The following is a 106606-nucleotide window of genomic DNA, read 5'->3' as shown; positions in this document are numbered from 1 at the left end:
CAATCAGAAAACAGACTTTGTGAGGGTAGCCTCAGCACCCGATGTCCTCTAGCAGGCCTTGTGCACTCTGCCCTGGACCATGGAGCCCGATTTGCATTTACAATAGAATAGTAGATTTAGTAGGTCTATTACTGGTGCTCTGTGCTTTTCACAGATGATCAGGTTCACTCTGAGCACATGAGTGATATGAAACGGTCTGGAGAAGCTGTGGAGAAGGTTATGCTGCCTATAACATCCTTCTGCATGACTGGTTTGGTGGCGCGTCAGTGACGGTCTGGGGAGGGACACACAGACTTCTACAGGCTAGGCAACAGCAGTTAAGACCCATCCTTGAAGCTATTGTCAGACTCTACACTTGCCCAGTGGGTTCTGGATTCCTCCACAATGCCTGGCCGCTTGTGATGAGACTATGTAGACAGTTCCTGGATAAGTAATTCATTTCTGCTGCATCATTTTTCACTTTGATTTTTGAGATATCTTTGAATTCAGCCCTCTGTGGGTTAATAATATCATTTCCATCAGATGATGCAGCATCCTTTCATTCCTAACACATTACCCAAACCACATTAGTGTGCATATCCAACATTATTTTTCCCCACTGACATCTGATGTGTTTTTGAAGTGTTGCTTTATTTATTTTTTTGTACAACACTGAATTGAAGCGACATCAATATCTCAATTTTCTGACCATTTTTCCTTTACAGGAAACATCAGACTAACACTTATTAGTCCTAAGTGACATTTGTAGCTGTCAGAGTGTCTGATCAAGCTGACCCACTGTGTCACAGCTAACATTTGCTCTCAAAGTCTTAAAATTGAACTGTTTTATAATAATAGCTTCCACATAGTTTTGTATGTACACAACGCCTTCACTTCCCTGTGGTCTGAGCTCTGGAGTGGCTCTCGTTGAGCCTATAACCTCCATTGTTTGAATTCCGATTTCTGTGAGGGATCTTTTTGTATTGGTTTGCCAAGATATAAGTGGGGCGTAACTCATGGGTGAGGGGGAGGCGCTGCTGCAGGTCAGTAGTAACTCTGAATACTGAAAAGGCATTCTGATCCTCTTGAAGCAAATCATTGATGGTAGGTAACCCCAGCCACTGATGCTTTGCTCCAGTGAGGGTGGAGGTGAAAGGAGTCCGCGAAGCCCTTTGACATCCCAGCAGGGACCCTGTAATCCAACACTCGTCAGTGCTAATCTCTGTAGCTTTGCAGCTACAAAGCAAACATCATCTTATGTGTTTGACTTGCAAATGTTTTGAGTAACAACCATAATGCGCAGATGACCAGAGGTGGAAATTGGTTAATTGTCTTTGGATTCTGACAGAAAAATGACGAATTTCCTCCTTGACAATGGCAGGTTGATTGACTGCTGCAAAGGAGTCAAGGGTCAACTCACTGAATTGGTCTGCTTTCATTCTTACTTGTGCCATCCAAGTTTGCATGAGAAAGTCTGAAAAAACACTTGAGAAGAACTTTCTTTGAGATTTGAGGAGGCTTTCAATCCCAGGTGCCTTGAGATGCTAATCTACTCTAGTCTCCATGCACAAAAAGGCAATTTTTAAAGGTTTACAAACTCCTACTTTGTTCAAGGTTTTCTGACCTCTTTTCTACACTGCTCCCTTGTATTGTCACGTAGCGATGTGCTTGAAAATGCCATTCTGTAGCTGAATAAATAACCCAAGGCAAACTAGGGCGGTTTGCTCTGATCTCCCACAATAAACTTCTCTGAAATTTCAAAGCAGGTCTAGACCTCAGCTCTGAGGCCTTGACAATAGTCTCGGCTCAAAAAAATGACAGAACACTGCCACAGGTGGTTTATTCTTTAAACTATAAAACAATGCTGCACCTTATTTGTTCCTTATTTAAAAACCTGTTGGAACTTGCTGATGGATGAGGTTAAGGTCTGCGCTGTGGGGAGAGCAAAGAAGAGCAATAAAAGGGTGGATACACTGACACACACTGTAACTTTTTCCTGTTTGGTTTGCCCGTGTGCTCTTTGTTGCATGATAATGATATATAACCTAATATATAATACATATAATACAGCTACAGTGCTGAACATTGACTCAATGATTTACTAAATAGGCCATGAATATCAGCCATAGGTGTATAAAAATAATCATATTAAAAAAATACAACAAAAAACTATTAGTATCCAGGTCACAACTCTTCAGCAGCCTTGTGGTGAAGTCGTAAATCTCATAATCACCTTTACAAGCTCAAACATTGAGCTTCTATTCATTATAGTGAGAGATGTGCATGTTTCTCATGCGACTGATCCCTCTCGATCTGAAAAAACCAAAGGCTTTTTGTTTTGTGCATTGACTACACTTGGGGTTAACGCCTCACAAGCTCTTATACCTACACCTAAAATGCTGAGTCATGCTAATCCCATAGATTTATCTTTTATCCACAGTGAAAACAGCTGGTGGCAATGTTTAGTGGACTGTAAATAAGAACAGCTCAGAATAATGGTAACTGTGGATGATATGCTGGACTGCGCACACCCACCACAGACTCAGTCTATGGATTAAGCAGTCTCCTGTCATGATCACGTGGACTGTGTAAGTCTTTTCCCCCTGAAGCACCAGTAGTATAACTCTTATTCTAAATTAATTTAAGAACTTAAGTATCTGTTATTACTTTTGATGAATGTGGCTGTCCATTAAAGTCTGGTGTGCTGAAGCTAAGTCGGGTTTGTGATTTTCAAAATTTTATTTAGCTGTGACTCAGTTCAGAGACTAGATCTTTCAAAAATCAAACCAATTCAATTAAATCTTATTTATGTCGCACCAATTCACAAGAAGAGTCACCTCAAGGTGCCTTATATTGTAAGGTAAAGCCCCTCGAATAATTCAGAGAAAACCCCAACAATCAGATGATCCTCTATGAACAAGCACTTGGTGACAGTGGGAAGGAAAAACTCCCTTTTGATAGGAAGAAACCTCTGGCAGGGGGATAAACAAGATAAGAGGCACAGTGTGGAGGAGAGTCATAAATTAACAAATTATTAAATACAAATTGTTGGATAAACACATGTATAAACACACAGTGAAAATAGGTGAATAAACACTCGTCATGGGAACTCAAAAGCAGCCAAGATCTATTGCAGCATAACTACGGGAGGATTCAAGGTCGTCTGATCCAGTCATAAATCATATGCTTTATGAAAAAGGAAAGTTTTTAGCTGAATCTTAAAAGTAGAGAGGGTGTCTGTCTCCAGAATCCAAACTGGGAGCTGGTTTCAGAGAAGACGAGGCTAAATCACAAGTAAGCCTGAGACTGAAGTGCTCTATTCTGGTCATATGGTACTATGAGCTCTTTAACATAAAATTAACAGGAAGCCAATGAAGAAAAGCCAATATGGGAGAAATGTGCTTTCTCTTTCTAGTCATTTCAAATCAGTTTTCTTTAATATGTTGGTTACAGCTTTAAACAAGTTTAAAAAAATATATAATTTAAGAAATCCTTCTTCTATGTTCTGAATGATTATTTTAGCTTTCTTTAATACTTGAACATTACTACCCAGTAAGTGTAAAAAACTTGCATGTTCTGGAGTGCAATATTTAACATGTAACCCACTGTCAGTGTTATCATGCACAATGTCCCACAAGTCATAGCAACATCATCTTTTTTTTAGATTTTACAGGCATAGTTACTACTGTAGAGGGTGGGTGTTAACCAGGAAAAGAACATCTACAAATTACAAAAAAAAGTTGCAAAATCCCTTAAAATACACATTGGCAAATTGTGGTTGCCTAACATAGCCAAGTGTGTTTGCAAATTATCAGTGTGAATCCTTTTAACTTCACCCACCATCTCTGCCATGGGGAGATGATTGCTACATGGTATAATTGAAGAGTAGATCAAAAGCCAAGGCAGAAGTGGTCGCTGAAGACAAGTGTAAGGGTGCATCCATACCGACTGCAGCGCTCTGTGGAAACTCAGACCCACAGATTACAGGCTTCAGTTTATCATTACAATAGTTGCTGGGTAAGGAGCAAGTTGACTGATTTCCAAATTACTTAAAGAATGCACAAATTGAAGCTCACGATCTGCTTTATTCTATATGATCTGGAATTCTGGGGCACATACTCAAATAGCTAGCTATAATGTTGGAGCAACTTTTATTTTTTTTTACCAATAGACCCTCGTATTACTACATTAAAACAACTGGATTTGTGAGTTCAAATGTGTGACTGAATAATCTTTAAAGTCGTATTATAGTGCAGGATGTTGTGGTTGTTTGCATACGTTGTTTCAACATGTGCTCGCAAACTAAAAGGAGTCACGTGATCCCACGGACAAAAGTTCACTGTATAGGTGAATTAAGGTTGTGCCAACTTGTTTCCTTTCCATTCTTGACAGATCACCCTCAGTATTTGTCCAGCAGGTCCACCTTAAGCCCACCAGTGAGTACCCCACACCCATCGTGCATACATATATGTACAAACACTTACATACATCTCAAAACCTTGAAACCACCAGCCACACCCGCTCTGTCATTGATGGAATACAGATGTTATCAGCATGCTGGATAACACTGTTTGCTCTCTTTTCTCCACATCTGTTATACAACCAGAGCAGGAGCAAAACAGGGAAGTAGAGACAGGTCGCGCTCTGGATAACTATATTTTAATTAGATGTCCTGCACCACCAGGGTAACAAATTGTCATCACTTATTATTGCCACAATATGCACTGCTGCTAATACTTCTGCAGTTTTGTTTTGCTTGACGTGATAATGCTTGTAATAGTGATAAGCAGATCGACGTACAACTTTTCCAAATATCCTTTTTTATCAACTATTTGATCAAATTTCATCAGCTTTTTAGTACTAACTCATTGAGATCGTAAGAAATGTTGGCTGACTGGAACCTATTAAAACATGTGCAAACACGTGAAAATACAGCACATAGAGCAACAAAAGATTTTTTTTTTACAATTCTAACTCTAATTCGAGGAGTAAATGTCAATATTTGGTATGAATATCTGTATTCTCTAACACAGTCTGAACTCTCTTAGTCAAATTTCCTTCAGTAGTCTTGAAGAATATCTCTCCAGGTTTCTTAAAGGACATCCAAAGCTTTTCCTTAGAGTCTGTCAAGATGATCTCATACTGGTTCAATCATTTTGAAGCTCTGGGGAGGCCAGTCAATGACTGATAGTGTTCCACAGTGTCTTTTCCTATCCAGGTAGGCTTTTATTCAATTCACTTCAATTCAATTTTATTTATACAGCACTAAATCACAACATCAGTGGCCTCAACTGCATTTCGTTGCCCTGTACCTGTGCATGTGCAATGACAATAAAGTTGAATTCTATTCTATTCTATTCTCAAGGCGATGGACTTCTACTGCATTGACAGTGTGTACAGGATCATTGTCATGCTGAAACATGAAGCTGTTGCCAATCAGTGGCTTTCCGAATGGTTTTGCATCACAATCTGATGATACTTTTCTGTGTCTATGACAAGATCTCCAACACCACTGGCTGGAGTGGAGCCCCAAACAATGACAGGGCCTCCACCGTGTTTTACAGACTGCTCACTGTTGTTTCATCTCCCGACCTCCCTGGTGACAATTTGAACCAAAAATGTCAAATTTGGATTCATCCCTCCATCAGATGTGTTGCCATTGATTTTCAGTCTATTTCTTGTGTAATTTGACCTAACTGAGCCTTTCCTCTCTGTTTACATTGCTTCAGTCTCTGAAGAAGTCACTTGGTCACAAGTGTTCATCTGACCTACAGATGAACACTTGACCTACAATCAACTTTCTGGGAGTTCATTACCTGGGTGACTGAGCACACATCAGGAAACTATTAATATGTTTTTATATATTTTATTTATTGTTTACTCCAATTAATTTGTTAAATATGTGTACACACACACACACACACACACACACACACACACACACACACACACACACACACACACACGTAGAAAAATATTTAGTATACACATCCAGAAATGCATATACTATTATATATTGTACATATATTTATTAGTTTCAGATGTAGCCATTCTTGTATTTTGCTTGTTTACATTATTGTATTTTGCACAACTCTGTTGCTTGTGAAGCTCGCACACAAGAATTTCACTCACATGTGCTGTACCAATGTACCTGCACATGTGATGTGACAATAAAAGTGATTTGATTTGATTTGAAGTAATATAGGTCACTATGCAATTGTTCCATATAACACACTATATAATTTTAACGTAAAACAAACAAACATTTGGCACTGTAAATAAAAGTTTTGTATCATCTACATATTTGACATCAACTAATCAGCAAGAAATCTTTCAGCAAGTTGTTCTCACGTGTCTATGTGAATTTTCCAGTTTGGAACTCATTTTTCATTATAGCCAGCTGCTGCAATCATCACTACTGATACTTTTTCAAGCCTCATTTCACTGACAACAGCTGTGTAGCAAAAAACTATTTTAAAAATGTATTTAATATATATATAATTAATATAATATATAATTAATTTGCATATGAGTTTAAATTTGTATAATACTTACTACCTCAGAATTGTTTTTTTTTTTTGCAACTTATTGCTTAAAAGTGCACTTTCAACTTTTTTTGGTTTTTCAGGGGGAAAAATTCACACTGATGACGTAGAAGTCTCAAAAACTCCCATAAAAAACTGTCACATTATAATACTGCTATAGCCCTGTGAGTTTGTCTGCAAAAAAGGGCAAAGATGCTAAGGTTAACAAAATCAACATTTGCATCTTACTTGTTGTTTAAGTAAACAGTTTGTTACTTCTATATGCGACTATATTGTCTGTTTTGGAGAGGCAATAAAAACGTTCTTTAACTCCTTTAGAATTCCTTTGCCAAGAACTGTTAAAGGGAAAACTTCAGTCAGTGAGAAAGACGTTTTAATGCTGTTTGTAAAAGTACATCTCATCCAGAATGTGGAGCTACAGCAGCACACAGTACCACACGCCACACATTTTTGCAAAAGTGATTAATGTGCATCATGAAAGCCTGGAAATGCTTAATAGCAGTTGCAAAGCTATTCTGTCTGTAAAGGTTAAACCACAACAGAGGTCCTTGGGGATAAAGAAGACAAAGCGAGGTGTTTCGGACACATGCCAAAGTTAACTGATGCAAAAAGATACTCACTGGGCCTTTATGGGTCATTTATTTTAACTGTGATGGAAGGAGAGGGTTAGTATGTATGCTCGGAATCAGTTTGGGGGCTGCTTGGTAATGTCCGTGGGTAACAGGAGTCATTTGTTGTGATTTCTAAAGACTTTCTGATATTTTCTCAGGCTGTAAACTCTGGGTCAGAGACCTTGGACAACTCTTTGTTTCCTTCTGCAGAAGACTAGTCCAGACTCATCCATTGCTAGAGGCCAAAAAGATAAAGCAAACAAATATCTGCTGGGAAAAGATGGAAACAGTTTAGATAGATAGAAAATCTCCTATCTAGCTTCACATTTACATAATACGTAATAGTCCTGGACATAAGCAGTCAAATACTGTGAGTAATTTTATTTAATTATATTTATATATTTTATTTTTGTTTGTTTGTTTTTTTTCCTTAGTTGCACTTTCAAAAAAGATGCATCCACATGTTAAGACTCAGAAACTGCTTTAAGAGAATTTACATTTGTCTCCACTTGCATCTGGAAAAAAAAAAGACCAGGGCCTCCCAGGCCATGATTACATGTTATATTTTGCTGTTACATTTCTAATTAGAGAACACACAGGAGTGGAGGATGTGGAACAAGTTGAGTCACAGTCGGTTAGGTTTCAGGAACATTTCATAGCCACATATTCATTCGCTGACAATCCGCTGCAGCATTATACTTCTGTGCTGAGGTAAAACCCTTCTGCCCCAATTCTGACCCTGCAGGAAGGCCGCTGGGCTTTATAGCACTGTAGCTACATGCATTTTTCCATTGTTTCACCTGTGTTTACATCCATGATGTAATGTGAGTGCTTAACACTACCCTGAGGCTACAATGGGACTTCTGCTGTTGGTGGAATAATTTGCAATCTCCTGTTTTGTTTGTTTTACCTCACATCAGATGGAATTCCCCTCTTATCTAAATCCAATAATTACTTAAACCTGGATATCAAAACACTTTCCATTATCATCACAGCCCCCTTTACCCCCTTTTTCCCTTTGATGCCAGTTGTTACCATGCAGGAGCAGAGTACTTGGGTCTTCTTTGGCTTAACTGAGTTGCCAGGAGGACGGGAACTCTCTGTGTGATCTCAGGATATGCTGATGCCTTGTTGGGATTAAGACAACACTATGCTGTATGTAACTTTCATTTAGGACTAGTCTAAAGATGTTGTGTCTGTTTACTGAAAACAGATCGTGTTTTTGTGCTGTTTTTGGCTTTTCACGTAATTAAACCACATTTCAAAATGTTTGATGCTGCTAACGTGAATCTAAATTTGAAGGCAGCTAATAGCCACTTTAGATGCCCACGTCATTAGTTTTTGTTAAAGAAAATAACAGCACTGAACTTTTTTTTTTATAAAACCTAAAATGAAATTTAAACAGTGACTGACTTGGTGCTTCCATTTCATATATCCTGTCTATGTCCAGGATTTAAGCAACACTGATGGGGTGGCTGTGGAAGTAGTGCAGGTCATCTACTAGATGGAGGGTGTTCCAGTCTTAATGCCACCATGTCCTTGGAGAAAATCCTAAACATTGAGTTGCTCCTGATGGGTAAATATTAGATAGAAAGCAGTTAGACATAGAGAAAAGTGCTTGTGTGAATGTATAAAATGCTTTGAGTGCTCAAGTAGAGTAGAAAAACCTTGTATATGAACCAATCCATTCACCATAATTTACAAATGGAGGACTTTGTTCTTAAAGTCTGTAATGGCTCTTCACGTTGATGGATTTAATCTTTTAGCTTAATCCCAGTCAGGCACCAGTACAGAGATGCTTTACTGAAATTCTGGGTGTGTTGTAGGATTCTGGTCTCTACTTTCACTCAGACACTTGATGCATTTGCTTTCTTTCTTTTCCTCAGTGTCTGGACATTCTCCTGTTTCCTCAGTTACCTTGCTGATGGAGACGGGGGAGGGTAAGTGCTTTAGCGCCATTAAAAGTAAGTTAGGTGTAGCTAAAAGAAAACACAAAGCAAAGGGTTAAAGGGCAGCAATGGGCTGCTTCAAATGGTTTCCACAGTCTTCCCTTGATAGGTGCGTTTGAGTGGATGAAAAAGTTTCATGTGGGTAATGTGTATTTTGGTCAAAGTAAAAAGTACATTACATGCTTGTAATGTTTTATCTGTGTGGTAAAATTCTGAATAATATACTAGCTTCTGTCGACATACAGAAACACAGCAACAACAAAGTGGGATCCAGGTTTACATACTAGTATTTAGACGTTGGCTAGCACACTCTGTGAATAGCAGAAGTACTAAGGTATGTTTATTTACAGCCTTTCAGATGGGCCAGATGGGAATTAAAAAAAGAAGAAAAAAAAAAGAAGGGCAGCACAGGCAAAGCTTAGCAGATGACTCGGTTAATTCCTCCAGGGCTCCCTGCATGTCTCCAGCCCTTTGCACTGTAAATGGCTTCACTAAAGTCATTACTTTCTTAATTGGACCAGCTCAACATGTTTCCCAAACTCTTAAACAGTTTATGATTCGGAGATGCAAACCAAACACTAAAGACTGTTGTTTCCTCTTTGCCTCGGGGTGACAGGCCTGCCTGCCATGTGAGGAAGCAGGAAGACACCTGTACCACATTTCCCATCATCTCTTTCTATACCATACATCCGTGTGTCTGCCCCGAGGACCGAATTGTAATCAGCTTATTGTTTAATGGGAAAGCCAATCTCAGCGTTAGGCCTAATCGCCTGCCGTGTCCTTTTCGAACCTTTCCAAAGACACCATGAGGTTTAACAAGGAAAAAGGCAGGGGGGGGATAATAATTAAAAGGTACACCAGTAGGATACCATGTTCGCTCACAATCACCTAAAAGAGGGATCATTCCTCCTCACTGAGTCCTGTGGCACTTGCGTGAATTGAAATCACATGTGAATGAACGAGCTGATCCACAAACGGCTGGAGCTTTCTGTGCTTCAATAGCCTCCGTGCGTGATATTACTGCAATGTTTTGAACATGCTGAATGGAGTTCGAGCCAATTTAGCACGAGGTCCCAGCTGGAGTTCCAGTCTTGGTTTACTTGGGAAAAGAAAATGTTGGGAGAATGGAAAACGTTCGCTCATATACATGCAGTTCAACCCCCCTCGCTTGTTGTGACAAAGATGAATGGTTGGCTTTAGGGGACTTTTAATCAAGGCTCGAGAATACAGAACGTAACATAGTCTGTGCCAGCAGACCACTTTTGAATATTAACAGGAGGATTGGATCCTTTAAACTGGATCCTTTAACCTCACAGCACTTTTTCTCATATCATGATGAAGCGATTCTGACACTGAAGATGAGGATCATAAACACAGATACCACATCTTCACAGTCTGAATGGACTCTGACACTACGACTGGGAAGCTGAGGGTCACTTCAGAGAATCCTCCTGTACATAAGGTTTGCCTTGGCCACCTGCGTGACGTGACATAAGGTCGAGGGTAGGTGCAAAGATGTGTGATGGAGGCTTTGGCAGGACTGTTTCCTGCCTCTCTTTCTCTCTCTCTTTTCTTCTTTAGCAGCACCAGGAGCCCCTGCATGGGGGCCACCCCCTCTGACATCAGCGAGGCCCCGCAGCCCTGGGAAGTTGAGCATGTGAGCTTCCCCAGGTCATTAGGGAGAGGCTTGAAAAGACTGTCACCAGGAAGGAGATAAGCCGCGAGGGGCGTAGTAATAAGGCCCCGAATAATAGCCCCTCTGTAGAAAGCCACTGAGGATACAGACCCAGGGATTAAAGGGAGACTGAAAAGGAGAAAGTCAATGGACCTCCACAAAAATATGAACCGAGAGTACTGGTGAATAGTGGGGGGAGTTATCAGCATTCTGGGGGCTCCTTCTCTGGGCCCCATCAAGCTCAAGGAGAAGAGCGGTGTTCTGTGTTTTTTAGCCTCTTCTCTGATGGGATTGGCAATATTAAGGGAAGACTTTTCTGCCGAGTTTGTACGTATCATTAAAAAAACAACAAAAAAACCTCCAACTTAATTGGACGCAGACCTTTGGTACTCCGGTTCACTGAAGTCATCCTCAAAGTGGAGGTGCTGCGGGTCATCTTTTTCGATGCAGTTTACATGCAGTGTGTTACTGCGGTGCAAGAACAGGCTGTCTGCATTCACTGTGTTTGTGCAAACTGCTCATGCAGATGCGCATTTTTGTGCATCTACTATCTTTTTATTCTAATGGCAAAAGTCAGCTCAGTGTGTAGAGGCTTGTTTCTACTTGTTTGCTGATAAAATCTCAGTCACCCTCCCTGTCAACACTGTGTCCATGTCCTGTGGGAGAACTGTTTTTGTTTAAACAACAGGGCATTTAAGCATCACTTTAAACTACAATGGCAGTCCAGGAAACATGTAGTTACAGTGTGGCAGAATATGAAAATAACTGGATCAGTTAAATATCTTTAGTCAAAGTAAGAAAAGGTCGATAGCAATGGAAAGCTTAATATCCAATGATACTTTTATGATCTGATCTCAGGATTTGAGGATTTCCTATAACGGGACACTTGGTGCTGTAGGTGGAAGACAGAATAAACAAGCATTCAGCCTCTCTCTTTCCCTGAGACCAGTTCTTGATGTCTTATTGATTGTGAAAGTGGGTTCGGATTGGCCTGCTATGCGCTCAGCTGCTTGAGCTGTAACACAAACCTACAGGGTAATTTAGGCTTCACGCCAAGTGTTGAAGGGGAAGGAAACCTTACAAAAGCTTGTTAATCTCCCAAAGGAAATTTCATTTTTCTTAGGGGATACCCAGCAAAATGTACTAACAATCAGTGGGGTCTATACGAAAGGTGATCTCTGAGAGGCTGGCGTGGCTCACGAATTGCCAAATAATTAGGTCATTCCCTTTAATGCGCATTATCCGAATCAATTTCCGATCTCACCGCAGCGCCGTGGAGCATCCCATAATGTGAGCCACATTGTCAGATGCGGTCAACGGTAATATGAAGCAGACATGTGAAGCTGAACTCAGGTGGGCTTGATTGTATCTGCTGGAGCCACGAGGCCTGTGTCAGATCTGCCCTTTAACCTCAACAGCACTTATTAGGACAATGACAGAGCCAGACGTAAACACCCTTTTCAAATGAACTGAATGAACTTTTTAATTACCAAGTGGTAGGTATATACTTATACAGATACAAAAAAGTCACATCAGTGTGCACACACAGACAGAGAATTTAAAAACACAGCTTCTATGCACACACACTTCTTAAAGAAAGTCTGTTCTTTTCACTCAAGCACTCCAACAAGTTTGTTAGTAGAACAAAATTCAACCTCTCTCCTCACCCCTCTGTCACCTCCCACACAGCTGCTTGCTGCCACATTGTCCTCGCATCATTGTCAATGTCACTGTCATCACCATGCGCAACATGCGCTAACCTTTCCTCTCACCGAGCCCGGCCCCCGGGGTGTCGGCTGTCGGTTGTTTCGGGGCACGACTGTGGCGCTGAATGGTGAATCAAAGCTGTGCTCTCCCGCAGCAGGAAACCCCTCGACTCCGACTTGTTCTGGCCTATTCGGCAGCTCACAGCAACCAGACTTCATTCCCTAGACCACTGCTTTTAGAAACTCTGTCACTCCCCCAACCCCACAGTCACACAATCCCTGTGTAGGAGCAAGCCCAGAGAGACAGGCAGGTCTATGAATAGGAGCAGAAATTGAATGGGCATTTCTTCAGACACTGCTAATGGGTGGTCCCTTTACCTCGGGATTGGACTGCGTGCAAGCAGCCGATCCAAAAGAGCTCTCATGCAGTGTCACCTCGAACAATAATCTGCAAAATCAGTCCAGAGTTTGGACTTCCTGGAAAGACATTTTTTGTTAAGGGGATTTTAAAAGAAGGCTCTTGCTGACCATGGAAGCTGTCTTGAGCTTCCCAACCCCATCAGCTCTGTCTCTTTCACCCTTACTCTTTTTTTATTCCCATTTCTTTGTTTGCTTAAGAGGCGTCTAGGAAAAAGGCATCTTAACTCACAAAAATTTATAACAGAGAATTTGTCCATCAACACATCATGTGTGCAGTTAGCTGACGTGGAGTATTTTCAAAATTCACAGATTGTATAGAACTGTGTACAGTGTTTCTTAGAAATATCAGCATTTGTGCGTCTTTCAGGACATATACAGTAGTGGCCTCGAGTTCACGTGAGGTATTGTATGAGCTATAGGTGCAGGTGAGTGGGCTTTCCATGGTTTGTGTTGAGCAAACAGAGGCTGTTGAAATACAGGAAGGTTCTGAAAGAACCACACCAGACACATCTATGTCTGTCATCTCACTCTGGGAAATGCACAACACTGACACAGGCTGCATGTAAAGGTTCCTTTGATCAGAGGTACTCTCAGATCTTCAGCAACTTCCCTGCCATTTAGACCTGTTTACACAACTCCAGACTCTAACAAGCACAGGGATAATACCTGGAAGACTGGTTTCAAGACCTGGTATAGTGGGCTACTCATAATGAAGTCTGACCTGGGTTTGGCCTCTTTTTCAGTTCATTGTTAACATTGCTGTTATTCTGATTGCTGTCGTGTTCGTCTTCTCCTTCACTTCATTTGTTATTAATCTATGTGAAACTGTCTATAGTTTCATTAAAAAAAAATGCAGTAGGTTTCTACTAAAACATATCATTAACCATGAAAAGTACCACTCATATTTCCTTTATTGCTTTTCTGCAGTAATAGTCTAACCCCACAGCTGCAAAACCACAGACTACATGACAAAAAACGCAGTCCATCATGGTTCCTATCATGCTTAATACAGATTTGGTCCATGTTTTATGAGCTGCAACGCTCAGGTAGATATCACCATAAAGCACATAGTCGAAGTGGGTAGAGAGGAGATCAGAACTGGATGGAAGCTGTGATGACCATGTGCTGAGCTCTTACAGCAGCTCACAGGCCCCCTGATGGGGGTAGAAGACTAAATGAAGACCACCTGTACTGGGGCTAATCCCCCAAACACCATCCTCCTCCTCCAGAGGACTGCTTCATGGACTCATGCCATAGGATTTACACTGTTTTGAATTTGAACCAGTCCCTTTTGCCCCCCCTTCACCTTTTCTCTTCCACTTGAAGTATGGATAAGGGTGGCGAAAGGAAAGAAGGGAATGCAGAGCGTTTTTCTTTTGTGTCTCTGATGTCACGACCAAGCTAAAGCTCACCGCTCACACATCTGACAGAATATTGTGTTCTGTTGGAGGTAACTGATGTGTAATCATAAAATTGTTTTGTGTTCATGTGCTCAATCACCGCTATCTGTTTTGGATTATGTTGGATCTCTTAAGTTTGCTCAATAAAGGGAAAATAAAGTTTCTCATTATGAAACAATTGTTCCACGTCCTTTTGTGCATTTGCAAAAGTTTCACGTTTGTATCTGGGTTTTGTTTTGTTTTTTGCCCAAATGTATCTGTCATCAAATCGTGGGAATACTTGACACAATTGCAAGTTAAAATGGTAAATGGTAAATGGCCTGCATTTGTATAGCGCTTTTCTAGTCCATAGGACCCCAAAGCGCTTTACACTACATTCAGTCATTCACCCATTCACACACACATTCACACACTGGCGATGGCAAGCTACATTGTAGCCACAGCTGCCCTGGGGCGCACTGACAGAGGCGAGGCTGCCGGACACAGGCGCCACCGGGCCCTCTGACCACCACCAGTAATGAACGCATGGAGAACTGAGCGCTGTGCGCAATCAAGATTCGATCTGCAGATTCAAGGGCTTTGAAGTTGTGTATATGATGAAGGTCGCAAACAATATCTGACATCAGATTTTAACCTTGTTGTAGCGAGAAGTGAGGCACATACAAAGCGCACACACGAACGTGCACACAGACAAGCAAGCACATGCACATTAAGATTACATGATTCCATGAGCTAAGGAGACTGGCTGTCTACTTGTGTTTCGAGATAACGTACAAAAAGGGGACAGTTTCCAGGTGTTGAAGGCATTTCCTTTTTTTCTCTTTTGGCTATAGATAGTCTCAGTGTAAAAGAGAGGAAGTGATTGACAGAGTTATTATATTTTGGGGTTTTTTCTTATTTGTTGCTGAATTTTGGCTTGAGTTCATTAGGTTTTCTCACTGGATTTACTTGTTTTAGTTTAGTCAGTGTTTAAAAATGTTCAATAAAATATATCAATAAAATGAATGAAAAATGGGAATCTAATGCTATTAATATTTAAGATAGTAAAGTCGGTACATAGCCAAATGTCTCAGACACTGGATACACGTGATGAATGTGCGCTCCATTGGTAGCAGAGGGTTTTAACTTCAAGCTCACTTCTGTGGAGTGTTGAATGCTTGAAAACACTTGACCACTTGGCACTCGCATGGTTATATTAGTGCATGGTTGTAATGCTATTAGTGCCGGTAAAGTTTTATTGAGCTTGATAGCATCCTTATTGTGCATAACTGTAAGGTTGACCTGTGTGCTATATGGTGCCTTCCTTGATGGAGAACTCTCAGCGAGATTTAAACAGTCTGTCTGTAAAAACGCATTATCTCTTGCTCGCTCACAGTGTGAGATACTCAAAGAGCAGCAGAAGGTTGTGAGCAAAGTGACTACCAGTGTGCAGTGTGAATTCTCAGGCTTTCTTATCGTGAAGCATTTTGATAACACTAATTTTAGACGACCTAATATCTCAGAGACCAGGCTATCTGTGCCTGTAAGGTTCCCGGGCTCACGAAAAGCTGCCATCTTTCACTGTGAACGAACCAGGTCTTCATCAGTGGACACATTGGCTCAGTGAAAGCCCGGTTTGACAGATTCGACTCAGGCAGACAGTGTATGTGTGCGTTTCAAGGAAAGGATCCTCACAACTAAATAAGGAGAAGTACAGAAGATGTTAAGATATGTTTATAATAAACAGTTTGGCTCTGAACTTTGCTCATGCCATATCATTTTAAGCTTAGAGATTAAGTCAGAGACAGAAATTCAGCTGGGATTATAGAAATTGGGATTAAATTTCAAAATAAATGAGGTGCCGGTAGGATTTTGGGTCTTTTGCACACAGCCTGGCGAGCTGTTTACTTATGTTTCCAGTCTGCATGATGGACTAAACCAATGGATTGGTGGCTGTTGCTTTTTATTTAGTCTTTCTTTTCATCCAACTATTGTTTTAAGAATTTAGCTAAATGAAACAGTATCTTACTCTAAACTAAAATAAGTTTTTGGTCTCTGAGAAAGAAGGTTTAAAAAAAAAAAGATGCGTGCATGTGTGTTTATGTCTGTGCAACACTTTTATGCTTCAGGCCCTAATCCTTCTGTGAGGGAATGAAATGAGGCGAAAAGCAAAGTGATTCTTTGTGTGAGTGCCGAATAACAGTGAGCTCAGCGGGTGTGTAAAAGGATGAGCCCTGCTTTAGACAGACTGACACTGTCAAAGCTTACAAATGATTTGCCATGTCTCACGTACAACTCGTGGCCTTCAGTAATACTGGTATTATTTCTGAAAGAAAATGATTTGAAATCAATGATTGGACTTACCAACAGTACAAATTAAATTTTAATCGCGAGTATTTTTCTTTTCCATTTTCTCATTTTATAAAGCTTAACAACAAATCCCCTAATACTAAAATTTTCTGGTTGGAAGATATTTAATTATATTACACATTTAATGAAAACTTTGATCTATGATAAAGTATGATAGGTAGGTCTTCTCAGGGAGTACCTGAATTTTGCTTCATGTCATCTGGGATAAACTCCAGCACCACCGCAACAATATTAGATCTGTTTGTTTGCACTGAATAAATAAATGATAAATCCCATTAATTACATTTACTGTTCATAAATGAAGACGACTGGGAATGTGAGGCAGACCAGAGGCAAATCTGACAAAAACAAAGCTTTCTTTGCATTAACATTGACAAACCCTAAAACACCACTTATGGACAATCAATGCCACAACTATGAATATCCGCTTTCTCTCTTTACTACATCAGACTTCATTGCTGCTTATTTTTGGGTCTTTCTGCATTATGTTTTGTATCTAATAACTGAAAGCATGCTCTGTTTGGTCATCAATGAAGAATATCCCATTTCTTTGTCTTGAGAAACTCTTGGGTTGTTTTTGCAGTGCTTTGGGTCATTATTCATTTGCACTGTGCAGGACTGCCTGATCAGTTTTGCAGCATTTTGGTGAATCTGAACAGAGAGCACAGTCGCTCTACACTTCACAACTCAACCTGCTGATTCTGTCAGCAGTCACATCATCAATAAACACTAGTTGCCCAGGTCCACGGGCAGCCATACATGCCCAATTCATGACATTTCTTTCACCCCCTTTGACAGATGATGTGCTATGCTTGCACTTTGTGGTAATCCTATGTATTTTCATGAAGTTGTTTCTTGAGTCTAGACTGTGAAAATGACGCCTACATTCTCAAGCTTGTTCCTGACTTGGATGTTAACCATGGAAATAATCCTGTCATCATACCCTTTAGGGTCGTCTTTGATCTTTTTTGGCCTTTTGGTGTTGCTGAGCAGTTTTTGCTCTGTCTGAACAGTTTATTTGCCACATTGGTGCTGTTAATTCAACTTTATTAAATTAATTTAAATTTCATAAAATATAGGAGACAGAAAACATAAATTCACGTCATGCAAGAGTGGCATAAAAAACACAGAAAAATACACACAGGAAAGAGGAGGAGATGTGCTCACTACATGGGAAATCCCCCAACAGCCTGAGCTTATAGCAGCATAAATAAGGGATGTTTAAGGCTTCCTTGATCTGGCCTTGGCTATAAGCTTTGCTGAAAAGGTGTCTGTCTCCCAAATCCAAACTGGACTTGGCAAGTATCCAGTTTCCTGTCATTAAGACAATAGAGCACTGAAGCAAGCGTGCAATCTTCTTAATGTAGTGTATGCTAATGTATTTATTTTGCCAGTCAGTCTTCTCTCATCCTCCCATTTTTTTCTTGTCTAACATGACAGTTTTTTTTTCCAAAGGCAGGTTCAGCTTTTGACTGTTTATAATGGAAGTGGAGAACCTCCAGGCCTGGCATGTTATCTATTTTCACCCCAACCTCACTGTTATTTTGGTTGCTGGTCACAAATAGTAGAGCAGTTGTCCTGTCTGTGGCCCATGGGGATTGTACTCTGTAAATTACCCTCTGCAGTTGGAATGGTCAGGATTTAGCATCCCAGTCATATTTTAAGAAAAACACGATGGTTACTGGTGAACAGTGTGGCATTCGGTCATGGTATGGTATCAGATGGCAGATTGATGGCTGCGGTAAATGTTAGCGGTTGATGCTAAAATGCTAGTTCTTTCCCACTAATCAAACAACAAGGGTTAAAAAGCTGAGTTTGATTTAATTGACCGCATCATATCAACACATTCATGCTATTTCCATATGCCACAGCGGACAAAGACATTTTTCAGGAATAAAATAAATCAACACTAGTGTGGCCAGCTGTCAAAAGAAATCAACACCCACTATTTTTATTGAGGGGTGTGGATGCACGATTGCCTGTTGACAAGTGCAAAAAAGGGAATACATTTCTCGGTGAAATTTAATCAGAAAGACAGTCACATGACCCGTGTCGCAAGTGTCATGTTGAGAGCGTGGCCACACCGGACACCACGGGTGTGAAACGGTCGAATGCCTTCTGTTTAGATCATCATCTGTTCTCCATTACATTTATTAGTGTGATGTCTTTTTGCAGTATAGTGACACATCCCTGGTGTCTGAAAGTCAATTTCGCCATTAAACATGATCTCGCTTCACTCAGCTGTATGATTTGCCTTCTCATTTTAGCGTAATTGATACAATCATGTGAGGAATTAAATTTGGCCTTTATGGCAGCAGACCTTAACCTTGACAGCAACCTTCTCCTAATTTAAAGACACATGCTTTGTCTCACTTCTGTTTGCTTAACCCCTTTACTAGTCAGTGGAGCTAGAGTGCGGAAGCAGACACTTTCTATTAATGGAAAAAGAGTGTTAAGAAGTCAGAGACTGGAACTGGAATTAGGCTGATTGTTTCCTTGTACAGTGCAGTCCAAGCCTTCCTTGTTAGGCCTTTGCTTGTCATGTAATGAGCTCAGCAGAGTTATAAACACAGTGTCCCAACCATGAAAAGAGGACATCTAAATACAAAATTTGTACTTGTAAAACAGCAAGAATTCACCATGTTTTCACTCATTTGGCTTTTCAACCATTGCAATAATGTGAAATTAAAGCCTTTGCTGTCTGATTTATTTCAGCAATGAAGAATTCTTTTTGGGTTTGTTTGTTTTTTTGGCATAATAAGATAATTCATCAGCCCTCAGGAGATGGGTGACAGAGTGTACTTTAACATTGTTTTATAGCTGTCTGCAGAGCTGAGGCAGACAGTGCCTCACTCAATGGGAGTATGGAAAAGGTTGACAGACTGCTGTGTTTAAACAACTAAGAATTCAGCATCTTATGAAGCTGCGTTGAGGAAATGGGGTGGGGGCGCTAATCTGTAGTGCAAGCAGTCAGGTGGATGAGCTTCTTGATCAATGCACCATGAGAACCACCTGAATGGTCGCAGACCGGGGATTGCTTTGTCAGTGTGTTATGCTAACTCTTTGAGGGACACAGTAACTCCCCTATCCACCTCCCAGTGACTTTTTTATTGAATTTTCCTCTGAGCTGATTGAGTATCGCCATATTAATTATAGTACAGTGATAAGAGTTCATTATACGCATGCAGTGCAACAGCAGACATTGCAACACTGCACAACAATAAAGGATTCTGTGGACGGTCATGGAGAAATTTATGGTCAACAATCCATTACCCCCCTGGGAGGAATGATTCTCTGTTGTCATGTTACAATCTTTGCACTTGACACACGTACATGTGCAAATATGTGTCAAATAAAGAAGATTTTGCAACACCACGAGAAGAGGCTGGTTAAGGCAAGGCCCCGATGTGTATCAGGAGGTATAGATCACTGTTATGACTCCAGAGTTCAAAACCAGCGACCCATGAGAGGCAGAGCAGCTCTGGAACTGCTTCAGCTTTCGAGCTTAGGCTTTGCTTAAGTTTGGGGTACAGCAGAGAGGGGAGGGAAGTTCAGACTGGTTGATAAATCACCTGACACCACTGCTTTCTTTGTTTAGTGTACACTTTAACTAAGAAGTACTTTGTACGGTGTAAGGATTCTTGCAGAGCTCCAAATGTGCTGAGTACACCAGTGTCATTTTTTCATTATTAATTCAGTTTACCGAAAGATTTTATGTTTTTGTTTTAGCCATGTATTCATCTGTATGTGTCACTCATTTATTTTGTCAATGTATATTGACCCACATGTACCTTTGAATAAAAATTTGATTATTTTGAAGAAAAAAAGACAGGATCGTGCTGCTGCATTCATTTCCCTATAAAAACAGTATTTGACAACTTCCCCTGTAGCAAATGGTGAATTTTGCCACCTCAGAATATATCAATCAAGACCTGGTTTGATGACCATTAGCATAGATCCAGTGTTTTTCCAAGAACCTGAACCTATACTGTTAAGCTGATCACTAAATTATTATGTAGACCAAGTCATTTTATTCTAAAGGAAGGTCTGAAATTACAGAAATTGATCAGATGAGAAAAGAGAAACGAGGTTTAGGCCTCCGAGGGCAAAATAATTAAAGACATAAATCAGTGTCAGAACAAAATACTTGGTACAGAAAATGAATGACCAAGGGAAGAAACAAGAAGCATTGACATGTATAAAGAGGCAAATCATTCAATGACTATTTGTTTTACTGGGTAGACACTTGGAAAGGGGGTGAAATATTTAGATGGCAGTGAATCTTACACAATTTTTACCTTATTTTTTTTTATAACCTAAATCAAGGTCATTCTTGGTCATTATCAATCACTTAACTGTATGCATAAACCTCCAAAAGGTAGACTGAGGCCAGAGACCAAACAAGCAATACAACCCATAAAAAACATATTATAATAATAATGATTCACATTAAAAAAAACCCGATAATAAACAATAAATAATTACCAGCAAACTCCTAACCAGAACTTTTTCACACTGCAAGCAACAGTCAGGGTATCAAGAGCCAACCTCGTTTGATGCATTTTTATGAAAATTACTCTTCACAATAAATAATTCACATAAGAAAGATGGTATAGATGTACAAATGTGTAGATGATTACAACAGAGAACTGACACGTGCAGATTTTGAGCAGACCCTGCAATATCTGGGAAACTACGCAGATATTGCAGATGTTTAGCCAAAACATCTGTCTGGAATAACAAGCACATGAGTAGCTAGACTAAACCTAAATAAGCTATTTAGTGCAGGCATGTGGCTAACTCTAAAATGCACCATAGATTATAAAAGCTGGTTTGTGGATGGGCGGATGAAGAGGTGTTAAAGTGATAGCTAGAGGCACTGGCACCTGTGTGCCATACAGCGGTTGTTGCAGTATAAGAAAGCTGCACATCTGGGACTTATCGTTCTCGTCATAGAATTAAGCTCAGTCTTTTCTTTCCCCCTAAAATTGAAACATATAATTAGGAAAAATAGAAGATTTAAGCACCAAATGAGGGTTTTTTTTATGTGGCTTTAAAGCTGAACATTTCAAATATTTCATAAGAGAATTTGTTTCTTCTGTCACTATGTAAATCTGCTTTTCTTGCCATAACCGGTTTGTCTCAAACTCTGTTCTTTTTTGCACATACCCAGTGAAAGAGCTGGGACACTGGACAAGAGGACTGAAAAGCCTCACAGGAGGTTTGAAGAGTGAATGAATAACACATCAGGGAGGCATCAGAGGAGTTACAGTGGGGAGATTTTTTTTACTGAAAATAACAATAACTTCATCCCAGAAGGTTGAAATTCATAATCAGATTAGACAGCCTGACTTCAACACTGAGTAACTATTCTTTTAAAATATTGTCAGCTTTTAGGAACTGGAATGTGCGAATCCTGCATTTTTATTGAGAAGTTTGACCCTGTTTGCAGATGCATTCTTGGTCTTGTTTCATTCTTTTGTCTAAGTTTATTTCAAAAAGTTTCATTATCTGAGATGCTTACATATTTAACAGAAGCCTGGACTGACTGTTAAGAGCAATTTCTGAGGCGTATAGTTCTTTCTACTTAACATTTATCGCAATATATGAAAAATTATGCAATGCAAAGCTATGGCAAACCTCTGTTTGGCCTACCGCCGGCCACACCACCGCTCTGTTAGCAGATATGTGTCGATGAAATAAAAGCTCTTGGAAGAGAGGGAAAGAGAAGAGTCAGAGAGACTTCAAAAAGTAATAGCTGTGACTTGAAGACTAGATGTTTTGTGTCAAAGAAAGAGCTTTTGGTATCCGAAAGTGTTTCCGGTGAGACCACTGCGTCTAATTACTAACAATGCTGTGACATCAGTCTTCAAAGGACAAGATTTCTTTCACACATCCATCAACTTTGTGGAACACTTTACATGCCCAAATGATTAACGAGAAGCTGGCCGCTTCACAGCCAAGGAAATCCACTTCCTCCAATAGATGACAGTGAAGAATGGTTCTTAATGCCTTCTGTCCTCATTATTTTGTGCTTTGATTTCCTCAGTGCTTTTCTCACCAGTTGTAACTAAATAGTCTCTAATTTTTATGGTAGCTTCATTTTAATGGCGAGAGACAGAATATCAACCAAAAATTCAAAACAAAAAACACACATACACGTTACTTAATTATTATACAGTAAAGTGATTTACATATCATTGAATGAATAAATGTTTGATCATCAAGCAAAATTAGGACTTGGTGGAGAAACTCTAGCAGGGAGCGCAATTGTAAGACATTTCTTGTAGTTGGTCACCAGGTTTGTAACATCTCAGGAGGGATTTGGCCCACTCCTCTTAAAGAAACTCTCCAAATCCTTTAGGTTTCTGGCTGTCACTTGGTAACTTAAAGCTTCCGGTCCTACGCAGATTTTCTATAGCACTGAGGTCTGGAGAGTGACTCAGCCACTCCATGACCTTTGTGTGCTTCTTCTTTAGCTAATCCTTTGTAGCACTGTAGGTATATTTTTGGTCATTGTCATCCTGGAAAATGGTAAATGGACTGGTTCTTATATGGCGCTTTCCTACTCTACCTGAGTGCTCAAAGTTCTTTATATAACATGCCCCATTCACCCATTCACACCAGTTCAAACAAGCATCTTTTTCTGAGTTTAAGTACTTTCTATCTAACATTCACACACACGTTCACACTGTTATGGGACTTAACTTGGGGTTAATATTTTGCCCAGGGATGTTTGGCATCAAACTGACAAGCTTCTAATTAGTGGATGACCTGCTCTGCTTCCTGAGCTACAACCACTCCTAAATCCCCTGGATCCATCCACAACCTATCTTCAGTGATCTGGCTGAGAGTGACACACGGCCCTCAACAGATCGCTGACAAATGGTGGTGACTGTGGTTCCAACAGAACATTAAAAGCTCCCACGACAATCCATAGTTTTGGGCTGTGTTACGGTCGCTAACCTCTAGGCCGTCTCCATATTTATGTTGCGGCTTTTGAGCCGGATCGTTACAGGCCGCCACCACCTTTCTCATGATCATGAGGTAAGAGCTTACACGGAGCTCCTGGTCAATAGCTGGTCATTTTATTTGTCTTTCATTTTCAAATAATAATAGCAACAGTTACCCTAATAGGTCTTTAATCTTGTCCCTGGTGTCTTTGGTCTTGGCCATGGTGGTGAAGAGCTTGGAATAAAAGAAATTGATTCTGTGGACAGATGTGCTTTATACACATAACGAGTTAAGATCAAGAGTATGTATAATTGATTGACTGATTGTCCTACATCAGGGGTGTCCAAGGCCAGGCCTCGAGGGCGGTATCCTGCAGGTTTTAGATGTGTCCTTGATCCAGCACAGCTGATTTAAAGGCTAAATTACCTCCTCAACATATCTTGAAGTTGGTACTAAAATGGTAGTATTACACATTTTTACTGGTGCAGACAGTGCTGCTGATACCATGGAACATGTAAGAAGCTGTACACACTAAGTTCCTAGTTTATCAGGATGAGTTTGCAGCTCCATAACGTGCTGTTCAGTCAACTAAAATTTAACTTCATTAAATTCATTACATCAGATATCACATTACTTTCACTTGATTTCTCTTACCTGTCAGCAACAATAATAACTTAATGATCTGACTCATACTGTAATTTGTTTGTCTATTCATAATTATCCACAGTAAGTTCTGACTGTTCTCATTTGAATATTTTGTTCTCCCCATAGACAAATGATGCTAATAGGTACAACGAGTCACTGACCATCTCTGGCAGTTTAAGCAAAGGTTAGTAATGTTGAAAGTGTCAGTCAACACAGTATAGTCTATTTTATTCCACCTGAGACTAAATCGTTTTAGATGCTAATAATATCAATGTGTAAGTTACAATATCTCACGTATTGTCCAATATGTGTTAATATTGACATTTTCCCCTAATAAGTACTCTTTAAAAAGTGTTATTTTTTGCAAGTTAATTAAAATATAACTATTTACTCTTTTACTTTAAACTTGCTAAGCTTTTTTTATTACTAACTAATTACTTTTGTTGTTGGATCTAATTCAGTCAAGGCTCTGTTAAACACACATATATCACATTCTTTGCATATCATTAGATAAAATAAGATATTTCAGTTTTAACCAGCAGCCAGGATGAGGTTTCTCTTTAATGGTTGATTTTTTCTGATCAGCAGCAACACAAACTCTTGAACTCCCAGGAAAACCAGCTGACTGCTGGGTGTTTCTCAGTACTCGCTGACATTTGGCAGCTGAGAAACAACAATATGAAGCATGAAGTTAGTTCAGGCAAGCGTTCAAGTCGAGCTCTGCCAGTCCTTGCATATCAGCTGATCTCAATGCCAGTCCTCATCAGCTAACGGTCCAGCTCATTTCATATGGGGCCTACTGTTCAGGGTGCTTTAGCCTGCACACAGCCACTTTGCAACCCACATCTGGTCGTCTGTTCATGCTGTATCTGACTTATTTTGTTGAATATCTGTTGCCCCTGATACCTGCTCTGCAGTGTGCCGGGGTTTTCTTACCTCATTCTTTTCCACATAGCTACATGCAGGGGGCTTGGAGTTCATTGAACAGCGCAATACAGATTGATATAAACTATTCCTTAAAGCATTTTTTAATGCAAAAATGGTTTGTGAATGCATTAAGACCAGCCTTTATATGCTTCTTCCTATGTGTGTGTGCCATAAAATCTATATATTATTATCTGCTACCATGCTGACCTAGCCAGTATAACAGTCTAGGTTTGAAGCCTATTCTGTAAATCCAATATGACTTCATTGTTTGGCATCTCAGTTACATCACGACTCTTTTTAATAACAGCCTAATATAGAATCAAGGAAATTTAGTGCTGCATGGCACAGCTTCAAAGTGTGGCTTTCCTCAGAGTGTGCCTTTGTGTGTGTGAGAGTGACAAAGCTAGAATCATAGCAAGAATCACGGCTGAAAACAAACAGAAATCACCGGACTTTCACTTCGTTTTACTGTTTTGGCTGATTTTGTGCAACATGACCGGTCTCAGCACTGCAACACTCCAGCTTGTACCTTGTGTGGTGGCCGAGGCACACTCACTATTGGCTCGAGATTGTAGGGGCGTTGCTTCGCAGTTGGTGAGTGCTTAGGGTGCACAGGGTGTTCTAGGGATGGCTAAGGGAAAGCTTACTTGGCACTGATCCCTCCTTTCAGTATAGACTGCAATTAACATTAGGCAGCACTTTTTTCCGAGTTGGGGGGGGGGGGGGGATGAATGTGTCATAAATAGTTCGCCTTTATAGAGGGTAGTGGATGCATGTTGAGCAATGCGATGAGGCCAGTGCACTTTGCAAGACTTGCGCTGCAGAGAGCGTCCACGGATCCCACGACCTGCTGCTGACAAGCCGGGGGGAAAGGAGAGGCAGAGGGGGAGCCGCTCGGAGAGAGATTGAGGGTACTGCCTTGGAGACGACAGCCCGGGTTTCTTTGCGGAGGGAATCATGCAGTTTGCAATCTGGCTGGTTGGACTAATGTGTCATCTGTCAGCTTTTGTCCGGGAGACTCTGCAATACCAGTTGCATCCGAAACAAGGTAGTGTTTTCTTTTGGCTTGCGAGTACGATGAAGTGATACTGCTGAAATGTGTTTCAACATTATTAACGGTGATTGAGCATGATTCCCGGCGTGCGGTAGGCTTGTCACCCTGCATCTGCATTTAGTCTGTTACACAGGCTCTAGGCTGTTTGTTACCATTGCTTTGTCTCTCACTTCCAACTTTCTCTGACTTTTTTTTGAGCAGAAAGCTTCATCAAGCAGCTGTCATCGTATGAAATCGTCAAGCCGCTACGTGTGAATGACTTCGGAGAGTCGTTCCCCCACAAACTGCACTACAGAAGGAGACGGCGGAGTTTAAACAATGACCTGTCCGGTTTACGGCTTCACTACAGGATTGATGCTTTCGGGGAACGCTTTCATCTCAATCTAACCGCAGACTCCAGCTTTATCGCGCCCTCTTACACGGTGACACACTTGGGAGAGGAGCAGAGCAACGACACGGACTCCCAGTCCACTGACCCCGGCGATATGCGCCACTGCTTTTTCCGTGGACACGTCAACGCCAAGCGCGAGTACCCTGCCGTCTTCAGCCTGTGCACTGGTCTGGTGAGTACTTGGTTTCCACTCCGCTATCTTCAAGCTTCTTTTTTGGGAAGCTTTAATCACTCTGACATGCTTTCTTCCATTTAAACGAATTCCATCCACGCACGCACAGCCCACAGCTCAAGTCATGTGTGTAAGTGTGGATCGAGAGCAAGTGTTACTGGACTAGTGACAATGGGAAGCCCTGCACCTTTGTGCCTGTGGGGATGGTGGGGTGGGATGGATGTGAGGGCTGGTTGTTATGGTTGGGATTGGGGCTGATTTGACAACAAGCCACTCTGTTGAAGTGTCCGTCAGCAAACACACTAAAACCCTGATGTGGTCATAGAGGATTTTCACACAGAAATGGATTATTAGTTATTTGGTGTCATGCTCGTGCTTATGAAACAGAGATGCCAAACTCATTTTACAGGCCATATACAGCCCACACTGATTTTAAGTGCACTGGACCAATGAAATGACATGATAAACGTGTCAAAAGTTCTGGTAGTTCATTGCCCAGAATGTCCTGTATTCATAAAATGTTATATTTTTGTTCATTGACAAAAAATATTAGGTGTTTGTTTGTTTGTTTTTTTACTATGGATGTAAACCCCCCCCCCCCGCAACTTTGTAGTAGATAGTGGAAAAGGAAGCGCTTTTCTGTCAATTAACTAATAGTTAATTACTTTGTTTTAGTATGAATGGCAGTGGGGAGGAGGGGGGACTTAATCAACTGGAAAAGCTGTAAAAGTTATAAAAATACAGTTAAAAGTTCAAAATCTATTTACATTCTTTGGGCCGATTTTTGGCCCAGGCCTTATGTTTGACAACCCAATTTTGAAGCAGTCCAGTTTTTAATTTTATGAATAAAAATGCAGAACATTTCCTTGTTCCAGCTTCTTTAATGTTTATAATATGATACTCAAATCATCATAAGTTTGACCCATAGACAAATAGGTCTTTTGAAGATGCCACCATGTAGTTCCTGGAACTCGCTTCTCTTGTGGTCACTCTTCATAGCCTAAAGAGGCATGTTCATTAATTGACAGAAGAAAGAAGATGCTCATTGATGAAAATGTATCACATTTTTTTCCCCTGCCAACTTTATAGGGGTGTAATGGAATAAGTGGGTAATAAGGGGGTTTATAGGACTTATGTGTAATATCGGACGCCTGATGCCAGAGTCATTTAGTTTGCTGACTCCAATGTGAGGGAATCTGATAACTGTTGACAGCGATGACTTCATGGGTCACATAAGGTTACTGGTACAGGGGCAGGGGGTTGACCTTAGTCGCGCCAGGCGGATTCTGGCATAGACTGTGCCTGGGGATGGGGCAGGGTGGGAGAGCAGGGGTTGTTAGAGTGGACAGATAGACTGACCATAGCCTCAAAAGCCTTCCTCCTGCTCTAGGCCATTATCAGTGATGGTTATCCTTATTTTAGATGTACAGCAGGAGAATAGCATGTCATATAGTTATTTGCACATTCAGTTAAAAAACATAAATCTTTGTATTATCACTTTGCAAGAATTGACTCACAGCAGTGTAGCTATCAAAAATAAAATAAGGTCAAATAGAGTGTTTTTCTTGTTATTCACCAATTTAAGACAAAAGGTGTTCTCCATTTATCAGGGCAGCCTTTAATTGCCCTCTCTGATATATGACTCACTTATACAAACATGTGTGCATCCTTTTTTTCAACAAACCGTCTTGTTTCCTTGCAACATCACTCATTGAGAATGACAGGACAATGGACACACCACCAGAGGCTATTGGGTCATAAATGTTTCCGTGTCTGATCACTGGGGCTTAATGGCCCGGGCACATTTTGGTGAGATGAGGTCATTAAGGAATAATTAGGCCCTAAAACAAAGGGGTCATTCTGGAAAAAGCAGTTTCCCCTTTCGTCCAATGTTGCTCAAAGCTATCACCGGGGGGCAATTGAGGAGAGCTTGGGGGAGGCAGGGTTGAGGAGCTTTTGGCCTTTTCAAAGGGAGTCATGAAGGGCAGAAAAGAGGAGAAATGCCCCGAAGAGAAGACAGCTGCCAATGAAGGTTGCGGAGGAGACTTAAAGATTGCTCACACCGTGGGAAATTTGGGTTCCTTGAGAAGCTGGGTCTTTCAGTCCACTCACATAATAGAAGTGTAGGTTAAGTCAGGCTGTTCTGACAAATGCATCTGTTTTACTTCCAGCACAGAATGAAGCAGCTCTGCACAAAGATCAGGTTCACGGCACCTTTATGCCGTAAGATATTTAACAGAGACTGACTGCAGGTGTCTGCAGCCACAGAAAATCATAGTGTCTTTGAGAGATTTCATAATAGAGCTGTGTGCCAGCAGTCGGTCCACTCATGTCATGAATGTGACCTCGCTTCAAAAAGGGGTCTCTCAGTTGTAAGGTCCAGTTCAGCACCCAGTACTGAACAGCAGCCATTGTGTCTGCCCAAACCTTTGTCAGATTTGCTGCTGAGCTAATGCTGGGAAACCCTGAATCTCTTCCTCTCCGCTGACTAAAGGGAGCATTTATCTGTTCAGCTTTCTGTTAACACTACACGAAACTTTAGACTGGATCACCCGTAATTACCTAATTGAAGTTAATTCACCATAGACAGTGATTTACAAGACACCGGCAAACATCTACCAATTTTTGCATTGTATAAATCATTCATTATATTTAGATTATGACTGCAATGGTTTGAAAAAGGCTGCAGTACTTCTATGTTGATCAGGCATATTTAAACAGAGTTTTATTTTCACAACCAGATGAGACGAAAGCGAATGTTTTGAGCCTGCTGTGAACAAAGAGGACATTACATCGACAGTTTGATGACAACAGAGTAATCTCCATCTGCTCAAGATGTGCACCGAAATGAACCAGAGCATGTACCAAATGAACCTTGTGCTTTTTTTGTAGTTCCAAGGTCAAGAATGAAGTAATATCTGACTGTTATTCAGTGATCATTTTTTTGAAACACAAAGGGAAACGTTCTCTGCAGTGGATAATTCCTGATGCGTTTTAGCCACATAAATTTGTTTTTTACTCGACCGTGTAAATGTAAGAAAATGTAGTCGTGTATGCTTGAGTGGATTGACTCTTATTTTGACTGCAAAGACCATTTCATGAACACTGTTTATTCAGTATCAGCTTCTCTGGCGAGTTGTTGTCACAGCATGTTTTGTGTCTATGATGAGTGATTGGTGGACTTTAGGACTTAAAAAAAAAGAGTCACATCATCTCGAAATCATTCATACAAATGCATCCGTTCATGCTGTCTTCTCTCAAAGTTCCCCGCTGGATTTGAAAACTACTTCTATTTCGTTTCACTGGCTTCTCAGAACTGAAGAACCAGTACTGATCCAGGGCAGAGGGGGGGGGGGTGCTTCAACAAGTGAAGGCGTTTCTATCCTGTGCATTGTTTATGAAAGTTTTGACACTTTTGCACTGAACCCACATCCATATGTTTTTGGAACATGGCATAGTTATTCTAAATAAAAGAATTAATATGTGATTGAAGTCCAGACTCTCAGCTTTTATTTAAGCGATTAAGCAAAATTATTGCATTAACTTTTCAGGAATTACAGCCACTTTTATACACCCCTTCCTTATTTTCAGAGGCTCACACTGATTTGGATAATTTTAAATATCAGGACTGTTTTTCATACTTTGATGGGTTCTAGACTGCCTGAAATCTCTGTTAGGCCTTTACTGTAAGCCACCTTAGATTGCTGCTTGCTTGTGTGTCTCTTTGCCTTCAGCTTTGTCTTCAGAAAGTTGAGTTGACAAAGTTATCTTAGCAGTATGCTTTGGTTCATTTAACTATTAGCACTGTCTGATCTGTTTTGAAGTGTTTGGCTGAACCTGAGCAGAAAGTATAGCACATGTACACTTCACAATTTATCCTGCTGATTATCTCAATAATAATAATAATAATAATAATAATGGATTGGATTTATATAGCGCTTTTCTAGGCACCCAAAGCGCTTTACAATACCACTATTCATTCACTCTCACATTCATACACTGGTGGAATAAGTCACGTTATCAATAAACACCGGCAAACTTGTTCTGTTGACAGTGATAGTTGCCCATACCACAACATAGCCTTGTCTTCTAGTCCTTCTGGTGTTGCTGAGCTGGCTGGTGCATTCCCTTTTTTTAAAAGAATGTAGCAGAGTGTTGATTTAACCTCTCTTAAAGTTTTTGTTATCTCTTTAATAGGTTTTTTTTCAGCCTAATGAGGGCCTCATTCACCTAAACTGATATCTCTTTGACCTTCACATAGTTCCAGTTAACACCTAAGTAATGAAAGTGCAACACTTGGAATCAACTCCAGAATTTTTATCTGCTAAATTTGTCGTGGAACGACGAGGAAACAGGTCCCACTTGGCCGTGAAACCGCCTTCACATCTTGATTTGAATTGAATGTCATACAAAGGCAAAAATTACACAAATTGTGCCACTTTCCAAATACCTAACTGTAGAACTGAGTGCCTTTAACCTTTTTCAGGAGCTATAGTGTAAACCTGCAGGGGATCTAATCCCTCACTTTTTGAAAAGTAGGGAGGAAAAGTGCAGTTCCAGTTTGTACTTGTTTTCCACGTCCGAGTTGTATCTTTTCCATTGTCAAATGTCCATCACTCGGGGATGTTTATGGCGTAATGCTGCCTTAAAGATAACATTCCAGCCTCCAATATCCTGTTTAAGTGTGCGCATGAAATTACCATGCAAACACCAGTGCGCCTCATGGCTGAGTGAGCTAAGAAGCTTTGTGAGGGACCGAGCTGCCAAATCAATATTAGCATTCCTCTGTCAGCAGCTTGGTCCGCGTATGATGATGTCACTCTTCCCAGTGTCAGGGTTTTCGGGGAAAAACGCATTTTGACACTTACAGCTTACCTAATAACCTGTGCATAAATGTGTGAAACGGTTTACTGAATTGCAACAGCGCCCTGATAAATGTATCATGCAAAAGACTTAAAATGTTTCAAAACTCGCCTTCATTGTCACGGAATGAAATTCTCAGGGCTTAAACTTCAACAATAACTGACATGAAAGCAGTTACGGATATTCTGTTGCCTTTTCAATCAGCATGTTCTTTCCATACACACCTGTCAAAAGAGCTTATTTAAAAGCATGGAAATAATGTGAACCCTGGTGCCAGAGGCTAGGACCGAGTGACTGCAAAGAGACCACAACCTGTGTAAATGAAACTGTGAAATAAACAGACACGCGTACAGTAGAATATGCACACATGCACGTGCATGCTTTGTACCAGTGACATCTCCTGGCTTTTCCCCCCCTTATAGATTGGAACTTTTACAACACAACATGGCGAATTCTTCTTGGAACCCCTTTTAAACGCTGCTGGGGAGGAATACGATGAAGAACACGACAAACCTCATCTCGTCTATCGACATGAGAGGAAAAGAAACATCTCCAAATCTGACAACAATGCAGATCCCTGTGCTGCCTCAGGTAATAGACTGCCTAAGTATTCTACCTGTAACCACAGTCTGTCTGACTTTCACCCACAAACACTTACCTCCTTATCTCCTGTATTTTCTTTCTGAACCGTGGCAATAAACACTGCCCTAAAATGTAAATTATACTCAGTCACGATCTTTGGCTTGCAGATTTCAGCCTTGATTAGTGGCTGTTACTTGTGCACTGCGTGGTGGTTTCATGCCTCCTCTGCTGGAACATTGAGTCCCAGGTTTGTAGCAGGAGCTCAGAGGGTAGGTGCGATAACTTTTTAGTTTGCAGCTGAAAAGAACTGGGGGGGTTTTCCACTTGGGAGGCTGCTGGAAAGTTCCCCCAATTTCATTTGAATTTTTATGGTTGAGGCCCTGCGGGTGGTGGAGAGGCCCTCAAGAGAAAAGCAGGGTGACTGAGTGAAGTTCACCTCGATGGAAGACCTTAAAGTTGTCCTCCAAGGGGGGCCTTTGTTGAGTGACGCGATAAATCTTTTATATGCCGACTGCTTGATTTGTTTGTTGTCTGAACGCAGCCATTGTCGCCCAGTGGTGGCCTTTGTGTGTGGCGGTGGGTTAAAAAAACTTGGATAGGCCAACGCTGCCTCAATATGCTCAACCCTTTCACTCGCTCAATCTGTGTGAGGCAAACAGAGACCCAGCATTCGCTGAAAGCTTTGTGTATATATATCTATTAACCCCCTGACTTTTAATGTTTTAAGAACATCCATTTCCACCATTCAGTTTAAGTGTGTAAACCAGTTTAATGTCTAGTTAACATGAAATGAGAAGCATCCTGAAATAGCTTCTCATGACCTTTACTGTGAAATGAAATCCTTTTGTTCAGTGTACAGCAGGAGGTAGCTGGGATGTAGGTGTTTAAAGTGTTAGAGACACCTGCGGGGCCTCATCAAAGGATAGCAAGTAAACAATGAACAAGGGATTAAAAGAAGCAGTGGGCCTGGGTTAGGACTGTGAGGTGTCCCCAGACTGTGCCATTATCAGAAAGGGCAATCTCCACATGTTGTGAAAAATTGGTTCTTTGAAGGCTTCACTGAGCACAGACTAATAGGCTTGTCCTGTCTTTTTATGACACACAGCGCAGTGCAGGTTACATATAAACGCTAACTTGACGCGTGTCGTCCTGCTTCCGGAACACTTGCAGTTTTTTCTCCTGGTCTTTGGGCATTTTCCTCCTGGCTTTGCAGTATGTCTGCACATTGATGTCTCAGAAGGAAAATTGTCCACTTAATTTTCTTCATTAGACTAAACTGACTTCTAAAATAAATGTCAACACACTCAGGCTGTCAGCTTGTCATTGTGTTTGAAAAACTGGAAAGCTTTATTAATGGATTAGAAGAGCGCATAAGCATCACACAAGACCACATTTTAAGCAAGAAGCACATAGATTACCCACCCAAAACCTGTGATGTTAGCAAGAGAGCCGATTCCAATCTCCTTTTTTTTTGACTGGCTCTAAAAGGACTCTCTGTCAAGGTCAACGCGATCTTATGACTCTGTTTTTCTCTTTGTCGCTTTCTCTTCCATATTCGTGTTTTCGTGTGGAGAGAACGTTTGAGCCACACAGAGAAGTGCTGATGACCTTCCAAGCAGCCACTCTGATTTGTAAAAAAAAAAGTTTTTGCAAGACATACGGTGATTTTATTCCTTATCCATCCCCCTTTTTTTGCTGTTTCCTGAAGCAAAACATATTTTTGAAAACGATAAAGATGAAACAAACTGCGCTTTATCAAACACACCTTCAGGAAACAGCATGTGTATCAGCAGAATGGTAAGATAAGAGCTTCCTTTAGAAATGCTGGCTCAGAATACCTCCCTCGTGCACTGCGCAGTGCGCCAGAACAACGGAGACTTCTGTATCTGCTGTCCTAAGACAAGTAAGAGTTTCCAAGATCTCTGAAAGAAAAAAATGCTGAAAGGAGAGGAAAGCGATGTTTCCACATAGAAACATTTCACAAAGATGACGCTCTGTTTTGAGCTTTGAGCTTGTCATCTCCGACACGTACAAATAGTTGACTTATTCATACTTGTGCTGTCACTGCTTGTGAGATGTCAGATGTAGAAGTGGACTGATAAGACTGAAGTGTTACCTTGATGGAAAATTCTATTTTAACTGTCAGGTCACGGCTGTCTTCAGCTGCTTTTCTTCACGACATGTGTTCATGGTCTGTTGATAAAGCGAGAGGCTGTTATTGTAATGCTGTGTTGAATGGATGGAAGTTTATATGACATTTTTAAATGTAAATTCATCCTACTGAACCACTGATGCCAGTGTCTTTGATGGACATTGCAGCTGTATCAGTTTCCTTTCTCTGTCAGCCAACCTGGGTGGTTTTCCTTCTGTTTAGAATACCTTTACTGGAGTAGATAGCTGTTGAGTGGGTGATTAATGTTTTAAAGTCACAGAGTGCCTTGTTGTGCCTCGCTCTGAATTTTGAAAGCATAGAGGCAATAAAGCTTAACAGGCTCAAACCACAACACGGCTCCGACCCCTAATGACACATTCTACAGGGTATCAGTCTGTCGGCTTGCATGTGAATCCCCGTGTCATCCTTTGATAGAGATAAGCGCAGAAATGAGGGCGGCTGCAGGTAGGGGTAGATTCTTCTGTCGCTCTGCTCCCTTTGCTTTTTAAAAATCCATGTGAAGACAAGCAAAAGGCAAAGGGAAGCGGGAATTGCAAAGAATCTCTTTCACCAAGCCACTGGCTGCAAGTCCAGAACTGTGGGGTGTCATATTTTGTCTGAATTAGAAACAGTGAAAAGACTAAAAGACAGCTTGACACCAAACTGAAATCCAACTACCCAAAGTCCTGTTCCAGCGTCAGCTCTCAAGCAGCTTGCCTGATTTCTTGATGGGTAACCGAGGCCAGCTTGGAGACCGAATTGCCTGGCGTTGATGCGGCAATACTTGGCACAGATGGCATCTGTGCCCCCTGACCCTTAACACAATCATCGTATACGATTCCCCTCTCGGTGCCCACTGTGTATACATGGTAGCTCAAATGCTAGCATCAGGTTTTTGGTCAATGGGTTCATTTACATGGAAAAATGTCCTCCCCGCCTGCGGTTTGAACTAGCCGACTTGAATCGGTGCCTGCCCTCCCTTTGCGCTTTCATGTATGTGAATGGAGGCACTTGTTGATTGTGACCTCACTTCCCTCTTTGTTTGGAGTCACTCACTGGATGAGTTGATGTGACCTTGAACTTTTCCCTCCTAGAGGTGCGTGGATTCTGGGCTTGGCGGCTTGTTTGCCGGGCCTCACTTGGAACTATGTATGCATTAAACCCTTTGTTTTCCTCTGAAGCGCGGCTCTTGACAGGGGTCAGGAAATGTGGTCAGCTAGGGTGTGATGGGCGAACAGCAATTACTCTGTCATCTTCACCATCTTTCTTTAGATTGTGTGGAACGTCTGGGTGTCACATGGCTCCAAAGGGCTTAGGCTTATTCTGTGGCCTTATGGCCCTTGCACTGACTCAACCTCCTGCATTCCAGGAAGTACCTATTGTGGCAAAGAATAAAAACAGAGTTTGTTTTGGGGCTTTTGTGTCCGTGTGTAAATGTGGTTTGCTTGTGAATGTGTGTTTGTGAAAGTGCATGTCATCTCCTTGGCCTGTCAGTGGATGAAGTGTCCCACTGAGTGCTGAGAATTGCTGAGCAAGAGCGGAGAGGAATGGGGAAACGAACTTCTTTCTTTGTGAGTTTGAGCAATTCTGGCTTGCACTGCATGTGCCTGTCTGTCTTGCTTCAGAGCTTGGCAGTGGCCCTTGCCTTTTCTCGAGCTCCCACTGCCTGCTTTTCTTCTTTTACACCTGCTTCTATAAAGTAACTTTTCTTACTCACTGCATTGCTGTTGGCCCTCATTTGAAAAAGACTCATTTCTCTTGTCTTTTTGAATGCCAGTTGAATATTTTTGTCTTTTGAATCACTGTGATCTGAACGCTAGCCTTAAAATGTGTCAGATGAGTCTAAAAAAATCTGATTTTTCATGCATTGATTGCGAGTTTGAGCCACCACATGTGCTATTTGTGTGTAATGAGTGAGTTTTCCCTTCAGGTAGGATGCTCTGTTGAGTTAGTGCCTCAAATTTCATAACACTCCATGACAGATAATGCAAGCAGCTAATAATTTGGTCCATTGCACTCGCTGAGTTTAGGATAACAGATACTCCGGACAGGGCTGAGTAGGGCTGGGTACACACACAGTCTGTAACTTTAATAGCTGCCATGTGCCTACCCTGAGGCCACAGCCCTATTGAACCCAGTGTGTTGGGTGTGTTGCTCAGATTCCAACTTGAGCTATTTTCTGCCACTGAATACTGTCTGGGCATTCTTAACAGACTTGAGCTTATTCAAACAACTTGAGTGACAGTGATTAACTGCATGGTGGCATGGATGCTGGAAGAGCAACAGTTTCCCACTAAGGGTAAACCCAAGAGATGACCGGAAATCATCAGTGACTTGGCCAGGGTCTCGGGCTGTTTACTATCATAGACCCAGACATCCTTCAAAAACACAGAGCTACATTTTTAATGTAAAGATGATTTATAGTTCAGTATCTAAAGTAGGGGTTTCTTTTAAAATATGGTAGACGTGATTAAGTCATCCATACTGATTGTCTTGGAGTAAAATCAACATCTCGATATTTAAATGGTTCCTTGAACAGATCTGTAGTCATTGTTGAGTCACAAATGGTCGTCTTCGAGGAAAAGAAAAATGAGGCCTTGTATATGTGCTTATCAGATAGGATTTTAACATTACGTATAAACGTGTGATTGCATAAATTGCAGTGTTGAGGTTGATGCTCTTTAGTGATGCATTTAACAAAACCTGAAGATCCTGTTTAATTTGCTGCTTTGCATTTTATTAGCATCCTGTGTGTGCAAATCTTCGATTGGGCTGGTTTTGTATACCTGTGAACTATGGCTTTCACTCAAGCAAAACGTTAGCAGTATTTATCCCTGCAAAAAAAGACGTTAAAATATGCTGCCCCTTTTTGTCATTAGAATAATCTATAGAAGGACAGGAAACTGTCCAGAATAGTTCCTGTCGGGAGTTTCAAAGGATCGAGAACATAGTGCTCATTGTTAATGTCTTTGCTCTTGAAGTGGCACTAGTTCTGTGTTATTGTATATACAACATCGTGTATCATGTATATGTTGTATTCACTCGCTTGTTTTGTATGTCAGTACAAGCAGAAACTATTTATTTCTGTTTAGAATGACTAAATCTTTGCCTCTGTCTTGACCAAATCACTTTTGAAAAAGGATTTTTTTAATCTCAATGGAACTTTTATTTGGATAAATAAAAAATAATATTATTAGAGACTTTTCATCAAATCTTTGACACATTTTGAAGAGCTTTAGAAAATGATGTATTTGCTCTTTATCGGCACTTCCTTGTAAAACGCCAACATCTGTCCTATAAACTATTGACTGGGCCTTCCAGATGTAACCAAATTACTCTAAGATTTGAAGACATGTGTATTCAACAAAGAGGAAGGGTTGCTTCTTGCGTATCCCAATCCAAACATTTTCAATTGAATTCAAATGGTATCCATAATGATTTAATCTTTAGTATATTTGGATGAACCCCTTTAAACTAGACATCTTGGTTTGGCTAAGATAACACTCCAGGCTACTACCCGTCACAGTTCTGATTCACAAGTAGTGTTTCGTCATTTGAGGAGGTCTGCAGCCGACCACTATGCTGTCGTTATCTCTGAACTGAAAATATCAACCGAGTGGACTGCAAGTGTACAAAGACCATACTTCCAGTGATGTCGACAGCCACGCCACTTCACTTTTAAAAGCCTTCTTCAGCAGAAGCAATTAGCTGCCTTACTTCTCCACTGTCTAGCCGCAGAATTACACTTAATTGTGCCCCTGTCTGCGGTGGTTTCAAAGTTTTTCCCCTCTTAACTTGTATTCCAATAACCACGCTGTCTGATTGTTTTAAGTAGCAGGCACTACCTGTACTGATTGGAAAGTGTACTTTAAATGTGTCCTTGAACCAACACAGCTGATTTAAATGGCTAAATTAGCTCCTGCAGTTCTCCAGAGGCCTGGTAATGAACTAATCATGTGATTCAGGTGTGTTGACCCAAGGTGAGCTCTAAAACCTGCAGGACACCGGCCCTCAGGGCCCTCCAATTGCCCACCCCTGGTTTAATGTGTAGCCTAAGATGACAACTCTCAGAAGGCCAGCAAAACACTGTAAAACAATGGTTATTAGTTCAACTACGTATTTGTTGGTTCTTGGCATTTGTCATGAAAGAGCAGCTCTATGTTAAAATCCCATTGAGATCCTTTTGGACAGGCTGGCATACATAGATGGACTCAGACTAAAAGTATATGTAACAGTAAAATATTTCCACACTTTAATGTTTATGGATTAATGTAAATAAATGCTTAACTGTTAACATATGTGGCAGTTCAAACCCAATCAAAATGTCTAGATATGTTTAAAAGAGTTCAGTCATTGTGTGTATGGGATATTTTGTCTGCAATTATTCATGGCATTGAGTGAATACACAAACAGGGTAATGTTCATTGTTTTGATTGTGTTTTGGCACAGTGATATAAAGATTTACACATCCCGAGTCAATTAGGTGTTGGAACATAGAAGTGAGTGTGTTCTGTTGGTACAATTTAGCTGTGTGTACATTGGAATCGACTAGATTATAAGTTGGAAATGCCTACACTCATGCCATGCAGGGCCCCTTTTTAATAATGCTCCCGATCATGAGAAACCTCTGAAGTTCGAGTTTATATTCCAAGTTTGAAAAGAAATAATATCTATCAGGTTCTTTTTGTTGATAGTAAATTCCAACATGCAGAGCACAGAGATATAAAGACCTTCTGTGGCTGATTTTTCCAGTGCCCAGTGAGTGATGTAATGCCTCTGTGCATACAGTGGGTCAGTCACCCCTGTCTTCTCATGGTGTAAGTAGCAGCTCACTACCTAGCGAGAGGGGGATTTCAACCTAAGGCGATTTGGGAAGGTTGTGTGTGGCTAATCTGCACTGATTCAAAGGCTATTATAGCAGAAGGCAATATTTTCACCTCCTCCTCTTTTTTTTCCATCACACACTTGCTTACTCTGAGTCTTAACACCAATTTCTGAGGATGGAGAGATACTCCTCTGTGCTTTGATAATCCCTTTGATGTCGGACTGTCTGCAGCGATGAGTCTGTTTAAGGGGTTTAGTGCGGTGGGTTTTGGCCTTTGAGACTTTTCTTTCCCTGGAAAATACAAAGCTCCGTGCTGGCCCAGCTGCCCGGGCTGCGTGCACAGGCACAGACCGGCTTGGCGCTGGCTTGGATGCTGGTTCTGGCATGGGGTTGGGCCTCACGGCGGCAAGAGCTGTGGGCCATTGTGCCAGGGAGTCACGCTTCGCCTCGTGTGCCCACTGGGGGCATCGCTTGAATACTCACGGAGCACTGAATGAGTTTTCCTTTCTCTTTTTTTCCCTAATCTAACAGTTACACACAATCTGTCTCTGTGTGACTGTCTGGAAAGATTGAGTTTACAAAACACAATGGAAGTCTTCACTGTAATCGGGTTATCCAAAGTTGAGGAGGATGACGGATTCCAAACTATGCTTGGATCGTAAGCACTAGTGGTCTTACTTAAAGTAATTACATAGTCGGTGTAATTTTTTTTTAGCAACTTTTGCTACATTGTGTCCCTTTTGCGGCTTGGTTTAATGGAGGCAAAAGAAAAATACTACACCTATATGTACAAACATTTATTAAAAATTACAGCAATTTGAGTTTTGACAAAATAGGAAATTGACAGTGAAATCTTTCATTGTCAATTCTTAGCTATTTCATCAGTGGCTCCTGATATTTTTCTTCTTTTTCTTCTTTCAGCTGGTCCTTTTAGAGGTGGCCACAGCAGATCATTTATTTCCATCTCACCCAATCCCACTTCTTCTGTCACACCAACCCTCTGCATGTCCTCCTGCACTACATTCATGAATCTTCTCTTTGATCGTTCTTTTCCGCCCGCCTGGCATACGTTAAATCAATCTTTCCTCGGCAGGGCGACAGGTGAAACTGCTTTAAGCAAGCTTTCTTACACTATATCACGGATGTGCGCCAAAGCAACAGTGGAAATCAGAAGAGCACAATGATCGACCTGCACGCTTCGGTCCTGGACTTCTCACAAAATGCAGTGTAAAGTTATACAGTGCTGATTGACTGCTTAAGCATTTTGATGTTCATAGCTGATACGTGCAGTTTATCTGGCCCTCCATTGGTTGTCATTTTCAGTCAGGAGAATCTGGGGATATTGCAGAAAACAAACTCAACCCTTTTTTGTGATTTGGATTATTCCTGTGGTGTGACTGGGAAACCTCTTGCTGTTTTTTCCACTCTGTTTTTATTCAGAACTCCAGGGTTCTTATTAATGTGCAATCAACGCTACTTCATTTTTAAGTACAGCAAGTTTTTCTTGCCTTGCCTCTAATAATATAGGCAATCGGTCTGTGTCTCTGCCTCTGTGTTCCTCTTTTAACTTCACTCTGTCATGATGATGGAATCTACCGTTTGTAGCCAGCACAACACGTGCGCTTCAGCTGAGAGAAGTGAGCCATTTGAGTGTGCACTGTGTATGGCTGTCATTCTGGGTCTGAGGCTGCTGTTGGAGGCGGCGTATGAATGGAACTGTTTGAGTGTTAATGTGTTCCTTTCACCACGATTGTAACAATTTACCAAAATAATACAATGACTGGGGTATCCAGAGCGGAATATAGGATTTTTACGCCTCTGCATGGCGTAAACTGAGCCTAGTCTCTGTGACTCAGTAAAGTGCTGTTAAGGGATTTCTTAGTTTGTGTGGCTTCGTTTGAGACAGGAGAATCCAGATTGCCTGAGATAAAACACAGGCTCAAAACTCACCAGTGACTCTGTGTCTCTGGGTTCAACTGCTTTCCTGAACACTTGAATGAGACGGTTTATGGCAGGTGTCTGCAACAGAAGCCTAGTTATGTGATTGGAACTAAGCTGCGCCAGAACATGCACTGAACTGTAGATGTAGCTTGCTCTCTTATGAAACACCTTTATGACGTTAAGTAGTCCATTAAAAAAAAGGCTAATTACCACATTAAAATTATTTTCTTTCTTAAACAGAGAACTTGAAGAAGCCAGCCTCTTCAGAGATGAGAGGGACCATGAGAGAGGAGCTAGAATCTCTCAGAGCCACAGTAGAGCACCAACGCGTGCTCGAGAACAACTCCACCGGCCCACACCCGAGATCGCCACGCAGGCGCAAGCGTTTCCTGTCCTATCCTCGCTACGTTGAGCTGATGGTGACAGCAGATGCCAAAATGGTGCGTCACCATGGACGCAACCTAGAGCACTACATTCTAACAATCATGTCAGTAGTAAGTAAAATAATGTTTCTCATTTTTTTCAGTGTTTAAATGTGTTTTTGCTCAGTATTGTTTGCTGGCATTGCCTTCCTGTTGGGATTACATGCTACTAAAAGGTCTTTAACATATGATGGGGTTAGTTACTCAAGACCTTGTATGTGAGGAGAAGGGTTTTAAAATCAGCTGTTAAACCAATTTAACCAAACATCAATAACTGAACGATTTAGAGGTTCATTTAAAATACTGAAAAGTAGCAAAAACTTAGTGAAAGAACATGACAAACGTCTCAGTGTTAGCCATGCTGTTGTTCACAGCAGATTTCACAAGTCATTGAATTGTTTAAACTTGAGACTTGTAGACTTATAGAATAGTCAGTTAAACTTGAATGAAATGTAGGTTGCTCGGTTGCTAGAGACGAGCTAAATGCATATTTTTTTCCAAGCAATGTTTAACTCTATGTGGCCATGTTCTTTGGCTGTATGCTCAGCGTGTTGTTTCCCCATGTGTAAATAAGCGTCTCAAACTAGATCAAAATTAGGCTGGATGGAATACACTTACAAACATTAACCTTTCCACTAGATGGATCTAATTTAATAGATGCCAAATCTACAGCAGAGCTGTATTGAATTTAATGTGGTTTTGTGGACATTTACATTGAAAACATGCATCGTCTTTTTTTAATTGTGAAAGATCTCTAGAAAATGACCAAAACTTTACAGCAAAAAATAAACAACTTCAGATAAGAAACTTCTTATGATGATCGTCTCCATCATGAGGGTCAGATTTTAACATTAAATCAATGACACTCGTGCTATTGAACCTTTTTTAAAATGATAAACTCTGCTGAAATGAATGCAACAGAAATAAAGAGCAATCTGACATTTTGGTCACAGTAGTATTCAGAAGCTTTTTCAGTGAATACGCCACATATGACAACACTTTAAAAAATTTAAGTTCTGATATATACACCACGTACTCTGTGATATATTTCTTTCCACTATTAAAGCAATTGCCCAGTGGAAACTGCAGTCAAGTCCAGGGCTGTGTTTTTCTAGTCTTAGATTTTACTGTTTGGCATTTTTGGTCATTAACTCCGATGTAACCTCAGCATGCTTCTGCATATGCCAAACAAACCCTGTTAGCCTGTCCAGCACCTTGACCACTTTATAAGTCCTACTTTTGACTGTGAAAGAAGAATATTCATTTTAAGAATATTCATGGAGTTGTACGATAAAAACTGTCCAACAATAAAATACAACAGAAAGCACAAATATTCAGATAGACCATGGCTCACTAAGGGTTTACAAAATGCATGTAAAAAGAAAAATACACTCTATAGGGAATACCTAAAACAAAGAACAAAAGATGCTGAAAATAAATATAAAAAATACAAAAATAAGTTGACCAATATTATACGTGTAGAAAGGAGTATTATAGTAAAATATTGAACAACAATAAACATAATATGAAAGGAATATGGGATGTTTTAAACGGTATCATTAAAAATAATTCTGAACAACAAAGTTATCCACAATACTTTATCGATAATGGCAATATTATGGAAAACACTGCTGATAAGGTCAACAGCTTTAATCATTATTTTGTAAATATTGGACCAAAACTGGCAGAACAAATTCCCGAGTCACTGCCATCAGTAGACTGTAGTGAAAACCTGATTGATAGGAACCCTAACTCAATGTTCCTCACATCAGTGGAGGAAAAAGAAATAATTGACATTGTACACATGTGTAAATATAAAACATCTACTGATTGTAATGATATTGACATGAAAATCGTCAAGAAGGTCATTGAAGGAATTGTAGGACCTCTAATATATATTTGCAACTTATCATTTCAGACGGGAAAAGTGCCAAACAAAATGAAAATAGCTAAAGTTGTGCCGCTGTATGAAACCGGGGATAGACGCCACTTCACAAATTACAGGCCTGTTTCTTTACTACCACAATTCTCCAAAATCCTAGAAAACCTGTTTAATAAACGATTAGACAAATTCTTAGATAAATATAAATTACTCTCTGACAGTCAATATGGATTCAGATCAAAAAGATCAACATCTCTGGCATTAATCGAATCAATTGAGGAGATTACGAATGCTATAGATCAGAAACAGTATGCAGCTGGAGTATTTCTGGATCTCAAGAAAGCATTCGACACAATCAATCATGACATATTAATTAATAAACTGGAACGGTATGGGATTAGGGGGGTTGTACTGCAATGGGTGAAAAATTATTTAAGTGACCGGAAACAATTTGTGAAGCTGGGTGTCCATTCCTCATCATGCTTGGACATTGCTTGTGGTGTTCCACAAGGCTCTGTACTGGGTCCAAAATTATTTATTATTTATATAAATGATATTTGTAAGGCATCTGATATATTAAAATTAGTATTATTTGCAGATGACACAAATATTTTTTGTTCTGGGGGGAATCTAAAGGAGCTGCTGGATACAATTACTTCAGAAATGTGCAAAATTAAAAAATGGTTTAACAGGAACAAACTATCGCTAAATCTAAGTAAAACTAAAATTATCTTATTTGGGAATTCCCTTAGAAATGCACAAGTGCAGATTCATGTAGATGGTGTGGAAATTGAAAGAGTACTTGAACATAAGTTTCTTGGTGTGATTATAGATGATAAATTAAACTGGAAGTCTCATATAAATCATATACATAACAAAATTTCAAGAAGTGTCTCAATCTTGAGTAAAGTAAAACACATTCTGGACCACAAATCACTCCACATTCTCTATTGTTCCCTGATTGCACCGTATTTGAATTACTGTGCAGAGGTTTGGGGCAATACTTACAAATGTTCGCTATCATCAATCTTTATATTACAAAAAAGGGCCATAAGGATAATCCATAAAACTGGTTACAGAGATCATACAAATCCACTATTCTTAAAATCAAAAATTCTAAAATTCACAGATCTGGTTCATTTTCTCACAGCACAAATTATATATAAAGCAATAAATAACCTGCTTCCTGACAATATTCTAAAAATGTTTTCTAAAAGGGAACGGGGATACAATTTGAGGGGGGAATTAAATTTAAAACATCCTCCTATCCGTACAACATTAAAAAGTTTTTGCATCTCTGTGTGTGGAGTGAAGCTGTGGAACAGACTAAGTAAAGATATGAAGCAATGTCCAAGCATGGCGCAGTTTAAAAAGCGGTTTAAGGATATGGTTTTTACAGGGTACAGGGAAAAGGTAGAGATTTGATAGGGTGTTCTTGTCTAATATTTTCATGTGTGTGCGCATGCACGGGTTTGTTGGTATGGGTATATATATATATATATATATATATATATATATATATATATATATATATATATATATATAATTGTAGGTTGTGTATCCTTGAGGTGTTAATGGGGTTATTGAAAATGTGTATATGTGCGTATGTGTGTATATACGTATGTATGGATAGATAGAAACATATATGTGTATATATTAAAAAAAAAAAAATTTACACATAACATATAATGTAATTGCAAGGAGGTATTTCTGTAGTCTATTGATACTAGATAGTGGAAAAGGGGTGGGATTAAATAAGCTTATGCTTCTTCCTGCTCCTTTTTGAACATGGACGTTATTTGGAGTTGTGGTTGCTCGTTTTCCTTTTGTTTGCTTTGTTCATTTGTCTCTTTTAATTCTATTTTTTTTTATACTTTTTCAACATGTTCAAAATAAAGATTCAATCAATCAAAAAGAAGGCTGGTAATTAAGCCAGTGACACTGTGATGGACTGGGTAGTAAAACGTCTCAACTCAGGACGGGTTATTAATTCAACTGAGTTTAGTATCTGCTGTCTCTCTACACCATCACAGGCAAAATGTTTGAAACACTCATTTACTTGCAGAGGAGTAATGATTGTCAGTGGAGTGTCCTTAAAGGTTGCTGGAGTATAGTGAGTGTTGCATAGGCCAGTTTCGACAGCAAATCATGTTTATGTCTGCAGACCAGGGGGCAGCCATACACAAATGCATGCTTTTTCCCCCCCTGTCCTCTTTCAAATGGTTACATTTGCTCTACTTTTGCAAAAATTTATCCAAACTTACCATATTATTTTCTATTGGTCACGCCGATAAACTGTATAGATATGACCCCTGATGTCTTACTGTCTTACTGTTATTTTAAGAAGGTAGCTTTTAACCATGTAAAAAAATGTTGCACATGTAGCAAAATATAAATTCTAAGAAGTCCTAAAAAAACCTTTACTGTTTAATATTTGCTCCTGAATGCATTTTGCAGTAATTTATGGTGTCGTCCCCCCTCGCTTCTGGCTGTTAAACTGATCGCATGAGAGCATAAACTGGAGGTGAGAGTCTAATGAGCGGGGTCATGTGTCACCGTTGGATGACGTGCATACAAAGACAGTCTCGTTTTATTACTCAACCCGGGCAAGCCTGGGCTACGTTTGCTTCCCTCTATGTTACGATGAGGTAGCTGTTTATAGTAACTAATAAGTTCCTGTCATGAGGCCGTACCCTGTTTCGGGGCACCGCTGGCTGACCGTGACACGGGTGCACGAGAAACGCAAGAGTAGCAGAGGGGAAAAGAGTTGGAATATTTTGCTGTCCCCACAGAGGGGCTGCTTCACATTTGTAGCCAGGTCCAGTTTCTTTCTTTTCTTTTTCCTTTTCTATGGTCTTCTGGGTGGGGGGGTTGTAATTGGTTTAAATACTCTGTTGATTAAACTTACCCTCGAGGAGGCACTTTGTGCTTTCTTTTGACTTTGGTGAGCTGCTGCTATTTTGATTAAACCAAAATAGAGCTTAGCTAAAAGAGCCTTGACTGTGTGTTCCCATTCCAAGAACTTTAACTAATACATGACTCTAGCTCTGCTCTGACTCAGGTTAGTGGAAGTTTGCATTTTTTTTTGTCTGTGTGTTTTGTCTTTGTTACAGGTAGCAGCAGTGTACAGGGACCCCAGCATAGGAAACCTCATCAGCATCAAGATTGTCAAGCTTGTCATCATCCACAATGAACAGGTGAGTGCGGGGTCTTGAATGCTACGTGTACGCAGGTCATCTGCGCGTGGTTGACATCATTGCAGGTGTCTTTGGCTTGGCTTTTTTTTCTCTGTGGGGCCTCTTTGAAAGGAAGCTGTCTTTCTTGTCGGGCTTATGTGGAATACAAATCATAATGTATTAAGGCTGCTAGCCACCTGCAAATGAAATGCTCTGTTATCAGTTTTTGAATAAGTAGGCATTTGCCTAGGGATTTTCTTTGTTTAGTTTGGTCACGGTGAGATTTTCCTCACTACCTCTGTTATTGAAAGGACCACAGGAAAGAACATAAGGCCGTTGTAGGTTGCAAGATGTCACTGAAAAATTACCAATGTATGTCCTTGTTTTCCAAAAATCCAGCACCTAAATCTTTAGTCCAAACATTATAATCATAATGAACACAAACATAAGACTCACACATTAAAGAACCTGATGTTCTAATATGTCTTTACCACCATTATTAAAAAAGGTTACTGTATGTAAGCCCAGTTTGTTGGTCGTAACCCCACTGCTGTTTCACCCAAAACAGGAAGGTCCCACTGTGAGCTTCAACGCTGCCACCACTCTGCACAACTTCTGTGTCTGGCAGCAGAGCCACAACGTCCAGGACGACAGCCATCCTTCTCACCACGACACCGCGCTCCTCATAACCAGGTATCTGCCTTTCCCACCCCACCCCTCACCTCCTTTTCGAAAGCAAGTCGCTCGAGCACGCTGCCCTTTTCAGAAGGGATTTACAGGATGGTGTTTTTTCTTTTTCACAGGGAAGACATCTGCCGCGCTAAAGACAAATGTGACACATTAGGTAATATTTTGGCTTTTCATGCAAAAATATCTGCACGTTAAGTTCTTTTACAGTGAACTTTCCACTCCACTGACCACAGCTCATGAACTGTGCTGTAATGAGTTTATGGCAAGCTGTCAGCTAATAATATTATCGTGACAGAACAGAGTGGTAGACCTGGGAGGAGGGAGACTGTGGCAGTGCTAATCTCTCTTAGGAAACAGAAGTTTTGATGCCTTTAATCTTCTCAAACGCTCAAGCAACTATTTTTCCCCCAGACACACTTGGCTTGTAGATGTTTATGCGGATCTGTGTGTTTTCCTGTGTGTGCATATTGGTGTGTGTTGACCCTGTAGGGCTTGCTGAGCTGGGGACCATGTGCGACCCGTACCGGAGCTGCTCCATTAGTGAGGAAAATGGAATTAGTGCATCCTTCACCATCGCTCATGAGCTGGGCCATGTGTAAGTTGCAGTTCTAAACCTGTTGCCCCACCACCACCCCCATAACTCACACACACACACACATAGGACGTATGTCACCACTCAAAGCCAAGCTCGACTACAAAAGCCCTCTTATCAAGAGACACAGAGTGCAGCAGACACAGGTGCAAAACATAATAAAGAAAAAAAACCTTGACTTTTAATAACATGCCAGCCTACAATGCCTTACTATAGAGCTCAGGACGTCAACCCTCCATGTGTCCGAGCTTTACCTCGATAGCTATAAGCTCAAAGACACAACTTTATGTGAATGCCAGAAAAAACCCTCAAAAATCCTAATAATAATTGGACCTGGCATTGATGAACAACAACAAAGATTTTCTTGGAAATGGTACAAGGAGCAAGTACAAAGCTAAATATTGTATTTAGTACCTGGAAAGCCTTCCACCCCCCCCCCCCCCACCCCACCCCCCCGACTCCTCAGCGCCAAAGACAGGTAAAACAAACTGGAGATGTCACATCGCCATCATGTGCGGCTCGCCTTCGAGCGGGTAATAGCGGGGTTATCACAACATGCCTTTGCGCCAGAGAGTGTTTTCACAACAAGCAAATACTGCCACATGTGTGGAGTGAAGAAAGACTCGTACGCATAATCTGTCTTCAAATGACTGGGTCAAAACACATGACTTTATCTCTCGTATGAAGCGATGTTTATTCCAAACATCCATTTGTGGCGAAATTATGATAAATAAGTCATGACCTTCTCATTCTTACAAACGCTCCAGGTGATTTAAAACAGAGAGCTTACTTTTGGATAAAGACAAGGCCTCTGTCTTTGGTTTTTTTTTCTCTTCTGCTTCTCTCCATCTGGGTAGTAAAAAGGCGCACTGTCAGTGTGAGCCTGTGAGGTAATAGTTAAGAATGAGAGATATTTTTTTCTAGTTCCTCTGCCACGGTCACACATTTTTCCAGTGGAGAGACTGGACCAGAGGAGCAGCAGATGGACCAAGCTTACACCCTGCCCTTTTTACTTCGAGTCTCATGTGGATCTGTTTATGCTAAAGTTCAAGCAGCTGGAAGCCCACTTGGCTCTGTCTCTTGGCATGGCGAATCACTGTGTTTGCAGGCGTGAGCTCTCATGAGTGTTTGGCGCTCTGAGAAAGCCAGTGTCAGGTAATGGGACCCACTCAAGAGCACTGCAGATTAATCAGAGACTTATACTAATGGCTGGGAGGCCTTTCTCAGATAACTGCGAGAATGTGCGATCACTACTAGGCAGCACAGGGATTTTTAGGTGGCGTGGCGTCACTTGATAGCTCCTCAAAGGTGACATGTATGAGGACTTAAAACATTTGTCTGTCTTCACATGTCCCAGATCAAAAATAAATCTTCCTGACATTTTGCAAAAAAAGTATATCAAGTGTGTAAAGTGCACACAAAAAACAAAACAAATCAGAAAGCCAATGGGATAAAATCTCTGGGATTGTTAAAGATGGTTTCTTCTCGTGGACAAGTACATTCAGAGCAGCTAAGATGTGTAGTTCACAGACAGTGAGCCCTGCCTATCTTGAAGTGCTTTTCAAAGGAATTTAATCAAAGAAATACTTTTTTCAGTGCTGAAGATCCATCAAATAGGGTGGCAGAGTGGCGCGGGGACAGTGATGTGCACAGAGTGATGCAGTTATTTTGTTAAGAGCTTGAAGTGAGTGGTTTCGGATGCATGTAAATCACTGAAATTGGTTCCTCCATTGATCTAGCCACAAAACTGCCTGATTTATAACCTCATTACACTAAAAGGCTCTCATCTCAGGATTTTAAGGTTGTATTCTCATTTGTATCCTTCTGATCTGACTTATTTGACGCAACATATCCAGTTTTATGTTTTCTCTCCTTTTTTTTGTGAAACTCAATTCTATTTACTTTTTTTTTTACATCATAAGTGACAAAAAATCTTTTGCATAGTACCAGTTGATTCAGTTTTGATGTTGTGAGTATTATCCAACGGCTTGGTTTGTGTGCAGAGCTTATTACTGTGCCAGAGGCTTAATTATTTCCTGGGTGTTTGCCCTCGGGCCCTCCGTCTCCCGTAGGGTGGGCTTCATGCCAGCCATGCTAGATCTTGTTTGTGTGGTGGTATGGATTGACCCTCAGCTCTAGCCCAGAGCACAGCACTGCCCCACATCCTGGCGTAAACATCTCAAGACATCATACAGCTGCATGGGATCCTGTGTGTATAAATACATGTGTACTCATGCGTGCATGTATTTATGGGTAATGCGCCAAACCGCAGTACAAAACAGGACATCTATGCTGGGCTGCACTGTTCTGGACATGATCAAGAAAACCTGCTCTATGAGACTGCCAGCTACAGACAGCCTGGATGAATTCATTAGTTTGCAGCTTCCATGCCTCATTACGTACAGTTATTCTTTTGCAAAGACTCCCGTCTCACTGCTTGATCGCTAAAGACAAATGCTCAAACAATTAGCTGGTTAACTGATTTTTGGACTTGCAGAAAATACAGGAAATAGTATTATCTCAGCAAATGTTTGTGATAATGTTATTGCAGCTTTATTGGTAAGATTGTGTACACATCAGTCTTGTTCTCCTGTCTGTGAGAGCAACTGATGTGTGAGGTGCTATTACCCCCAGCTTTTTCTAAGCATTAAGCCCTTTGAGAATGTGAGATGGTGAGCTTTGACCTCTAAGCTGGAGGTAGATCTCACTAGCATGTTGTTCTCGATGTTGAAGCCAATAGATAATGATAGATGGAGTGTGACATTTTTTTAAGACAATGTTGCACCACCTACTGGCCAGTTGGAGTTTTCTTGAAACTCTTGAAAGGATTTTACTCTCTAAATATTTAGCAAATAATACAAATAAGGATGTGCATGTATTTGGAAGTGGAAAACAAACAGACCAGTAGAGGAAAAGTGCAAAGTGTGAGGAATAACTCAAAGATATTACCGGATCTGTGGGCTGGTTGTGAACCCCTGCTACAAATGACTGAGAGTCGATCTTAGACATTTATCCTTTTTACTATGGCATATCTAATAATCAGATGATAACCCTCACAATCTCTAAATTCCCCCCTTTTTTTGTTCTGCACCAGGTTCAACATGCCTCATGATGACAACCCCAAGTGCCGGGAGGCAGGGATAAAGCACCAGTATCACGTCATGGCTCCTACACTTAACTACGATACCAACCCTTGGTCGTGGTCCAAGTGCAGTCGCAAGTACATCACCGACTTTCTTGAGTAGGTATCTGCAGCTCTCCTATCTGGTTCTAAATTGCTTCGTAATCAAAACATGTGACTCATTATGAACTCTTCTCACGGGAGAGAAAGTGATGGTTTTTCCAGCTTTTACATGTAACTGCTTCCAGTCTCCCACAGAACTCTGCAGACAGGTCAGTGTAATGTAAACTGTGTGGAGTTGTTATTGCCTTGTGTTGAAAGAGTATTTCCTGTTTGAATTTGGGGGTCTTCCTCAGCTGACCTGAGCGATGGATCTCCTGAAGTCCTTCATCTGTCTCCCTGCTCAGACAGAGCTATTTTGTAAAGAAGCTGGCCAAACAGTAATCTAGTCACTAATCCCATTTCATCACCACAACCTTGTGCATGGGGAGGTGGCTGATTCAGCTACTCCAAACCCGCACCCACGGACGCTCATCCTGACTTCGATTCAAAATGGGAAATGTCAGTTATAATTACATCTTCCCTGAACATGACCCTTTAATCTTTGCCTCCTTTCCTCTGTTAATTGTAGAGGCCTTCACAAAGGACAGCCTTGTTAACCAGATGCGTCTCGAGAATTAGGCGATGGCCTCATATGGAGTTTTAAGGCCATGCTCTTTGCATAGTTTCCAGCTAGCCCGGACCTCAGCATCCAGTGGTTGGAACTTGCAGCCAAAGTTGAAAAGAATGTCCATCTGTCTCTTTATTGTTTGGATAAAGTTGTGTTGCTCTTCTGTTTGTATCTAATTACTACACAAAAAAACAGGAAGAGCATGACGTGAACGTCAGTCGCATTCATGTTAAACTGTAACATTTGTTAGTCACTTTGGATGTAACACACAGTGCAGGTATCGAGAACGAAGCACTGGCTTCGGTGTGGGAGCCGCGGTGGTGGGAAAGGCTCTTGAGAGTGCAGTCCAAGTGCTTTTGAAGTTTTTTGCAAGCCAACAATGAGGAGCATTGATTGAAAGTAGCACTTCTGCAGCACCACTCCTGCTGAGTGGACCGACCTGGTCAAGTATATCAGTGTTTTGACTGCCCATTCTTCCCGTAGAGTAAATTCAACCTGTAACAGTTTACAAAACGAAAGGCCGTGCCACCTCTCAAACATCCCTTTTCAAACAGCAACGGATTCCCCAATGCAGTCCCTCTTGTCTGAATATTGTTGTAATAATGTGCACTCAAGTCCCGTACCTGAAAGCTGATGAAAACTGTACTGTTGTAGTGCAGTGTCATTGTGTCCCATCTGCTGCACAAAGACACTATTCATTCCTACTCTGGCACTGTGCAATTTGATTTAACCCACAACATCCAAATATAAAATTTAAATGCAACTCTTTGACTATTCCTACGCTCTAGTTCTTGTTCATTTTGGGGAAACCCTATCAATTTCCTATGTACATCTCAAATTTTGCCAAAGCAGCAACAACTCTTATAAAGTGTAATGTGAAATTATTATAAATAATCCATCAGCATCTATTTTCTTGACGAAAACTAGGAGCTACTACATCTACTTTGTGTTTATTCATATATAACTGTAATTCAGTTCAATTCAATTTTTTATATAGCACTTTTATGTTAAAGTAAAGACATTATACAGCAAAAACCTCAACAATCAGATGACCCCATTTGAGCAAGCACTTGGTGACAGTGGGAAGGAAAAACTCCCTTTTAACAGGAAGAAACCTCAGGCGGGACCAGGCTCACGGAGGGACAGCCATCTGGTTGTGGATGAGGAAGTTGAAGACAATCTTCATACAGTTGAAGACAGAATTATCAGCCTCCCTCCATGAGAGTAGTCACATATTCTTTCTTTATGATTCCTTCCACTTTGAGATGCACTTAAACGTCCCTACAACACAATACCACCACTTCTGTGTTTCACGCCTCTCTCGTCGTAATCCAAACATAAACACTGTCTCTTTAGTCAAACAAGCAGTTTAGTCTTATTTGATCCAAGGACCCACTTCTAGTATCTTTCTCCAGGTTGTTCCTGGTATATTTAGGTCTGACTTGAAGTTGTTTCTTCTGCAGTGAAGAGAAGTTTTTCTTGGTCTGTGAACTCACAGTCCATTCCTGCACAAAGTTCTAGTGATTAACTTCCTTGAGACCACTATCCCTGACTTGACTAAATCGTTAACTAGCATTTTGGCAGTTGTTCTGGGGTTTTTAGACACATCTCTGCCAGGCTTGTTCTTTACTGTGTGACTCTTTGAATTTCTTGATGCTACTTCTCACTATAGATCTTGACACAACGCTGTCATAAATTTGTAAATCCATCTCCTGCTTTGTGAGCATCATCTAAACGGATCTCTGTTGTTTTTGGCATGATTCTTTCTGAAGTGACAGCTTAAAACCTTACTGAAGTTTTTAACACTTAATTGGAAGAGAACCTTAAGTTTTACGTTTTAAGCACTACAAAGTAAAAGCACATCTTTGCACAGCAGTAAAAAAAAAAAAGGACAACAATAATTCATCTTGTCAGAGGCAAAACGCTGACATGACAGACTTACTACTGTTTGATCGAACACTGCACATGTCGTTTAGCTCTTTGTAGAAGCCTCCAATCTGTCATGAGCTGACCTCTTGACATCTTGCCTTTATGGTGTACGTGAAAACTGTTATTGTTTAGTCTCATGTGACAAGAACACAATAACCGAGTCACCTTGTAAATAAACACACTTCCAAGTCTGCCAAAGGCTTCCAGGTGTGACAGCTCTTGTTTCCAGATGGGAATTGGCTCACCGTCTTGAATCCACACAGCTGATTTTTTGTCCCCCTTCCCCAGAACATAGATGTTTCATTTAAAATATGACCACAATGACCCCTTCTGCCTCGGTCTGTCTCGGTCTTAATAATAATTCCATTAAGTTCCAGTGCACCGATTAGACAGATGACCAACTGCTGAAAGACACTGTAATATGGGACTGTCCGAATGATTCCTCGACAGGCTGCTATGTGGTTTGCATTCAGTGTCTTCCACTGCTGTTGCTTTCTTCTAGTGCAATCATCCCCTCCTCTTGCCACAAGCCAGCATTTGCAACAATTTCTTACATTATGGCTGGAAATGAAAGGGTAAAGAAACAAAGTAATGGTAACAGAGGATAATCCTGTGTAATTATTGGCCTGTCACATCAGCTGGTGCTTTGTTGAGCAGGTGTTTTAGCGGCTCGATCCAGGATGAAATTTGTCAGAGCAGTGCAGACATGTTGTCTAATTACACATCTAGACCTGTCTCATCTGAAAGTTTCCTTTTCCCAAAGTAAACAAAGCGAGAGAAGATCCTTTGTGGCTCGCCTTGCTCTGCTAACATGTTTCATTTGTGCCCATTCACGGCCGTAAATGCGGATGATTTTATACGCAGACTGCTGGTGGATAGACGCAGTAAGTCCAGCTGTGCTTTTGTTGTCTCTTTTATTGTGTCATGGCTCAGGGTGTGGCTCATATACGGCACAATCTGTCATTATACTGCAGCGCTGGGGCTGGTGCAGATTTATTTAACTTAATCATGGTGCTTTAGCATTCTAAATGTTCTTGTTTGCCTTCAGCAGAGGAAAATACATCTAATACAAATGTGATCAGTAAGCAGATCCCTTTTTTTGTCTCCATCAAAATACTGTTTTATTCAGTCTGTGGCGCCTAACTCCAGTTTCACAGTGACAGCGTTTGCTATTAGGCTTTAAAGGGGGAAGCGGTATCAGTTTCTCTCCTCTGTAACGTTACAGACCACCCACAAGGAAAACACATCTGTGGATGATCACAGACAGTGACACAGAGATGTTTACCTTGCTTTTATGAAAGAGATGAAGTGTGCTGATACATTTTAGGGTTGGAATTACTACATTGTTATGAAGAATTCTGTACTGTGAAAGTCTGCCTGTTGAATGTGTACATGATTTGTTTTGAATTTATTTATTTAATTTTTTAGCACCGGCTATGGGGAGTGCCTCCTTGATGAGCCTGTGGGCAGAACATATGACATGCCCACTCTCCTCCCTGGTCAGCTCTACAATGCCAACAGACAGTGTGAACTGATGTTTGGTCCCGGTTCCCAAATTTGTCCTTACTTGGTACGTTGTCTTGCTATCAAAATAGATTAAAAAGCCATGGTAAAAAATGAAAGTGAAACATTTCTTTACCTGAAACATTTGAGGGGACAAAAATAAGGCCAAGGATCCAAAACTGACCCACCGAAGGCTCCAATCTGACCCACTGGACACCTGGGCCAAAACATGTGAAGCAGGGCTTAATTTTTGGACTATTAACTGAATTTATTTGAATTTCTAGCTTTTGTTACTGAAACTCCGACATGGCCATTCTTATTACTCAAACCTAAGTAAGACGTAAAAACTTCCTGTTTTCTCACTATTATAGTTTTGTAGTAGTATAGTTAAAAAAAGAGGAAAAAGGTAAACAAGGACTTTTCTGTGAATGAACAAAACTTTGTTACAGTGTTTTAAGGAGCTACCACATATTTTTTCTGTAATTTTACACACTTATTTCTTATGATTCTTTCTTACTGTCATATATCTTCCATTTACTACAACAGCATTTATTTATCATGTAGAAAAACTGTTAAAATTGCACATCTTCGTTCTTATATTAAGATATCTGAGGCATTCATTGAGTACTTAACCCCTTAAAGCCTGAACCATGAAGTAATCAGGCGAAAACTGTAGTGTTAATTGAACCTCCTGATAAAAGAAAACAAGGAAACTAAATATCACTTTGCATAATTGAGTTTTAATTCATATCATTTTTGCTACATTCTTCATTTTAGTGTGATTTAATTGCTCATAGTAGCATACTGCTACTGTCTCATAGTATATATCAGGTATTTCAGGAGAAAATGAATCACACTGTTGATGTAGAGATCTTAAAAACTCATGTATCAAATATGATAGACTTGCCATTATGGGGTCAAACTTCTTTAAACTGACCAAACGGGGAATCAGAAAAAGTCGACTACCAGCTGCTTGGATTGAAATGTTTGTAGAATTCCGTTAATATACTGGGACTACAACCACATGCTTTATCCCTCTTATGTAAGACCAAAATGGCTGGAGCAATTATTTCTTGTGTTATTCAGTGTTGTTGAAAAAAATATTTTGGCATAAGAGGGGTTATGTACATGCTTTAACACCTTGCAGGATATTCACATCACAGAAAAGCTCTTTTCCTGTTAATTCCCAAATGATTTACTGCTCGCGTTTGTTTCTTTTCCCCCACAGAAACAGTGCAAGAGGCTGTGGTGTACGAGTGTGGAGGGGGACCACAAAGGGTGCCGTACACAGCACATGCCACTCGCTGATGGCACTGACTGTGGACATGGAATGGTAAGTCTCAGTCTCTCCATGTATAGATTATGGGAAATCATCTACACCAAAAATGCTAACAATTTTAAGGAACACACTTAGGGTGTCCCAGCTGATATTCAAGAATTGCCCATTTGAGAATGTAGGTGTAGATAATGCCGCCGCTGAACCTCTAGTGTAGGTTAAAGGTACCGCACAAAAAACAGTCGTTGAGCACTGAGTTTCCATAGGATCTTTTCCACCGTCTTGCACAGCGGAAGGAAAACACATGTCTCTCATCTAGTAAATGGACATGAATAATTATTGTGATGCAGTAAAGGCTAACAATGTGATATTTGTGTCAGTGCATTTAAATTAATGACACAAGCCAAACCTCTAATGGAGTTCTGTTTTGAATCATGATGCCTTTCCCTGCTAGTTCATTTCCTCTGCCAAGAAAAAGGAATAATTTATCATATATTACTATGCTGTCGCCACATTGATTGTAGAAACCTGCTCGAGTGGGTTCAGGTGATGGTCCTTGTTAGAAACTTGAAACTGTACTCTAAGTGTTTTACGGAGACCCAACCCCCCCATTAGCCTTAGTGTTCCCCTCGCTCTGGGATGCTATGCTAATTAGGCCTGAGACGGGTCAGTTACTTAAGATATGTGGAGAAAGGGGTGAAAAAGAAGAAACAAAAATGTAAAGAAAAGAGGGAGAGAGAGAGCCCTGATAGGGAAAGGTAAATACATGGGCCCTTTGAAAAAGGATGCCGACCGCCGTTCACAGTTGAGTCACCTTGTTGTGAACCCACGACCCCAAAACCTCTTTAAAAGGCGGGTGATTGGGTCAGTGGTCAGACCGTAACAGAGCCAGTCTGAGGCCAGCCAGCGCTCTCACAAAAGACCTCACATCAGTGATTCTGCTGGGCAGGAGGTGGGGAGGAGAGGGCTGAGGAAAGCAAGGAGGAGGTGAAGGAGGCTGTTATGGTGGGCTGGTGTTTAGCATTCAAAACATGCTGGAGAGGAGGAAAGAGAGGGAGCGAGAGAAGGAGGGCTCTCTTTTTCTCCTTAACCTTATGCCCTCCAGCAGTCTTGTAGTGTGGACCCATGTAAATCTCGTATCTCTTGTATCCTTTCATCTTGCTCTATCTCCCTCCTCACCATGTTAGGTTCTGGATCAGCCCAGTCTAGCGAAGAAAGGTTAACAGGGGATGGCTAACATCTTAATCCAACTACAACAACCAGACTAAACAGTAATGGTCCTGGGATTGTAGCTCCCATACTGCTCTCGACCTGAATGTGGGAGAAACACATAGAGTTCAATCGCACACAGGTTTGCTTTATTAAGATTAAGATAAGATAAGATAAGATAAGATAACTCTTTATTGTCATTGCACAGTCATACATAGTACAGTAGTACAATGAAATTGGAAAAACTGTCCTACGTCGGCACTACATATAACACAACACGACACGATATGACACATCACAACGTAACAAACAACACAACACAGTATATTAACTTAGTATAAAAAAGAAGAATAAGTGTATGTGTATTGCACACTGTTATTATTGCACATTAATTATTATTGCACCTTGTTATAAATATAAATATTATTCAACCCCTTAATCCCACTGGAGCTGATTTAGCTAGATTACCACTGATGCCTGATCTTTAGTGGAGACTAGTCTATATCAGAATTAATTTAAGGTTTAAAGAGACTAGCATACAATCTTATATCAAGTCAGGTTTTTATTCTTAACAGTTATGCATAACAGCATTTTACAAGAAACTACTTCACAGTGAAATATACTGTATGCATATCATATATAGTTTTAACCATATTTAGCTGCAGTTTAATCTAACCTTCCACAACTAATTTCTATTTCAAATTCAAAATTTCTTTGATTACTCTGTCCACTTGCCACTTTATGAATCACTATGTAGGCATATACTGCCTTGAGCTAAATGTTTAAGATACCACCTTGCCTACATTGTCATAGGTAATAAATCTAGACGCATGCTCTTTCAGGCCACTTTTGTAGGTATTAAGTACTGGAAACCACTGGAAACTATTTGATTGATGTTGACATGACAGCATCACACACATAAAGCAAATCTCCTGTTCCATTACATCCCAGTGGTGCTCTATTGGGCCGAGATCAGGTGACTGTGGAGACTATTTGAGTACAGTGAACTCAGTGATATACTGGGTACATTGTGGTCATAAAGGGACGATTATGGTCAGCAACAAATAACCCAGGTTTTTCCAATCATCTATTGTTCCATTTTGATGAAACTGTGCAAAGTTCAGTTTCCTAATCTGAGCCTTACAGGTCCCGCTGTGGTCTTCTGTTGTTGTAGCTAGACTTTTAGTCAAGACCGCCTAAACTAAGACCAAGACAATACCAAGACCAGAGGGTATCGAGACCAAGACAAGACCAAGACCAAGACAGACCGAGTCAAGACCAAGACAAAGTCGAGATGAGACAAAAAAGTCTTTAAACTGCAGCCAGATGCTGCTTCGTTTACAGGTGTCAGGCATATATATGTGTTTTTGCGATGCACTCACTTACCGAGAGGACAGAAGCACGCTCCACTTGACTGCCGCGTCTCTCACCCTCTCTGTTTTTCACATAATGATATTATCCTATATCCTCGCATGTGATTGGCCACAATATGGAGGGATTGGAGCATAGCTGAGCCACTGTGTGAGAGCTGAGCAGTGAAAGGAAATTAAGTGAGGAGCCGGCTCTCGCCCAATGGGAGTCGACTCTTCTGATTCACTACAAAGCACTCTGTAAGCACGGCTCTTAGAGCTGATGCTTTTGCGCAGGACACATTATCGAACGTTACAATGTGTGTCAGGGATACTGTTGACTCCAAATCTCCCGACCACTATGTCGATCTGAGACAGCGAGACCAAGACCAAAGTCCGTTGAGACCAAGGCAAGACCAAGACCACGTAAAAGAGACCAAGACCGGTCTTGAGACATCCAACTCTAGTTGTAGCCCATCTGTTTCAAGGGTTCCACATGTTTTCTGTTCAGTGATGCTCTTCTGCATACATTGGACGTAATGAGTGGTTGAGTTACTGTCGCCTTCCTGTCAGCTCGAAGCAGCTTGGCCATTCTCCTCTGACCTCTGGTATCAAACAAGGCACTTTCACCAAGAGAACTGCTGCTCACTGAATGTTTTCTCCTTTTCTTTTTTTCTGGAATAACAGATGAGAGAAAAATGTTCTTTCATTTCTGCCTGTGTGTGCGTCAGCAGTGGCACCACCTTTGTTTGTGGTGCCGAGGCCCAGATTCATCTTCATGCAGGGTGCTCTTTGAAGTGGCGTTAGTTGAAAGAGCAGGGGACCCTACACCAACGCTCACCTGCCCACACAAGTGCTCTTTAATGTGGTGTCTGAGTGGGGTGTGCTTGTGTGTCTTTGAGCATGTTTAAAGTCTGATAATCTGCATGCCCAGATGACTCCTCTTCATTCTTTTGTGCCAGAATTGCGTTGTTCCTTCTTTACATGTCTTGGTTCTGCTTTTGCGTTGGTCCGTGGTTAGGTTCAAGTGTTAGGCTCTGCACGGGCCTCAGACCCTCATGGCTTCTTGGCTTTTAGCTGTCAGATTCGTAGGATTGCAGCTATGTCTCTGGGATAGGGGTCGAGGTGGGGGGGTTTGGGGGACTGAGGATCCCAGCTCTTTTCAGATACGTGTTTTGTTGCTTACTGTGTCATTCTGAGCAATTCCATGTCATCTCATAAACGAATTTTCCCTCTTGCGCTTCTGTGCTTTTTGGGAAGATGTTTTGCTCTCTCCAGTTATGAAACAAAGTTTCGACCACATTGGGTAATTGAGGGCAGTGCCTCAAATAGTGGGAGAGTAGGATGTCCTGTAAATGAAAGAGGGAGGTGGAGAAAAACTTTGTTTGTATACTGCTCAGTTAAATCAGGGCATTGGGCAGTGCAGGGTTCATGGGTAGTTTTCTCTCTGTCTCTCTCTCTGTTCCCTTCTTCTCTGAATATCTCCAATCCTGCCTGTTTGTCTCCCTCCCACCCTCCTTCCCCATCTTTTGCTTTCACTGGGTGCCGGAGTGAGTAATGCGGTCACATGACCTCGTGGCCGCTGCCTCTGTCATCTGGCTCAGTGGGCCGTGCGCTAACGAGGGCATCCCATCACTTGTTGTCTATAAATACCACCACCACTCTTCCTCCCTCCTTCCCCCTCCATCCTCTCTTTTCTTGCCCTTCCCCGTTTCAGTCCCCTCACCCTTCAAAAGGATGCCGCTTTCACGCCTGGCTGCGACTGTTTGCGTGTGTGTTTTAATTGTGTGCTTCAATGTGTGCGTTTATTGGAGAAGTACCTGTTTTTAAGTGTGAGCAGATGCACATGTGTAGATGTGTGCATGCAACTATGTGTCTTTGTGTGTGCATAGATTAGGGGCCAGCCTGCATGGTCAATAAGTGTCAAGCCGAAGTGCAGGGCTGCTAGGCCTTGTATCAGTATCCTACCCTTTGAAGATCCCAGTGCTGCTTCTCACCACGTTGTGGCTCAGCGGGTGGCAGAGGGGCAAAAGAGAGGCAACAGAGCTTAAGCTGGCTCTATTTTTTATTTTTTATTTTTTTGGATGAAGGTTTTGACCTAAAGCATCTCAGCAAGAAATGATGAAGTATTCAATGAATTAGTTTTTTAAATTTATTTAATGTGGTGGCTGCTAGCCAAGTTTTTAGTGTGTGAAATATTTGAAAGAAAGATTTCCACATACTCTTGTTCATGGCTTAAATGAACAGTTAGTGTAAATTAAGAAACAGGAAGTTGCTTTTGATTTATAGAATCTTGTTTGGAAAAGAATGACGACCCGCTCTGGTTTCAGCCATTTAGAGCTGAGATAGTGGGGTCTTGAAAAGTGAAGCCGGGGCAGAATGGAGTATGCTGGCGGAGGCGATGAGTGTTGGCTGGATCTCCGCTGGCAGCTTGACAGACTTGTTGTACGATGCCGGGACAGGCAGTGCGTTTGTGTGCAGTCTTGTGCGAGCGTGCACGTCTGCATGGGGATCGCGAGGCCAGTATCAGTGTTACTCTCAGCTAATCTCTGGGTATTTGCAGGATGTTGCCACTTTGATTTGCTATCATCGCACACATATCTGTGGGTTTGGGGTAACAAGAGGATTGTTGTTTTCGCATTCGTGCAGTTTACTGATTGAAATTCTGTGTCCGGAAACCACTGAGTGGAGCTTTCATTGCATGTGTATTTGCTTGATTACGCTATAATGTGGTGACATTTAAACCCGTCGCTGTGTGAAAGGCGATATATTCAGTGGAACTTGGAAAGAGTTACAAGATAATGGGACAACAGCAAGAAGCTGAAAACACTGCATCCGACTGTAGCAGTGAACCCACTTCCTGCACAAGCACAGACTTAACGTAGAAAGCCTTTATTACCTCAAGAGGAGGTCATGTTTTTGGTCGAGTTTGTGTGTCGTTATTTCTGCAAACATGAGAGCTCAAATACTTTGCACACAACTGAACTGCCCAGCGCACTGGGGCACATGTGTATCAAACTTAAACAAGCTTTTCTTGCTTGAGCAGGACTCAAAGCCTATGGATGCTCTATGTTACATTCCAAGTATGAGAGTCCTCACAGTCCCAGGATGTAACTATATAAGAAGAGACATGTTGATTAGTCAGTGTGCAATCATTTTGCCAGTCAACCCTTCCTGGCTTGTACAAGGATGGTTCAGGGAGACACTTATGAGAGTATTCTCTCTGAACCACACTGACGTACACAATAATGTATTTGGCTAACTTGTTAGCAAGCAGTTGTCTCTTTACACATCTTACAACGACCCAACATAAGCATTCATTTAGAGTTAACATATGTGCCTAACGAATGTATTTGCAGTCTCCACCACTTCCTGAGGATGTTTGAGCTTAACTTTCTTAAAAATAACCAATAAACAAATAATTGCTGACTCTGCCTGTCTGTTGTTTGGTAAGTTTACCTGATCTATTTTTGCTCACACAGATGCATGCTGCTGAGCAAAAAGAGTCTGAAGTTGAGCTTGTTTGTTACAGCTGTTTGCAGGAAGCTTTTTTGCATTTGTATGTAGATTGTGTAATTGTATATCTAAAACTAGGTGAGCACATATATAGGTAAGCACTTACTAGTCATTAGTTTGAGAACAGTATCACAGCCAACTATGGAAGACCACACAAAAGTGTGTCTTGCATAGATCTTTGTTTTAGTAGTGCCTGTCCAAAGTCAGAGACATGCAGAAACAGATGAACATTTGACCACTAGCTGGTAGATCCACCTGCAGTTTTTCTGTGACCACATTTTGACATAATGGCACTTGAAAACACACATATACACAACAGCTGTACGAGTGTGACTGGTAGTTACCTGGACACAGGGTCTGTCGGGATCAAACAGCAAATGGTACTGTATACTTTTATACCTTTGAGTGGCATTGTAACATTGTGGCTTTGCTCAGTTCTGGTGTTAAGTTCTAATCACAGATTGGGTTTATATTTAAAGGTTTTTTTTCTCAAAAATGGTGATCAATTTACTAAAATCATCAATCATCAATCCTTTTTTATTACGGAAATGTTTCTTACACTCCTCGGAAAAACGGAGACCACAAATGAGGACAGGAAGCAAAGAGGAGATAAAATTAGAGGTTGTTGTTTCTCCTGTTGTCTGCCACACTCCTTCCAATGTGTCTTCTCATTTCTCTGTCTTGTCTTATGGTCTTTTAAGACACGACCAAAGAGGAGACTCGAGGAACTGACAGTGAAAACACGTGCATGGGCTAAAAAATGAGTCTGTGTGTATCCACTCTGTAAAAGCAGCTGTAAGGTGACTGATTTCCAGTTGCATGGCCAGCAAATGGAAGTGCTGCAGATGATCCTATGTTGTCATTGGGCCTCTACAGCTTCCCTCACCTCCAGGACAAGCGATAAAACACGTAAAACAAAATGACGCCATATTGAAAATTAACTGCGGTGGTCCATGCCATCGCATTTTGAGGGGTTGCTCCAGATGTTTCTAGCATTTCTAAGATTGCAGTCTGTTTTAATTTTGCATTGTTGGGAGGAAAGGGGGCTCCCAGCTGCTGGAGACAATACACAAACCCCCAACCATCCGAGGTGAACTCCTAACCCAGAGGCATGAGAAAGGCACCGCCCGCATGAAAGGTGATGACTTTTGGAAATGGCCGTGTTAAAATGAAAGAGCGGAGTGCTTTTTAAATCAGTCCTCTACCTTCTCATTCCTCTTGTGATGTATGGCTTGGGTTCAGAAATGAGGCGCTCTCTGCAACAGTTTTCTGGCAATTACAGGGCGCTAACTTCCAAAGCAGCTGAGGTGCTCAGAGCAGATGCTGCTGTCCTTACTATTTTCACTGTTTGAGTTAGCATGCTGGTAACTGCTCTCTGTGACTCCATGGGCTACTCATTTAATCTTTATTGAGTATGTCATTAAGAGCCAAGAGGCAAAGGTATTGGGTATATTTCAGCTTACATGATCTATATATATACATGCATGCAATATAGGTGTATGCACATATGCATACTTTCATATGAGCTGGTAAATTAGCTTGTACCTTTGTGAAATTTCTAATTTGAAACACATGCTAGTCACAGCTGGATGGGTTTCTCTCACGGGACCTCCAAGTGTTTCAACACATTCCCAGCTGAGGTCAAAATTTGACAATCTTTTCAGCAAAAAGAGGCTCGCCTGGTGTCCTTAATGGGCACTTGGGCTTTGCTAAATGCGCCTTTTTATTTCAGTGTTTTCCAAATGTGTATGTGCTCTTTGGTAGGAACCTAATTGGAAGTGAGTGTGGATCCAAGTGCCTTCAGACCCTAAGCAGTCATTCTTAACACTTAATACACATTCACATTTGCGCACTTATGTGTGTTTTTTTTCTTTTTTTTTTGGTTCCCCCCCCCCCCCCCCCCCATTCCTCCTTTCTTTTTTTTCACCACATCACCTTTTCAGGCCAAACAAAACGGATGTAAACAGAGGGTGCCAGCATGGATAGTGGAATGCCTCAGAGGCTTACACAGTCCGTGGTCCTCTGTGACAGACAGTCAGCCTTGTGTTTGACAGCTCCTTGGGTCCTGCTGCCTGTCTGCACTCTGGTGGTCTCCGCTCGGCCTTTGCAATTCACCGTGAGGGGATAAGGGGGGATGGGTAGCCCTGGAGAAGGGGTATAGAAGGGATGCTCAGGTCTGGGCTGACACTCCTCAAGTTGAGCGTGGGGGGCTGCAAGGGGAGGGGAAACTATTTGCTGTAACAAAGGAAAGCTTTTGGACTTACTGCCTAAATGTGTTTCATTGACAGTTCCATGAACTCGGTGAGCTCCAAAGTCCAGCACCTGTTTGCCTTTTTCTGTGACATGGAAACTATTTCCAATAATGCGCATGCTTTATCAAATTCTTTTCAGCACTTTCCATTTGATTCTTTTCTTAATTCATTGTTTGCGCTCCAACAGAATTATCGGCGCGTTCAGTTTGCATTTACGCTAGACTCGGACTCAGGAGGAGTGAGCCCGGGAATTCCTCAAACTAGGCCCGGATTATGAAAATGTTTGTGGCTTGTTTAGTCCATACCCTGCAGCTCTTAACACCTGCCTGCCATTGTGTACAGACTTTACACTCCATCATTAAAGACCCACAAGTGTGTAAAACACACATGCAAACAAAGCCAGGATAGCAGAAGCAGCCAAATAGTACTTGCTTCCATGTGGTTTTGTGTATGCCCTTTTGCATTTGTACATCTGAGGTAATGAATACATGTTGTTAATTTGCATTAAAGCAGAAATTAACCAGGTCAGCCATTGCCCAGGAGCTACCTCTGATTGATTGACCGATCTCACTGGCTAATGAGCTGAAATGATAAAATTCCAGTGAAGTAAATGTGGCACGGTTTTGTTTCCATTTTCTCATGAGTCTTCAGAACATGACGCAGGGGCTCAAATGCCTCGTAGTGGAAAAAGGATTAGACATAGTAGATTCATTTCTCAGCTGATTGGAGCTGGGGGTGGGAGTAACAGGATGGACATGAAGCTCCCGACAAATGGAGTGCAGTCAAAATAAACACTGTGAGGTGTCCAGAAAGAACGTTTTCCTTTTCTGGTTAAAGGATAAAAAAACTGAGCAGGAGAAGGGAGCTTCTGATGTCAGGCTAGTAATGAACTTTCTTCCTCTTGTTATCACGACTCTAGAGTTTCCTTATCATGGTGCCACTGCTCCCCTCGCCTGTGTGCCCGGACGGCGGGCTACGTACCCAGACAGACGCCGTCTTGTCCTGCATTCTTTCTCTGAACAGGACCCTCTGATATCTTAGTCACTGAGAGGAGGATTTGGTTACACACAAAGGGAAATGTGCGTGCTGTGCTTTGCTTATGAAAGCGGTATTAGTTCTTTTTGGCAAAAGTTGCTTAGCGGGTACACACTGCTTGACACTGGAAGCCTTATTTGTGGGATAATTGGGTCTGTTGCATGAAAGCTCTGTGTTCCTGTATTTTGTTTTTTAATTCCGAAGATGGCTTATAAAATATAAAGTTTGGAATACAGGGGTCGGGTTAGAGATACACTAAACCACTTTTGTGAGTGTCAGATTGTCATTGTGTTCATTAAATTTCCTCTTACTATCGATTGTGTTGTGGAAATGCAATTTTCTCATGTGGGACTAAAGATCTAATAAGCCGATGACTGAGATGGCGAAGAAGAACACTGTGCCCAGGTGTGCTGTACTAGATTATGTTGCCTTCAGTAATGCAGGGGTTGCTTTTATACATTTTAACATGCTCTCTTCTTGCTTGTGTGTGTTCCATTTCAGTATTGCAGACATGGGATGTGTGTAAATAAAGATTTGGATCTGCAACCAGTCCATGGCGAGTGGGGTCCCTGGGGGCCCTACAGTGTTTGCTCCAGGTCCTGTGGTGGAGGAACGAGAAGCACCACTAGAGACTGCAACAAGCCTGAGTAAGAAATAATGAGATCGTTATTGACGGTCAGAGTGCAAATATGTGTGCGATAACTATGATTTGGATGTGAACAACATGTTTAAAGATCACTTAATGTGATCTTTAAATTCAAACTTTGCGTAGTGCCTCTGTAATCGTTAATTTTCCCGTTGTTGTAGGCCCAGAAACGGCGGTAAGTTCTGTGTGGGTCGCAGAATGAAGTTCCGCTCCTGCAACACTGAGCCATGCCCACGAGGACAGAAGGATTTCCGGGAAGAGCAGTGCTCTCAGTTTGACGGCAAACACTTCAACATCAATGGTCTACCTCCCACCGTCCGCTGGGTCCCCAAGTACAGTGGCAGTGAGTATACCCAAACCATTCAAGCCACACCATCAGCAATACACACTATTTAAATGCAACTGAGCATGTAGCTTTAACTTTACGTAAACGTTCACCTTAAACACCACATCCCACATTTTTAAAGTGATTTTTTGTTTGCATCCAGTTACTCACAGTTTGCACAAATACGTCAATAAACTTATCTGTAAATCCACAAGTGTGTGTAAGAGAGAAGCAAGGACCAAGACCTACAAAGTTGCGACGCCTCCACAGCCATTGCATTTGAATCTAATGTGCCTGAATTTTAATACATGGCAGGGGAAGACAGGCAATTTTTGTTGAGAAATTGATGAATGTATGATAAAAATCTACAGCTGTATTTTTTTTAAGGTGTCCTTAAGTAAACTTTTAATTGACACTAATCAAGGGCAACATAAAGTCTTTCCATATGAACTTCCTGGCAGCTTTCTCTTACAGATGTATGTCAGGCCCTGCCTAGATAGTCTGCCCCATGAGATTACCATCTGGCAAAGTTGCTGCAAGTGATTCTTTTAGTTAATTGATGCTGAAGCGAAGAAGCCAAGCCCCGGTCTGGGTGCACTGTCAGATACCATCTAAATATTAGAGATAAAGCAAAAGTCTGCTGAGGGTCACAAAGAAGTAAATAGGTTTAAGTTAAAAAGTTTGTTTCATAAGGATTCGCAGGATTTCACTGAAAATGTATCTTTGTTGCTCAGAATTTTAATTTAATTGTTTTCTTTGTATCCTTTAAGTATTAATGAAGGATCGGTGCAAGCTCTTTTGCCGGGTTGCTGGGACTACGGCATACTATCAACTGAAGGACCGTGTCATCGACGGCACACCGTGCGGGCCAGACACTTACGACATCTGTGTGCAGGGCCTCTGCAGGGTATGTCTGCGTGCTCCTTGTTTTTCCCGATTACACTCAAAGCAATACTTGCTCACATACCCTCCGACGCCGTCAGCTTCAGCTTAGTTGCGCGCTGTCAGGAGCTTCACTCTAAAGCACACATTTCTGTCTTTTCTATCTTCTGCACTTCTGCAGCAAGCGGGCTGCGATCACGTGCTGAACTCAAAGGCCAGGAACGACAAGTGCGGCGTGTGTGGCGGCGACAACTCATCGTGCAAAACTCTGGAAGGAACCTTCAATGATGCTCAGTATGGTAAGTCCCTCTCAGCTCAGATTGCACGCTCTGTCCATTAATAACTGACTGTTCCACAAAACATATGTCAGCACATTCTGCAAATAAACAGGCTGTTATAAATTGTATATGCAGCAAACATAGACGAGCTTAGAAAGACTTTTAGTTATATGAGGCTACAACACTGACATTCAATATGTTCATATTAGGCACTGATGTCATGTATGGTTATGGTTAACATGTTAAGCTTGATGTGAAGAACAATGCATGCTTTGGACAAATTTTGGGGGAAAAAATACATGAAAGCAGTTTGCTCTAAAGCTTTACAAACTTTGTTCATGTCACTCAGTCTGGTCTTTTGATAGCAAACACAAACCTGACATCATCCCCTTTCAGCTGTGGTGCTTAAAGCAGTGCCTCACTGTGGGCCAACTGCTGATTGCATCCAATCCTTTTTAAGTCTGGGCAGTAAAACAGGACCAGCATTAGCATAAAAAGCTATGGGTGTAGCCTCTGTCATTTGTACTGTGCTAGTTTGGCACTCAACTTTAGCATCTCTATCCATCTTCCTTTTTCTGCGCTCCTTTGGCTCAGGGGTGGCAAAGTGTTTGAGGACTGTATTCAACCAAATCAGGCACTGACCTCAGCCCTGGAAATCTGGCTTAACCATAAGAACGACAAAAAGAAAAAAGAAGGAGTGGGAGTGTAGCCCAGGCAGGATATCCCTCTGCTCCTGTCTTGAGTCTGAGCCTGTCTTCTTGCCATTGAACCTTTTATTCTTTTTCTTTTCATGTCTCTTGATTTATTCCTTTTTTTGTCCGCGTTTCATTCATTGTGTTTACTTAGTTTTCCCCTTAATCCTTCTTCACCAGCCGACACAAAATGATGAACTGTCAACCATAAGTCTGGTTCCTTTTACTTGTAAACAAATATCTTTATGTTTGCAATACAATTTGTATTAAACATGCTTTTGTAGCTAACACCAAGGCCCGATAATACTTCAAATAGCACAAATACATTATTATTCTTTAAAAAACTGTGTTAAAACACAGGAATTGGTGACTCACTTACATTAACTGTTGATAGTTATTGTGAATCAAGAACTCCCACACCATCCGCCTTTTACTGAAGTTTCCTCAATGTTCTTCACTTAAAATGAAAATAATCTGTACACAAAATACTTAAGGGATTAAAAACACAAGCTAATTTTCTTTAGCAAAGCAAATACTATATAGTATTCCTTCTCGCTAGTGTCAGAAAGTAGTCTGTACAAGGTAAACCAAATCATTCCACAAGTGCAAGTTTTTTTTTGTTTGTTTGTTTTAACCTCGGGGTGTTGTATTTACTATTCTTTTCTGGGTCACTCTGTGGTGAGGGCTGATTGTGTGTGCGGTCAGTCGCTAAGCTAGGAGATACCACGTAGCCTCAGGGAGGGTCTAGTGTTGGCTGTTCCTGATGTATTTCTGTGGGCCTGTGAGCTTATCGTTACCCAAGTGGCTCTAGGTAGTGAATGTGACATAGCACTTAAAAGCAGTAACAGTGAACTCAAAAGGCAACTTTGGCAAGGTTTTTGTTTTGTTTCACGCAAATCTTTATGAGTGAAAAGTGTCAAGACGAAAAAAAAACCTTACTGTCTGTCATCTCTGTTTGGTGCAGCTCATTTCAAATCAAGACTAACAGACAGAAAGAGAAAGACCTACATGTGTGAGATCTACAAGGCTGATGAGAAGAAGATATGTAAAACAAGTGCTGCCCCCGAGTGGCTTAAGGTGTCAGGCTAATTGTCAGATCGCTTCAAACCCACCTCTTGTATTTTATTCCTTTCACTTCTCACTTGTGACTCTCAAGCTGAGCCTATATGAAAAAGGAAATGAGTAAATAATAAATCGACTCCTAGTTTACCTTTCCACCACCTGTTGCAAACATTAGACTAAAGGCAGTCTATTAGAGAGACCAAAAGTGCAAGACAATGGTTGCACCAAACAGCTGCTCATTATGAATGCAGTTCATGCAAATTCTGGTCCCAGTTTGGTCTCGCTGGTTCTGTGTTTTGCTTAATTTGTTGTTAAACCTTCATACCTGCATCTCGGTTATCATATTTTGGTCTTCACAGGCTCTTTCTCTTGCTCATGCTCAGTCGCCTTCTCTGTTAGTTTATCATGGGACAACAGGCCTGGTGTAGTAATTACAGGCCAAAGGTAAGTCCAGGGAATAATTACATATAATTTAACGGTCAGGCCTCTGAGACTATAACAGGGCCTCCTGCAGGTTATTTGAGATGACTAGACTTTTTTTTTTTGTATTTTTCCAAGTGTGACATTTAAATCCCTAGTGGTTGGAACTTCCCTAAGAGGAATTTGGTGTAGCATAGTGAAGCTATTATGGAAATCACAGTGGGGAGTGTTCAGTGCATTGGTGTTATCGTAGCTACGTTTTTCCCTCTTGAAAGTTCTTAAAAACGGTCTCAGTCTCTTGTTTGCCTGGTTTTGTTTCTTTCTTCTTCTTTAGGTTACAACACAGTGGTTCGGATTCCAGCTGGAGCCATGAACATTGATATCAAACAGGTCAGCTACTCTGGAAAACCAGAAGATGACAACTACCTCGGTGAGTGTACCAGTAAGAAGGTGTGGTTTTTAAAGCAACACCAGGTCAAATTTAAAAGCATTCAGTCTGAATGCGGTGGCAGTCCAAACCAGTCAGATGTATACATTACATTTCTTCGGTTCTCATCTCATAGGTCAATGCCATTACCCCGAACATGACCATAAACCGCGCTGACTCGGTGACCCAGAGCAGTAAAGGCAGATGTTAATGAAAAAGGGGTTGAACTCGAGAAACGAGCCAAGTTACTGTCAAACTGTTTTCAAAAATGAAAGGAAAAGGACTTTTTTTTCTCTTTTTTTACTGAGCACGTATATCGAGGAAATGTGAGGAGCGTTGGTTGAGGGTAAGCAAATGGAGTGTCAACCACTCGGAAAGATAAATGAGGCAGCAATAAGTGCTAATTAGATGCATGTGGAGCTTGAGCTGCATGGAAGTAGAAATAAGGGTTTTAGGGTCAGATGGACCTATTCTGTGCTTGCATGTGAGCAAGAGGAGGACACAGGAAAAGAAAAAAGACAAGCAAAAGAGAAGAGAGAAGCTCTTTTGCCCCCTTTGTAAAGTGTACAGGCATCCATGTTTCAGATGGATCAAGTTGTGTTCAAGATGTTTTAATTCCAATTGTCAGAAGAAATTTCTGGTGGACCCCTTTTGGACCCAATTCTGGGAGTGCTGTCTGCATTAAATATGGTCAATGTTTGCAACACCCTTTCAGTTTTGCCACTTCAGCTGGTGCAATATGGAGGAATTTGTTTAGAGAAGATCAGGGTGACATAAATGGGTGTCAGTGGCTTAGAAGTTCAGGCGCCATTTTTCTCCATTTATTACGTGTATATTGTGACAATATTTCAAAATACTCCAACGAAACAGGTTGAAAAACAAAAATCATGTAAATACAGCGTTTGCGCTGTGCCGTGAGTCAAGAACAGCCTTTCAGAGCTGGTGAAACATCAGACGTCTCTGTCGCCAGTACTCCGAGTATGCTCTGAATGAGTGCTACTTTGAATTCAGTAAATAAACATAATTGCTTTCTCATTTGGCTACTCCCATGGGTGCTATCAATCTTTCTCCCTTTTTCTTCGCTCTTTTCTTTTTCCTTGTGTAATGAAAATTGCACATTAATGTCTTTTCTTCATTGTTCTTCATTTATGCGTACACGATTCTGCACAATGCACAAATTCTTCTGCAGGCATAAGAAATATGTGATATGTTGCCATAAGTTATCTGCGTGCATCATTGTCAATTCTCTCTGATTATTTGGCATTGCACAACTTGCAGATTTAAATGCAAAACAACAAAAGTTTTTACTAGGCTTGATTAGATGCATTGTTTTGGCATGTACTCACAGACTGTAATTCAGAGGTGGTTGTTTAGGTATTTGTGTGTATTTGAAGTCAGTGAAGATCCTTTGTTTCCACTCCAGTGTCAATCACCGAAGAGAGTCCCGGAGTCTGACTCCAAATAAATGCAATTTGGTGTCACCGCTGTTTCAACATACGGTACCTCCTCGGACGGCAGAACAATAGGTTGGCAGCTCTCGCCAGACTGTTTACTTTAAATGTAGGCTGAAAGTGACAAATGCCGTCTCGCGCATTCCCCAAACTTCAAATTGCGAGGGCAAAGCTTTCCTTCTTCTGTCTCTTGTGGTGAAATGTGTCGTTCTTATTCGAATGTCATTCCAGCATTATCCGATAGCCATTCCAATTTCCTCCTGAATGGAAACTTTGTGGTGGCCATGTTCAAAAGGGAAATCGACTTCAAGGGAACCGTCATTGATTACAGCGGCTCAGACACAAAAGTTGAGCGCATTAACTGCACTGACCGTATTGAGGAGGAGCTCATTCTGCAGGTATTAATAGGAAGTTTGTTTTCTTTTAATGCTTAAGTCAACTTTATGTTATTACTATATCAGTTCTGCTTTGATTATTTGCATACTGTGTGTTCTTCTGTTAATGTTTCTCCCCACACCGCTTCAGTTTTCACCTCTGCGTCTCTTTTCTGCAAAAGTTTGCTTTCGTTCTCACCTAGTGACACACTGATCTTAATCCCTCTGTTAAAGAGGTGAGAACTCTGTGTGGACAAAATAATAAGCATGTCAGACCTTTGACCTCGCCTTTTCCAACGTTATTCCCACAGGTCCTGTGTGTGGGAAACCTCTACAACCCAGATGTTCGTTACTCCTTTAACATACCCATTGAGGAACACAGGGAGCAGTTTGTCTGGGATCCCTCAGGCTCCTGGCTCGAGTGCAACCGCATCTGCCAGGGTAAGATCTCTTGGCTTCCAAATCTCCACACATGAAGAACACGATCATTTTTCATTGGCTTCTGTGAATTTAAAATCACTTCAGAAATGGGGGGAAGGGACCTTTTGAGCTGCTGGGATGCCTTCATAAATACAGAAATGAATATTTTTTAAGCTCACTGTTGTTCAAAATGTGCAGCATTTGTCTTTGTGAAGAGTCAATGGCCAAACACTCCAAAAGTGTGAAGTATACAGGATCAAAATGTATAGTGTGAGCTTCAGTGCAAATATTATTATTAATTAATATTATTAATATTTTGATTTCTTCTCCATCATGTTACTCACACCTCTAGATTTTAAAAACTTACTCAATCAGCCTCTGGTTTCTAAAGAGCCCCTTCTTTGCAACCCCATTCTGATCCCAGGTAATCGCATTACCTGACACCTTCACCTTCGCCTGGTTTTACTACACCCCACAAATTTCCGTTTTAGTAGCAAGCTACTCGGTTTCCCAGTGGATCAGAGTGCACAGCGTGTGTTTGAGGGGTGTGAGACCTGCACACCCCTAAGGCTGGAGGATTGAATGTTAGAAAGCTAGCAAGACTTGTTAAAGGCGATGAAATGTGATATTTTTAAGTAAAGTGACTACCAGATGTTGAACGATCTGAACGTTGCTTTATTTCACTGTTTGTGCGTGTGTGTGTGTGTGTGTGTGTGTGTGTAGGTGAGCGAAGACGGAAGAGAGTGTGTGTGCGTAGGAGCGATCACCTTGAGGTGTCGGACCAACGCTGTGAACATTTACCTCATCCCGAAGCCGTCAACGAGCCATGCAACATAGACTGTGAAGTCAGGTGTGTATTAATGTCCCACGGTCCCACTTCCCGTGCACGCCCACAGTCAGACACTTCATGACAACCCTTCTCTGTCTCGCAGGTGGCACGTTGCTGGAAAAAGTGAATGTTCAGCTAAATGTGGCCCAGGCTATCGCAACCTGGATGTTCAGTGTATGAAGTACAACCGGATGAAAAGACAGAGCGAGAGAATGGAGACCAGTGCCTGTGCCGACATCCCCAAACCAACGACCAGAGAGCCCTGCCACGGTGACTGTCTGCTGAAGAGCTGGCAGTACAGCGCCTGGTCACAGGTACAGTCGGAGGAAATTACATTGTACATTGTGAGGGCCTAGCCCGGTTAAGGACTTTAAAGCCATCCAACCTGCATGACTTTTCCATATGCAGTGTTCTAAGACATGTGGACGTGGCAGCCGTAGCAGGGAGTCTTACTGCATGAACAATTTGGGCCGCCGGCTCGTGGACAGAGAATGCAATGAATACCAGAGGGTGGTAACTGAAACCTGCAACGACCACCCGTGTCCGAAGTGGATCATCAGTGAGTGGAGTGAGGTGAGCCTGGATGCTCTTAGACATGCAGATATGACCACACAGAAACAGATATCCCAGAATAGAAATGATTTATTCCTCAGAATGAGAGGATGAGTTCAACACACCTCATAAAAGTAAGCTTCTGCAAAGCCACATGCAAATAATAAACAATCAAATTACTGGCGTACTATATATAGTGTATATGTGATGTAATACAGGGGATACCCTGAACCTGCAGCTTGAAGTATAACTGCTTTCTCTTATAGTGTTCACACCAATGGCATAAATAGGACAGGACAATTAGCATAAAAATGTGTACTCACCATCGACTGTTTCGTAGATTTTCAGTAACTTCATAAAAAACAAACAAACCTCAACCTACAACTCTTCTACCATCAGTGCCTGGTGACTTGTGGGAAAGGGATGAGGCACAGACAAGTGTCCTGCAGCATGGGAGCCAGGGAGGAGAAGCTGAGCGAGCACCTCTGCGACATGACAAGTAAACCCCCTGCCGTGGGAAGCTGCGAGCTGCCCGAGTGTGCATCTTGGCAAGTTGGCGTCTGGGGAGCGGTGAGTTCTGCGCACACACACAAGTAAGACACACACACTGACACAGCGGGGCGAGGTGACTCCATTCAGTGTTTGACTGAGGAAATGGGTTGCATGTGTGAGTGCCTAGGATTTACTCTGTGTATGTGGTTGTGGATATGTGTGTGGTCAAAGAGAGAGAATGTGGCAGTAGGAGACTCAGTGTAGATTTGTAGTGCGTGTGTGTAAGCTGATATACCTGCAAGTTACAGCAAAGTGTGCTTACTGTGACACCAGCTCCCATTTCCTTTATGCTACTTTCACTTTGCCCTCATATCCTGTAAGACTAAACCTGACCCACACTATTAGAGACACACATACACATTCAAATATACAAATTTCCCACTGTCTCTGGGTAGATTTAACTACATTTTAGTAAAGAACAAACTAAATAAAACAGGCATGAATGGGCGTTTTTCACCATTCATAGTGTAGTTTTGTAACTAATAATACGCTCCCAGACATGTTTGTATTAAGTCAGATAGTAGTATTTACAGAGCTGGAATATATTGACTCATTACTGCCTGGGTAATTATAATTTGCAGATCAAATAAATCTATCTTGTGGCATTTTCTGTGCTCTCGTGTGGTACCTAAACATGATGGGAGAGCCTTGTATGTGAATTAAGAACTGGGTAAAGGGTCGAGTTGAGGCTCCGGGTGTGTATGTGAATGGATGTCTGTGTGTACGTGTCAGGGCCTCTGCTGAGCAGGACCTTGACTGAGGCCCTGTCTAAGATATCAACCTTCAACCTCCAACTTCAGCAGAGTTGGCATAGGTGCGCATGTGTGTAACTTGTTTTTTTTCTTTTAGTGTTCAGTGACCTGTGACCATGGCTACCAGATGAGAGCTGTAAGGTGTGTGTCGGGGGATTACGGCGACACAGTAGATGACAGAGAGTGCAATGCTGCAGCGATGCCCAGAGACAGTCAGGTAATAAGAAACCTAAGATCGTGCATCGAGTCAAGAGTCAACCATACAGAGTCTTAATTAATAGGTTTTAAGTGGATTTTACCGTAATTTCACCATAATGCGAAATATTTCACAAACAGTTAAGTTTTTTATGGGACTACTCCCTGAAAATATATTGTAATGTGACCTTCAAATATATGAATCCAAAATGCATCCCCCCGCCCGCCCGCCCACACACACACACACACAACGCTCATTACTACTGTAAATCCGGCAAGTGGCACGCACAATTTAGATTACTGATGAGTTTATGTTCCTAAGTCACTTTAAAACAGCATTAAGTAATTTCTGATTACTTCAGAGGAAGTGGAAAAAGCACTAAAAGCATCTGTATTTTATCACCTTTAAAACACTTCTTCTATCTGAACAACCACCAGAAATGAAGCAGTGCCAGCAACACTCTTGTCAGAGCTACAAATGAATGTTAATATATCAGCATTAAGTCCAACATTAACCTTCCTGTTTTGGCTTTACCAGCTCCCAATGGGGAGACTAGCACTTTAAATTGCTAAACGCTTTATTATGTTCCCCATCTACTTGCCAGCTGATTGTGGTTTGGTGCTGGTCAGGTAACACAAGTGTAAAGTGGGTTTATCAGAGCCTTTTGAGTGAAAACAGCTGCCTGCTGTGGCTGGAAAGAAGGTTGGCAAGAGTGATGGAACTGATCTAAACACTGCAGCTGTGGGTCAACAGTGAGCTAAAAGTTGTGGTAAGGCTCGATATGGCAGATTATTTTTTAAGATATAGACATGGACAAGTGCCGCTTTAAATCTTACTGGATTTAGCTTGAAAACTAATCTAATGGTGTTTTGTTTGGCTTCCAAACAAGCTGAGGTCATAAATTCTGCTCAAAGGTACCCTCCCTTTACTCAGATTTTAGATGCATATAAAGAAACTAGAATTTAGGTAGAGCCTTTTAGTGTCAATCTTGGAACATGCATAGTTCTGCAGAATGAAGGGGAAACATACAGGTAACACTGACTTAAAAAATCTTTTTGATGTCCATTGACAATGATGGACACTCAAGGCATTTGACTGATCTTAAAGTTTATAGATAAGTGATCGTTTCTAGGTGTTTGATTTCAGGTTGTCTTCAACAGTACTACGTTTTAGGGTTCTAGGGCTTAGAAAGGTGCAATGATATATTTTTGGGGTATATTAATAACCATATTTTGCCCCAATTTGTTTAATTTACCCTATTCCTTTAAGACAACTTAAGATCCTTGCATATTTGCTTATTAGCTCATCACAGGGCAGTTTGTTACAATGTTTGTCATTGAAGGACTGTGAGATGCCATCATGCTCACGAGCCTCTCCAGCACAAAGCACTCCTCGTCCAGACAACTCTGCGCAGTTCCTGACTCAGTGGAGATATGGCTCTTGGACTGCGGTAAGGAAATAACTTGAGGTTGGTGGATCTGTTAGAGCATAATCTTTGTACTGTTTTGTTCATCACTGTGTGTGTAGATCGAGTGAAAGTAGGACTGTAGGCCTCTGACAAAGAATGAAAAATAAGAATATTGATGGAGCAATTTGTGTGCGGTTTGTGCGTGTGTGTCTCAACCACACTCAAGTCATGTTATGTGTTTACGAATATTAGGTTGACATATTCAACATCACTGTATATCCCAACATTCCTCTAGAAAGTACATACTGCACATAACTACAATCCTCTGTTTTACCCTCTGCTGTAACTACACACTCACACAGACATACAATATGCAGACACGTGCAGGCTCCAGTGTCTTGGCAAAGAGGTCCCTCCGCCTTTCTAATACTTTGCATTGTTATTCGGAGCAAATGGAAACCAGATTTCATCTAAACACGAGTCTTCGGTTTCTGAGATTGAACCCCATCTGTCAATCTGAAAAACCGGTGTGAGCTCACATGTCAGAGGCCAGCGCCAGTACGGTCTTTCAGACACACATGCTCCACATGCACATATATACATGCATGCATTCCCCAAGGAGCAGCATTGCCATCCTCAGTGTGACATTGATATGAAAGCGATATTAATGTTTCTGTTTGAGCTAGAGCTGCTTGATTGCATTAGATATTCATCTCTTCAGAAATGTTTCCATGGTGTCGCGCTGAGATGGCAGGAGTAAACCTTCAGAGCATAATTATGAGCGCTGAGGGAGTTATGTTAGGATACCAGTGACAATGAATTCATTTGTAAGGTGAAGAAGTCACAGTATATACGTTTAAAAAACATAATGAAGTTGCTCCTTTCCTGCATAAAAAAGCCAGGTTATTACTGTAATGAAATTCGGCACCAATACTTTGAACATGGCCAAAAGATCCAGATCAGTGACTTGAATTAGATGAGGTAAAGTTGAACCCTTTATCATAAGCATCATTAAAGAATGGAGAACACGTGAGAGAGCTCTGCTTGTATGTGCATGTCCTCCAGTGCTCCGTGTCCTGTGGCAAGGGAAAGCGGGCTCGTTATGTCAGCTGCCGAGATGTCCACGGAGGAGTGGCAGACGAATCCTACTGCGCCCACCTGCCCCGCCCCGCTGAGTTTGCCACCTGCTTCAGCCCCTGTGGGCAATGGCACGCCGGAGAATGGTCACCTGTAAGTAAAACATCCAGCTGTGTCGAATAGAAACAGATGTTTCCAACAATTTTCAAATCGTGTTGAAACACAATGAGCTGTAAACACTGTTCGTGACGTCACTAAACCAGCATTTGCATGGAGTCAGTGATGAGCTGTAGTTTCTGCATGAATTTGCTTGAGTGAAAAACAAATTCCTTATACTATTTGAACCCAAGTGAGATTTCTTTGATTTACAGTTTATGGTGGGACCAACCTGCCAACTCTATATTGTCTGTTGATTTCTCACTCATCATTTTCCTCTTTGCTCTCTACGTACCACAGCTGGTCGAGGCAGACGGCTGCCTTCTCTGTGCATAGTTTTGTGGGAGGACTTTTCTTGTTAAAAGGGAGTTTCCCATTGTCCCCCCCCCTAATTAGATTACATTTTAATGTCACATAATGTTGATTTCTACTCTTGTTGTATTCATGTTTTTAGTCTCATGGGGGCTTCCCATCAAAAGAACTCACCACGAAATACTGCAAATCTGTTCATGGGAACATCAGTGAAAATAACATTGCTCAAATGTAATTCAGAAAATGGAAAACATCCAACAAAAATGTCATGAGAGAGATAAATAAAAAAAAAAAACCTTGAAATTGATCAAAAGCAAAATTTAAAAAAAGGGTAAGCAGTCATTCACTATCCAGACTTTAGGAGTATATAGAAAATGTTTGGTTACTAGTGTAACCACGGTTCTCTGCTAAGCAATATTCCACAGTGCTCGTGGAAGTGCAGGCATCCCAGAGATTCCTCTGTGTGGTTGATACCCAAGTGATGCCTGAGGGGATGGGTCAACTCACAAGCAGCTGGGCAAGGGCAAGACGCCACCAATGGTTACCTGACAATATTCAGTGGTAGCAGTAATCACTAATGCTCAGCTAGCAATAGCTAAACAAACATAAAACTCAAGCTACTTGATGTGTTACAGTTATGCAACAACCACTACTAGAAGAATATCTCTTGATGTAAATATGTACATCAAATATAACTTAGTAGTTAATCCTTAAACTAGAAATACCCACATTGATGGTCTAACCTTGATGGTTGCATCAGCATAAGATGGATCATTTTGGCTCAGGACCGCTGAGGAGTTCTAGTGATCTTTGTAGGGAAGAAAGCAGGTATGCTTGGTTTGGGGCTGGGGGCTATTATAAAGGGGGTTCTGGGAACCTGTGTGATTGGTGATTGGTCTGTCTTGGTCAGACTAGTAGTGGTGGTGGTAGTGGAGCTTCCGCAATTGGTCACACAAGACGGCGCTTCTCATGGTGCAACACGTAGCGAGGTTTGAAACATTGATTCTTACTTAAGGTATCCAAAAGCCCACATTTTTCTGTCTTATAAAAACATAATATAGTTCTCAGAGCTTTGCAGAACATGCAGTAGATTTTCTTTTTTCCAAGCATTTTTTTCTCATTAAAAATCACAGCTCTTCTATTTCACCTTTGTTTTTAAAACTCTTTGGCTCTCTTCCCACACCTTCCCACAGTGTTCAGTGACTTGTGGTGTAGGAAGAGCCACCAGACAAGTGGTTTGCTCCAACTACCCCCAGCCAGTGGACCAGTCTTTCTGTGACCCGGATGAGAGGCCCGTGACAGAACAGGAGTGTACTGCTGCACCCTGTCCTTCTGTTTACCACCGCCAACGCATTAATGACCAGCCCTACGAATATCCTCAGGATCCAGGACGTCACCCAGGGCACAGCAGCTGGAATGTGCCTTCAGCAGACAACCAATGGAGGACCGGACCTTGGGGCGCAGTATGTTCAGCATGAGATAGTTGAAGAAATAGCAGGGTTCAAATATATTTTGTCAAGGTTCCTTTTAATGCACTTGGAGGGTTATTAATGTCTTTTTTTTTTACATACAGCAAAAGTAAGCTTTCATATTAATGTAGAACCAGCAGTGTATATACAGGCCATGCCTATATAACATGTTGTTGAGAGACCTGTGTGTGTGTGTGTGTGTGTGTGTGTGTGTGTGTGTGTGTGTGTGTGTGTGTGTGTAAGTAAACACATTCTTGCGAACACATCTAGTAGGAGTGAGGTAGCAGATGTTTTCATTTCCCAGGGCAGAAGGCCATACATGGTAAAGGACTTTATGGACAGCTTAAAAGGAATACTGAAGGCTGCAGTGTATACATAGCAAATGTTATATTTCATGTCAGTGTCAGTGACTGGTATTTAGCAATACCAAAAAAACAATATGGTATCAAAAGTGTTGTTTTTGATGGTCCTATTAACAGATTCAAAAGGTAGTGCCTTGATTCCTTGGCTGAAATTAGTTCAGCATTAACAAATCCAAATAGTTTGAGGCAGTTGAGGCTCTTAATATACTTGGCTTTGAATCGCGTTGGCCCAAATTCAGATAGAATGCCATGTTTCATTTCTTCTTTTAATCCTTTTAACCTTGTTTGGTAGTTTTACGTCTGCATAGTGTTTGCATGTGTGGAGGAAGGTCAGTGTAGGTGTGGTTGTCCCTGTTGGTAGTAGTGTTATTGTTAATGTTATATAAAAAGAGCTTTTTACATGCATTTGGCATGAAATTGCTCATGTGTTTCCAACCAGTTATCAGTGTGAAACCAAATGCAGTGTTACATATGGGTCACTTTTACTCAGATTGTCCCTAGTGGCATTATGTATGTACTCTTACACTTCATAAATAATGGGTGCGGTGGAGACTGAAAGTTCTTCTTTAGACTCATGTAAACATGATACTGCTGCAAATAGATTCTATAAAGAGATTTTACATTTGTTTTATGTTAGATGTCAATTCAAGAGCTTGGTAGTCCAATCATTTTGAATTAATCATAATCAATCTGAAAATAATTGCATATTTTGTGTGCTCTCCAGTGTTCCAGCACCTGCGCAGGAGGCTTCCAGAGGCGGGTGGTTGTTTGTCAGGATGCTGATGGACGCAGCAACAACTACTGTGATGAGAGGGTTAAACCTGCTGAGTCCAAGAACTGTGATTCTGGGCCCTGTCCTCTGTGGAACTACGGTGTTTGGGGAGAGGTGAGACCATATTTATAGTTAGAAGTGCAGTTCGCTCATCTCTTTTGTTTTCCATCGACCATTTATGCGATCCCCATTTTTGTTTGTGTATTTTTTATCACACAAACAGGGACTTGGTCTAAAAATCTGGTAGTCATGTCTCTGTAAGTCAAAGCAAACTGATCTGGAATCGGAAAAACAGAACATTTTGTTTGCTGTTCCCCTCAGTGCACCCAAACTTGTGGTGGAGGGAGGAGAACTCGCCTGGTGGTATGTCAAAGGCCCAATGGACAGAGGCTCAATGACTACAATTGTGACATCCTAGACAAGCCACCTGACATGGAGCAGTGCAACTTGCAGTCCTGCCCAGGCTCTGCCTCCTGGCACCGTGACCCATGGAAGCCGGTATGATAGTACTAACTAATTTAACTTCAGTGGTTATTCTTCCTCAAGAAAGGTGTGTGCTGCATTTACTTCAGATCTGCGTTCTTAGTGTGTTTTCAGCCTGAAACTATCAAAGGTTCTGAAGCAAGAGCTGGGTTATCTCGCACCACTGTTGCCTACCCAGCTCGAGCCCACCCAGATGGGCCCTGCAGTGGCATGGGGCTGATTACAAGTTAAAAAAAAGAGGAAAAACATACCCAAAACAATGCTGCTCCACTTAGGGAATCATTAAAAACACATGGATCCCATTTATGAGCCAAGGCTCCAAATTAAAACATATAAATCAGGACAGTGCTGTCTAACAATGCCATATATTTCTAACTCCAGAAAATATTTATTTTATACATGAGGCGTGAAGTAAATGATTTATGTTGTTATTGCTGTCTTCACCCTGTGCCCAAAGTACACAAGTGTATATTTGTGTATAAGAGTTAATATTATGACCTTTATTGAACAGCAACAACAACGACTTTCAGTGCATTTTGTAGATGTTTTTTTGTACAGTATGATGATATTTTGCAAGGAGCTGGTTATATTTAATATTTCGCTGGTGCTCTTGGTCAAACTTCTCTTGTCTCTCAATGAATAATGACATTTTGTACAGAGGAAAATATTTTCCATCATTTGTTTTGACTTACATTTTAATGCATCTCTGTTGGGTTAAACTGAAAATATATGCAGTAACGTTTAAGGGAAAAGAGAGAATTTCACAAAAGACGTAAAAAGTCGTTTTGAAATTATATTTAAAACCTAAAAAAAAAATGCAAAGTTTTTCAACAAGAGGCATTATAGTAAAGGTTGTTTAATATATGATGTAATGTATGTCACACGGGAGAATTCCATACTTTCCAACAGCTTTCAAAGACGTGTCCCAGTTCTCACTGTGTATACTTCATCTTCCAGTTAGAAGGGGATACGTCATCATAATAAGGTGCTAATAACTTAATTTTAAATATTGATGACTTAGCGATATTGTGAAGATTGAATTTTTATCATATTTCCAGGCTTAGAAATAATTTATTTATTCTGTTTCTGGTTGATAGCATCAGTTCAGCTTAGTCAGTGTGCAGTAAATCAAAACCATTGAGAAGTTCATTATTATTGTTGATCAAAGAAAGCACGCAGATACCTCCTTTGTGTAAAATTACAGTCGATTGTTGTTTCTCTTTCATCCTTTGGCCAGTTTTATTTCTGAAGGATTTCGTTCAAATGAATCATATTTATTTGTTTACAGTGTATTATTAATTGTTGCAGCTTTAATATTTTGTTGCAGTTTAGACTTGTGTAATGCTTCACTTGAATTATTTGACATTTTTCACACGTCTGCCAAATAATTCTGCATTTGGAGGGTTATTAATGTCTTTTTTTTTTACGTACAAAAAAAGTAAGCGAAGTATGCAAAGACCAAATTCTGCTTTGGTCTTTGCATTCACTCTGCTACACTGAGAGGCAACATGTTCAAAGAGCCACATCATTTCCAAATTCGGCTGTCAGGTGAAAAGTATGTTCTATATTAGCATGAAGACTAAATATTATTTCAGAAATATGTTTGCTGCTCTTATTGTTCTAATCTTTAAAGAGCAACTAAACACCCGAACCTTGAAGCCATTTTTTCTTTAACATTTCATCTTTCGTTAGTAATGTTGAAGTGAAGGCGTGTTTGTGTCATTACAGGTGCAACTAGGCACACATTCAACCTTAATATGGATGAAAGACTTGAAATGTTTAACTCAGTAAAAGACAGCTCTTCGGTCAAGTATTAGTAACGTAAACTGTGAACACTTTGTAACTTATCCAGGTAAACACAGAGCATTTGCCATATACAGTCTGAGTATGTGTTGGACTTACACACCGTGCAGGGATTGAATCTATATTTGCAGAGTCAGGCTTCCACTAATGCTTAATTACCAGTTATACACTGTGACATGTGTAAATCCTCCGAGTTACATTTGGATTAAGCCAAAAAATTATCATGACAAATATTTCAGGTGAAGTGTTGCAGCTTGGTCTCTGTTTATGTTGGTATCCTTCCCAGTGGAGGAGGATCGCAGTCTGCCTCTTTTTGTGGGTTCTTTTATTTTTTTGCTTCTCTCCCTGCGTATTTGTGTGACGACTTTCCACTACAACCGAGACTCCTCACCCATGGCAGTTTCACTCCCAGTCGTTTTATTAAAGTCTGTGGTGCAAAGTTGCACAAACCCAAAGGGCCAACTCTGCTTTATTTTGCATATTTTGGTACGTTGTTGTGCTTGTTGCTATTTATTTCATTCACATGCGAAATATATAAATATGTTAAATTAGCTGTTTCCAACTGTAAAGAACATTAAAGAAACATAACTGTGAAATTTGTGTTGTTTCTCACTGTAATGTTTTATTGACAAACAAACAACAACAAAAAAATAACACTGGACTTTAGTGAATGTCATAAAGCCAAAATGTTGCACGAGGAACAGCAAGACAGAAAAAAACACGTTGCTTTGCAAGGGGTAAGGTAAATAACAACTGACTTTAAAAAGAGTTTGTTTTCATGTGCACTGACTTTTTATATACAGTACATTTATATGCTCTACATACTGTGTACATGCAATACACATACAGTTTATGTACAAAGTTAACGTACAGCACCCCATAGAAAAGATGTGATCTGTGGGCCATTAGGGGTATTTTGGTATTTGACCCTCAATTTGACTTTACTGTTTTGTTTTTCAGTAATACTTTAAATAATTTAATCTTTGGGGGGAAAACTTAAACTCTGATTCTATAGTATCTATAGTGTTTCACATACCATGGCACATTGCAGTGTAATAACACTCCAGGCCCTTTTCCTTTTATGTGTTTTAACATTTTCTTCTCTAATCTCTTTGGAGAAAAACATGCAGAGTCCAAATTAAACCTTAGCGCTGGGTGGCACATCTGTTTACCATTGTATTAATAGTGCTCTCTGTAATGCATTTGGCTGGAGACAGTGTAATGTTATCTTTTTTCTTTTTTTAAACCGCAACAATAATTGGTATTAATTTTTTCTGGCAAGTCTTGTTTAGTTTTTGGAGAAAGGAGTAGAAATTCTGAAAAAAAAACCCCAAACACTGTTTGCAAAATGCAGGCAATTATAATCTTTGAAGTACTGTCAAACTCTATATTTAAATTAGTATTTCAACAAAGGCTTCAAATAACCCACAATATGCCAGAATTACTTATTTACTTCTTTCTTTAAAAGTAAACGATTATTTTAACTATTGACCTACAAAGCACCAATGTACACAACACAATAATCATTGAGTCTTTTTCTATTCAAAATTACAATTACCTATTCATCTTCTGTAATGCATAAACTCTCATATAATTTAGGAATTCACAATGATTTGAGAGGCTCAAAACGCACTTATTGTTCATACAAACAAACCTTTTTTGTTCAGGTGAAATAGGAGACGCTTAGAGGCCAGATAGAGATCAAGCAGCATGGTGGGGAGGTGGGGGGCAGGCAGTTGTTTTAATGAACATTTCCAATATTGCTCATGGCTTTGGATTTATCTTACCTTATGTAAAAGCATCTTACCTTTGTAGTATATACCAAATCTTCTTTTTTTTTATAATTTTGAACCATCAGCAGTAGTGTATATGTTAGTTGTTATATGTTACATAAATCAAATATATTCAAACGTATCCCGCCTTTTTTTCTGTCAAAACATTTCATAAGAGACTGTATTATTAAAATCCTTGTAATCTTGCAGAGACACCCTTAAATGCCATCCATTCTAATCAAGCCCTCTCAATATATTTAAACCAACAACAACAATCCTGGAAATAAACCTGAGTACATACTACCATCTTGGAAATATTCATAAATGAGCTCTGCCTCTCTCGCTCTCTGCCTCTCGATTTATAAAATGTTTACACCCTTAAACTGACTTTTCAAAACTCACCTTTTCAGACTGAGACTTAATCTTAGACACTAATCTTGCTTGTTGTGCCCTTGATTTCATTTTTGTTTTCCTTTTTGGCACCTTCTACATATTAAAAAACATATCTTGATAAATTCAACTGTTTACTTGCTTCTTCACTGACTGATTGACTGACTTAAGTGTCTTTCCATCAATCTGTTGTAAGTAACCAGAAAGGTCTGACTGATCAGTTACTGTTAAAGTCATATTCATTTTCCCAATACACGCCATCAGAGAGTATTTTAAAAAGAGAAAAAGACACAAAACAATTACCACATTTATTGCACAGGTTCCGGATTATAGGCACACAGTTCAACATAAACTTTTAGGAACATAAATATCATTAGCTAATGGTAATTACCTTAAAAGCAATCTTGATGTCAGCTGGGTGTAAGGACCAGTGATACGGCTGTGTTGCACCACTTATGTGATTTATGCCTGTTTGTTGTTAACAAAAACATACCACTTCCCGTCGAGTGTGGGTTTCCCATGGAGGGGGGATCACAGTAAAGCGTCTGCACGCTAATCATGCTGCTTCAAATGAAATCCACATGTAGAGCTTTGACATACTTGACTCCAGTTTGAGGGCAACAGGGGGGGAAACATCAAACCTGTCACTTTGGGGGCAGTTGTTTGTGACATCATCAGCCTTGTGATTCCTTATGCTGCCCGTGTGCTAGTTGAGTTTAGGTTATTAGAGCAGCGGCTTCCTGGTGCTTCTCACTAGAACAATCATTGCTGTGTGTGCTAAATTGGTAAAAGACTTTAACATAAAGGATCAATCCCTGGGGCTTACACATTTTGGCAAACCGCTAAGATTTAGGTGGCACTGATGCCGTGAGATGATATCAGAAGCTATCTTTGCAGGTTGCTGCACAAGTATCGTCATGATCTAGTTTAGTTTAATGATAGTTAGGAGAAGTCTATTAATGCCGCTCCTGCTGAAGCACAGTGAGTGTGTGAAAGCTACTGAAAGAAAATAAAGTGCCCATTTAGTGAGCGTAGCTGTTGTGGGTGATCCAGCTTGGGAGCTGATGCAGTGAGATGAACAGAGAGGAGACAGGGATTGAAGGTCTCTGGAAGCATTTGATTTGGTCTTCTCCGGGCTGGCTGAATGGCAGAGAACATGATCGTGTTTTCACACAGGTACAAAACATCTGCTTTTTCGCATTCCTTTAAGTGAAGCACTGTGAAGTGTTTTTAAACCCACAGGAGTTACTTCATAGACTCCACTTACATGAAAAGTCCTCTCACATGAGGCTACCACCACAGACTTAATGGGGCCTGTTCATGTTTGGGCATGTCGATGCTATCAAGTGATGAAGTGAAATGGACTGTTTCCCCTCTTGTGGGTGCGATAATGATTGACACTGTCTTCTAGGTCAGTTTCAGTAACAGAGCAAATAGCGCTTTGTTTCAACTTTTAGCTAAAATAAAAACCTTAATATATCACCACCTGGTAGTTCTGTTTCTTTTTGAAGTTATAAAGGATGTTAATTCCACCTCACCACATGACCCCTGCATGATGCATTTGGATTGACGGAGGAACTCTGAGACCTGACTATTATCTGTTCTCCGTCATTGTTGTTATTTACTTTCTGTCTTGATTCCTATTGTATTTTTCCTCTGGTGGAAAAATTTTCCTTTGCTAAGAATTGATACCGTCCTTGGACTTGGACTAAAATGAGGTACAGTGTTGGAGAGCTACAAAACAAAAAGAAAATGATGGTGAAAGAGAGGAAAACAATTTATAAGGTAAACAAGGCAATCTCCACACAAAGGCTAAAAACAAAACTGAATACCACTTTGAAAATATGCATTAAGTGTAAGATTCCTTTGCATCAGTTCCTTGTACATTTCTTTTTCCTAGAAAAAATTGAAAGGTTCAGATCTTTCTCTTCTCTGAGCTTTTCCATACGTTGCTGTTTGTAAAAAGAAAAGCAGCTGCGTAACATTTAGCAGGAAGAGGAAGTTTGACTTGGCTGCCCCGTGTCACAGGTCACTACTTTATGACTAACTGATCTGCTGTTTGTGTTTTTCCAAGTTGTGCCATCAAGAATTTGCTTTATTCTTATGTTTATATGACTACTCTTCATTTTTGGCTGTGTTCATTATAGCGCTCATTGCAGGATGTTTAACAAGCTCATTGAGAAATGTCTCGGTGGAATCTTTAGAGTTGGAAAAATTTGACTGGATAGTCCATTTTTTTCCTTATGTCACTTGTTATATTCTTTCTGAGTGGTGTTGACTTGAAAAGCAAACTGTGTTGGAGACTGTTGTACATGCCGCTCAACCTGCTGTTTATTTAACACTTTATGGCAAGTTCATACTTACACGTTTAGGTCAGAATGTGCTTAGTTTTAGCCATTTGGAAGTTCAATGTGGATCTTGTGTTAAAACGTCTGTGAAAAACTGGATAGACAGAAATTATTTCCACATTATAAAGTCAACTACATCCATAAATGAATAATATGACAAAATCAACTTCCATCATTTCAAATTCATCACTTGTTAGGTCAATATATTGAACTGCATCCTGATCTTCATATACTGTATGTGCATTGTCATTGTTCTTATTTCAAAGCATCTTATAAACTTGGTTGGAGTTGGATATTCAGTATAAATCAATGAAACTAGGATGAAGAAGTCTGATTGGGTGTTTTAGCCTGTTGGATAGAAAAGATCTATGACTCTTGACATTCTTTTGCCCCATGACGCCACTCTTACCAGCTGTTCCCATGTTGATAACATGTGTTGTTTTGGCTTCTGTCTCTGAAACCTCCCTGCAAAACAAGACCATGGACAGAAAAGCCTGAATGTTCTGTGACACCACGTCTTCCTCTTCTCCTTATCTGAACTTGATGTGTTCAGCTGCATGCCAAGAACATAGTTACTCAAGACATGTCGCTATGTCAACTATGTCAGCGTTTGGTTAGTTCCCACCTATTAAACTCCTACCAGATTAAGACTCTGCTGGGTTAGCATGGTTAATGAGGACAAGTCAACTTTGCTCAACTGAGTGATATTTTATCACTCAGCCTTGACAACATGTGCTTGAGAGTATGATTCCACACGCTGTTCTTCCTCCAGGTCAGCACTGAGCTCCTTTGAAGACTGTATGCAACTACAGTTTGCCATATGCTTGGTATTACCATCCCCTTGCATTGCGAGCATGCTGCAACGTGATTGGAATGCAACCATGGTCCTCACATTTTAAGATGTGTACTCAGTTAGAACCACTTACTGTAGTCAATATACAACACCATAATTGTCCCTGTCCCACTATTAGGATTTATATCTACAAAGCTATTTTAAACGCGAAAGATATACTTTTTTGTCCTATGATCCAGTTTGTTTTAATTAAAAAAAAAAGCTACTATGATGATATATTACACTAAGAAAAAAGATGAAATTCTGGGATAAACCAGCATGCAGATGGATTTAGGAGGAGGTACATAATATTTTTCAGTTCCAACATAAAACAAACCTGAATTCTGCTTTTATTGCCAAACAAAACCTCTTCATCCCATAATTATAGTTCAAGCAGCAGTAAATGTTTGCTGCTTAAGGCCATGATGACAAACTAGTCTGTCTGAACGAGGTGGTTACTTGGTTTTGTGGAATATTCTTTCCTCTCCACAAGGTACTGCAAGGTCATATCCATTTATTAGCAGTGTGACACATTTTTAAACTACAGTCAAGGTTCCCTGGGGCGTTTTAACAATTTCCATGTGTTCTGTTGGCTTACCTGTTTAGATTAAAGCAGTGGGTTGGGTCATCTCGAGGTTTCTGCCTGCCAGTCCTAGACAAAGGCATTGATGCACAAAAAGGTATCTGATATCAGTTTGATTATCCAGTTGGAGCATCCATATGAGATCATAGTGTTCACTTAATCAAAATCAGAGGTCTGTATTTTGTAGTTTTGTAGCATGCAAAAAAGGAGAAAAATGGCATGAATTAGCTGGGTTTGGTTTAGCACTCAATTATGCGATTTGTGGTAGAACTGTGAATCTTGATCAACTCAAAAAGGCTGCTTTAGAGCCACTAAGCAAAATAATGAAAAGCTGCCTCTTTGTTACATGTGGCTGTAAATATTAATTATGTCTTCCTCTGGAGAAGTTTTGTTCTGCATGGGGAAAAAAAAAGAAAACTTGTTTGACAAAAGCTGTTTTATTTGGCTGATTTCCAGCTGCCAAATCTAAAGCTGTTGAGTCGTTCCATTTTAGAGTAATCCACATCGTGCCTAAATGAACCTCACTGGATTACAGTGGGCTTAGCCCGCCAAATCATCTGAAATTAATTGCTGGGACAACGTGGGAGGGTTTAATTTCCCTCCCGTGTGACCTGTTGATTTATACGTTTCTCCCAAGGAACTGTGAACCTGTATTCAAAACTGCTACACCTTAGCACACCTGAATAGTACTAGAAGTTCAACACAACTAATAAAACATACAGTACATACGTGGAGGTTCAGATGAAACAATTTTTCATTAGTAAAATACACTAAAAACTAACATAAGTATGTGTGTTGATCAATTTTCCACCAAGAAAATAAAAAAACAGACATATTTTAAGTTTGACACTGTACAAATGCAGGACATAAAAGACAAGCAGCAGGCTGATTGATAGGGAAAATGGTCTTACCTGAGTGGGTGCTGGTGAGTGAAGCAACCCAGCTGTAGATCGCTGAATCAGAGGTCCCTGAGTCCTTGCCCTCCTCTTGCTCTCAGAGGTGAAACTGTCTTCTGGTCCCACGCGCTGTGCCAGCTCTCTGTGCTCTGTGTTATCGGCCATGATTAAGTAATGGCTGACAGATGAGGCTGGCAGGGTTGCGGGAGGAGCGCGATGCCATATAATGTCTTTTCTTCCACTGTTAAAACGCAGATACAGTTCAGCTGGGGGAGCGTAGCTCGTATGGCTGTGATTTCCTTTTTTTCCCTACCCCTTTTTTTTTTTGCCTTTCTCTTTCTTCCTGCTTCTTTTACAAGAATGAGGAGGGGCCAGCCCCACTCCTCATCTCCCCCCCCTCCAACTTGTTTGCCTCTCTCTGCTCTTGTCTGAGGTAAAGGAGAGTCCTGTTTTGCTTTTTGAGTGAGCGTGCAGCAGGTATGTGAATCTGCCGTGCTTGGGGACTAGTCACTCAGGCTCTGGCCCTTGGCTTTGATGTCATCTGTCAGCTGAGCGGGCCCTGTGTTTAAAATGCCTTGATAATTACAATGTGTATGATGCGTGTGTGTGCAGTGTCAACCGCTACCCGCACCATACTTACCAAGAAAAGGCAGGATGAGGTGGCTTTGTTGAAAGGCTTTGAATGGAGCATATGATTATTAGATTGTTTAAACAGGAAACCATTCCTCTACCTCCCAGAATGTGAAGAAAAACACAAACTCCACATCTGCAAAGCCCATAGGTCACCACCTCTGAGTTATGCAATAATCTGAGATCATAATTAGAGGACAGTAGAATATAATGTTCATTATCTGGACTGGAAAAAATGCTCAGGCAAAATCTCATCTGGTGTGTTCGATTCTAGCATCTCATTTATTCAGAGTGGCCTTGTATACAGGCACTCACTCAGCAAGCAGAAATAGGCACCTTAATTGCTGTCTGTAACATCTCAGGCAAAGGCCGTTTCAGATCTTTTTATTGGTGTGTCTGGTTTTTATTCTTCATGCCTTTTTTTGTGTCCTCTTGCCTCATTGTCTAGATTTCCTGAAGTGTATCTAAGTTCCTTATTGGTGCCAGATGAATGTCTTGCGTGTGCATCTACGGTGTGCTTTGCATTGCATCCCTTGTCCCCGCTTCCTGTGCCTCTGCTGCTCTAAAAGCAATCCCTGTGTTTACAGGTTCAGTTGTTTCACTGTATTCCATCAGCATGGCTGTTTAACATAAAGGTTTTTCGTCACTATTTTGGGTTTTTTATTTAAATTTGTTTTGGAGTGTGTGTTCAGTCGGCCTTTAGGTGTTGGGTCAAAGGGGTGTTCTTCTGTTGAGGCCTTAAGTTCTGCATTAAATGCGATTGTTTATGCATATTGATCTGAGGCTTTACAAGAGAGCCTATGAATGAGATTTCTGGTTAACAGAATGTGGTTGCCTTAAAAAAATCAATCTCTTCTGGTTTTCAGTGTGGTAACTTGTGCTTAACAACTTTATTTTCAGTTGACTTACTTTTCGAGGAACTTCTGTACAGAAATGTTTACATGGTGCAATCATAAGCGTGAGCGCTAATCGAGCTATGAGTTGGACTTTACTGTGTTTCACTAAACTTTGTGTTGTTCTCTATCCAACACCCATCCCCCTTCCCTGCAATTTCCTCCCCAGTGTTCAGTAAGCTGTGGCAGAGGGACCAAACAGCGGGATGTAGTCTGTGTATATCAAAACCAAACCAAAATAGAAGAGAAGCACTGCAGTCATCTGCCCCGGCCTCGGACACAGAAGGCCTGTCGGGCTCGAGTATGCCCCAGTTGGAAAGCTAACAGATGGAGGGAGGTATGTTTGTTCTTCTTGCTATCTTCTGGGGATTAGATAATAACCAAAAGTCTCAGAGAGGCCATGCTGTGAGTAACTGCAGCTGAGGCACAAACACAAACTCTTTCTAGAGATTGCAGATGTAGGACATGTACACACAGAGCACCTGTCCAATCACCGCTCAGTTTGCTCTTTTTGAAGATTTATGTGTCATTCCCAAAAGTGTAAACTAAACTCTAAAGGCCAAGACTGTTTATGTACAGTACTGTGCAAAATTCTAACAAGCTTCAGAGTCAATAATTGTGTGATGACCACCTTCATTCCTCAACACAGCCTGAACTCTCTTAGGCAGCTTTCTTGTAATTTGTTAAAGAAATCTTCAGGAATAGTTCTCAGGCTTCTTTAATGACATTCAAAGCTCTTTTTTGGATGTTGGCTGGATTTGGTTCCATTTTCTGTCAAGATTATCCCACACTGCTTGAATAATGTTGAGGTCCAGAATGTGGGGAGGCCAATCTATAACCGATAGCATTCCAAGTGTGCTTGTACTGCGCTGGCAATGTGATTGGGATCATTGTGATACTGAGAAATGAAGCCAGTGCAGTACTACTGGATGCTTTGCACATGGCGTTGTTTTTATTTATGCCCGATATGTCATCTTTTGCCCTCCACTTGTCAACTTTCCTCAGTTTTCTTTAAGACACATTGGACAGCATACCAAGATATGTCAAAGTTTGAGTTAATAGCTCTAAAGATGCAATTTCAAATTGGTTCTTAGGTTAAGTTTCTGCTATGTGTAGACACAAAAGTGGTTCATCCCTTGAGTTAGGTGCCTTTTTATTCTTGATCTTTTCATAGGTCAGTGTTAAATGGTTCAATAAACAAAAAAAGAAATACTCTATAAATGGTCAGGTACAAGGACTGGACTAAAGTGCAAAAAGCGGTTAATGTCAATAGAAAACCTTTGAACGACATTCAGAGAGCCTGAAGAACTCTTGCTCAAGACCACTTTAAAAATGACAAGAACGTCTGGCTTCTTGGAAGCAAAATGTAAAGAAATGAGGAGTGACACGAGACTTTTGTGCACTACTATAGCACACTTAGTGTAACATTTGTGTTTGTGGTTTCAAATATTCAGGGAACTTTTTAAAATCCTATCTTAGAGTACAGTTCTTCTATGAAAGCTTTTTGTCAGACCACACACTGACCATGTGAATGTGAATCTGTCAAAATGAAAAGTGATAAATGTGGCAGCTGATGCAGCCAAGTTTGTGGTGCATGCACATGCAAACAGGGTGGGAAGGGGATAAATATCTGAATTACAGGAGGTTTCTGTACTAATTGGTGACTTGGACACTGAATACTTTCATAGCAGTTCATGAAAAGCCTCTCATGCCTGCTTGGAAAGTATAAAATGTAAATGTAAAATCCCCAAAGGTCCTGCAAGGCTTACATTTGCTCCCCCTTCACAAGACTCCTGCCACTCCCCACTCTTTGAGCCTTTCCTCCTCCCCTCTCACTTTTTCTCTCGCTGGTGTCTGGAAGCAATCATCTTCCTCCACATACCACCAGCAACCATGAAATCCTCAACTAGAGCATAAAGACATGTTTTATATCTTAATGTCCGTGCATGTGACAACTTTGAAACCTCAGCACCCAGTGCCTGAGTTATTCCGAAGCTACCCAGCACTCTCAGTCACCTCTGACTGCGAATGTAATAGACAATATATTAGAGGAGCTGGGGGGGAGGAGGGGGTGCTTCCCATTGGGAATCAGTTTGGTTTTCAAGGACAAAATTCTCTCCACTTGCTATTCGAAATACCATGTTACACATGTTTATTGTAAAGTGAAGTTGAAAGGACGATTCAGTGTCTTATTGATTTGGTTATCTTATTTTGAGTTTGGATTTTAGTTGCATGTTTCTCACAAATTATTGAATTATTTTGTTTTAATAAAATGAAGGTGAATGATTTTGTTTATATGGTCAAATCTATGTTTGCTTTAAAAAATGATAAAGAACAAGTTTTGTTTAATTCCACTATACGAAGCTTGAAAGTACAGGAAAAAATGCCCTTTTAAATGAAATGAGCTGACCCTTTAAACTGCTTACTAAACACTGTGATTAAAGAGCGCACACTTTTTAAAGCTGGGTTATGCTGTATCACTTCTAGAATCACTTGAACAGCAGGTTCTATTTTCATGCTTGACGCAAGTTTTTTTTGCTGTTGTTTTTGCTTTTTAAAGGCATATTTTGATCTGAAGGTCAGATTTCCTGCAGTGCTTTTTGTTCTTTCTCCAAACTCAAAGAGTTGAACCTTCACATCTAAGGATAAACTCTGCAACGATAACAGAAGTTGCAGCAACTTCTGGGTCGTACACTGATTTTTATGAATGTGTAATGTGTGGCGGGCAAGCTGAGAAATCAGCGTGGTCAGCTGAAATCGTGGTAAATGGCCTGCATTTGTATAGCGCTTTTTCTAGTCCCTAAGGACCCCAAAGCGCTTTACACTACATTCAGTCATTCACCCATTCACACACACATTCACACACTGGCGATGGCAAGCTACATTGTAGCCACAGCTGCCGTGGGGCGCACTGACAGAAATCTTACAGAGCGCTACCTTAGTATGCAGGCATGCTTCTCAAAGAACATCAAAGAGATGTCTGAGATAGATCTTTGTGTGATCCCAGATATACAGCTCACAGAATAGGAACAAACCCATTTCTGGATTCATGAAGTGCATTGAACCGGAGCATCAAAGCAGCATATCTTAACTCGGCAGACCAAACAAACGTTATAAAAATATCGCCTGTGAAACTTAGGAGAGGAAAACCAACAGAATTATAAGATGGATTTTGCTGTCTCACTTAAATTACTCTGTTAACACATATTTTCTTAGCATATTTGTTAGAATGGTAGTATGCAATACGTAAGCATCTCAGAAAATAAGGGCAAATTCAATAAACCATTATCTTGTAACTGCCCCTTGTAGTGGCTGCTGCTGAGCAGACATTATATAGTCTTAGTTTAAATTGGTGAGTCCGTGATTTAGAGATTTATGAAGCATCATAAGCACATGGTCCTAAAATGCAACTCAGCTGTCAGTTCTTACTACTGACCCCCACTACTCCTAAATAGTGACTTGTTCTAAACCGTACTCATGCACAATTTTAAGTCTAAACTCCAGGGCAACATACCTCCAATGACAAAGTCAAGGTTAATAACAAAATATGTTGTACAGCATTTTTCTCATGTCAAGGAAATTGGATTTAATGTGTAAAATCAGTGTGTCTGTGTAGGCCCTCATCCAGGCCATGGTAGTCTTAAGAGTTTGAAAAATCAAGAAAAGGAGCACACACATGTAAAGAAATCTCTTAGAACATACGGTTGACCCAACTGGACTTTCATCAAATCAGAGAAATCTTTGAAATCTTTACCCTCCACTCACATCTTGCCTCAGATGACCTCAACAGATCGCGTGAGGGTGGGGCAAGGTCACACAGTGGATTCACCCGTAACCCCCTGTGATGGTAATGACCCCTTTTATCAGACTTTGGCTCATCTGATGATACACAGGATCAATAGTGGGTCAGCGACCCTCAGCACCACCTCCGAAGTGGTCAGCTCCCACTAGAGGTTAAATGCTTGGAACTCTCCACCATTTGTTTTAAGAACCAAAGAAGCCTCTTGGATGAGAGGCGAAACATCTTTACGGACTTAAAGAAGTTCAGTCGCCTTCTTTTTTAAGCTTTTAAGACTGTGTCATCAGCTTAGTGCCCCTTTAAGGTCAGCTCTACAACAGAAATGAGTTTAAAAAGCCACAAAAACGAATACTTTGTATTTATAGCCTTAGTGCTGCTGGAGAAAAATAAGCTTCCTTTAGAGTCATTTCCCACTTCTTGCCATGTTTTCGAAATGAGATGTGTGTTTTGTGTGTGTTTTACTAGTGTTCTGTCACCTGTGGGGTCGGAGTTCAGAACCGCGATGTCTACTGCAGGCTAAAAGGTACGGGACGAGTCCTCGAGGACCTGTGTGACGCTCGCGCGCGTCCTCCTACTGCGCGGCCGTGCCAAACTGCAGAGTGCACACACTACACTTGGGTCGCTGATGAATGGAAAGAAGTAAGTAACTTGTTTATTCTCTTTCTTCCTATCTGTGATGACGTATTTCCTTTGCTCACTCTCCAAGTGTGAAACAGATGTTCAGATGTTTAAGCATCTTATTAAAGCTTTTATTGGCTGCAATCTCCACTTTGTCGCTAACTCTCTCTCTGCACCATTAGATGGGCGTCCTGCATACACCCTTTATCTGTCGTGAGGGCTTTAGTGTTAACCATCGCAACTAAATATGATACAAATCAATGATATCCAAACTTGAGAGTACTGATGGCCATCGCCCCTTCTGTGCTACTGAACGGCACTGCTCTGTGTCACACTAGCAGACTGTTTTCTTCCTGGCTCATCTTTCTTTAATGCGATGTGCTTTGTCCTCAAAGCGAGGCATTAAAAAAAGGGACATCCTGTAGGGACATAGCACTGCTTGAATCTTTGCAGTGTTTAGATCTCTGTCTGTGCTGCCGCAAAAACTTTGAACCTTCTTTCTCTCACAGTTTGCCGCTGAAATCCTCTCTGTTCTTATGAAATATAAAGAAAGTGAAAAGAAAAACACACAAATTTTCAAATCCTGATCCATTTTATGACTTTTAAGCCATTACTGAAGGGAAATCTGTTTTAACTTTTATCTTTAACACTGACATTGTCAAGAGCACATGTTTGGCATTGTGTTACTGTTCCAGTTGTTACACAACACTCACTTTCCTCCATTTGTGTAAAGGTTTAATAGGGATGTGCATTTATTGTGCTAAAGGGATGTCCAGGAGTCTTAGAAGTTGATTTAGTTGCTGAAACCACAATCCATCTCACAACCCTGTGTGTGATTTTTTTTTATCAGTGTAATGCAACATGCGGAGAAGGCGTGAGAAGCAGGAAAGTGGTGTGCATGGATCCAGGAATGACACCTGCTCAGGGTGATTACTGTGATCCATTAGCCCGACCTCCATTGCTCCAGCCCTGCAAAGAAGCTCCTTGTCACTACATGTGGATAACAGGAGACTGGTCAATGGTAAGAACATGAGAAATATAAGTAATAAGTTTCAGTATTGGTATCAAATAATTCATAATTTCTCTAAAATGGAAAGAAATAATTTAAGACTGAAGGAACTTTGTTTCATCTTTTTCTTTTTTCAAACAACTGTCTGAACCCAAAAGGTGTTAACTTAAAAATGAGATAAAAAGGAGAAACTGTGTCTATTTAGAGGTGTCTTCTTGTTTCTCACATACAAATATTCGAATAGTCATAGGGAGATCTGCTGTGTATGTACTAAAACAGCTGACAAGATGAAAATGTGGCATTTATTTCAAAATGTTCATTAAATAAAACACGAAAACGTTTGACATCTTCTGCTAATTTAATTGTCATCGTAATCAACTAATTGCTTCAAAACATCTGCATTTCAGTAGAATCAGGCTCATTCAAATGGAGAAGGCTTTAAAATGAGCAAGGTCATCAATTCTCATCAGCAGTACCAATGAGGCCCCGTTCTACTGCACAACAGCTTCTTCTAAAGCCAAAGCTTTTAACCCACTGTGTGTATTTTCGTGTGGCTTAGTGCTCTGCCAGCTGCGGTGTTGGCTACCAGCAGCGTATTGTCTCCTGCTCCCTGATGCCCACCTCTCCCGCTCAGGGTGTGTACACTCAGTCCTCCTTTGCCAGCACGAATTGTCCTGAGCCTCGCCCTCCTGGCAGCCGGCCGTGCCTCCTCACGGAATGCCCTCACATGTCCTACTGGAAAGTTGGCCCGTGGAGCAAGGTGAGTCAGAAAAGGCTTGTTAGACAGCAAGAAATCCTCCTCAGCTAATCACAGTTTTAACAATACATTTTGATGACTTGTGGATTTTAATAAATCTCATTTGTGGATTTGGACTGGAGCCTTTTTCACTTTTAGAGGGAATGAGTTTGTGTATGTGCGTGTTTTTACCAGTGCTCGCAGACCTGTGGAGCAGGAGTGATGGAGCGCAGAGTGGAGTGCGTGACCTCAAAAGGCCAAACGTCCAAACACTGTCGTCTGTCAGAGAGACCTGAGTCTCAGGCTGCATGTCAGGAAAGAGAATGTGAGTGGTAAAATGTAATGTAATGGTCACTGTCGGTGCTTTCTGTGGAAACAACCATATCTGATTCTAAAAACTCTGTGTTTTGCTTTGTTTTTACACAATAAACTACTTAAAGGCTCTTGGAGTGATCACTTAGTGGAACAATAAACAGACAGTCAGCAGTTTTCTGCAAATTGTGCAGTCTGTCAGAATGCCTCAAGGGCTTCAGCTGAGCCAGGCATTATTGTGGATTTGGAAAGTGCTGTAAAACAGCAAGCCAAAGTTCGCAGGGTTAATCATTCCTGACTTAGATTCTGCCAAGTCAGGCACTGATGAAATTGAAAGGATATACTGGACAGTCAGTTCTCTGGTCAAGTATTAATCTTGACTAGCTAATCAGCTCAATATGAGCTCTGCAACACAAACAAGACAATTACAACACCTCAAGCTTGGGAAGATTAGATCCAAGTCACTATCCGCTTTAGGGAGAAGTGCTTAGTTTTTTTAGCTTTCAACATTTTTATGCTATTTGCTGACAAAAGATTTATGTACTAACTTTTAAAATGAGATGGCTAAATACTCCAGCTTTTAAAAGCTGTCGACAGCTCCCACTGTTGCACTGAAAGCTCTTCTTCCTCACTCCCTCTCCCAGGCCAGTTGTTCAGTACGTGCCGAGAGGTCCAGATGAGACAGGGCGTGAGGATAGATGGCGAATACTATCTCAAAGTCAAATCCCGGATCCTACAGGTTTGTATGTTCTGCCAGAATTACTCCGGCACACGTCATGATTCAAGCAGCAGCAGCAGCAAACTTGTGGGATCTCATCCTTTACCTCAATATGTTTGCTCTTAGATTTACTGTGCTGAGATGCAGACTGATTTCCCCAAGGAGTATGTGACATTGCGCAGCGGTCAGACCGATAACTACTCCGAGGTGTATGGCCACAGGTGCGTATGATGTGGAGATGACTCGCTGTATGGTTATGCAATGTGTGAAATATGGTTATTGTGCTGTTTGCACTCAGTTCCCATATTTCTTTAAACGCACAGGTTGCTGAACCCATTTCAATGCCCGTATAACGGCAGCCGAAAACAGGACTGTGAGTGTAGGAACGACTACTCAGCAGCGGGATACACACTCTTCCACAAAGTTCGTCTGGACCTAAACTCCCTGAGGATAACGAGTGAGTAATTACTTCATGATTGCCTTACGCCGTGCACTGTATCGAGACCACACATGGGTGTTTTTTTAACCCTCACACGCCTCGCTCCAAAGCGCTAATGCCACATCCAGAGCCCAGTCCAAATGAAAGTAAGCCTTACTCCACGCTCTCTCCTCCCAAATCAAAATAATGAGATTTCAGCACTGTGTGTTCGTGTCCCTGGAGAGGACTTGAAACCGTGCCCGTCAGCACTCATCCATCCTTTTGCATCAGAAATAAAACATGTCCTCACGCTTGCATGCAAGCAATCATACAATTACAATGTGCACACATGCACATCTTCAGGCCATATTCCTCTGCTCATTATTCCACTCAGCTCCACCTGCCCTATTTTGTCCAAGTATGCTTTTGATTACATAAAACAATGTAGATTACTGTGCTGTTTTTTTTGTTATTCTTTTGTCTTTGATGTGTGTGGGTGTGTGTTAGTGTGTGTTTATTATATTCTCAGGGCCCAAAAGCTGAGACACAATTATACTTGTGGCTTCAGGCAGATTTGTTGGAACCAAATTGCAGGACTGTGCAAGTTTGAGAGGCTTTTTCATCGCTAAACCTTAGCTACCAGGTTAAGTTTAAAATTAGGTTATGGTGAGAATAAAGGTAATGGGTAGGATTAGATGTTCCGCTTTTAAGTAGCTTTAGGAATATCTAAGGAAAGGCGTTATGGCCATAAAAATAGGTAAACACAAGCTGTGTCTGCATGAGTTTGCATGCTTGAGAAGCTGGATTAGTACCTACGCTATCATCCTCCCGTCTCCTTCATCTGATCTGGGTCCTTACAGCACATGTTCCCACACCCAGTCTGCGCAACACTCATTTAGTTTTCAGGTGGCTTAAAGAGAGCCGAGGAGAAATAATGAGTTAAAGATGAGGGGCAGAATATGAAGAGGTGCTAATGTGGTGTGCCTTTTGCAATATTGCAAATGTTACTTGCATGCAGTCAAACAGTATTTGAATTTCAGTAAACAATTAGAAAGTGTAACATAAAGATTTCCTATAGGTAAATATGTTTTAAAAAGTAGGATTTTGCTAATTTTGCTTTAGATTTAAGCAAATTCACTATAGGAGAAAAGATGTTGAAAAATATCTTCTTCCAGAAAGTAAAATCTTAGTTGTTGATACTCTACAGCCATGTGGTTTCAGTCAATTTTTTCTGCTTGTGGTCACTGTGACTTTAAATCAGTGTCTTTGGTATCTGTTTACCAGTCACAGACCTCCGGTTTTCCCAGACACCTCTTGGTCAGCCAGTGCCCTTTGCTACAGCGGGGGATTGTTATAGTGCAGCCAAATGTCCACAGGTTTGTGAAAAAAAAAGAAAGACAGTTTTGCTTTTTTTGGTTGTGTGTTTTATATTCTTTTACCTTACCTGTTAGAGAACTTCTATGAAATAAATCCGTCTCTTTTGTGTTTTCAGGGCCAGTTCAGCATCAATCTAATTGGCACTGGCTTCAAAGTGGCTCAGGCCACCAAGTGGACATCTCAGGGCAACTATGTTTCAGTCAAAGTCCACAGATCGGAGGTAAAAACAAAACGTTCCAAGTGAACTCCTATAATGCTTGCCTTTAGTGTGGGTCATGCCGGGCAGATTTCAAGTAATGGATCACTGTTTTCATTTTGCTGGGGTGGACTGAGCCTCATGCTGGATCACTCCAGTTGTGGTGTGAGCCTGTAGTGCTGAAATGTCATCAATGTGATTCACTGAGCAGGAATCCCTTCATGACATTTATGAAGATTTCATTCTCTGCCCTTTGCCCACTTTTCCTCTCTCATTTGTCTCTGTCTGTAGGATGGGACAAGAATCTACGGCCGCTGTGGTGGTTTCTGTGGGAAGTGCATTCCCCAGGCTCACAACGGCCTACTTCTTCAAGTCCACTGAGAGCTGTGCAGAGACCAAACCACCTAAATCTGTCTGGAATAAGATACTGGCAATAAGAGAGATTTGATCCTGCAGTCATCCGTGAGTGTCAGAGGGGGACCATTTAACAATTATTATCCCACAGTAATATCCTCAATCCCCAAACAGCAGCTTGAACAGACAGGACGCTATATATAGTGCAGTGCTACAGAGCCACCATCAGGTACTTCACCCAAACTACTAACACTTAAGAGGAGTCAGCAGTTGTGCAGACGTTGTCATGCACTCATGTGCTTTGGAGACTAAATTATTTTGCATGACGCAAATTGATTTTTTTGTATCATAACACGGGATACAGGACTGAAAACACTGGGAAAACAAATACAAAGACAGGAGGAAAAGAAATATCCTCCCGGCTGATAAGGAACTTTTTCCAAACTTAGAAAGACACAAAACACTTGGGCTCTGATCCAACTGATATGGTGGTCAGCAAGATAGTATAAAAGGAGACATGCTGTCCTTGCAATCCTACTGTGGTTCAAAAAAAAGGTCTATACGCAGACTATGGAAGAGTATATAAGGGATAGTTGTGTTATTTTTCTACATTGTGACAGATTAAGAAAAATGATGGCTACAGGAACTAGCTGCTTTGGTATATATATGAGGGCATTACAAATCTTGTTCTCAGCAACAGATGAGCAGGAATGATTCCCATATGGAAAACAAATGGAACAAAAGTAGTTCAGGTTCCTGTTTAAACGTATGTCTCATCCTGGGATTTACTCAGGAGGTGACCCCTTTTCCCATTTGCGTTTTCACTTGCAACACAATAATGAGAATAACGTATAAATCAAATAACCATTATTTTTTAACCTGAAAAATGTGAAAGGGGCCACTTGCATGAGTAATGACATAGTTTGAGACGTACAAACATTTACGGTCGGTGGAATGAGAAATTCTTATGCTTTTTTTGTTTTTGCGGCTCAAGACTCTGAAACGTATCAGCATGCAACTAAGTACTGATGTCCTTCCACACCTGTCTCATGTCAGAGGTCAAACGTTAGGAGAACATCAGGAGCCTTTAGAATAACTACAGATAACGTTTTGTTTTAGTTGTCGTGTACTTTGTGAGTCTGTCTGCTGTCATCTGTTGTCAGGTATTTTTAACAAAACTACTGAAACCCACATAGACAGTCCACCAACTGACACTGAGGCACGACTGTCAGAGTAAACACTAGTGCTGTGAGGAAATAGCTGAACTATTTCCATATTTCCTGGTGTTGAAGTACAATTTTGTCTGTTTTGTGCGTGTGCGTGCATGTGTGTTTCATAGTTAGATTGTTATTGGTGTTTCTCTTTGTCACACGAGTTCTCATCTGTTACACCTTGACACAGTATCAGGTGTGTGTATGCGTGCGCGTCTCACCTCACACCCTCCGTTGGGCCTACTGTAGGTGCCTGCAAAACCCTACCTCTCATAGACATCCATACTCGGTTGAGATATGTGTTGTAATATATTTATGTTTGAACATATTTATTCTGCATTGACTTGTAGATATGTTCTGTATGACGGTACAATGACTACTACCAACAGAGAAGCCATTGTCTGATATGTTTTGTCCGTTGTCTGCTAAAATAGGTATTATCCTACTATTTGTAGCATATAACCACTAATCTTGAATGAGGATCTTTTAAAAGGTGCTTTTGAACTGGAATTACCTCTAATGTTGAGAAGGAAAACTGGCTTTGGGAATAACACTCGATAGGGCAGAGATTCAACTCTTTCTAGCAGACTCCCTAGGATCTCCTTATAGCCTGTTGTGGTCCTTTTATGAACAGAGCTAATGTTTTAGATGCAAGATTGCCCGATAAAACAGACCAGCGACTGTGCGAAGGACTCTCCCATTGAGCAATACTTACTGTAACGCATCATATCCGGCTTTTGCCATGACCGCAAATACAACTATCAACCAACTGAACACGCGGATTCGCTAATGTTAAGCTTTAACCAAAGTTAGGCAGTAGATGCAGGCTGTTTTTTTTTCCCTCTCAGACAATGCCGCTTCTTTTGATTTAAAGAATGGCTGAAAATAATAAAAGTCAGTGAGCAGCTAGAAAACCTTTGGCTGTCGTTCATTTTATGATGGTCAATTGTGCTATGAGGTCTGTATCAGAAATTTAAAGAATACTTGATGCACTGTGTGCTGTCAGTTTTGTAGAAATGTAATCCTGTTTTTGTTTTTTTGTAATAACCATTAAGATTTGTAACTTATGATATATGTGTATTTGTAATATTCATACTTGAATTGCAAACTGTGTGCTAAAATATTGAATGGGCATTGGTACTGAGTAGAGAAACGGTGTGCTTGTTTGCCATGCTTTATCCAAAGATGTTTAAAAGAATCCTATGTACCTACAGTATGTACGCAGCCTGTATAAAAGAAACAAATGATTTTGGTGCTATACTAATTGTACTATTACTTGTATGTCTTGCTACTACACTAATGTTAAAGAATAAGTAAGAATAAAACTTGCTTTCCAACAGACTCGTTGATGAACAAAGTGATGGTGTGGTTCTTTATATTTGCAATTTTCAGTTTTTATACTTTGCTATTTTCTTGCTGTTTTTAGAAAAGTTGGATACCAACTCCCTTTACGTTAAGACACGTGACGTTAAACTGCTAGGAGGGTCGGATCTGGGTCTCTCACATCAAGGCTCAATGCAGTTTAAAAATATTGATTTTAAAAAGTATAAAATCCCAAATCACAATCTATAAATATCTATACTCTAACACTATTACTAGTTAAAACTAAAATACTAAATACTAGTTTTGTGTTTTGTTTATCTATTTCTTTGGGACTTTTTATCCATGAATTTCTAATCATGCAAGTTGCAAAACAATTTTTAACCAAACTAAGTTGACAAAATCATTTCAATTGGTCTTCATTTTTGCAAAGTCTACTTTTAATTTTTATTTTAGTGAACTAAAACAATATGCAACATAATTTATATAAATAATCCTTCAAACAGATCAAGTCATTGCCCTGTTTTCTAATATAATCATGTGCACATAGATTTAAACTCAAAATCTAAGGTCAAACTCCATATACATTCTGTATGCAGCAAAGTAAATATATTAAATGAAATATTACATGGCTGTATGAAGTCACTTAAAGCACGGGTCCTTCTTATCACTACAGCAGTTTCTGTCGGCCACAGAGTCAGCTGGATTCTAAAGAAGGGCAGCAGGTCAGCTCTGGCTGGGTGCTTTGCTCACCACATTGTGGCTCCATGTGGATTCACTTAGTGATGCAGACTGCTTTTCCACAACATGACTTTCAAGAGTTCAGTTCCACTTAAGAGACATATAAACAGAGCAAATACCTTTTAAAACCAGTCCTCACTAATATATATGTATTCTTGAGATCTAGAAACACCTTAAGCTGTCAACTACAGAGCGAATCATCAAAGTTGTGTCAAAATCCAGGAATGAGGTAAGTTTCATGTAAACCCCAGAAAGAAGTGGAAAAGTTCCTTTTCAGGGAATTATGTCACCAAATTCCCTTGGTAATAAAGGTGCAGGTACTTCAGGAAAAAGTGGAGTGCTTATATATAAGCCACTTTTCTAGGGCTCATTGCACCAAGATAGCTTTGTACATTAAATGAAAACAGATACTGTAGTGCCTCAAGAGCTGCTTTGATTTCTTGCCAAAAGCCTGCTTTGGTTCCTAAAATCTAATCTAAGGATTTGGAATAGTCCTGAAGCACAACAACAACTCCCTTCAAGAGCAGTTTTCCAGTGAAATCAAGCTGTGATGAGGTCCTTTCAGACTTCCCAGGCTGTGGACGTTGGGAAAAAACTCCTCTTGCCTTAATGTTTTCATAAACCAGATATTGCTAATGATGGAGCTGAAAAACACAAACCTGTGCAGAGAATCCTCATAAAAGTGCTAATGATTGATGTTGACCACGGCGCACAGTCTGCTTTGAGGTAATGGCACAGACATTCTGGTAAAATCTACAGCTGCAACCTGCTCTAAGGGGCAGAAGTAACTATGAAAAATAAGAATAAATCTGTAATAAAAACTTAATGTCAAATGTTTGTTTTATGTGTACTGTATGTCTCATAGTACATTTTGCTCATAAAAGTGAGTACTTTTGCATTACTCTCATACTGATTAAGTAAACATTAAAGATGAAATAGTTATTGGTACAATAACCCCATTGTTGAATAAATCATAATATAACTTATATGGTCCTTATAATACTTGTTATTATTATAAGGAGTGACAGTCCTGCCAGCTAAGAACAGGAAACTGATGCTGCAATTCAAACGGGTTCACCAAAATTGAACAGTTTAATAGAAAATCAATGCCTGGTCTCATGAGTGTTGGTTTCTGCTGCAGCATGGTTGTTTAAATGTCACAGTGTACTTGAGTGCTGCTGCTGTTGATCACATCCACCGCTTTATGACCACAACATTTCACCCATCTTCTGATGGCATTATGTTACAAAGGAGAAAAAATCTCAAACTGGTTTCTTGAACATGAGTTCACTGTACACTGAACCAGCTTCCAGTTTGGATTCAGGAGACAGAGATTATTTTTACTTTTAAGATTAGGCTTAAAATTTTCCTTTTTGCTAAAGCATATAATTAGGGCCTTAGTTATGCTCCAATAAGTGTAGGCTGCTGGGGGATCCCATGATGCATTGAATGTTTCTTCTTCAGTCACCTTTCTCACTCAATATGTGTTAAAAGACCTTTTCTGCACTGAATCATACTTGTTATTAATCTCTGGCTCTCTTCCACAGCATGTCTTTATCCTGTCTTCCTCCTCTCACCCCAACCAGTCGTGGCAGATCGCCGCCCCTCCCTGAGCCTGGTTCTGCTGGAGGTTTCTTCCTGTTAAAAGGGAGTTTTTCCTTCCCACTGTTGCCAAAGTGCTTGCTCATAGGGGGTCATATGATTGTTGGGTTTATCTCTCTATGTTTTATTGTAGGGTCTACTTTGCAATGCAAAGTGTGTTGAAGCAACTGTTGTATAAATAAAACTGAATTGAACTGAATTGTGCTCAAATGGTCTCTACAGTCACCTGAACTCAATCCAATAGAGCACCTCTGGGATGCGGTGGAACTCAAAATGTGCATTATGGATGTGTTACCAACTTTGTGATGCTATCATGAAAGCCAAAGAAGTTACAACCCAGTACTAGGAAGATGTAACTTACCAACTTAACCAAGTGGTTGATGAGTGTG

General features: G+C 40.8%; 1 protein-coding gene and 1 long non-coding RNA gene across 3 annotated transcripts; one reads left to right on the top strand and one right to left on the bottom strand.

Annotated features, from left to right (window-relative positions):
* Positions 1–25904: 25904 nt before the first annotated feature.
* On the top strand, positions 25905–103866 carry LOC147324971 (A disintegrin and metalloproteinase with thrombospondin motifs 20). Its single transcript, XM_086299201.1, has 39 exons — positions 25905–26208; positions 26416–26777; positions 32063–32231; positions 41381–41634; positions 46558–46641; positions 47189–47313; positions 47424–47464; positions 47800–47905; positions 50997–51143; positions 55051–55192; positions 56354–56458; positions 66264–66409; positions 66570–66751; positions 67504–67640; positions 67797–67914; positions 70402–70497; positions 72177–72343; positions 72631–72760; positions 73463–73589; positions 73672–73882; positions 73977–74141; positions 74520–74690; positions 75522–75641; positions 76963–77070; positions 78094–78258; positions 79767–80036; positions 81129–81290; positions 81498–81674; positions 91976–92143; positions 96071–96244; positions 97074–97244; positions 97792–97992; positions 98164–98293; positions 98925–99019; positions 99125–99219; positions 99322–99455; positions 100701–100792; positions 100909–101013; positions 101281–103866. Exons 1-39 carry the CDS (start codon positions 26118–26120, stop codon positions 101368–101370), a joined length of 5733 nt encoding a protein of 1910 aa, XP_086155327.1. The 5' UTR covers positions 25905–26117; the 3' UTR covers positions 101371–103866.
* LOC147324972 (uncharacterized) lies at positions 85919–90587 on the bottom strand. Of its 2 annotated transcripts, XR_015130251.1 has the most exons (4): positions 90299–90587; positions 89403–89456; positions 88382–88437; positions 85919–88066 (listed from the first exon to the last, which is right to left on the bottom strand). It is a non-coding gene; the product is annotated as an uncharacterized LOC147324972 (long non-coding RNA). The 2 variants fall into 2 exon arrangements; XR_015130250.1 differs by having other exon boundaries at positions 85919–88437.
* Positions 103867–106606: the final 2740 nt, after the last annotated feature.

Source organism: Aulonocara sp. 'chitande type north' Nkhata Bay, linkage group LG7 (genome assembly GCF_057382095.1).
Source record: "Aulonocara sp. 'chitande type north' Nkhata Bay isolate Kocher_YH1m ecotype deep benthic linkage group LG7, A_spYH_male_GT1.1, whole genome shotgun sequence".
Taxonomy (NCBI): domain Eukaryota; kingdom Metazoa; phylum Chordata; class Actinopteri; order Cichliformes; family Cichlidae; genus Aulonocara; species Aulonocara sp. 'chitande type north' Nkhata Bay.
The sequence above is the reverse complement of the archived record's forward strand: the minus strand, read 5'-3'. Positions and strand labels throughout refer to the sequence as shown.

Bases quoted from the DNA above. Each gene is read 5' to 3' on its own strand.
- LOC147324971 (XM_086299201.1), top strand. From the start codon at position 26,118: ATGCAGTTTGCAATCTGGCTGGTTGGACTAATGTGTCATCTGTCAGCT. The intron at 32,232-41,380 runs GTAATAGACTGC...TTTCTTAAACAG, and splicing joins AGATCCCTGTGCTGCCTCAG to AGAACTTGAAGAAGCCAGCC. The intron at 98,294-98,924 runs GTGAGTGGTAAA...TCCCTCTCCCAG, and splicing joins TGCATGTCAGGAAAGAGAAT to GCCAGTTGTTCAGTACGTGC.